This window comes from Ursus arctos, unplaced genomic scaffold (assembly GCF_023065955.2).
Source record: "Ursus arctos isolate Adak ecotype North America unplaced genomic scaffold, UrsArc2.0 scaffold_18, whole genome shotgun sequence".
Classification (NCBI taxonomy): Eukaryota; Metazoa; Chordata; class Mammalia; order Carnivora; family Ursidae; genus Ursus; species Ursus arctos.
The window spans coordinates 53,566,897-53,702,721 of NW_026622852.1; the positions used below are offsets into that span (position 1 = coordinate 53,566,897).

General features: G+C 54.3%; 7 protein-coding genes, 1 long non-coding RNA gene, 1 other non-coding gene and 2 pseudogenes across 20 annotated transcripts in view; 8 read left to right on the top strand and 3 right to left on the bottom strand.

The window, feature by feature from the left end:
- Window positions 1-15,673: 15,673 nt before the first annotated feature.
- On the bottom strand, window positions 15,674-25,640 carry TRUB2 (TruB pseudouridine synthase family member 2). The gene is made up of 8 exons (XM_026514077.4): window positions 25,433-25,640; window positions 24,960-25,091; window positions 23,280-23,354; window positions 22,085-22,146; window positions 20,860-20,941; window positions 18,709-18,781; window positions 18,038-18,174; window positions 15,674-17,281 (listed from the first exon to the last, which is right to left on the bottom strand). Exons 1-8 carry the CDS (start codon window positions 25,539-25,541, stop codon window positions 16,929-16,931), a joined length of 1,023 nt encoding a protein of 340 aa, XP_026369862.3. The 5' UTR covers window positions 25,542-25,640; the 3' UTR covers window positions 15,674-16,928.
- Window positions 25,407-38,028, top strand: COQ4 (coenzyme Q4). 2 transcript variants are annotated; one of them, XM_026514081.4, is made up of 7 exons: window positions 25,426-26,026; window positions 26,100-26,231; window positions 27,331-27,427; window positions 27,960-28,062; window positions 33,149-33,278; window positions 33,820-33,913; window positions 34,426-38,028. In XM_026514081.4, exons 1-7 carry the CDS (start codon window positions 25,957-25,959, stop codon window positions 34,598-34,600), a joined length of 801 nt encoding a protein of 266 aa, XP_026369866.2. In that variant the 5' UTR covers window positions 25,426-25,956; the 3' UTR covers window positions 34,601-38,028. The 2 variants fall into 2 exon arrangements, with proteins under 2 accessions (XP_057169769.1, XP_026369866.2); XM_057313786.1 differs by lacking the exons at window positions 33,149-33,278; window positions 33,820-33,913 and having other exon boundaries at window positions 25,407-26,026.
- Window positions 38,029-39,796: 1,768 nt separating this feature from the next.
- TRNAR-UCU (transfer RNA arginine (anticodon UCU)) lies at window positions 39,797-39,887 on the bottom strand. Its single transcript is given in 2 exon segments — window positions 39,797-39,832; window positions 39,851-39,887. It is a non-coding gene; the product is annotated as a tRNA-Arg (tRNA).
- A 470-nt stretch (window positions 39,888-40,357) lies between these two features.
- SLC27A4 (solute carrier family 27 member 4) lies at window positions 40,358-54,045 on the top strand. Of its 3 annotated transcripts, none has more exons than XM_057313784.1 (13): window positions 40,358-40,539; window positions 41,830-41,996; window positions 44,310-44,704; window positions 45,941-46,099; window positions 47,191-47,260; window positions 47,366-47,457; window positions 48,272-48,381; window positions 48,688-48,897; window positions 49,180-49,306; window positions 49,953-50,090; window positions 50,256-50,420; window positions 50,515-50,661; window positions 53,176-54,045. In XM_057313784.1, exons 2-13 carry the CDS (start codon window positions 41,836-41,838, stop codon window positions 53,331-53,333), a joined length of 1,932 nt encoding a protein of 643 aa, XP_057169767.1. In that variant the 5' UTR covers window positions 40,358-40,539; window positions 41,830-41,835; the 3' UTR covers window positions 53,334-54,045. The 3 variants fall into 3 exon arrangements, with proteins under 3 accessions (XP_057169767.1, XP_057169766.1, XP_057169768.1); XM_057313783.1 differs by having other exon boundaries at window positions 40,372-40,539; window positions 40,761-41,996; XM_057313785.1 differs by lacking the exon at window positions 49,953-50,090 and having other exon boundaries at window positions 40,372-40,539.
- Window positions 50,365-60,725, bottom strand: LOC113266468 (uncharacterized). The gene is made up of 3 exons (XR_006411191.2): window positions 60,352-60,725; window positions 52,547-52,679; window positions 50,365-51,782 (listed from the first exon to the last, which is right to left on the bottom strand). It is a non-coding gene; the product is annotated as an uncharacterized LOC113266468 (long non-coding RNA).
- An 86-nt stretch (window positions 60,726-60,811) lies between these two features.
- On the top strand, window positions 60,812-77,166 carry URM1 (ubiquitin related modifier 1). 3 transcript variants are annotated; one of them, XM_048223036.2, is made up of 5 exons: window positions 60,812-60,901; window positions 65,001-65,071; window positions 73,096-73,177; window positions 74,507-74,555; window positions 74,886-77,166. In XM_048223036.2, the coding sequence occupies exons 1-5, from the start codon at window positions 60,867-60,869 to the stop codon at window positions 74,952-74,954; spliced, it is 306 nt and encodes a 101-aa protein (XP_048078993.1). In that variant the 5' UTR covers window positions 60,812-60,866; the 3' UTR covers window positions 74,955-77,166. The 3 variants fall into 3 exon arrangements, with proteins under 3 accessions (XP_048078993.1, XP_057169771.1, XP_057169770.1); XM_057313788.1 differs by having other exon boundaries at window positions 75,222-77,166; XM_057313787.1 differs by having other exon boundaries at window positions 74,507-77,166.
- Window positions 77,167-88,275: 11,109 nt separating this feature from the next.
- Window positions 88,276-88,474, top strand: LOC113266645 (small nucleolar RNA U3; annotated as a pseudogene).
- Window positions 88,475-96,288: 7,814 nt separating this feature from the next.
- CERCAM (cerebral endothelial cell adhesion molecule) lies at window positions 96,289-106,680 on the top strand. 3 transcript variants are annotated; one of them, XM_026514085.4, is made up of 14 exons: window positions 96,289-96,552; window positions 97,496-97,606; window positions 97,934-98,044; window positions 98,216-98,333; window positions 98,877-99,011; window positions 99,117-99,321; window positions 100,721-100,840; window positions 101,149-101,225; window positions 101,329-101,435; window positions 102,540-102,672; window positions 104,177-104,304; window positions 104,488-104,691; window positions 105,096-105,348; window positions 106,137-106,680. In XM_026514085.4, exons 1-13 carry the CDS (start codon window positions 96,356-96,358, stop codon window positions 105,346-105,348), a joined length of 1,899 nt encoding a protein of 632 aa, XP_026369870.1. In that variant the 5' UTR covers window positions 96,289-96,355; the 3' UTR covers window positions 106,137-106,680. The 3 variants fall into 3 exon arrangements, with proteins under 3 accessions (XP_026369870.1, XP_026369871.1, XP_044245578.1); XM_026514086.4 differs by lacking the exon at window positions 97,496-97,606 and having other exon boundaries at window positions 96,290-96,552; XM_044389643.3 differs by lacking the exons at window positions 97,496-97,606; window positions 97,934-98,044 and having other exon boundaries at window positions 96,290-96,552.
- Window positions 106,681-108,387: 1,707 nt separating this feature from the next.
- LOC113266278 (peptidyl-prolyl cis-trans isomerase A-like) lies at window positions 108,388-108,945 on the top strand. The gene is made up of 2 exons (XM_044389522.1): window positions 108,388-108,426; window positions 108,457-108,945. The coding sequence occupies exons 1-2, from the start codon at window positions 108,388-108,390 to the stop codon at window positions 108,943-108,945; spliced, it is 528 nt and encodes a 175-aa protein (XP_044245457.1).
- An 11,085-nt stretch (window positions 108,946-120,030) lies between these two features.
- The window catches only part of ODF2 (outer dense fiber of sperm tails 2), a 30,840-nt gene continuing 15,045 nt past the window's right edge, over window positions 120,031-135,825 (top strand). For 2 of the 5 annotated variants that reach the window (XM_026514087.4, XM_026514089.4), the window contains exons 1-8: window positions 120,031-120,209; window positions 122,999-123,089; window positions 123,924-124,040; window positions 124,323-124,448; window positions 129,373-129,543; window positions 130,308-130,468; window positions 131,241-131,370; window positions 131,971-132,102. In XM_026514087.4, coding sequence (XP_026369872.1) covers window positions 120,046-120,209; window positions 122,999-123,089; window positions 123,924-124,040; window positions 124,323-124,448; window positions 129,373-129,543; window positions 130,308-130,468; window positions 131,241-131,370; window positions 131,971-132,102 — 1,092 coding nt within the window. In that variant the 5' untranslated portion in view covers window positions 120,031-120,045. Of the gene's footprint in view, window positions 120,210-121,336; window positions 121,572-122,998; window positions 123,090-123,886; window positions 124,041-124,322; window positions 124,449-129,372; window positions 129,544-130,307; window positions 130,469-131,240; window positions 131,371-131,970; window positions 132,103-135,825 lie in introns of those variants that run through there. The other 3 variants (XM_044389645.3, XM_057313789.1, XM_026514091.4) reach the window with 3 other exon arrangements.
- LOC113266634 (U2 spliceosomal RNA) lies at window positions 132,270-132,447 on the top strand (annotated as a pseudogene).

The window sequence follows — 135,825 nt, forward strand, 5'->3', positions numbered from 1 at the left end:
TGCAGACCACAGGGGGGGCTGGAAGGAGCCCCCCTCCAGCCGCGCCGCCCCCCACCCCCCAACAGGACAAGTTACACCCTGGCCGCCCACCTGATGCTTGTCTCTCTCGGTCAACCTCCACCGCCCACAGATGGGAACTTCTCTAGGGTGACTCATGTGGGTCCCTCCTGCTATCCAGCCCATCTCCACAGTCCCACCCTTCCTGCTAAGGTGCTTGAAGGAGGGGGTTCGCTCGGGACCGACAAGATTCGCAGCAGAGATTGAGATGTGAATGATACGGTGCTGGAAAGAGGTTTTTGTTTGTTTTTTAATCTGTGGCCAAACAGAGGAAGCTCAGCAGGTCCTACCACGGATAGACAGTTGCGGGAGGCTGGGTTGGCACGACCCTTGCCAAGCCTACCTCTCCTGGTCTATGATGGAGGTAAAATAAAACCTCGCAAGGGATCTTAGCTACAAAGGCGGGCTTAATGATTCTAAAGATAAGGCCATTGTGTCAGCTCATGATTATGATAATGCCCTTGTGTGTTCTAGGCTATTCCTGGTCCCAGAGGAGTGCGAGGTCCTAACTTAAAGTGGGATCTTTCATGAGCTTGCCTTCTGGGGTGGTAACGTCTGGGGAGAGGTGGGGAGAGGAGGGCTGGGCAGGAAGGAATAAGAGAGGGGGCACCTAGGAGAGAGGGGGGAAGGGGAGTGGGCTCCGGGGCCTATAAAGAGAAAATTCTCACCTTGAAAGCTGCGATTATCGGGGGCATTAATATTCAATAAGCATTATTTTCAGGCACTGCTCCAAGCTCTGGGGATGTGATAGCAGAAAAACAAGTCTCCCGGCCCTTGTGGGGCTTACATCCTAAGACTGGGAGAAGACAAGAAAGCAAATAAAAAATAAATCATCCTTTGGATGGTGACAAGTGCCAGGGAGAAGAATAAACAGGGGAAAGAGATGGGACCTGAAGCTTATAAAATTTGGCCTCCTTCCCCAGAGACAAATTAAATGAATGCAAGCTTAGGTCCTGGGCCCAGGAAGCGGCCTATTCTGGAGCAGTTTTATTTACATTTTTTCTAAGGTTTTTTTTTTTAATGATCTTTATTTTTTACTTTTTAAGATTTATTTATTTCAGAGAGAGAGAGCAGGAGGAGGGGCAGAGGGAGAGGGAGAGAGAATCCTTGAGCAGACACCCCTGCCCCTGCTGAATGCAGAGCCCGAGGTGGGGCTCGATCCCACGACCCTGAGATCATGACCTGGCCGAAATCAAGAGCCAGACACAACCGACTGAGCCACCCAGGCGTCCCTAAAGATGTTTTTGGGTTTTGGGGCGTTTTTTTTAGATTTTTAAATTTATTTATGTGACAGAGAGACAGCCAGTGAGAGAGGGAACACAAGCAGGGGGAGTGGGAGAGGAAGAAGCAGGCTCCCAGCGGAGGAGCCCGATGTGGGACTCGATCCCGGAACGCCGGGATCACGCCCAGAGCCGAAGTCCCGGAACGCCGGGATCACGCCCAGAGCCGAAGGCAGACGCTTAACGACTGTGCTACCCAGGCGCCCCCTAAAGATGTTTTTTTTTTAAGCCATCTCTACACCCAATGTGGGGCTCAAACTCACAACCCTGAGGTCAAGAGTCACATGTTCCACCGACTGAGCCAGCCAGGCTTCTGGGGCAGTTTCTTAGAGGTTTTTGGTTTTTTCGTTTTTTGGGTTTGTTTGTTTGTTTGTTTGTTTGTTTGTTTGTTTTGTCAGAGAGAGAGAGCACAAGCAGGGGGAGCAGCAGGCAGAGGGAGAAGCAGGCTCCCCACTGCGCAAGGAGCCCGATGTGGGACTCGATCCCAAGACCCTAGAATCATGACCTGAGCTGAAGGCGGACCCTTCACCCACTGAGCCACCCAGGTGCCCCTTTTATTTTCTTCCTTTTTTAGAGTCCCCCCCCCCCCGCCCCGGGGCAGTTTTAAATAGGGTGGGAAGGTGTCAGTGGAGTGGAGATCCACAGGAGGGGAAAGAGGGGGCCCTGTGGACACCTGCGGGGACCAGCAAGTGGAGAAGGCCTTGAGACAGGAGTGTTTAAGGAACAGTGTAGAAGCCAGTGTGGACTCCCGCAGGGCAAACAATGGAAAGGGAAGGGGTGGGGCAGGGGCTGGCGAACAGATAGTGAGGGCCTTGGAGTCCGCTGTAAGGACTTCGGCTTCTCTTCTAGGGGAGCAGGGAAAAGCTTTGCACAGAAAATAACAAGTGTAACTTGCATTTTTACAAAATCCCTCTGTCCACTAGGTGGAAGGTTTACAAGGGTAGACCTAGGTGAATGGTGCTAAGTGGTCAGATTCTGGAAGCAACAGCATTTTGAAGGCACAGCCAGCAGCATTTGCTAATGGATGAAGTATGGGGTGTGTGGGAAGGGGGGCCTGCTGGGATCTGGGCCCGAGCGACTGCAAGGGTGGAGTTGTGCTCCCTGGAATGAGGAAGTCTGGGAAGATAAGGAGCTGGGTTTGGTTTCTGTGAGGTTTGAGCCGCCAAGAAGCGAGCGCGCTAGGTGACAGGTATTGTGGGATGGAGCGCCTGGGGAAGGTCAGGCAAGACATATAGCTGGACACACCGGCCTTGTAACATCCCGTCATGCGATTTCCCACAGATATCACCTAGGAGGGTGTGGGCCGAGGAAAGAGCTGGAAGGAAGTTGGGGGCACCAATGAGGAGAGCTCAGGGGAGGGGAGATCCAGCAAAGAAGACCGAAAAGGAACCAGAGAGGGAGGAGGAGGCCTGGGCAAGGCCGTTGAAAACATCCTGGGAGGCGCCTCACTGTGACCTTGGCAAAAGCGGTTTCTGGAGAGCAGTGAAGACCGAATGTCTGATTAGAGGGGCTCCAGGCGGCATGGGACAAGAACAGGGGACAGTCAGCAGAGACAGCCTTTCCAGTTTTGTTCTTAACGGTGGTACAGAAACCAAGTAACTGGAGAGAGACGGGAGGTCAAGAAAGAATTGATGTTTGTTTTTCTGTTTGGGGATTGGAGGGGTGAAATATACATAAAATTGACCATTTTAACGCTTTTTAAGTGTAGTTCAGTGGCATTAGTCCATTCACAAGGTTGGGCAGCCGTCACCACCATCCGTCTCCAGAACTCTTTGCATCTTGCAAAATTGAACCTCTGTCCCCATTAAACACTAACTTCCCATCCCCACCCCCAGCCCCTGGCACCCACCCTTCTGCTCTCTGTCTCTCTGAACTCGATGACTCTAGGGACCTCAGAAGTAGTGGAATCATGCAGTATTTGTCTTCTCGTGACCGGCTTATTTCAATTAACATCATCCTCAGGGTTCATTCACGTTGCGGCAGGTGCCAGGACTGCCTTCCTTTCTCAGGCTTGAATAATATTTCATTGTACGGATGGACCACATTTTAATCTTGAACTTATCCTTCCGAGGACACGTGCATTGTTTCCCTTTTGGCTGCCGTGAATGCTGCGACGCACATGGGTGTGCAAGTATCTACTTGAGTCTTTGCTTTCAATTCTTGGGGATGTCTGTCCAGAAGTGGGACTGCTGAATCCTACAGGAATTCTATGTTTAATTTTTTAGGGAACTGCCATGCTGTTTTCTGCTTGTGTGTTTTTAATTTTTTTTTTAATTTTTATTTATTTGACAGAGAGAGAGCACAAGCAGGGGGAGTGGCAGGCAGGGGAGAGGGAGAAACAGGCTCCCTGTTCCCACTGAGCAGGGACCCCAAAGCAGGGCTCAATCCCAGGACCCTGGGATCATGACCTGAGCCAAAGGCAGAAGCTTAACCTCTTGAGCCACCCAGGCGCCCCATTGTGTGTTTTTAAGCTAGGAGACAGAGCAGCGTGTTTGTACGCTGACGGAAATGATCAAGTAAAAAGGAGGCAATCATGAAGCCCAAGAGAGCGGGAATTGCCAGGATGATGACCTTGGGTCAGGAGAAAAGGTGGGGTCTGGTGCACAAGTCCAGGCATACCTCGTTGTGTCGCACTTTATTGTGTTTTGCAGATACTGTGTTTTTTGCAAATTGAAGGTTTGTGGCAATCCTGCATTGGATCCTACTGGCGCCATTTTTCCAACAGCATTTGCTCATTTGCTCATTTTGTGTCGTTTTGTCACATTTTGGTCATTCTTGCAATATTTCAACCTTTTTCATTATTATTGTATTTGTTGTGGTGAACTGTGGTCAGTGATTTTTGATGTTACCCTTGTAATTGCTTGGGGGCACCATGACCCTTGCTCATATAAGACGGCAAACTTAATTGATACGTGTGTGTTCTCACTGCTCCACTGACCAGCCGTCCGCCTCCCCGTCTCTCTCCTTCCTCGGGCCTCCCTATTCTCTGAGATACCACGATATTGAAATTAGATCAGTTAATAACCCTGTAGTGGCCTCTAAATGTTCAATGGTTTAGATAGATCGAACAGACCACAACACATTCCCTTAAGCCAAAGCCTAATGAGGAGCAAGGCCTTGATTCTCTTCAATTCTACAGAGGTTGAAAGAGGTGAGGGGGCTGCAGAAAGAAAGTCTACAACCTAAAGTAGAGGTTGGTTCATGAGGTACAAGGAGAGAATGGTCTCCATAACACAAAAGTGCAAGGTAAAGCAGCAAGGGCTGGTGGAGAAGCTGCAGCAAGTTACCCTGAAACACTAGCTAAGATCTTTAATGCAGGTGACTACACCCAACAACAGATTTTCAGTGTAGACAAAACAGCCTTCTATTGGGAGAAAACTTTCATAGCTAGAGAGGAGAAGTAAATGCCTGGCTTCAAAGCTTCGAAGGACAGGCTGGCTCTCGGGTTAGGGGCTAATGCAGCTGGTGACTAAATTAAAGCCAGTGCTCATTGACCATTCTGGAATTCCTAGGGCCCTTTAGAATTGCTAAATCGGGGGCACCTGGGTGGCACAGCGGTTAAGTGTCTGCCTTCAACTCAGGGCGTGATCCCGGCGTTATGGGATCGAGCCCCACATCAGGCTCCTCTGCTATGAGCCTGCTTCTTCCTCTCCCACTCCCCCTGCTTGTGTTCCCTCTCTCTCTGGCTGTCTCTATCTCTGTCAAATAAATAAATAAAATCTTAAAAAAAAAAAAAGAATTGCTAAATCGACTCTGTCTGTGCCTTCTGTTTAACAGAGGTTTATTGAATATTTTAAGCTCACTGTTAAGACCTACTGCTCAGAAAAAAAAAAAAAAGATTGCTTTCAAAATATTACTGCTCATTGACAATGCACTTGGTTAGCCAAGAGCAATGATGGACATAGACAATGAGATCATGTTTTCATGCCTGCCAACACAACATCCGTCCTGAGGCCCATGGATCAAGGAGTAATTTCAAATTCCTAGAGCTATTATTTAAGAAATATATTTTGTGGGGGGCGCCTGGGGGGGCGCAGTCGTTAAGTGTCTGCCTTCGGCTCAGGGCGTGATCCCGGCGTTCTGGGATCGAGCCCCACATCAGGCTCCTCTGCTGGGAGCCTGCTTCTTCCTCTCCCACTCCCCCTGCTTGTGTTCCCTCTCTCGCTGGCTGTCTCTCTCTGTTAAATAAATAAATAAAATCTTTAAAAAAAAAAAAAGAAATATATTTTGTGGGACGCCTGGGTGGCTCAGTCGGTTAAGCATTTTCCCAACACCATTTGTTGAAGACACTGTCCTTTTTCCATTGGATATGGCTTTGTCAAAGATTAGCTGACCATAGAGTTAAGGGTCCATTTCTGGGTTCTCTATTCTGTTCCACTGATCTATGTGTCTGTTTTTGTGCCAGGACCATACTGTCTGGATGATTACAGCTTTGTGATAGAGCTTGAAGTCTGGAATTGGGATGCCTCCAGCTTTGGTTTTCTTTTTCAAGATTGCTTTGGTTATTCGGGGCCTTTTGTGGCTCCATACAGATTTTCGGTTTGTGCTAGCTCTGTGAAAAACGCTGGTGGTATTTTGAGAGGAATAGCATTGAATGTGGAGATTGCTTTGGGATTAGTGTAGACATTCAACAATGTCTGTTCTTCCAATCCGTGAGCACGGAATGCTTTCGCATTCTTCTGTGGCCTCTTCAATCGCTTTCATGAGTGTTCTATAGTTTCCAGAGTACAGAACTTTTACCTCTTTAGTTAGGTTTATTCCTCGGTATCTTATGGTTTTGTAATGGGATTGACTCCTTGATTTCTTTTTCCGCTGCTTCGTTCTTGATGTACAGAAATGCAACCGATTTCTGCACGTCGATTTTGTATCCTGTGGCTTTGCTGAGTTCATGCGTGAGTTCTAGCAATTTTTTGATGGAGTCTTTTGGGTTTTCTACATAGAGCACCATGCTGTCTACAAATAGTGAAAGTTTGGGGCGCCTGGGGGGTGCAGTCGTTAAGCGTCTGCCTTCAGCTCAGGGCGTGATCCCGGCGTCCTGGGATCGAGCCCCACAGCAGGCTCCTCCGCTATGAGCCTGCTTCTTCCTCTCCCGCTCCCCCTGCTTGTGTTCCCTCTCTTGCTGGCTGTCTCTCTCTGTCAAATAATTTTTTAAAAAATCTAAAAAAACCCCAAACAAACAAATAGTGAAAGTTTGACTTTCCTTGCCAATTTGGATGCCTTTTCTTTCTTTTTGTTGTCGGATGGCTGAGGCTAAGACTTCCAGTACTATGTTAAATAGCAATGGTGAGAGTAGACATCCTTGTCTTTTGTTCTTGACCGTAGGGGAAAGGCTTTCAGGTTTTCCCCACTGAGGATGATATTAGCTGTGAGTCTTTTGTGTATGGCCTGTATGATGTTGAGGTATCTTCCTTCTATCCCCACTTTGCTGAGGGTTTTTATCAGGGCTCCAGGTTTGAAGGAAGCTCCACTGTGGGCAGGAGGCTCTCACACAGCATCACGAGCTACAGAGAAATCGTTCACGAAAGGAAGAGTCAGTCGATGCAGCAAACTTCATTACTGTCTCATTTTAAGAAATTGCCACGGCCACCCCACCTTCAGCAACCAGCGCCCTGATCTGTCAGCAGCATCGACATCCAGGCAAGACCCTCCCCCCGCAAAAAGATGATGATTTGCTGAAAGCTCAGATGATGATTATAATTTTTTAGCAATAAAGCATTTAAAAATTGGGGGAGGGGCAGAGGGAGAGGGAGAGAAAGAATCTTAGGCAGGCTCCATGCCCAGTGTAGAGCCTAACACGGGGCTTGACCTCACAACCCTGAGATTATGACCTGAGCCGAAATCAAGAGTCAGACGCTTACTGACTGAGCCAACCAAGTGCCCCTGCATTGTTTTTTTAGACATAATTTTACTGTGTACTTAATAGACTGCGGTATGGTGTAAACGTAACTTTTATATACACTGGGAAACAAAACATCTGCATTTGACTCATTTCTCAAGATTCACTTTATTGCTTGCTCTGGAACTGAACCCACAAGGTCCCTGAGGTATGCCCGTCGAGGGTTGGCCTAGGGTAGCAGTCCCGAGAGTCTATCCTTAGCTGCAGGAGGAAAGACAGATTTTATAGACCTGGACACAGGGTTCCTTCCAAGCACTCGTTTCTCCCATTTTTTTTTTAAAGATTTTATTTATTTATTTGACAGAGACAGCCAGCGAGAGAAGGAACACAAGCAGGGGGAGTGGGAGAGGAAGAAGCAGGCTCCCAGCGGTGAAGCCTGATGTGGGGCTCGATCCCAGAACGCCGGGATCACGCCCTGAGCCGAAGGCAGACGCTTAATGACTGCGCCACCCAGGCACTCCCGTTTCTCCCATTTTTTTCCCACCTGCTCCTCCCGTGACGTGCGCGCCGGGAGACCAAGCATGTTGTCTGTCCTTCCACACCAGCGCCAGAGCGGTGCCTGGCCCACAGAAGTATGTGGGGGGAGGGCGGAATTCATCCCGATTTTTACTGTGGGTGGACTGGCCTTCACAGAGGTCAAAATACCCAATGCAAGCTGGGGTTCACACGCTGGCCCTTCCACCGCCAGAAGCCCACCCCAACAACACAGGACAGAGCTGCACACGCACGGGCAACAGGAAAACGCGAGGGCCTGTGGGTTTGCTGATGACGTTGCCGGTGTTTTTAAGAACACATTTTGTGCACAGTAGGGACATGTCGTTGCACATTTTTTGGCTTTAAAAACAGTCTCTTTCTTGAAATAATGGATTCAATCGTGCAACTTGAAACTCAACTTAAAAATCTCATGTTGCTGGGGCGCCTAGGTGGCGCAGTCATTAAGCGTCTGCCTTGGGCTCAGGGCGTGATCTGGCGTTCTGGGATCGAGCCCCACTTCGGGCTTCTCCGCGGGGAGCCTGCTTCTTCTTCTCCCACTCGCCCTGCTTGTGTTCCCTCTCTCGCTGGCTGTCTCTCTCTCTTGAATAAATAAAATCTAAAAAAAAAAAAATCTCATGTTGCTAACATACTTGGCACAATTTAACGATCACTGTTAAGTTCTAGTCTTTTCAGGGTTAAAGACGCCTCCTAAGGAAAACATTTTAACACCCTCGGGGATTTGGAATGGTGTTCCCAGCCAACTGAGGCTGCCTGTTGACGTAATAGTTTGGCCATAACTCGGGGTTCTCCAGTCCCCTGCAATCCCGAGACCATGACGGGCCACGCTGAGTCCCTTTATAATCTCTGTGCCAATAAGGACTCCAAAAGAGGTGGTGGGACAACCGCTGTGCCTGGGTCCCTGTTATCTCATTTTTCCAGCTAACGGAGGTTTGCATACACCCTCTGGTCAGGTTTCCTCACCATTGGATTGGATCCAGTGACTCTAAGCCTTACTTGACTTTATTCTGAATTTTCTACAGGCAGACACATGTATTTTCATATGCTTCCTATCGAACAGGGCCACAATTCTTAGATAAGATTAGATTATGCATATTTCCTCGGGTTCCAAAGTCTCAGTAGGAAAATCTAACTGGGGACATACCCAGGTCACAGTCGGGCCGGGTCTAGGTTTGGCCAAGGTCACGACAGGGGAGCCACGGTTCAAGAAGGATTAAGAGCAGGGCACCTGGGTGGCACGGCCAGTGAAGCGTCTGCCTTCGGCTCAGGTCATGATCCCACGGTCCTGGGATCAAGCCCGGCGTTGGGCTCCCTGCTCTGTGGGGAGCTTGCTTCTCCCTCTCGCTCTGCTTGTTGCTCCCCCTACTTGTGTTCTCTCTCTCTGTTAAATAAGTCAATAAAATCTTGAAAAAGAAGAAGAAGAGGAAGAGGAAGAAGGATGAAGAGCACAGGCTCTGGAGCCAGACTACCCAGTTCAAATCTTGAGTCTACCCTTGATGAGCTGTCTACCCTCTACCCACTTGGTGCCTCAGTTTCCCCATCTGTAACATGGGGATCAAATTCCCTGGGAATTTTTGTGCGAGGGTGGGGCCAGGTAGAAGGGGTGGTAGGTGGCAGCCTGGAGCTGCTGAACAGGAAGAAAGGTGGCTGCCTGGGGCGGTGGATGTGGCTTAGTAAGCACGAGTAGACTATCCACAGGTCCAAGGGACTGAGGTCAGAGAGGCAGGAGATATGTGGGTTAAACCACCTCTGGAGCAACTACCAGCTTGGAAGTCAGGGAGGTGGCAGGGTCCTATCCAGACATAGCGCTCTCTGCTGGGCAAGGTGTTTCTCCCTGCCAGCTTCCTCACCCATACAATGGGGAGAATCATGGTATCTCTCTTTCTTTTTAAAGATTTGATTGATTGAGTGATTGATTTAGAGAGCAGGTGCCCGAGCGAGGGTGGGGTGGAGGGAGAGGGAGAGACAGAATCTCAAGGAGACTCCATGCTGTGAGTGGAGCCCCACACGGGGCTTGATCTCACAACCCTGAGATCATGACCTGGGCTGAACCCAAGGGTCGGATGCCTAACTGACTGAGCCACCCAGGCGCCCCAGTCATGGTGTCTTTCATAGGGGGGTGATCACGGGAGCGCTGGAGATGGTGAACGTGAAATGCTCAGCACAGAGCCCGGCTTGGCGGAAGCCCGCGGTAAATGATAGCTGCTCTTGTTAATATCACTGTCCTTTTCAAAGCACTTGGCCTGCTGATTGCCCCCCGGGGCCAGGCCCTGGGGCTGGGCGCTGGGCCCTGGCAATAATTGATAGTGATCTCAGTTTTTCAAGAAGGCATTGTGGGCAGCCGGGTTTCTACCTTCTGGTGAAGTTGCTGATGCAAGTGTCCGAAGAGAGGCCCAGAGGAGCCCGAACTTCTCTGAAGGCACGAATCCTAGTCACCCTGACTTTTAACCCAGTGAGGTTCAAGGAAATGCACAGATGACGAAACCCAGGTGGATCTTCCATCCAGCAGATTCTCCATCAGATTATGAAGCTAAAGGTCCAAGGTCCCACTTTCTGACAACACAGGACACTCACCTTAGGTGCAAAGGTCCTCAAGGTGATTTTTAATCAGAGGCAATCAAGCCAGTCTGGCTATTGCACACCCAGAGAGGACCTGTTGTCCCCTGATAAGTCCGATAGATACTCTTTGACCTGAACTTGCTGTTTCCTTGGCCTCAAAGTCTTCTTAGTACAGGTAATTCCCCTGGTTCTGTGCCTCACCTCCTTCAGCTCTTTATTCAAATGACCCCTTCTCCAGCTGTCCTATTTAACATTCTCCACTGGGTGTTTGGGCTGTCCTGTTCACTGATGTATTCCTGGTGCCTACAACAGGATCAGGAAAATAGTGGGCACTCAATAAACATTTGTTAGTCGAATTCTGGATACAGTGGCTGGAACCCAGGCCTTTGGGAAAAAGCGGCCTCATCCCCCCGCCCCTGCCCCCAGCAACAATGTGTTCGATAGAGAGGAACAGCCCAAGGCGGGAGAAGGTCAGAGCCTTCCTGTACCCCTCGCCACCCACATGGGGTCTGGAGGAAGGAGCCCCCGTACCTGATGGACAGACAGGGAGAAACGGCCAGGCTCTATCACACACGAAAGATGCGTATATTATAATTCCACTTTGTTAAAAAATTAACCATTGGGTTATTCATATGGTCAACATATATAGACTGAACTCATACAGATAAAAGAAAATCCTGCTGTCACCACACATGTGTGGTTTTCCATACAAACAATTCTTAGTGGACAAGGACTGGTGTCCTACAATTTAACCGAATTCTGATACTAACTGCCTAGAGTTAACACCAAACCCGCAGGGTCAGGGCTCAGCCCCACAAGACGGCCCCCACTTCTTCAGACGCTAATCGCGAGTCTTAGGTGGTCACCTGTCTGCGGACCGGCTATGAATCGGGAGTTCCCACGACCCCCTCATCAACTTTCATCATTTGCTTGAACAACTCATGGAACTCAGAGAAACACTTCCGGGGACCAGTGTACTATCAAGGATACAACTCAGGAACAGCCCAACGGAGGGCCACACGGGGCTCCTTGCCAAGGTATGGGGGGAGGGGCGCGGAGCGGCCTTGTCCTCTCCGGGTGCGCCACCCTCCTGGCACCTAGATGTGTTCCCCAGCGTGGAAGCTCTCCGAACCGCCTTATTTAAGGGGCTTTATGGAGCTCCCATTCGGTAGGCAGGTGTGGTTGAAGTGGGGCCTTCCATGAACGACAGAAGGTGCTCCTTTCACCTAGGTCACTTAGGAAATCACAAAGCTTGTAGGCGCTCTGGCCAGAAGCTGGGGAGGAAGACCAAAATACGTATTTCTTATTCTTATAGCTCAATATCACAACCGGTGTTCAATTCCTTGAATGCAGTTACTAAGCACCTACTGTGTGCCTAGTTAGTGGGACTAGTTAGTAAGCTGCCAGTAGTTCCTGCGAGAGGCGGGATGGTGTCATGGTCAGGAAGGCTGACTCCGGACAGCATAGATCCGATCCCTGGCTCTGAACTCCCTTGCTGGGGTGTCCTTGGGCATGTCGTTTGCCTTCAGTTTCCTCTTCCGTAAACCGGGGATAGCCATGGTGCCTAAACCCTAGGCCCATTTGAGGATTAAATAAGATCGGGTATGTTACGGCCCTTAGCCCAGGGCCTGGCACAAAGAAAGCTCTCCAGAGGCATTTCCTCATCTCTGCTCATCTTATCCCTCTGTGAGACAGGCACCACTGTGATCGCTTCTACCTGACGAATGGAGGAAACCAAGACTTACCCACGTGAAGTTACTGGCCCAGTTCACATACTGAGGAGAGGCAGGGCTGGGATTCAAGCCCAGGGGGGCAATCCCACAGCGCCCTTCGGACCATGTCAGCCTGTAGAGAGAGCCATGTATTGTGTTCCTAAACGAAAAAGAGATACATCCTGTTGTGATGAAGTTTGGGGGCAGCACCCAGATACTTGGTCCAACACCAGTCTAGATGTTGCTATGGAGGCATCTGAAAAACGAAGTTAACGTGTACATCAGTAGATTGATCAGGTTACCCTCTGCAGTGTGGGTGGGCCTTATCCAATCAGTTGAAGGCCTTAAAATAAAAAGGGGGAAAAAAACTGAGGTCCCTCCCCTACAGAAGAGGGAATTTTGTTTCCAGACTCAAGAGTCTCTGCTGGGTCGTCGGCCTGCCACCTGCTGCCTGCTGCCCTACCCTGCAGATTTTAGATTTGCCAGGTTCCACAATCATGTAAACAAATTTTTAAAAAAGTTTTAAAAATTTATTTTTAGTGATCTCTACACCCAACGTAGGGCTCCACTTGACAACTCCAAAATCAAGAGTCATACACTCTACCAACTGAGCCAGTCAGGCGTCCCCATGCAAGCAAATTTCTTAAAACAAATATCTCTCTAGATACACACTTCCCATTGGTTCTGTTTCTCTGAAGAGCCTTGACAAACACATAGCCCATCCCAGGAGCCCCTGGTGTGGCTCTAGTGAGTGAATTAGACAAAGCCCTCATCTCAACAGACTCCTGAGAGATGTATTTCTGTTTGTTTGTTTGTTTAAGAATTATTTATTTATTTGAGAGAGAGTGAGCAGGGGGTAGGGGCAGAGGGAAAGGGAGAGAGAGTCTCAGACTCCACACTGAGCGGGAAGCCCGACATGGGGCTTGTTCTCACGACCCTGAGATCACAACCCAAGCTGAAACAAAGAGTCAGACACCTAACAGACTGTACCACCCGGGTGCCCATATTTCTGTTTTATAATCTAACACCAACTATCTACATTTTGTAAATTCTAGCATGAGATCCAGATAGAATTCTTACATACAGTTGCAATCAAATAAAAAGTTTAAATTCCTAATTGGACAAGGGAAGGGGGAGACGCTTGGCGAAAACCCTGCAGAGAAGCCCAGAGAGGACAGCTAGATTTCCCGACCCTGGGTTGCCACTGTCTAGATTCACTGGGTCCCTGAGCCCTCCCTCCTGCCCCAGTCAATCTGCAGCAGATGTGGAGGGGAATAAGGACTCTGCCCTGACCTTGGGGGAGTCTTCTGGCCACATGACAGCAGTGCTCTGAGGGCCACTGAGCCAGCCCAGGTGAAGGTCTAGCCATTGTTGTGGGTCGAATTGTGTCCCTACACAATTGTGATGTTGAAGTCCTAATCCCTAGTACCTCAGAATGTGAACTTGTTTTGGAAATCAGGTCACTGCAGATGTAACTAGTTAAGAGGAGGTTCTAGTGACTACAGCGGGTACCTCATCTGACCAGTGTCCTTATGAAAGAGGAAATTTGGACACAGGTGTGCACACAGGGAGAAGGCCACGTGAACATGAAGGCAGAGACTTGATCCTACAAGCGAAGGAGCACCAAAGATTGCCAGCAAACCACCAGAAGCCAGAAGAGAAGCTTGGTACGGATTCTTTCTTACATCCCTCAGAAAGAGCTGACCCTGCCGACACCCTGCTCTTGGGCCCCTAGCCTTGTATGCCTAGCCTGCGGCAAGACAATAACTTTCCACTGTTGAAGCCACTTGGTTCGTGGCACTCTCCCTGGTGCCCCCCAGCTCATTATGCCCGTCATTCGTGGCTGTTGGCTACTCTCTTCTCAGATGGCCTTCAAACAGCCATCCATGTGTCCTGAAGACCAGAAGGGAATGGCCATGCCTAGCTGGCTCCTGGGGAGCCGTTTTTACAGATCTGGTATCAGAATCTTTAGGGACTTGCTAAAATGCAGATTTCCAGGCCCCAGTCCAGACCCATTGAGTCAGAATCCAAGGTTTGGGGTCAGCATCTGGATTCTCAAAGGTTTCTCCAGCTGATTTTTTGTTTAAGATTTGTTTGTTTGACAGAGAGAGAGAGAGAGAGACTGCACATGAGCGGGGGCCAAGGTGGTGTTGGGGAAGGGCAGAGGCAGAGGCAGAGGGAGAGGGAGAGAGATCATTCTCAAGCAGACTCCCCATTCAGCACAGAGCCCGACACGCGGCTCCATCTCACAACCCTGTGATCGTGACCTGAGCCGGAATCAAGGGTCAGACACTTAACCGACTGAGCCACCTAGGCGCCCCCAATCTTTTTTCAGTACACATTTTTTAGAACAGTTGTTTGCAGAAAAATTGAGAGGATAAAGTACAGAGAATTCCCACGCACTCAGCACTAACTTGCCGTACTATCGTACTATTCACACTTCACATTAGCATATTTGTTAATGAACCAATACCGATACATTACTATTAAGTAACACCCAGAAATTATTTAGGTTTCCTTTGTTTTTACCTAAAGTCCTCCTTTTCTGTTCCAGGATCCCACAGTACATCTTTTTTTTTTTAAGATTTTATTTATTTATTCGTCAGAGAGAGAGGGAGAGAACACAAGCAGGGGGAGCAGCAGGCTCCCCGTTGAGCAAGGAGGATGATGCAGGGCTCGATCCCAGGCCCCTGGGATCATGACTGAGCTGAAGGCAGACGCTTAACTGACTGAGCCACCCAGGCGCCCCCACATAGAACATCTAGACGTCGCTTCTCCTTAGGCTCCTCTTGGCTACGGTGCTTTCTCAGACTTCACTGCTTTCAATGACCTTGATAGTTTTGAGAAGTACTGGTCAAGTATTTTATAGGCCACCGCACTACCAGCATCTGCCCCATGTCTTTCACATGAGATCGGGGCTCTGGGTTCTGGGGAGGAAGACCATGGAGGTAAAGGGCCATTTTCATGACATCATATCAAGAGGACATACCAGCCAACGCGACTTATCACTGTCGCGGTTGACCTTGATCACCTGGCTGAAGTGTGTTTGTCAAGTTCCCAGCTGATTTTTTTGCCAGATAAACTGGAGGTGATGGGCAGAAGACCTCTGACTCTGTGACAACTCTTTCAGGTCACCGTTCAGTAGAAAGTGGCCACAGCAAGCGGTCGGCTCACACGGAGCACAGATCTTCCGTGCGAGGCGCCGCGGCAAGCACCTCACCGTGATTTCACTTGTTACGACCCCAGCAGGCAGGCAAAATCGTTATTCCCACGTCACATATGAGGGAGCTGAGCTTCTGAGGCCCCACGGCCAGAAGCCAGCAGAGCCACACCCGGCCAGCACTGCTCTGAGCTGTGTCCTGCCCCCACATGCAGGTGACGAGCCGGGCTGGCTGGGGCCTCCTCTCCCAGGGTGATGGCAGGGGCAAGAGACGTTCGGGGCTTCCCCTCAGGGCCCAGACTGGAACCTTAGCCAGAGGCCAACTTGCTCCTTCTAGCCCAAATGTTCTGAGCGGGAAAACATCCACATGGATAGAGGTTAAAAGAGAGCCAGGCCAAAACAAACAAACGAAAAACAAAACAAAACAAAACAAAAACACACCCAATCCACATGGGATCAGATCAAGGTATCCAAAGCCTAGGAAAATCAAACTGGCAGGAAAAAATGGCTAAAAAAATTGTTTTTAAAGATTTTATTTATTTTTGCGAGAGAGAGTGCACACGCGCGTACACACACGAGAGAGAGAGAGAGAGAGAGAGAGAGAGAGAGAGAGAGGAGGGGCAGAGAATCAGGCTCAATCAGCCCCGATGCGGGGCTCAATCCCATCATGACCTGAGCCAAAGGCAGACTTAACCCACTGAGCCACCCAGGCGCCCCCACAAAACTGGGTTTTGATCATTTTCCCAAGGGTATTAGAATAGAGCCTTTTTTTTTAATGTAATCTCTACACCCAACATAGGACTCGAACTCACAACCCCAAGATCAAGCACTGCATGCTCTACAAACTGAGCCAGCCAGGCTCCCCTGGAATAGAGCCTTTTGACGCCCTATGCCCCATATTATTTAACCAGTCCCTTACTGATGGATGGTAATGGCCTTTCCTGTTTGTCACTATTACCTTGTAGCTGTGACCATCGAAGTACCTTTACTGCCTGCAACTTATGCCAGAAGACAGACCCCTAAAACCGTAACTGCCGAGTCACAGGGCAGGAGTATTTTTAATTTTGACACATACTACCGGGTTACTCCTAAAAGGCTGCAAAGTTGTACCTTCCCACCAATAGCACAGACGGCCCATTTTCTCACAGTGTCACCAATATTGGACATTCTCTTTTTATTGTTTGGAAAGGCAAGGAAAAGTCGTATCAGTTTCATCTGTGTGTCTTTCATTATTAGAGAGATTGACCATCATTCCCGGTTTATTAGCCATTTGGATTTCCTTTCATATATACACAAAGAATTCATCTCATTTGCCCAAATTTCTCACCTTTTTCTTATTGTTTTATAAGAGCTCTTTATATATTATGGATATCCACTACTTTTTTAAAAAGATTTTACTTATTTGAGAGACACAGCATGTGCACCCACACATGAGCAGGGGGGGCAGAGCGAGAGGGAAAAGCAGACCCCCACTGAGCAGGGAGCCCCGATATGGGGCTCGATCCCAGAACCCTGAGATCATGACCTGAGCTTAACTGACGGAGCACCCAGGGGCCCCTGGATATTCATTCTTAAATATATTACAAGTATTTTTATCTGTCTTATCATTTGTTTATCATCTTTTCCTCATACGCAAGTTTTTCCTTTTTAATTGGGTCAAGTTTCTTGGTCTTCTTTCTTACAGTTTCAGAGTTTTATGCCACATGTAGAAAAGCTTCCCCTATGCTTGCTTTCTACACAGTTATCAGTTCCAGCTCACAACAATTCTTATCTTACCCATCCACTGACCCGCCAGCCACCTGACCTTTCAATGTCCCCACACAGCTCTCCAGCCCCGAGGCAGAGCTCGAGTCCCAGGGCCTGCCGGGACCAGGAAGCCTCTGGGTGCCCAGCCCTGGCCTCAAGCTCTTCTCCAGCTCCGCGGCCACCCGGGGAGCTGCGGCCTGGATGGCATCCTGGATGCTGTGTAAGTCCCACTGGGTCCTCAGGAGGGCATCGTCTAGGGTGAAAAAGCCATCCCGGGTACGCCGCACTTGGGAGCAGACAGCAGTGGTCTTCAGCTCCAGGCCGATCTCATGCACCAGCCTTCGCAGCTGCTTCTGCGTCTCGTGCATGCACTGCACCTCTGCCGGGGACACACAACAGACCCGAAGGTGGGAGCACGGCCTCTGGTATCTGCTGATCTAGATCCACACCCGTGATACCTCTTGGCTGTGTGATAACCTCAGCAGCAGACCTTAGCTCGCTCTCCAAGGCTATGCTATTCAAAGTGGAGCCCAAGGGCCAGCCCTGAAAGCTGATTAGATGTGCAGAATCTGGGGCTCCACCCAGACCTGCAGAATCAGAGTTTGCTCTTTTTCAAAGACCCCCAGGAGATTTGTGGGCAGGTGAACTTCCAGCAGGCTCCCTAGTCTAAGAATTAAGGCTCATCTGTAAAATGGGTGGTTGTGAGGCATCTTAAGAGATAATGTACATAAGGTGCTTATCATTGGGAGAGTCCTGGTCCGCACTCAAGGAGCCCTCGTTAGTAGGAGAAGAGCGAAGGGAGGGAGGGGCCGAAATAGGGTGGGACCGGGGAGGTGAGGGTGCTGTCTGATGGCCCACTGCAACTTGGAACACTCTGAGGCACTGGAAAGGAACCACGGAGTATAACTTGCTCGCTAAGGTCTGGCTTCAGAGCGTAACTTGGCAGCAGACAGGACAGGATTTGATCTGTGCGATGGGCCAAGTTCAGTCCCGGGCTGAGAAGGAAGCTGGCCCCTGGTGCCTTAGCCAGCAGAGATCAGGGCTGGCATGTGCCGGCCTCTGGAAGCGCATTCCACAGTGGCTCCCTAAACCCAGGAGCCCCATCTCACTGCTCCAACTTCCTGGGGCAACTCACCTAAGAGGAATTCTGGAGGCGCGAAGGAGACACATCGGATGCCTGTTACCAACATCGGGGACTTGCCCATGGGCCGAATCAAGCCTCTCACAGCCATATCGTAGGCCTCCTGGGTCTGCAAGTCCAGGTCGGAGTACCTGGGGATCAGAAGGGGGCTGGCGTGGGATGGGGAGCTGGGTCCAGTTTACCCCTGGCCCTGCCCCACTCATGAAGAGCTTTCCTGAAGCTCTTCTTTCACTTTCCATCTTCCCTGCCCCTCCAGCTGCCTTTTTCTCTGGCCCCTCTAATCCCTAAATGCAGGCTCTGCCCACCTCTGCAGTCTCCCTAGCTTCCGGTCAAGCACATGCTGCCTGCTCCTGCCCCCTGCCCCTAGATCATATGATGTGGGTTCCAGGCTTTCCTCTCCACTAAATCATATACTCCCACTAAGGCTAGCTGGGGTCTCCTGTTCCCCCTTGGTCTCCCCAGGAGCTGGCCTGGCACAAAGAAACGCTCCTGAGTGCTGTGGAAGGAAGGGCTGGTTCATGTCTGCTTTCGGGCTTGAAAAAGAAGGTCCATGGAATCTGCCCCAGGGTGGGCGGAGCCTACAGGGAGCCCAGTGGGCACTTCTTACTCTTCCAGCACTTCCTCAAGAGCGCCCTTCAGGAAAGTGAGGATTGGGCTCCACTTACATCACCAGGGCCTTCTGATGGGAACCTTGAATCAGGGCCAGGATTCGGTCCAGCTTCTCTCTGGTCACATGGTCTGGAAAAGCCAGGGGATGGTCAGGACATAAGTGCCCGCTGAGGACGTGCAACACACTGACAAACCAGCCCCATCCTCGGAACCTGCAGGAATCCCAGAGCATCCTCTGGTCCCAGGGCTCCCAGTTAGGGGGTGGAGAGTCCTTTGAGACTCTTATGAAAGCCCAGGACTCTCTTCTCAGAAAGTTAGGCCTGAACTCAGCATTGTGAGGACATTTTTAAGGGGCTCATAGACTCCAAGTTAAGAACAGTTTCTTCTGGAAATGAGGCTCAAAGCTGTAATATGACTTATCCAATATTCTAAGCCAGGTCCCCTGAGCCCTAATCTGGGTTTTTTTTTTATGCCAGGGACCCTGGGAGGGAGAGTGCCATCTGTCTGAACACAGACACAGATGGCAAGAGGGAGCGGCTCTGCCTGCTGGTCCCACCAAGTGACTTGGGCAGGCAGCTGCTAAGCCTGGGTATGCTCACAAACTGCTAGGAGGCTGATCCTGGGGTCCAGTGCGGCAGGTGCCAATTTCTGGCTCCAAAGGCCAGAGTTCTGGGCATAGGTGTGGTGACCAAAGGCCTGCCAGCTTGGAAGGGCCTAGGCCTCTTATCCCCTCTGTCTGGCTTTCTTCATGCTCTTGTCTTATCTGAAATGTACCCACCACTGTCTCTTCCCTTCTCCTTTACAGCCCAGCTCAAATGCAGCCTCCTCCAGGAAGCCCTCCGGGAGCTTGTCACTTCTTTCTCCTGCCTCCTGCTGCTCTGCACCTGGGTCTCTTTCCCGCATTTAATTTGTTTTGGTCTGGGTGGCTCAGTCGGTGAAGCGTCTGCCTTCAGCTCGGGCCATGGTCCCAGGGTCCTGGGATCAAGCCCCACATCAGGCTCCCTGCTCAGTGGGGAGCCTACTTCTCCCTCTGCCTGCAGCTCCCCCTGCTTGTGCTCTCTTTCTCTCTCTCTGATGAAATTTTGTTTAAATCTTTAATTTGCTTTGGTTTTAACATTATTTTTTAGTTATGTAATTGACATACGAATCTTCTTTAAGAAATTTATTTATTTACTTTTTAAAGACTTATTTTATTTGAGAGAGAGAGCATGTGCATACACGTGCACACAGGGGAAAGGGGCAGAGGGAGAGGATCTTAAGAAGGCACCTCTCTTCTTTAAGAAATTTAGATCAGGGGGCACCTGGGTGGCTCCGTGGGTTAAGCATCCACCTCTTGATTTCTGCTGAGGTCATGATCTCAGGATCGTGGAATCAAGCCCTGTGCCAGGCTCCCCACTCAGTGTGGAGACAGCTTAAGATCTTTTCCCTCTGCCCCTTCTCCCTGCATGCACATTCTCTCTCTCTCAAATAAATAAATAAAATCTTTTAAAAAAGAAAAAAGAAAGAAAGAAACTTAGATCAGCATTAGCAAGCATCTCCCCTCCTCCAAATTCCGGCTTCCTCCCTACCAGAGTGTCAAGGTGGTAACTGCCTTTGGACATGTTTCGTATGCTGACACACCCACATATCCAGATTATATAGTGCTACTCTGCCACGGTCTTCATCCGGCCCAGAAGACATAGAGGTGCGCATTTGCCCTCCCTGCTAGACTGAGTTCACCGAGATTGGGGACCCCCTCTGATTCACCAAGAGCCTGGCACATGGCTGGTGCCCAAAAACATCTGTCAAAGAAGAAAACGTAATAGATCTTATGGAAAGTGCTAGAACATAGGGAGGGTAAGAAGTGAAGAACGAGCCATCCAACCATCCATCCACCTACCTACCCCCCATCTACCTCTCCATCCATCACTAATTATCAGTTGATTACTGTTCTGAGAGTCCATCTAGGTCATCTGGGGGTTAGAGGAGCTTCCCTGAGGTGCCATTTATGCCAGGTGGGGAGGCACAGGGGGAGCACAGGGCAATTGTACCTGGAAGACAGAATGATGTCCCCAAAGCCTCCTATAGCCAGCCCAAACTTAGTGTGTTGGAGTCACTGAGGGCTGCATGGCCTGCACGGGGCTGAGCAGGGAGAGGAAGGGAGAGCAAACGCAAAGGCAGCCACGGCTGCTCTCCTCCCACCGCCCTGGGCTCCTGCGGGCTCTCACCATATGTTGACTTCTCCACCAGCCGCCCATCCTCACAGAAGTCATCTGTGGCTTTGCCCAGGAGGCCACGTACTGTGTAATCCTGCCAGGACAGGGAGAGAAAGATGTTAGAATTCCTGCTCGTCCTCAGCACTGAGGACGGAGGTGCCCCCCAGCAGCTCCCACCCCCAACCTGCTAGACAGGCTGCACGTCGCGGGGGGGTCCTCAGGTCTCCACTCAGGGAGCCAGGCATTCAGGCCCACCCAGCCACCCCACTGTCCCCCCAGGGAAGGGCACCAGACGTCCCTATGACAGCAAGCACCTGCCCACAAAGGGCGCTGCCCACCTCTCCAGCCAGACCTGACAACTTATCATGCCGGGCCCCTCCCAGTGCACCCTGCTGGCTTCTCCCCAGCCTCCAAATAGGATCTGTGCAGCTAACGGCCTCGGCCACAAGGAAGCGATGATGCCAACGGTGACAGTAATTTACGGAGCATTTACCACGTGCCAGGGACTGTGCTAAGTACGGTGCATGTAGTTACTAACTTAACCTTCAGGGTGACCCTACAGAAGAGCCACTATTCTCTCGCCCATGTTACAGACGAGGAAATGGAGGATGCTAAGTAATCCACCCAGGGACCCGCAGCTGGCAGAGGGGCAGAAGCCGGTTTTGAACTGGAGCCGTTTGGCTCCAGAATCCGTGCTCTTAACCACTAAAACTGGAGGCTCTCTAACGCAGCACCTCTGTCCCCACTCATGGTGCCGGACTCCAGGGCCCCAGGCCAGATGCAAGCTCCCTGGTGCCTGGACGGTGATGCCCACTGCTCAGTCTTGGGGGGAGAATGGAGTGGTATCATGATCAGGCTCTGGGGTCCGACAGATCCAGGTTCAAGCCGCAGTTCCGTTCCTTACAGGCTGCACGACCCTGAGCAAATGACATCCCCTCTCTGTGCCTCAGTGGTCTCATCCGTAAGGCGGGTTAACAGCAGATCCCACTTTGCAGGGACGTTGTGAGGCATCCACGAGGGAGTCCAGGTGCAGTGCTCAGCGTAGAGCCACCGGCACGTAGTAAGGGCAGCGGTCATTACCACGCTATCCTTAGTCTCCCCCAGCACACGGCCACGAAACAATACTGGCTGCTGGCCTGGGTGTTCCCCCATGGAGTCCTCTCAGCTTCAGATTCCTGCCAGTGAGCCCCAGGGAAAGGACCAGGGGCTAAACGAACCGTCCCCAGCACCCCCATACCTTGGTGAGGTGAGCATTGTACATGCTGGTAAGGAGCCTGCGTCCGTGTCCCACGCCGAGCACTGGAAGACACCCAGGCTGATCTCACACCTGGCTCCCCCTTCCCATTTCGCTGGGATCTCCAACCCCCATAACCACCACCAGAATATTTCCATCTCTGATGCTAAAGCCAGCCAAGAGGGCAAGGACAGCTTCTACAGGGAGCAAGTGAGCTCCCCTGGGTAGATATGAAAAAGCAGGTTTCAGGGCCCACCCATTTGTACTGACTCTGACTCATGGAGGGGAGGGGCCTCGGATCCTTAGTAAGCGCCCCCAAGGGGTTCTGATGCACTCCAAAGAAAGAGACCGGTGGCCCAGTCACACAGACCTGCCCTCAAATCTGGGGTGGCTCTAAGCATGTCCATTAGCCTCCTTGGGCCTCAAGCTCCCCATCAGTAAAATGGGGATACAAGATACTGTCTTGATCCCTGTGGGTATTGTGAAGACTGAGGCAATGCATAGAAAGAAATGAGCACAAAGGAAGGGCCCAATAAAGGGGCATTGTGGGGACTCCCTGCCTTTTCCGGGCTGTTTCTCCCTCTGCCCGGAGGACAGAATGACCCTCCATTCACTCCTGGGGAGGGAGGACAGGGAGAGGGAGCATGAGATCATGTCTGCCTGCCTGTGCCCCAGGAAGTGAGACAAGGGGACTGTGACTACTGTGCATGGAGGATGTGGCCTGGGGACACAGATGGCTCATGACTCAGGGCTTTGTATGTCCAGCTCCAGCGACATTCAGACCCTGGCCAGTGGGGCCAGAGTCGTGCGCTCGGCTACCCCACACAAGTGATGACACTTTTTGCTCCCTGGACCAGGGGCATTCACTAGCCACATGACCCAGACCGAGTCACCTAAGCTCCTGGAGCCTTCTTTTTTTCATAACAATCATCAACTATCTACCTAATAAGGTTGTTGTCGTGAAAACATGTGCATGAAGGGCTTCGTACCGCATGTCACATGCAGGGATCACTTGATAAAGGTGGGCAATTGTGATATGCACCCTTCCACCAGCTGACCAGACTCGGGGCAGGAATCAGGGGAGGAAGGCAGCGGCGGGAAATGGCAGTCAGGCTGGAAGTGGGCTGGGTTCGATGGTAGTTCCCCGGTCTTCTCCCAAGACTGTATTATGCACCCCTGGGCTCACCACATCACCTACCAAGCACCCCAGATGCTTGGGCATCCAGCCGGTGTCCCACGCCAATCTTCAGGCTGGTGAATGCTGGTCCGCAGACTAGAAAGAAAGAAATGAGGTCCCTTTCTTCAATGAATCCAGCCTCCAGGATGACTTTAGCCTGCATCATGGTCTCATTCCTAGGATGTAGCTTTATGGAGCCCAAACCAGGATCAGGTTGGACTCTGAGGCTTCCCCACCACAGAATCTGGGGCCTAGAACCACTTCCTCAGTTCCCTGGGCCCAGCAAAAGGGCTTGTTACCCTGCCTATCATCTTTCCTCTGGTGAGAGGCTTTGAGGGGACTGGGCAGAACACTGGGACTCAACTTCCCTACTCAGCTGCGGCAGAAGGGGAGTCCTGGGCACCCCCGTAAGAAAATGGAGGTGGTAAGTTCCTGAAGGCGGGGCCTGGGTCCCAAGTTCTAACCCTAGAGCCCAGAACTCACTAGGTGCTCAGGAAATAACTAGTGAGGGATGCCTGGGTGGCTCAGTTGGTTAAGCATCTGTCTTCAGTTCAGGTCCTGATCCCAGGGTCCTGGGATGGAGCCCTGCATTGGGCTCCTTGCTCAGCAGGGAATCTGCTTCTCCCTCTCCCTCTGCCCCTCCCCTTGCTTACACACTCTCTCTCAAATAAATAAATAAACGTTTTAAAAATTAAAATAAAAACATTTTTAAAATGTGGGGTTTTGTGTATCAATTATATCTCAAAAACGCTATTAAAAAAAAAAAAAAAAAAAGACTGCATGTAAGAATGAGCCAGAAACATATACACTTCTATAGACCAAGAGGTATCTGGGAGAAGGATACAGGATGGTTAAGCGCCCACTGAATCCAGGCTATGTTACTTAATGTCAACACTAAGGCTCAGCTTCCTCATTTGTGAAATGAGAACAGGACCCGCCTCACAGGGTTGTGATGAGGATTTAGTGGAATGGTACTTGGTAAAAGCTTAACACAGTACCTAGTAGAGAAGAAATCTTCAGTCCATCATACTTGTTATTGCTTCACTGTAGAGTCACTAAATATCACTGTCAAAGGGATTTTAAGTGGTTTCTGGTCAAGCCCCTCAGTCTTCCTAATCTTGTCTAGTGACAGGGAGCTCACTACAACTAGTTTCATTCTTGGGCAGTTTTGTTGACTAAGAAAGTCACTCTTTCCCAAGAGCCCCAAACTCCCACCTTAGGACCACCTGAGGGTCTCAATTCCCATCTGAGGCCCAGAATAGTTAAAAGGGGTCAACAAGCTACAGGCCACAGGCCAAATCATCAAGCCTGTTTTTTTAATGGCCCATGGGTTAAATTTTTTTTTTTTCATTTTTAATGATCTCCAAAAAAACAAGAAAATATTTTGTGACAGAGGAAAATTATATGAAACTCAAATGTCACTTTCCATAAATAAGATTTTATTAGAACACAGCCAGGCTCATTGCATTCCATATTGCCTACAGGTTCTTGGCACTACAATGGCAGAACTGGGCCTGCAAAGCCTAAAATATTTGCTATTTGGCCCTTTCCAGGAAAATTTGCCAATTCCCAGTCAAATTCTTCATCCCCACTGTGGCCCTTCAAGGATCTGGGACAAGAGTCTGAGCACTGACTGGGACACTGACTCGGCAGAGGCTGCCTGGGAAGTGACACCCAGGCCCCTGCCCGAATGTGCCTTACCCAGCGGATGGTTGGTGAGGGTGGGCACACTCGTGGCGGTGAGAGTAAGCGCCTTCTCTTCACGGTCTCCCACGGGGCCCAGCAGGAAACGAACACGCTGCTCGGGGGCAGGAGCCTTCCCAGCATTGACACCTGAATACACAAAGGTAAAAGATACCAGGTCAATTCTGTCCGAACACCTGGGGGAGGTGGGACAGAGAGGTACGGAGATGAAAAGGAGAAAGCCCACGGTGTAGCGAATAGCGGCAGCTAAGAAACAGGCTTGGGTTCAAATTCTGACTCTATCACTTAGGACAACAGACCCTACGGTTTAGCTCTCTGAGCGCAGGGCGAAGGGAGGAGTAAGGGAGTATACAGACTACAAGATTAGGAAAGCGCTCTGCCCAGAGGACTGGGTCACGTGACTTTATTTTGCCAGGAGCATCAGAAGCGGAGAACCGGAGCCGGATCGTGGATCGGTTCGAGGCGCTCACCCTTCAGAAGCTGCAACTCCACGGTGTCCCGCAGGTGCTTCCATTTTAGCCCCGGGGGCTTGTAGACCGCGAAAAGCCCATGCAGCCGCGCCAGGCCGCGGGACCCCATGCCCCAAGCCCGCGGCGCCGGCTGGTGAAACAGCCGCCCCTGAACGGAAGTGCCGTACGGTCCCACTCCCAAATATGGTCCTGACCATGGGTGCCGCCATGTTTCGCAGCCGGAAGAGGTTCCTGTCTTATTGGCCTCGGGGAAAACGCGCGGAGGAGTGGAAAGTAACGCCCGGGTCCCACTTGGGGACTCTTTCTGGGAGTGAGGGGAAGTGGGGAGAGTGTTGCTTCGGTGGAAGTAGGTGATAGACAGGTCGCTTGGATTTCCTTCTCAGACTTAGCGATAGGGCCCTCTCCTGTCCGAACTACGATTTTTCTCCTTCAAAGGCCCTTCGGGGCGCTCGGCGGCCGGACAGGTTTGCGGCCTCCGCCCTCCGCGCGCACCCTCCCGCGGCCGCCGGTGAGTGCCGGCTGCCATGGCGACGCTGCTGCGCTCGGCCCTGCGCCCTCTCCGCCCGCTCGGCGGCCGCCGAGGGCCGGCTGCAGGCAAGTGGTGGAGGCGGGAGGGAGGCCTGGGGCGCCAGGCTCGTCTGACCGCGGCCTTTTCCTTGCCCAATAGATGTGCCGCTCCGAGGCGTGCGCCATGGCGCTGGCCTGCTCTACCCGGGGCACATCCCCACCTCCCCGCTGCAGAAGGCGCTGCTGGCCGCCGGCTCGGCCGGAATGTCTCTCTATAACCCGTACCGCCACGGTAAGGTCGCCCGCGCCCGCGCCCGGCGCTTTCGGGAGGGCAGCGGGGGATCGGCGCGCGCCCTTGCCTGGGGAACCTGGGCAGGTGCCCACCTCTCTTTACCCGTCTCCTGGAGAATAGACTAGGTCGGGGTTCCCAAAACTGGCTGCATCCCATCATCCCGCGTAAGGTTCACAAAAATGCAGATGCCTGGGTCCCAACCTGAGCTCAGTCCGAATCAGCCCGAGCTTGGGGAGGGGAGGGGCCGAAGGGACAGCATTTTTAAATAAACTACCTACCGGAAGATTCTGTCGTCCAGCCACATTGAGAACCCGTGGACTAAATAGATGTAAACAACGTTTGTTATAACATACATCAAATTATAACATCCCGCTGAAAATTAAAGTTTATGAGGTCGGACACCCTGACTGCCCTGTTGCACTCTATCAGCATATTTTAGATTGTGCCTGGCACATAGCAGATGCTCAATAAATGTTTGCTGGATGTATGACGGGAACATCTTAGGGTTCTACAGTGCTTTTCTCATTCTCAGGATTCTAAGTCTGGAAGGTATTATTTATTCCTACTAAGAGAAATGACAATGCTAACTGCTCACTGAGCCCTTATGCTGGTTGCTCACAGCACTAAATGTTTTATATGCACGATATTCTTGATTTTTCACATTAACCCTGTAAGAAAGGTATTCTCCACATTTCATAAATCAGCACCCTGAGGCTTGGAAGTGTGAAGCATTTTGCATAAGTTCACTTAGTAATTGCACCTGAACCCAAATCTAGCACACTGATATCTAAGCCTGTAATCAAAGGAGGCATGATATTCTGATGTAATAATGGGTGTAAAAGTGATTTATAAACTCTTTAGAACACTTTGCTAACCAGAGCCACCTCAGCCCATTAGATAAATAACAATGACAATGACTGTAGGTACATGTATTGAGCCCCTGCCATGTGCCAGGTGATTTGCTAAATGTTTAACAGGACTCCTTGTAACTAAGAGGTAGTTAGGATTTTGGTTTATCATGTAGGAGACAGGCTCAGACGCAGGCCAGTAACTTACCTACGATCATATCTTCCATTTGTCGCCATTTCTTTCCTTTCAGACATGGTCGCAGTTCTAGGGGAGACCACAGGACACCGTGCCCTGAAGGGCCTCAGGGACCAGATGAGAAAGGATCCAGAGGGTGCCGAGATCCTGCAGTAGGTCCCAGCTGTGCCTGGGGAACTGGGGACATTCTCTGGGGATCCTGATCTCTCTGGAGTCACACTGTGTTCCCCTAGGGAGCTCTTCTTGATGCCCTGGCCGTGGAGGGCATGCTGGGCACTGCCCAACTCCATGGGTGCCATTCACAGACACACTATGATGACCCGGGGGTAGTGCAGTGTGGTGGCCTCAGCCCAGTTCCCGCCACAGGGCCCTCTGCCTTCCCTAAGCTCCCATAACAGGCTAGCTATAACCCCCACCCCTGCAGCGTCCTTTGTGAGTACCCTGATCACACCTGGGGCTTGCTCCCTAGATGATGCCACTGCAGGCAGGAACCATGACCTTATCTTGTGGTAGTCTCCTCAGTCCCTGCCACCGTCCTGGCCAGAAGCAGGAGCTGCTGTAGGATTTGTGGCCCTATTGTTGCTCTCTGGCCCATTCACCTCCCACACCCTTGCTCTAGCTGGACCTCTCACCTGCCTTTGCTGCTGCCCTCACAGTACCTAAGTCCTGCCTTCTGCCTTGCAGAGAGCGTCCCCAGATCTCGCTGTCCACCCTGGACCTGGATAAGCTCCGTAGTCTGCCTGAGGGCTCCCTTGGCCAAGAGTATCTCCGTTTCCTGGATGTAAATGTGAGTTTCCAGCTTCTGTGCATTTGGCAATCACTAGGAAAGGCAGAGAAGGGCATGGGAGTGACGTCCTGAGGAAGGAGGAGTCCTGATTAGCCATCATGGGCAGGTGTGCTTTTTGTCTCTTGTGCCAAGGCTTTGTCGGGTTTTGTGGGACAGGCAAATGGGCCAGGAACTCATAGCCGCTCAGTGGGTGTCGGCTGCCAGGCTCATACTGATCTTGCTGAACCCTCCCAACAGGAAAGTTCATGCTTGACCCTCCCTGTCGAGTATGTCCTATTATTATCCCTTTTGGTAGATGAAGGAATGAGGCTCAGAGCACTTAAGCAACTTGATGATTTCATACAGCCAGTATGAATGGAGCCAGTATTCATACTCATGTCATGCCTTTTTTTTTTCTTTTTTAAAGATTTTATTTTTAAGTCTGTCTCTGTACCCAGTGTGGGTCTTGAACTCACAACCCCAAGATTAAAAATTGCATGCTTCGGGGCGCCTGGGTGGCACAGTTGTTAAGCGTCTGCCTTCTGCTCAGGACGTGATCCCAGCGTTCTGGGATCGAGCCCCGCATCAGGCTCCTCTGCTAAGAGCCTGCTTCTTCCTCTCCCACTCCCCCTGCTTGTGTTCCCTCTCTCGCTGGCTGTCTCTCTCTGTCAAATAAATAAATAAAATCTTAAAAAAAAAAAAAAAAGGGGGAGAAAAGAAATTGCATGCTTCACCAACTGAGCCAGCCAGGTGTCCCCAGATCATGCTCTTAGCTGCTGTATTATGTCCCTGTGTTCTAGAGACAGTGCTGTCCGCAGGGAATGACAAGTTGTGGCCCTCTCTGCCCCAGGCAAGGAGGACAGGAGCTGGTGGGGAGAGTCCCAACTGCTGAGGAACTCATTGAGGTGTTTAGGATCTGCCATGTACCACCCATGGTTCCAGGTGCTGGGGATAGCATGGTGAACCAGACAGACAAAATCCTGCTCTTGTGGCGCTAATATTCTGGTTTGGGGAGGAAATCAAGTAATAAAACATTTCATATAAAAATTCAGGTCACATATTTATTGACTACTTGGAATGTACGACACTGTTCTCAGTAATTGAGATCCAGCGAATGAAACCTGCAAAGAGCTGGCCTGTGTGGGGCTTCCATCCCAGTGGATGGTGCTGTGAGAACAACATCCTGAGAGAGGACAGGGAAGCGGGTCGAAGGTGCCAGTTCCGATAGGGAGGTCACAGGAGGCTCCTCTGAGGAGACGCAGAAGAGGAGGAGCCAGCCCTGAGGAGAGATGAGGAGGGACAGGGGTACTGGCAAGTGCGAGAGCCTGTGTGTTTAAAACAAGGAAGGCGGGGCGCCTGGGTGGCTCAGTGGGTGAAGTGTCTGCCTTCGGCTCAGGTCATCTCAGGGTCCTGGGATCGAGCCCCGAATAGGACTTCCTGCTCATCGGGGAGCCTGCTTCTTACTCTGCCTCTCCTGTCCGCTCGTGCTGTCTCACTGTCTCACTCATGCAAGCGCTTTCTATCTCTCTCTCTCTCTCTCTCGAATAAATAAGTAAAATCTTTAAAAAACAAAAAAGAAAAGGAAAACTGAAAAGAGAAAAGAAAAACTGACCAACGTGGCCATATAGGAGTGAGTGGAGGAGAGGCAGCCAGTGGCTGGGAGGAGAGTGGGCCCAGACCCTGCCAGCTGTGGGAAGAAGTCTGTGTTTTGTAACAGGAGCAATAGAAAACATTGAAGGTTTCAAGCAGGATAGGAACATGACCTGATTTATATAAAAGGACCTTAGAATAACAGCTGGGTCGCCTTCCCTGTCCCAGCCCCTCCGCCCAGTATACACATACCCCATCAAATCCCCTCTGTCAAGTGGCTCTCCAGCCCACTCCAGGTTGCTCAAGAGCTAGGCTTCTCGGCCTCAGCTCTCACTATTGACTTTTTGGGCCAAATAATTCTTTTTTGTTTATTTTTATTTTTATTTTTAAAAATTTATTTGCGAGAGAGCACGAGTTGGGGGGAGGGAAAGGGGGAAGGAGAAGCAGACCCTGCTGAGCAGGGAGCCCAACACAGGACTCGATCCCAGGAACCTGAGATCATGGCCTAAGTCGAAGGCAGATGCTTAACCACCTGAGCCACCCTGGCGCCCCAGAAACAGATAATTCTTTGTTTGGAGGGGCTGCCCGGCGCTTTCCAGGATGGTTAGCAGCATTCCTGGCCCCTCTCCCTAGATGCCAGTAGCGCCCCCTCTAAGTGATGACAGCCCAGATCTCTATGGACATGGCAGACATCCCTCAGTGGACAGTTGAGAAGCTACCGCTCTAGAAGATGATTTGTCCCTGAAAGAATGATCTGCTCCCCGTACTCTCCTGACACCTGCTCCTGCCCTGTTTTCCACCATCTCCTCAGTTTTCACCAGGCAGCAAGTTACTTCATCAGTGGGAAACCCATCAGGGTGGCCGCCTTCTTCTGAAGTCCCCAGAGCCTTTCATCTTGTTGCTGTGGAGGGGATGGGACTGCCAGGGCCTCCCTGGGCAGCCTGCCCAGTCGCAGCCCTAGTTGTGATAATAGCCATAGAGATTGTGACACTTGCAGGGCACTGAAACCAGCAGCCCACAGGATGTGAAGGAACACCTTTGTCCCAACAGAGATTGAGATCGAAGTTCAAGGTGAGGCCACTCTCCCTGAGGCTGTCTTTGGTAGGGGGGTCTGGTCATCTTGTGGCATCAAGATTATGGGCCTGGGCTCTGGAGTTAAGAGCAGCCTGCATTAGAATCCTGCCGCTCTTCCTCGCTTTATGGCCCTGGGCAAATCATTTGACCTCTGTGAGCCTCCTACTGCTTATCTGAGGTCAGGGGACCTAATGTTTATCCTCCAAGGCACTTACAGGGCTTGTAATTAATGGATGTTAAGGCTACTGGCTTTGGAATCCAGTAGACTTTGTTTCCAGTCCTGATTCAGCCACTTGATTAGCTGTGTGATACTGGGCAAGTTAATTTCTCTGAACCTCATTTTTCTTACCTTTATCTGAGGCTCCTAAGTACCTACCCCGCCCCCATGGGCGTGACGATGCCTTATGATGATATATGTAAAGGACTTCATACAGTGCTGGCACATAGTAGGTACTCAGTAAACACGGTTGCTATCACTGTGATCACCCTCAGCTTCACATGGCATGTAGAATGCCCTAGAGAAGAAATCGGGAACTGGGACCCAGTGAGATCGCAGACGCAGACCAAGGCCCTGAGCCAGCAGCCCCAAAGCAATGAAGACATCAAATCCTTTGGTCTCTGGACAGGCTGAGACCATGCTTTGGGAACAGGAACACTGGCTGCTCCCGTTCTGCGTGGATGCTGCTGAGGACTGAGAGAGGCAGTGGGTGGGTCAGAGAAGGACAGTTGTCATCCTTCCTGGGCTCAGAAAAGCCCCTGGAGATACAACAGCGAACAAAGCAGCCAGCAGCCGTGTGCAGCTAAAAGGCCACTACAGCGCCACGCACAGAAAGCGACCACAAGCCGACAGGTCGCTTCAGTCTGCTGTTAGCCACTTCAGTAAAAGCGAAAAGAAACAGGTGGAATTAACTTTAATAACCTATTTTATTTAACCCAGTGTACTGAAAATACTATCATTTCAACATGTAATCGATATTTCTAAATTACTGGGATTTCACATTGTGTTCTTCATACCAAGGCTTCGAAACCCAGTGTGCCTTTTATGCCTACTGCAGCATAGCTAGGTTGGAACTGTCCCGTTTCCAGGCTCAGTGGCCACCGGGGCTGAGTGGCTGCCATAGTGAACAGTCCAGATCTACAAAAGGGGCACATGCGCTGCGTATCACAGTACAAGGTACGGGACCCTGCAAGAGGCCCTAACACAGACCTGAGCAGTCTGAAGGTCACAGACAGCCTCCCTGCAGCGGTGACACTTAAGGCGAGTCAGAAAGGACAGGTGGAATTGTCAAGGTGAAGCTGCGGGTGGTGGGGGAGAGCACCCTAGGCTAGGAGCAGCTCATGTGAAGGATCGGGGCCGGGGTGCCTGGCTGGCTTAGTCGGTGAAACATGCAATTCTTGATCTTGGGGTTATGAGTTCAAGCCCCATGTTGGGCATAGAGATTACTTTAAAAAATTAGGGCCGCCTGGGTGGCACAGTCAGTCAAGTATCTGACTCTTGGTTTTGGCTCAGGTCGTGATCTCAGTGTCCTGGGATCGAGCCTTGCGGCGGAATCTGCACTCAGCACAGGTCTGCTTGGGATTCTCCCTCACCCTATGCCCCTCCCATGTGTGTGCATGAGCCGTGTCTCTCTCTCTCTCTCTCTCTCTCTCTCTCTCTCAAATATATAAATATTATTTATTTGGGTGAGGGAGAAGCAGAAGCAGGCTCCCCACTGAGCAGGGAGCCCGATGCTGGGCTCCATCCCAGGACCCCAGGATCATGACCTGAGCTGAAGGCAGATGCTCAACCGACTGAGCCACCCAGGCGCCCCCCCCCCCAAAATTAAATCTTTAAAAAGGAAAGTGTCAGGGACCTTGGAAGCTTCTTTTTTCCTTTTCTCCCCATTTTATTTCTAATTGTAGTTAAAAAAAAAACAACAACATACCATGGGGTAAGATAAGATAACATAAGAGTTGCCATCTCAGGGGTGCCTGGCTGGCTCAGTCAGAAGAGTGTGTGACTCTTCATCTCAGGGTTGTGAGTTCTAGCCCCATGTTGGGGGTAGAGTTTAAAGGAAAAAAAAAGTTGTCATCTTAACCATCTCTAAGTGGACAGTTCAGTCATGTTAAATATATTCACATTGTTGTAAAATCAGCCTTCAGAGCTCTTCCATCTTGTAAAACCGAAACCTTAGCCCCTTAAACAACTGTCACTTCCCGCAACTGCCAGGAGCTTCTCTGCCATAAATTCCAGCAGGCTTGGACCTTATGTGTGAGTCAGGGTCGGCCAAGAGGATGTCAGCGCCACTATATTCCCTGCCCAAGGACTCCCCTATTGGCAAGTACGGACAGAAACAGTCCATGGTATGAGTCTGGTGGGAGTGGTTGACAGTCAAGGAGAGGCTGGCCAGTGTGGCCTTGGGAACAGTTGGGAAGAGATCTAGGGGAGGTTTATGGTTGTCAGAGGGTCTCCCCAGATACCCGCGCACCCACCCGATTCGTGGACGATGAGGAGCTAGCCTATGTGATCCAGCGGTACCGGGAGGTTCACGACATGCTCCACACCCTGCTGGGGATGCCCACCAACATCCTGGGTGAGTGGTAGCCCCCAGCCACCTTGAGAGTGGGGATGGGCAGGGTGGGGCAGGGTGTTCTAGCTGGCCTGTCCACCTGGGTCTGTCACCCACCAGTCAGCCGGCTCAGTGCCTCATTTTCTGCTTTCCGAGCATCGTGGTAGCGTCTGTGCCACACATCCCCTCTCCGTCCCGCTGCCTCTGTGGTTCCTGAGCTGACGGAGCAGCACCCAGGCATTGGGGCTCTCTGCTCGGAAGCCCTCCGCAACTCCCTAAGGCCTGTAGGAACCACCCTGGACTTCTCAGCCTGGCTTTTGGAGTCCTCTGCACCCTGACCCCAAGCTTCCTTCCCAGCCCTTATCTCCTTCTGTTCTTTCTTGGACCCTCTCCTTCACCCCAAGCCAAGTGCTCCAAGGCCCAGCCTAGACCAGGACTGGGCACGGTCAACCCCAGTAGAGATCAAGAGAGGAGCAGACGCTTTGCTCTGCTCTGCCAGGAACACCATGGCCTCTCCTCCTGGGCCCTTCTCACCTCCCACCCCATTCCTCACCCTGCCCCCCAGGGGAGATCGTGGTGAAGTGGTTTGAGGCTGTCCAGACTGGCCTGCCCATGTGCATCCTGGGTGCCCTCTTTGGACCAATCCGACTCAGTGCCCAGTAAGTTCTCAAGCAGCGAGGGGTTGGGGGAGGGCCCAGAGGAGCCAGGCTCCAGGAAATGGGACAAGCATTCAACCTTCCTGAGCCCCCCAGTGGTTCTCCAGGAAGCCAGGGTAGTAAGAATGAGGCAGAAGGGTGCAACTGGCCTGGCGCTGGGTCTCCAGGGCCATGAGTGAAGCCTGGATGTTTCACAGGACTCTAGGGTACCCTGGGCCGGGCCTCCGTGTTGAGTCAGAACATGGAGTTGAGGGGGTAGGGTACCAAATGCAGTGCTAGTTCCTGGAGTTAGGTAGCCTTTGATTTAAATCTGGGCTTTGGCGTATTCAAAATGTGTGGCTTTGGGCACCAGATTTTACCTCACTGAGTTTCTGTTTCCTCATCTGCTAATGGCGATAATAACTACCTTCTTTTTAAGGTGTTTGTGAGGACTGAGAAAATGCACATGAACTTCTGGGCACAGGGCGTGCCCGGCCCCGGGGAACTCACATCTTTTCTCCTCTGCTGCCCCTCAGGAGCCTGCAGGTGCTGGTTTCGGAGCTGATCCCGTGGGCCGTGCAGAATGGGCGCAGAGCCCCGTGTGTCCTCAACCTGTACTACGAGCGGCGCTGGGAGCAGCCCCTGCTAGCTCTGCGGGAGGAGCTGGGCATCACAGAGCCCCCCACCGTGCACGTCAGGGGCCCGGCCTAGGCCCTGAGCCGCTGCCCCCCCCCCACACACACACCTGCTCTAGGAGCCGAGGACTCTTTGGCCATTACCTTGGTTCCTTTTCTTTGAACACAGACCTTTGGATGTCATTTGTCGTAATTTGTCATAACCACTGATGAGTGGCTTTGAGGACCCCTCCAGGAGGGAGCCGGCAGTGCAGCGGGGTTCCCAGGGGAGCCAAGAGCTGCCCAAAGAGCACCGGGTGTGAGCGAGAATCAGTCGTCCAGCCTGGTGCTGGGGTGTCTCAGGTCCATGACTCCTGTTCTGCACCCGTCTCTGCCAACGAGGGTTTTCTGGGTGCCAGGCTGGGTGTCGTCCGGGAGGAAGGGTTACACCAGTTCCAAAGACCTGAGAAGGGGCAGGCGAGTCTCCACTGTCTGAATAAAGTCTGCCGTCAGACCGAGTGTGTGCTCTCCTGCCTTTGCCCAGTGCTGCCCGGGGCTCTTGGAGCCTTGGGCCCTCGAGCACGAGCAGACATCCCCTCCAGCCTGAGCTTCGGCTACTTATCTTCTGTCGTTTGGTCTGAAGTCAGTCTGGGATTCAGATTCCTAATTCCTCCATTGTTTTCCAGCAGAGGGATTTACGGCAGGTTTGTTCCCCTCCTTTCAGCCCATTTCATCATCAGTAAAAGGGGAAGAGAACCAACACCCACTTCCTAGGATTCCTGTGAGGATTTTGGAAGGGCTTCAGAGAAAGGGCCCCAGGGGCAGAAAGCGATTATCCCTAGTGTGTTCTCAGGTGAGAAGCCAGCTGTGAGGCTGCTGGTCATTTTGGATTGGCCCCCAGGCATTTTCCTTGGGTCAGGACCAAGGAGTGGGCACAGGCAGGGTGAAAGTATCACTGCAAGACTGGCTAGCCCTGTCTTGGGATTTAGAACCAGAAACACTCTCAAGATGGCAGAGCCTTTAGAGTTCTGGGGGGCCAGCTCACCATTGTGTGGATAGGACAACTAAGGCCTAGAGATAGGCAAGGGATTGCCCGAAGTAACTAGAACAGAGGCCACAAGACTTCCTGGTTGGGTTTCCTGTGCCTCAGTTTCCCTCTCCATAAGGGCTACGGTTTTATAGCTGTACTATGTGCCTCAGCAATTGAGATGCCTTATTGCGTTGATGCCTCCAACAACCCACAGAGATGTATTGCTTGTTTTGTTTTATTGATGAGGCAACAGGAGCAGAGCCGGGACTCGAACCAGGGGTTGTCTGAAACCTGCCCCACATTGCCACACCGGTGCCTAGCCCATCTTGTGCCAGCCACATCCCAGCCCAGGGCTCCCAGTGATGGAGGTGGGAGGCTGGAGGCCTACCTTGGATCTAGGGCCTTTTCAAGAGGGAAGCCCTGTCCTGAGCTCTTTGCTTCTGCAGAAAGAGGACGAGGTTGGGGTGAGCTTTCCAGACCTAATCCATCTTTGTAGTGTAGGCCACCTTTCCAGATCTGCCATGTTTCCACAGCTCTCCAGAGTCCAGGCAGCCCTACCCCCATGTGAGTACAAGTCAACAGTGCCACGTTTGGGGGAAAAGGTCAAACTCGCAGAATACCTTCTCTGCCCAGCTGGGGTTCACCTGCTCCAGCCACTTGGTACCTGAATGACCCTGAGCCCTTATGGCATTGGAGAGGTGGGCGCTGGGCATCAGGATTAGCTGGGAAGGGAGTCTGGTCTCCAGATCTTAGGGTGGCATTTTTGCCACCACCTCATGATTGGAAGAAAAGTTCTCCTGGCAATAGTTACCACTTCCTTAGTTCTTACCACAGCCCGTAAGTCCCTGCCAACTTCTACCTAGAAACGTCCATTCTTCATCTCAATAAACCATGGTGGCCTTCTTCTGATCTTTGGGAATAGCATTCTGTCCCCTGGTCCTCACATGGTCAACTACTTGTCATTCACATTTGCGTTCAAATGGCACCTTCTTGGAGAGGCCTTTCCTGACCACCCACTTGAAGAAGTGCCCTCCCCCTTGCCGCACCACACCATGTCACCTTATTTTCTTTCTGGCACTTAACCACTCTGAAATGATCTTATTTGTTCATTTATTTATGAGTTCTGTGTCAGCCCCAGCAGGACAGGGAACCTCGTTCTTTCCCCTCACTGCCGGGAACGGTGCTTGGCACACAGTAGGGGCTTGCTGCTTCATTAGCTGAAGGAGTGTATGCTAAGCCCAGAGCAGAGAGCCCCACAACAGCCTCACTTCACGGTGAAGACCCTGGGTCTCAGTTTGGGGAGCGTCCTCCCAAGTCACACAGCTGGACTGTGGTCTAGCTTGTTCTGGGGTGCCCAAGTCTGGAGTCCTCCTGTGGCTCAGAGAAAGCTCCCTTTCCCTCTGCCTGATTAAAGCCATTTGTAGCTGGTCTCAGAGCAATGTTTGGGGGCATAGGCTCTGAGGACAGACAGACCCGGCCCTGCCCCTGCCCAGCACAGCACCCTCGCAGTGGTCCCGTCACCCCTTTGAGCCTCTGGCTCCTCGCCTGCGACATGGGGAGAGCATATACGTATCCCACAGCAGGGCCATTATGCATGTGTGGCGACTTAGCGCATACGTGTTTAGGAAGTGGAAGCTCTCATTTGCCAGGAAGGTCTTTTGAGGCATCTGAAGTCACCGTGTCCACAATGAAGCCAGAGGTATGTATTCTGCACGCACCCGGAGTGGGAGGACTTCTGTTGTTCAGAGCTCCTAATGCCAAATGTAATCATGTATGTACAGGATAAGCATCCACTGTGTGCCAGGCGCCAAACCACTGCAGTCTCCTGGGGAACTTCCGTGCCTTGGAGTGAGTCCAAGTGTCGGTCTCTCATGTGGCAAGTCTGGAGGTTTAAGTGCTGATGTTAATTCTCTAATGCAGGGCAGATGGGGGACATGTCAGTGGAAAGGAGCCCACGGTGAGGTCAGCCTGAGCTCAGCCTGTCCCACAAACGATAGCACCCAGCTCCTGCCCTTCTTAGGAACCCTCAGGTTCCCTGCCCCCAGGATAAACTCCTCAGCCTGGCACACAAAGACCTTTCCAGTCACATTTCCCACCACCCGGCCCTCCCGCGGGTGTATCCCGATGCGCAAGCCCTCTCGTCCCTGGTTATTTCACCAATACCTTCTGAGTGTTGGCCAAACGCTGGGGGTCCCCCAGTGACGGAGGCAGCTGCATTGCCGCCCTCGTGGAGCTGAGCGGTTGCAGCAGCTGAGGGCCTTCGACGTGCCCGCCCTGTGCTGCGAGCTTGATGCAAGTCATCTTGTTGCGTTGGTACCCAGCCGTGGGAGGCGGGGACCCCGATGACTGCATTCCCATTCTATAACGAGGCCACTGAGTGGGCGCCTGGCTGACTCAGTCTGTAGAGCATAGGACTCTTGATCTTAGGGTTGTGAGTTCAAACCCTACGTTGGGTGTAGAGAGTGCTTAAAAATAAAATCTTAAAAAAAAAAAAATGAAGACACCAAGGCTCCATGAGAAGAGGTGATTTGCCCAGTGCCTCAGGTGGGACTAGGGGTGCAACCCAGATGTACCTGACTGGAAAGCAAAGAAGACAAGTTGTAATAACGTGTGGTGGGTGTTGACGAAAGTATGGTGAGCACTTGGTAAGGGGCAACCCATTTAGTGATCTTACCTCCACTTGCCTCTCTATGTGTCCAACTAGATTGTAAGCAACTGGAAGACAGACTGTGTTATTACCTCTGTGTCCCCTCACATCTCTCCCCCAGGCCAGGCCCAGGATCTGGGTGGAGTACTGCTTTGGCTTCACCATTGTGACCTGGCTGGGGGGAGGGGCTGGTCACCAGCGCCATCTTCCAAACTCTCCTTTGCCCACGTTGTATATGACCTCAGCAGACAATGTGATGATCATGTTTATACCCATGGATCCTGGCGTGGATCAAGTCAGAGCCTCCAGTTCACTCTCCCTGTCATTCATTCAACAAACATTTATCAAGCTAAGCCCTGTGGACATAATCAGAGATAATCTTCATGTCTAGATTTTGCCTGTGCTTTGTGGTCAGCGAGCTTGTAAACTATAATAATAAATAAAATATGTCAAACACTAACTCAGACTCTGTGAGGTTTGAACACTAGTAGTATGTCCACATTTTTATATATAAGAAATAGAAACTTTGAACTTTCAGCTGAGAAGCTGATCCCTATCCGTCGGACGCCGATGCAGAAGCCCATCACCACTGCACCACACTGCCTCTTGAATGTTATTGCAATGGGGGAGGTGGCACTTTAATTTACCTAGGTTCCCCAGAAGGATGCCCTCTATACTCTGGAAGAAATAAGTCCAAGTACTTCTCAGACCAAAATTTCATTTTTAATCCCTATAACTAGACCCTGAAAACTGCCCCTCCCCCTTTTAAGAACGTCTTCCTGGCCTAAGGAATTAGGGGATGTATTTAAAGGTAAGCAGTGGGGTGCCTGGGTGGCTCAGTCAGTTGAGCGACAGACTCTTGATTTCCGCTCAGGTCATGGATTTCGGGATTTGAGCTCAAGCGCCACGTTGTGCTCCAAGCTCAGGGCAGAGCGCTGGCTCGTCCCTCTCCCTTTGCTCCTCCCCTGCTCACGTGCAAATGAAGATTTTATTTGAGAGGGAGAGAATGAGAAAGAAAGAGAGAGAGCATGCGCATGAGAGAGGGGAGGGTCAGAGGGAGAAGCAGACTACCTGCTGAGCAGGGAGCCCAGGGTGGGAATAGATCCTGTGACTCCAGGATCATGACCTAAGCCGAAAGCAGTCGCTTAACCAACTGAACCACCCAAGTGCACCTAAATAAAATCTTTAAACAAATAAAATAAAAGGATAAGTGGCAATTGCAGATGCCCAACATGTTTGATTATCAAGTAACCAAGTTTTCAGAGGCCCAGAGCCACACGACTGGGAAGCTGGCCAATGACCCAGGACTTGGCAGGTGGCATGGCCAATCTGGTTGTAGGCTTCAAAGCTAGTTGATTTGCTGGAAGGTCCAGAGCGATCAGAGGCCAGTTAGGTACAGGTCTTCAGATCCGTGCCCTTTGTACCACCAGGTGCGCCCGACTGCTTACAGAACACCATGGATGGGAAAGGATGCCAAGGCAGTAATCCTGACTTCACGTTTATTGCTGTCCCAGATGCAGGGGTGCCAGCCTCAAGTCTGCAGATCTTCTGAACCATATGAAGGTACTGGAGGCCGTAAAATATCCACATGAAGTTAGGGAGGAGCTATCAAAATTCGACTCTGGTGGGACTCGAACCCACAACCTTTGAATCACCACACCAGGATCAGCTAGAAGTCCAATGCGCTATCCATTGCGCCACAGAGCCGGCTATTTAAACGCTCTCCAGCTCACCTCTCTGCCTATCCCACCCTTTTAGCTTTCTTCTAGGTGTGGCGTTGGCCTTTGTGGAACCCTGCCGGTCTCTGCGCGCAGACTCCGGATTCTCCGCCCACGCTGCGGGCGGGGGCGCTGCCCACCACGTGCGAACGCCAGTGGCTTGCCGGCTCTCCGCCCAGACCCAGCCTGCCGGTCTCCTTCCCTCCCCGGGGTGTCTGCGGCGGGGCGGGGCTGCGCGGCACGGACTACAACTCCCAGCGTACCGCGCGGGGCGCCGCCCGGGGCCGTCGCGCGCGCAGGGCGGGCTGGGCCGGGCGGCGTCGGGCGCGTTGGGGCTGCGCGGCGCCGAGGTCTCTGCAGCTCTCCGGCCGCGGGGAAGGCGCGGGAGGCGGTGCTGCGGCCCGGCGCAGCCGGTTTGGGTTGCAGGAGGCGGGCGGGGGAGGAGCGCCGCGGGCGGGCGGGGCCGGGCTGCGGGCGGGGCTGGCCGGGCGGCGGGGCCATGCAGGGCGCAGAGCCGGTGGAGCTCTGCTGAGACCCGGCTCTGCGCGCCCAGGGGCTGCTGATGCCCCTCGCGCTCCCCACTACGCTGCCGCAGCCAGGCCGCATCTGGACGGGGCGCCGCGCGGCGGGGCCGACACCGGGTGAGCATAGGCCAGGCCAGTGGGTCCCGGGCGGGGAATGTGCCTGGCTAAGTCGGGGCGGTGGTGGGGCCGGCTGGGGTGAGGGGGGCGCCCTGCTGCTCTGTCTCCTTGCCGGGCGCTCTGCTGCCCTGGCTGCTTAGGGGCGAGGGCGGTTCGCTGAAACCTGGGACGGGGGCCCGAGGGATGTCGGCATCCCCTTCCCTTCTCGTCCCATCCCCCAGGCTTCCGGGACGGGTTCCTGTTCTCCGGGAGCCCAGAGGTCTGAGGACCTTTGATACCTTGGCATTGGCTACGGGAGCGCTGGTTTGGTCCCCCTCCCGACTTTTGCTTTTCGTGTGGAGAAGGGGGAGATGATCTGTAAGAGCTTTCTGTGGTCCAGACCGTGTCTTCATCCTGGCTTGGAGACTGTCAGGCTACATCACAGCCATGACCTTCAGCTCCTCCCCAGGAATAGGAGAACCCTGAAAGAAAACTGAGTCCCATCTTGCTGCTTCTTGAGCAAGTCCCTAAAGAGACAAGAGAAAAGACCGAGAGTCCTAATCTCAGTCCAGTCAGCTGTTCCTCTTCCTCTATAGCCCAATCCCCAAAGATTCATCTGAGTGGCTTGCCGAGTGTGTTTGTAGGGAGTGACTTCAGGGCCCTCCTGCGCTCCCTCAAACACCTTTCCTTTCTAGGCGGTCACCTCTCAGGCACCTCCAGGCTCTGTCGCCCTCTGTGGGCCATCAAAGAGATGGCACTGTCCGAGTTTGTGGGCTGGGTGGGAGCCAGGCCCCTTCCCAGGAAGCTGCCCTTGGGTGTTGTGCCTTGGCCTGGTCATCCAAAAACCCAGGGAGGTTCTTTGGATGAGGAGTCAAGCCAGAGACACTTAAGTTAATACCCCCCTCCAAGCCATTCTGGTTAGAGATCCTGGATGTCAGGAGAGTGGACTCTCCTGTTTTGGCTGGAAGGGCTCCTGAGAGCAATTCTCACTACTCCCATAACACAGAGCGGGAGACTAAGGCCTAAAGTAGGAAAGGAACTAATTTACCCAAGGTCACGGGGAGAGTTGTAGGAGGAGATGGGACTAAGGGGCTAGAACTCAGCCTCTGCCTCTTAGCCGTGGCACTTCTCAAGTCCCATGCCTCTCACCTTTCCCTTCCAAGACAGCCCTGGAAAGGGACCCCATCCTCAGCTACCTACTTAGTATGACTAAGCCTCACTACAGGTTGACCCTTACGATCATAGTGGCTGCCTGGGCCAGGAGGTGGGGGACATAGACATTTGGCTCCACTGACTGCTCTGTGCCCACAGGCCACAATGCTGCTTGGGGCGTCTCTGGTGGGGCTGCTGCTGTTCTCCAAGCTGGTGCTGAAACTGCCTTGGACCCAAGTGGGGTTCTCCCTGCTGTTCCTCTACCTGGGGTCTGGAGGCTGGCGCTTTGTCCGAATCTTCGTCAAGACCATAAGGCGTGATATCTTGTGAGTAATCTGGTCCAGTTCATCCAGCCCTGGAGTCTCCTATAACACAATGGGCTCCTCATTCCCCAAATCTCTCCGTACCAGGCTTCTACGAGCACAGGGCCCCTGGCCCCAGAGGGGCAGTCTCTGCTTTATCCCCTTTCCCTGGCAGGAGTATCTAGTATCTCCATCTCCAAGGTGAAAGTCTTCTCCTAGGAGATCTCCCTGACTTGGTGCCGGCTAGCCTAGGGCAGACTTAGGGGCCCAGGACATACACTGAACATCAGGTGTGTCAAGAAGACATCTGCAAAGGCTCCTGAGGCTAAGCGGTAGCTTGTAAGAGAATGAAGAGGAACCCTGTGGGAAGGGCCCTGTCCATAAGCTTGAGAAGGCACAGAGTTCAGAGCAGGGCTCCAAATTGGATATCTGGGGAAACCAGCTCCCCAAAGAAAGTCAGGTACAGTCCACAGGGCTCTCCTGTACCAGAAACACCTGCTGCTACCAGCTCTGTGCCAGGCATCAGGCTGGCTCTGGGGCCCAGGGAGAAAGAAGGCCGACCTAGTCCTGGGCCCAGCTCATACTGGTCAGGGAGATAAAAAGGAGATACCGTAGGGGCGCCTGGGTAGCGCAGTCGTTAAGCGTCTGCCTTTGGCTCAGGCGTGGTCCTGGCGTTATGGGATCGGGCCCCACATCAGGCTCCTCCACTGGGAGCCTGCTTCTTCCTCTCCCACTCCCCTGCTTGTGTTCCCTCTCTCGCTGGCTGTCTCTATCTCTGTCAAATAAATAAATAAAATCTTTAAAAAAAAAAAAAAAAAAAGGAGATACCGTAAATCCCTAAACTAACCATACCATGCGGGCAGAGACCCTGGCAGCCTTGGTCATAGTGGTGTCCCAGTGCTCAGCACAGTGACCCACACTCAGAACAGGCAGCTCAGCACCTGTCATCTGAATTGACTGTAAAAGGAGGTACTGAGTGGCCACTGCAGGAAGGGTGGTCGCAGAGAGCTGTGGCAGTGTGGGGCAGGGAGAGGTGGCTTCAGGCCAGGGCCCTGCGGAATCAGAGAAGGCCGCCTGGAAGACAAAAAGCTGTAGTTGAGAGGCACCTCCAGGTGATGGAGCAGGGGATTCCAGCCAGAGGGCGCAGCATGTGAATAAGCATAGAAGTCAGGGAGTTAGGAGCTTTCGAAGGTCAGAGGTGGTAGGGACAGGGCAGGAAAGGGGCATATTGCCAAGTGATTTATTTTTTAATTTTATTTTGATTTAAATCTAATTAATATGTTGTGTATTACTTGTTTCAGGTACAGATCTGTGATTCATCGGTCTTATATAATACCCAGTGCTCATTATAACACATATCCTCCCCAACGTCCATCACCCAGTTACCCCATCTCATCATCCCCCTCCCCTCCAGCAACGCTTAGTTTGTTTCCTAAGATTAAGAGTCTCTTATGGTTTGTCTTCCACTCTGATTTCATCTTGTTTCATTTTTTTCCTCTCTTCCCTTATGATCCTCTGCCTTGTTTCTCAAATTCCACATATCAGTGAGATCATATGATAATTGTCTTTCTTTGATTGACTTATTTTGCTTAGCGTAATACCCTCTAGTTCCATCCATGTCATTGCAAATGGCAAGATTTCTTTTTTTGATGGCCGCGTAATACTCCATTGTATATATACACCACATTCTTCTTTATCCATTCATCTGTTGATGGACATCTGGGCTCTTTTCATGGTTTTTGCCAAGCGATTCTACATTTAGTGAAGCTCTGGGCCTGATACTGAGTGGGGCCCAGTGGGCAAGGTGGTGAACAGGATGGAGCCTTACCCTTGGTGGGCTCACCAGGAGGGAGACTGAACAAATCTCAAACTTACCCTTTATTTACTGTGGCGGGGGTCTGGAGAGGTGCAGTATAGGGCTAATGGGAGGTCCCAAATGAGTTGGGACTTCGACTTGGGCCCTGGAGTCCAGGAAGGCTCTGACAGAGCAGCAGACTCAGAGCAGAGCTTCCAGAGTCATAGGTGTTGAATTCTGGAGCCAGAGAGGACCAGGGTCCGGATCTCAGCTTGTGAAGCCCAGGCGAGCCGTGGTCCTGCGGAGCCTCATTTCCTCATCTGTACTGGGGAGGGAGTAATCCCCGGGTGCCTGGTGTTACTGTGTGGCATCGGTGGGCTGGTGCCTGTAATGGTGCCTGGCACACAGGTGCTGGGAAAGGGGAGTGTTGCAAGTGATGGGGCTCAGCCTCAGGCCTGTGGGACAACAACCTGGGCCAGGGTATCGGCCACCCCCCCGCCCCAGCCCCAGCAGTCACGGCTCCCTTGCTTGCTCCCACCTAGCGGCGGCATGGTACTCCTGAGGGTGAAGGCAAAGGTCCGGCGGTACCTGCGGGAGCAGCGGACAGTGCCCATTTTGTTCGCCTCTACGGTACAGCGCCACCCCGACAAGACAGCCTTGATCTTTGAGGGCACAGACACCCACTGGACCTTCCGCCAGCTGGATGATTACTCCAGCAGCGTGGCCAACTTCCTGCAGGCTCGGGGCCTGGCCTCAGGGGATGTGGCCGCTCTCTTCATGGAGAACCGCAATGAGTTCGTGGGCCTGTGGCTGGGCATGGCCAAGCTGGGCGTGGAGGCGGCCCTCATCAACACCAACCTCCGGCGGGACGCCCTGCGCCACTGCCTGACCACCTCCCGGGCCCGGGTCCTCGTCTTTGGCAGTGAGATGGCCCCAGGTGAGCCCCCGGGGCGGGGGGTCAGGCGAGGAGGCCCACAGGGTCTTGCACAGAGCACAGCCCCCCTCCAGGCCTGGGGGAGGCTGCGTGGCTCAGAGGTGAAGGCCATGAACCCTGGTGTCAGACAGCCTGGGCTCTGCCACTGGTAAGCTGGAGATCCTGAGTAAGAGACTGGAAATAGTCTGTGACTCAGTTTCTTCACTGTAGTACTTAACCACGTATCATTTTCAAGAAGATACTTCGCCTGAAGCGCTAACAAAGTGGCTGATGCCAGGTGAGCCTGCAGATAGAATGGTAGCCATTCTGGGTGACTAATTAGGCCTCATTTGCCTCATCTATAAAATGAGAACAAGAATGTATTCTCTGCTCTCCTGCAGAGCTTATGTTTTATTTGCTGCCACGTTGAGCGCTGACCGAGTACGGAGCTTGGTGCTTTACAAAAGCACCTCTAATCTTCATAAAGTCTGGTGAGGCAGGGATGGCCGTCTTGGCTTTACAGATGAGGAGACAGACATTCAGAGTGGTGTGAGGAGCTCACTTAAGGTCACACCGAAGCAGGATTTCATCCTGGGCTTGACTGCTGTGGTGTGGGATGATGGCAGGGAAGGTTACTGACGCGCAGAGAGGGGGAGAGGAAGGGTGCCGCAGGGAGAGGGGGGAGGGTTGGACAAATCCAGAGGGAGGCAGAAGTGGAGCCGAGGGGGCCAGGACTGGCCTGGCCTGTGCCCCAGCACAGGTGATTATCTGGACGGCTGTGGTGCACGGGGCAGCCTGAGGGAAGGTTCCCACTTTCTGAAGAGGTTGGGGGCTGCTGACCTCTGACCCTCCACACCTCTCTTCTGACCGGGCCCCACGGTCAAGCATGGTACAGTGTGTAAGGGCGCAGACCTTGACACATGGTAGAGCTGGCTTGGAGTCCCAGCTCCAGCACATTCTAGCTGGGAGCAGACCCTCCCATTCTTGGGGCCTCGTCTTCTCATCTAGGGGCTGCAGCTGGTGCCTACCTCCTGGGCTGTGTGAGCGAGAGGGCACACGTAAGGAGCCCGCTGTGTAGGTAGCCAGCAGCTGGGGAGTTCTTGCTCCTATCAGTGTCTTATCATGAGGACCCAGGTGCTTCACCCATCTTCCCTGAACACAGCCAGTGTCCCCTGACAACACGCCAGCCCTGACACGAGCAGAGGTCCTGGGACGTGAGGTTCCCGGCCTGCCTGCTGATCTGCCCTGTCTCCCCTGCAGCCATCTTTGAAATCCAAGCCAGCCTGGATCCCTCGCTCAGCCTCTTCTGCTCCGGCCCCTGGGAGCCCAGCACAGTGCCCGCCGGCACGGAGCACCTAGACCCCCTGCTGGAAGATGCCCCCACGCACCTGCCCAGTCGCCCTAACAAGGGCTTCACAGGTGGGCCTCCCACCCCGCAGAGGGTTTCTCAGATGGCCCCAGGGCCAGAGGCCTGAGTTCTTCTGCAAACCTGCTGTGTGGCCTGGAGTGAGTCCTGTCACCTCTCTTTTTCCATCCGGGAAGATGAGGACAGTGACCTTGGGTCACTCTGGAGGCTAAACAGATAATGTGTGTGAAGATGCTAGGCACGGTGCCAAGTACACAGGAGCTCACCAGACCGGATGCTTTGACTTGTTTCTTCGTTGCTGCCCATCACTTGCAGCAGGATCGTGTAGAGCCCAGGAAACCGCTGGGTCTGAATTTCGACTGGGGTTGGGCCAGGGGCTAGACCCTCTAAATATTCACCCAGCACCTGTTCAGTGCCAGCCCCTGTCAGCCTGGGATCCTCTCCCTGCACTGGGCTGCCCTGCCGCCCTGTCCCCTCCTCCAGGCAGCCTTTCGACCCTGCAGCCTCTCCTGTACTCCACCCTGCCCTGTTTGCTGCACTGCCCAGAGGGCCAGAGCTGGCGCTGAGTTCATGCCTCAGCCCCACCACTTCCCTTGTGTCCCTGAGCTCCGGAGCTGCCCTTTCTCTGAACCTCGGTTCCCGCAGCCATAACAGTGGGGCTGGTAACGGAATCGATTTTATGGAGCAGCTTTGGGGTTTGAAAAAGATACAGTGGAAAGCTGGGGTGTGACAGGAAGTGCTCAGGAACTGGTCTTTGTTGGCATCGTGGTCATTTTATCTGTGTCACGGGTGAATTTGTCTCCCTGGTACTTTTGTAAGCGACCCGAGGGCACGGTCTCTGCCTGGATGAGCCTGGTGTCTTCATGCCCAGCCCAGGGCTGGCATCAGCAGGCATCCAGAGGGCGTGAGGTGATTGACACATGACATGCAGTCATCCCACGGGGTTCCTGGCCTCCTAGAACCTCCCACCGGGAAGTGGGGGGGGGGGGGCTGAGCCTCTGCAGAAACCAACGTGACAGTCCCCTATCTGGGCCACAGGGTGGGGTAAAGATACGATCTGCGGTGCAGAAGCGCCCTGCAGCCAGTGTCTCCCCAGCCCTGTGCGGTCTCTCTTCACAGCCACTTATGTGTCTGTTTGCTTCAGATAAGCTCTTCTACATCTACACATCCGGCACCACGGGCCTGCCCAAAGCCGCCATTGTGGTGCACAGCAGGTAAGGGGCATGGGCCGGGGGGCGGGGCTTGCTGGGGGCGGGGCCCGGGAGCCCCTCCTCCTGCCTCCCAAGTTGCCTGCGAAGCGCCCTGTCTGTGCCCCCCAGGTACTACCGCATGGCCGCGCTGGTGTACTACGGATTCCGGATGCGGCCCGACGACATTGTCTACGACTGCCTGCCCCTCTACCACTCCGCAGGTGACATGGGGCCCGCCCTCTCAGCCTCCCATGCCCCGGGGCCCCAGGAACCCCACCCCTCTTGGCAGGCAGTATCTCGTGGGTAGAAACACATGAGCTTTGGAGTCAGATCTGGGTTCAGAGCAGACCTGGCCATTGACTGGACCTCTGAAGGAAGACGGCCACACCAGCGTCAACAATGTGTGTGGCCGTGTCCCGCAGGGCGCCAGGGCTAGTCTGGCCCTGCACTTGTTTCCACAGGTGGGCACAGCCTTGCTGCTTGGAAAGGGAAGCACAGAGATGGAATAATTAGAGTTCCTGCCCGCAAGGTGCTTAGAGTTAGGTGTGGATTTAGGGCAGGAGGAAGGATGGGAACTCACGTGACTTTAATACAAGAAATGGCACAGTGAGTATGGAGACAGGCAGGGAGCAGGAGCTCAGCTCAAGAGAAGAGTCCAGTGATGGTCAGAAAGGCTTCCTGAAAGAGGTGCTCCCAAGTCAGGCGGGTGTGAGGCACCGAAGCCGGGAGAGCTAGCTTGGTCCCCCTCTGGCTGAATGGCAGCATTGCAGGTACAGGAGCAGGAGGTTGGGGCCCCGCTCCAGGGACCCCAGGGACAGTCCGAGGAGCATGCACTTGATCACACACTGGGGAGGCACTGGGGAGCTGCGGAAAGTGTTTGATGAGGGAAAGGTGTGATTAGTTAGTGTTGGAGGGACAGGACAGGAAGGAGGGACTGGGGAAAGGCCTTTGAGGAGATGGGCTGGGCCAGGGGAGGCTCTGGAAGGAGGGGTTTCCTGGCTCCCTGACCTCTACGGGCCACCCCTCTGCCTTTAGGAAACATCGTGGGAGTGGGGCAGTGCCTACTGCATGGCATGACAGTGGTAATCCGGAAGAAGTTCTCCGCCTCCCGGTTCTGGGATGACTGTATCAAGTACAACTGCACGGTGAGTGAGCAGGGCAAGGGATGCACGTCCCTGTGCTCTCCTGACCCATCGGCCCCATTCGGGGACATCTGCCTCACAGCTGAGGCCGATCGTTCACTGGGGGCAACATTTCCATTGTTCCGATGGGGAGACTAAGGCCCAGGGCCCGTGCGATTGGGAGGTGAAGTGAGAGCAGCCGTGGGCCAGCCTCACACTGAGGGCAACATTTCCATTGTTCCGATGGGGAGACTAAGGCCCAGGGCCCGTGCGATTGGGAGGTGAAGTGAGAGCAGCCGTGGGCCAGCCTCACACCAGGTCTGCCCCCAGATTGTGCAGTACATCGGCGAGCTGTGCCGCTACCTCCTGAACCAGCCGCCCCGGGAGGCGGAACACCAGCACCGGGTGCGCATGGCGCTCGGCAACGGCCTCCGCCAGTCCATCTGGACCGACTTTTCTAGCCGTTTCCACATCCCCCAGGTGGCCGAGTTCTATGGGGCCACTGAATGTAACTGCAGTTTGGGCAACTTCGACAGCCAGGTGGGCAGTGGGGCGGTGGATGGGGGCGGGGTGCAGCACGGAGTGTGGGTGCCGGTGCCCCCACTGCCTGGCCGGGGGGCATGCAGCATGGAGTGTGGGTGCTGGAGCCCCCACTGTCTGGTCGGGGGGTGCAGCACAGAGTGTGGGTGCCGGAGCCCCCACTGTCTGGTCGGGGTGGGTGTGCGGCTCAGAGTGTGGTCCTGGGGCAGTGCAGATGTGGGAGTGTGGGCACCAGGCCTCCCAACGCTGTCCAGTCTCAGGCCCAAGTCTTGGCCTTTGCAGGTGGGGGCCTGTGGCTTCAACAGCCGCATCCTGTCCTTTGTGTACCCCATCCGGCTGGTACGAGTCAACGAGGACACCATGGAACTGATCCGGGGGCCCAATGGCGTCTGCCTTCCCTGCCAGCCAGGTCTGCCCCAGGATTGGAAGTGGGGTCAGAGCGGGAGAGGTTGACCCGGGAGGGGGATGGCACTGGGCTGGGTGAGTGGGGAGCCCTCTGACTAGTGGCCGTCACTCAGCTCTTCTCTTAGGGCCACAAGTCATTTATTTTTTTGTCCATCTGTCCTTCCATTCCTCATCCCATCTACCCATCGGTCCATTGATTCACTGTTGTGTGGAGGACCCCCGGGTCAATCCTGGCTCAGCCCCTTCGCTTCGTGCCCGAGTCCCCTCATCTGCACGTGAGGCTGATGGCAGCACCACTGCCTGGGGTTGCCCTGGGCATCATGCGTGCTAAGGAACGTACAGCTCTTTGAGCAGAGCCAGGGGCCCAAGGAGTGCTGGCTCTGGTCAGACTGTGCACATAGAGCTTGGCCACCCTTTCGTGTCCTTCATCTTTCCATCTGCTCCGTGACCAGACGTCACTGAGTGCTCTGTGAATCAGACCTGCCAGGAGAAGCTTCCCTGCCCTCGGGGCTCCTGCCCCAGAGCGGGATAGTGTTTCTGTGGGAAGCAGTGTGACCAGAAGTCAGATCAAGATGCGGGGCGCATTTGGGAGCGGGGTACGGGTAGAGGAGGCCCCCAGAGGAGAGCTGCCCTGCCTTCCCTGCCCCCAGGTGAGCCGGGCCAGCTAGTGGGCCGCATCATCCAGCAGGACCCCCTGCGCCGCTTCGACGGCTACCTGAACCAGGGTGCCAGCAATAAGAAGATCGCCAAGGACGTCTTCCAAAAGGGGGACCAGGCCTACCTCACCGGTGGGTGGGCACCAGCCCCTTTGGGGGGCAGGGTGGAGAGGAATGAAGGGGCCCTCCCCCACCTTCAGAGAAGACGGCCCCAGTCCCAGCCCTCCCTGTCAGGCAGATCCTGGGGTCCCCCACAGCCGGCCAGCCCAAGCCCTGCCTCATACTGTGCCCCCACAGGCGATGTGCTGGTGATGGACGAGCTGGGCTACCTATACTTCCGAGACCGCACGGGAGACACGTTCCGCTGGAAAGGGGAGAACGTGTCCACCACCGAGGTGGAGGGCACGCTCAGCCGCCTGCTGGACATGGCCGACGTGGCAGTGTATGGTGTCGAGGTGCCAGGTATCTGCGGGGCGGTGGGAGGTGCCAGGCATGTGTGGGGAGGCACCACCAGGGGGCACCACCAGCTCCTCACCGTCCATGCTGCCACCCCCAGGAACCGAGGGCCGGGCTGGAATGGCCGCAGTGGCCAACCCTGCCGGCAGCTGTGACCTGGAGCGCTTCGCACAGCTCCTGGAGAAGGAGCTGCCGCTGTACGCCCGCCCCATCTTCCTGCGCTTCCTGCCTGAGCTGCACAAAACAGGTATGCCCCCTCCCCTGCTCCAGCTCCCGGGTTCCAGGCCTGTGGCCCTTCTTGGCTCCTTTTGGAGAGATCTGTGGGCTGTCATTTGCCCTTTAGCCAAAGCTTTGCTGTGTCATTGGTAAACAGACCTCCCTGTGTATAAGTGAGTGGACCAAGCCCTCAGAGAGAGAAGGTTCACACATCCATGAGCGGAATGCACGTTTACTGAGTACCTACTGTGTGCCTGCCAGGCTCTGTGCTAGGCCTTGGGGAGTGAGGTAACAAATTCTGATGGCACCTCTGCTGTCTTGGGGAAGCAGCACAGGACAAGGAATTCCAAGGGCAAAGAACAGAATACAGATCGAACTGACAGAAAAGCAAATGAAGGGGGGTGAGGTGCCTGGGATGCTCCCCGGAGGAAGTGACCTTGGAGCTGAGACCTGAATGAGAGGGTAGGCTTTATGGGGTGGGAGGCATTCCAGGCTGGTCCCTAAGACCAGAGGGCACTTGGGCAGGAGAGGAAGTAAAGGAGGTCCCTGAAGCCAGAGCCAAGGGGAGCTGTGGGCAGCGGTGTCGGGTGGGGCAGAGAGGCCAGTGGAGATCAGAAGACTCTGGGCTGGGGAGGGCCTGGACTATGTCAGGGCAGCAGGAAGCCATTGAAGTGTTTGAGTAGTGCAGTAACCTGGGTCAGGTCCGTGTGCCACGCGGCCCTCTGGCTGCTGTGTGGAGCGTGGGAGAGGGCTGCAGGCAGCCCCGGGGGAGCAGGGAGACTAGCGAGGGGCTGATACTGTCGTCCAGGGGAGAGGTGAGTGGTGGGTCCACAGTCACATAGCAGGACAGGGTCAGCCTTCTGTCTGTTGAACCACTGACAGGTCCCCTGATGGGCAGGAAGTCAGTCCTTGCTGCCCTGTCCTGATTCCTCCCACCTCAGCCTCTCACCAGCTGCTCAGCCTCGGGCCACCTCCCTCGTGCACATCATGTGAGCCCCTGCCTTGCTGGAAGGCCTTCCCTGACCCATGTGGCCCCTGCCGGGTGGTAGGCTCCCAGGAGCACCTGAAGCAGTGCCGAGGGTCAAATGGGACTGGTGCTGGGCTCGTGATCGAGGCTGGGAGCTCCTGAGGTTTGGGTGACAGCCGACTTCTCTGTGCAGGAGAGAGGCAGGAGAGAGATCTCAGGTTTCAGGCTTTGCTGCAGAACAAACATCCCTAAACTTACTTTTTAGGGCTGAAAACGGCGATTTTTTTGCTCTCAATTGTGGGTCAGCAATTTGGGGTGAAGTTCAGCTGAGTGGTTCTTCCATCAGCCCTACCTGGCGTGGAAGAGCTGCCATCACTCGTGACTCAGCGGGGGCTGCAGGGGCTGGGATGTCCTTACTTGCCTGTCTGGCTCCCAGCGGGTTGCTTCTGCAGCCCCGGCCAGCAGAGCTGTCCGCAGTGACAACAATGCCCCGTGTGCACGCTGACCGACACCGCGGCCACTAGCCCCGTGTAGCTGCTGAGCACTCGAACGGGGGCCAGTGTGACTGAGGAATGGAATTTTTCCTTTTCTTCCATTTTAATTAAATGTATAGAGCCCCCTATGGCCAGTGGCTATCCTATTGGATAGGGCCAGTCCAGGGGGCGCCCCTGGGCTGTCTCACCTCTGCTGTGTGTGCCTTCTCCCCCTTCAGAGACTACACCAGTGTCAGGCACCCCCTCCTGGATTGGAAGCTACAGGGCCTCTCGAGGCCTGGACTCCCCAAACTCTCATGTTCTGTGCGTCAAAGCAAGTCACAAAGCCAGTTCGGATTCAGGTGGGGGGTGAGAAAGACTCCAGCTCTCGCTGGGAGAAGTGGCCAAGCCACCAGGCAGCAGGGTGTGCATCCAGGGAAGGAAGGAACCTGGCCATTTCTGGCAATCTGTCATACCTGGCTTCAAATCCCAGCTCCAGCCCTTATGAGCTGTGTGGCGTTGGCCCGGGGGTGTGCCTCACCACGCCAGTCTTCTGTCCAGTGGACTGATGCCAGTGACTGAGCCGTGTGCAATTTCTGTGACCTACAACTGAGAAAACATTACTGCTGTTGAAACTATTTCAGAGATGTTAAAAACTGAAAACTCATGCCTTGTAGAATCCATAGAATCCGGCAGAGCACCTGCCTCTGGGTTTCTGTGCAGGTGAGATGAGCTCCTGCCTGTGCCTGGGAGGTGCTGGAAGCACAGAAGCCCGGGCTCTGGCCCTCCCTCTGCTGTCACTCAGGGCGTATGGCCTTAGATGGAGAGTTTCCCCTCTTTGGTTCTCAGTTTCCCCAGCTGCAAGCAGAAGGCAGGCAGCACGGCCCCCCACCGCGGCGCCAGGGCCGCTCTGAGCAGCGCTGCGAATGTAATTAGCTGGAGCTGCCTTGCAAAGTGTACAGGGCTGTGCCCTGCTGTGCTCCGTGCCCTGTGCCTGTGTTCTCGCCAGCCCTCTGCCTCGGCCCCTCTTCAGCTTTGGTGGGCGACTTCTCGAGGCTCAGGCCCTTGCCCTGCACCCTGTGACCCATCTTCCCTGCTCCCTCAGGGACCTTCAAGTTACAGAAGACAGAGCTTCGGAAGGAAGGCTTTGACCTAGCAGTTGTGAAAGACCCGCTGTTCTACCTGGATGCCCGGAAGGGCCGCTACGTCCCGCTGGACCAAGAGGCCTACACCCGCATCCAGGCAGGCGAGGAGAAGCTGTGATTTGCCCCGAGTCCCTCTAAGGGCCAGTGGGTGCTGGATCCAGAGCCCCAGCTCCCACCCCAGAGGGGTCGTGGGCAATGCCAGACCAAAGCAAGCAGGGCCCGGCACCTCCCCCCTGAGGTGCTGACCCCCTCCCCCTCAAAACTGCCCAGTGACTCACTGCCGCTTCCCCCTGCCCCCAAGAGGCTTTCTGTGAAAGCCTCAAGTCCATGTTCTGTCTTCGAGGCCATGTGGGGCCTCTGGGCCCGAGGCTGAGACGGACCGGGCCCCTTAGGATGATGTCGCAGGGCAGGGGCAGGTGGAGGGTCGCCAAGCACTCCCCAGAGAGCAGGGAGCTTGTAAATGGGACCAGGGCAGAAGCCGCCAGACTCAGGAAGCCGGCGGAGTGGGCAGGGGCTGCAGTGGTGGTTGATCAGGTGGCCAGAGAGGAAGATCCGGGCCCAGGAACTGTTCCAGTGTCACTCAGCACTGCCTGCACCTCCAGGGGGATAGGAGGAGGACCCCGACCTGCAGCAGGACTACCTGGACTGTGCCCCCCCCCCCCATCCTCCTCTCCTGGGTGGCAGCTTGGCTGCCCCTCAGGCGGGACCTTTCTCCTTGTAGGTCTGTCCACATCACTTTCTCCATTGAAGTCCTGGGCTGGCTATGAGAGGAGGAGGGGTGGGGGTGGGGGTCGTTCAGTGGCCAATAAACTGCCTTGACTCCCCCCCTAGCCTGTGTGTATGCCACCTGAGCTCATTGCACCCACTCAGGCCCCACCTCCTGCCCCTCCGGCCCATTCACTCACTCGGGCTTAGGCATATAGCAGGTAAGATGCCTCGATGAGTTGGCAAGGTATTTAATAGCATGAGCTTAAAAGTCCGAACTAGCTGTGTCACTTTTGAGTTTGTGGTCTGGGGCAAATGACTCAGTGTCCTCATCTGTGAAAGGGGCATAATCAGGAGGATTCAGAGAGCACAGGGACCCATTTTGAGGAAAGGGCTATTCAGAGCCTTTGAGGGAGAAAACCCTAACCCAGGGCCTGATCGCATCTCCAGACCTTTGCTCGTGCATTTCCCTAGGGGTCTGGGGGCTGTGTGAGCCAGAGCCAGGCTGCCTGACCAGTTCTGGCAGAGTCCAGGAAAGCTTCCCAGAGTGATGTTCCCAGGGCCACAGCACAAGCCTCGCCAGTGGAGAGGCAGCTGTCTCCAAGGCGCCATCGCTGGAGTCACACCCAGGCTGGAAACGCATGGCCCTTTGGGAAAGGGGCCCAACCCAGCCCAGCCCGGTGGGTCATGTGTGCCTCTGGGCCTTATCTTCACTATTGAAGCTTCACCACTTGCTGACAGGTCACACAGCAGTAGGGAGGTGGGGGGGCTGGAATGCAAACCCAAGCCCCTGTTGCTTCCTGCTGCCCCACCCGCCTCCTGGTGCAGAAGGCCAGGGGAAAGCCAAGAGCTTCCATTCCGCCCATGACTGTGGAGCCAACTGTGAGCCCCGCCCTGGGCCTGCCGCTCTGATGGCCAGGGTGGAGGGGGGCCAGGATGAGATCCAGGATGCCTCCTAGGGGAGTGACTTTGAAATATATAAGAATCTGATGCTGCTCCTGGGGGAAAGTGGGGTGCAGAGCTGGAGCTGGGCCCTTGGAGAGAGGTGCTGAGGGGGGTTTGGGGGGGAAGGTGACAGTCATGGCTGCAGTGCCCCAGTGTGGCCAGCAGAGGGCATGCAGAGCTTGGAGAATCTCATCTTGGTCCTCAGCGCTCAGCCTCCAAAAGTGGGAAGGAGGGTCTGTGAGTCCCACGTCTCCGTTCCTTCCTTGAGGTCACCTGGAGGGTTGGTGAAAAGCTCCAGCTTGAACAGGCCTGTGCTCAAGGCCATTTGCCAGGCTAAGCCTCAGTTTCTCCTGTAAATGATCTAGGATAGTTGTGACCATGCGTTGTGCTTGGAGATCTCTTAACATGCGGTCTGGTGCTGATGTCTGCTTAGTACATAGCAGTTTCAAGATTAAAAAAAAAAAATTTATATTCAGATGTTAAGACCCCAGACTAGGCCTGAGCTGGCCACTTCTACACCACCCCCCACCCCCCTGAAGGGCCTTGGGAGCTCTCCCATCCGCCTCTGATCATCCTCAGCCACGGCTGTGTGAGTCACGCACAGGCAGATTTTTCAATATGTGCCTGTGAAATTAACGACAGCTGCTGCTCATTGGGCATTTCCTGACGTTTATATGGTGCTTCACGGTTTGTAAAGTACTGAGTAAGTTATCTGTGGAGCAAGAGTCTCAAGGCCCTCGCAGGATGGGACGGGGACGGGGGTGGGGGGGGTGGGGGCAGAGGTGGTGGGTGCATGGTGAGCAAGAGAGACCTGGGAGCTGACTGTCTGAGGACAGGGGAGAGGGAGCTGGCGAGTCAAGAAGCGGAGGGTGTGTGGTTAGCTGCACCTACTAATCCAGCGCCCTGGGGGGGGGGGCAGTCCTGTTTCCCGGTGAGAGAGGCTTTTCAAGGAAGAGTTAACCAAGAATCGGAGGGAGAAGGTGTCCCAGATAAGAGTAGCGGGAAAATGTAAAGGCCAGGAAGTCCGCGGGGAGCAGGGCTGATGACAGCAAGCAGGGAGGCTGCGGGGAGTGCAGGTCGGGGGTGGGGTAGAGCTGAAGCTAGATATGAAAAATGAGTCCTTTGTGGGCCCTTGGACTTGCCCGCTTCCAGAGACCAGGGGCTGTGCTAGGAGGGCCCTGCATCGGGTCAGACCCATTTCCTTAGACTTGCTAATGGCCGCCACGGCTGGAGCCCCTCCTCTGTGCCAGGCGCTTTGCAACGCGCTTTGTGTGCACTGGTTCATTAAATCCACACCACAAAGCAGCTACTATTTTCATCCCCATTCCACAGATGAGGAATCTGAGGCCCAGGGAGGCAAAGTCTCTCCCGAGACCACAGAGCCTGTGAATGGCAGCACTGGGATGCAAACCCCCTTCCCTAAGCCTCGGTATTCCCATCTGCAACGGTGCCAGGGAGAGGCTGGAAGGGAGCATGCCTCGAGCATCCCCGGAGGTCCTACCGCCCTCAGGACAGCCAAGTGGCCGACCAGGCCAGTGCTTGGCGTATCATTTTCAATCCCTGGGAAGAAGGTTAAATACCTCCGAGGGGCCCATTGAGGCGGTGGCAGCAAGGGAGGGGCTGACCAAGTGACTTTCAAAGGGGCCTGAATGCGTGGCCAGCCCCTCCCCCTGAGGAGGGGGGCCCTGCTTCCTCCCAGCCTAATGATATTCTGGGCTCAGCCCTCGTCTTTGGCGGCAGTTTAACCCGAGCCGGGGCGGATTTCTTTCTCACTGATCTCAGCTTGACACCCAATTAGCACAAGAATGGGAGGAGGAAGCCTGCGAGAGGCGCCTCCCAGCCTCCCGGGGCGCACGAGAGGAGCAGGCGGGAAGACAAAGGGCAGCGGGCAGGGGGGCACCCGCGCCCTCGCCTCCCCCCGCAGACCCTGCCATTGTCTCCCAAGTTGCTTCTGAGGGGCTGGAGCCCGACGCCCGGGTTGGCCAGATTGCTGGAGGAGACTAGGGATGGGGCCCAAGCCCCTCTTCTGCGTAGATCCCAGGGGAAGGCATTTGGGTGAGCCAGACCCAACAGGAGGCCGTCAGGGTCAGTGATGCTGAAGGCACGACAACCTGGGGCTGAGGCCTGACACTTAAGGGCCATGGGCAAACCACTGGTTCTGAGCCTCAATTTTCTCATTTGGCAAGTGGGGTAAGAGTAGTCCCTGTAAGCAATCAGACGGTGCACGTTTAGCACCTGGCAGGTGTAAGGTGGGCATTCAATAAACACTCTTTGAATGAATATGTTAAACTAATATTGTTACTAATAAGAGATTGAGTGGGGTAGGCTTGGGGTCAGGAGAGGGAAGGACTTTCTGAGACCCAGGCATCCACAGAATGCGCTGATTTTTTATTTTATTTTACCTTTTTATCAGAGAGAGAGCACGAGTGGGGGGCAGGGGGCAGAGGGAGAAGCAGACTCCCCACTGAGCAGGGACCACGGGGTTGATTCCAGGACTTCAGGATCACCTGAGCAGAAGGCAGACACTCAACCGAGCCACCCAGGCACCCCCAGAATGGGCTGATTTACCCAGAAGGGACTATGCAAGAAGATAGAGGAACCCATGTCTGTTGAGATGTGGGAAGATGCCTCCTTCCTAGGAGCCCTCTCCCTCTCTTTGGATTTGGGCTTAGGTGTGACTTCCGGGAAGCCTTCCCTGATCCCAGGGTTGGGTTAGGGGGCTCCTCCATCTCCCACAGGGCCCCATGTTCCCCCTTTATAACACTGATCACACCACGTGGTCCATTTTTACATCTGTGTCTTCTCCTAGAACAGCCCCAGAAGGGCAGGGACCTGTTGGTCTTGTTCACTGTCGTGTTCCCAGCACCAGCGCTGGGCCTGGTGCTTAATAGGTGCTCAGTGAATGGTTGTCAGATGGCTGAAGCCCTTCAAATGCTCCCTAGCTCTTGTGTTCCAGCCCCAGGAGAGGGCAGTTACCAGGGTGAGAGGATATTCAATCCAAAGACCTGAGCTAAGATCAGAGGCTCAAGGGCTCTGAACACCTTCTAGGAAGGCCCTTATCCTGCTGGCAAAGAGAAGCCAGTGAATGACTGAGCAGGGAGTGATATGTGTTCACTCACTCAATCATTCAGCAAGCACTTACCAAACCCCTACAATTACAAAGCTCCTTGCCACAAGCCAAGGATGCAAGATGAATCAGGCAAGATTTCTGCCCTGTATTAAGTGTCTGCCTTCGGCTCAGGGCGTGATCCCGGCGTTATGGGATCGAGCCCCACATCAGGCTCTTACACTGTGAGCCTGCTTCTTCCTCTCCCACTCCCCCTGCTTGTGTTCCCTCTCTCGCTGGCTGTCTCTATCTCTGTCAAATAAATAAATAAAATCTTAAAAAAAAAAAAAAAAAAAAGATTTCTGCCCTGTAGGAGCTGGGTCTAGTCGAAGAATCTTAGAATATTTTTGCTGAAAGGACCTTAGATCATTTGGTTCCCAACCTTCTTTACAGATTGGGGAAACAGTTCCAGAGAGGGAAAGTGACCAACCCGCATAGCATGGTACATGTGGGGCCTTTCCATTTGCTGCAGGATTCCTTTGTGCCCTTTGGACCAGGGCTGTGTCTCATTTGTCTTCACTTTGTCAGTGCCCTAGAACAGTGCCTAATACATTGAAATCGCTCAGGGCTCTCCATGGAGTCAAACTGTACAATGAAGCCAAGGCCAGAGTGAGGGAGGTGGGAGGCAGGCAGGCAGAGAAGCAGCAGGTACAGGTGCCAGGTGATGGTGGTGGTGGTGGAAGATTTGGGGGGTTGCAAAATCAGCTTAGATGGGAGATGAATCCAAATCGGTGACTATTTGAATATGGGAGAGAATTAAGAACAATGTCCAAAGTTTCTTGCTTAAATGTTTTAGTGGGTGGCAGTGGTATTCTTGAAATGGGGAACACAGAGGAGGGCCTATTTTAGGGAAAGAGGCACTGTGCCAAGAACTCATTTAGTCCTCGCTACAACCCTGTGAGTTAGGGGTTGTTGTTATCCCTATTTTACAGATGAGGAAACTGAGGCAGAAACATGTAAGCTAAGGGACTGACTTAAAGAAAACAGCTAGAAGTGGTGGGACCTGGATATAAAGCTGGCAGTTGAACTAGCTTTTTTTTTTTTTTAATTAAGATTTTACTTTTTTATTTTAGAGAGAGAGAGAATGAGCAGGAGGAGGGGCAGAGGGAGGAGGAGAGAGTTTCAAGCAGACTCCCTGCTGAGCACAGAGCCAACCCTGAGTTCAATCTCACAACCCTGAGATCACGGCCCAAGCCAAAGAATCAAGAGCCTAACCAACTGCACCACACAGGCGCCCTGAACACCAAGCTCTTAACCATTGTATCATTCCACCACTGACCATCAGACTACCCCACCGTATGCTACCAACGCTGAGTTCAATTCGGAAGTGTGGTTTAGACACCCTGGGACATCTACTTTCTCCCCTGGGCTTTTTTTTTTTATATATATATATTTTTAAGCTTTTATTTATTTACTTGACAGAGAGAACGCATGAGCAGGGGGAGCAGCAGGCAGAGGGAGGGAGAAGCAGACTCTCCGCGGAGCAGAGACCACCAATGTGGGGCTTGATCCCAGGACCCTGAGACCCTGACCCGAGCTGAAGGCAGACTCTATTTAACCAACTGAGCCACTCAGGCACCCCATCTCCCCGGGCTTTTGTTACAGGCTCCGTGATCTATCTTCTTCCTTGTTCCCCTTCAAACTATTCACACTGCAGAAGTTGGGATACTTTTACTTTTTTAGCTTAGTTTTTTAAAGATGTATTTATTTATTTGAGAGAGAGAGAGACCAAGCACGAGTGGGGGAAGGGCAAAGGGATAGGGAAAGAGAGACTCTCAAGCAGACACCTACTGAGCTCGGAGCCCTCAGGACCCTGAGATCATAACTTGAGCCAAAATCAAGTCGCAGGCTCAAGGGACTGAGCCACCCAGGCGCCCCAGGTAAGGATATTTTAAACCACAGTTCAAATGTGACTCCCTCCCCAAACCTTTCAAAGGCCTCCCACTGCTCTTAGAAAAGAGACTGAAATTCTTACCCGGCTCCCAAGGTATGATTTGGCCCCTGTCCCCTTCCTAGTCTCATCTCTTACCAGGCCCTCTGCTCCCCAACTTCCACCTTCCTCTCTTGGGGTGCTCCAGCATAGTCTCCCACCCAGAGCCTTTGCATCTTCTGTTCTCCTCATTGGAATGCTTCCAGAGGTTTCTCTCCCAGTCACATCCACCTACTTTACTCAGGCTTTAGAGCTCAGTTCAGGTCCAGCCCAGTCTGTTTTCCTTTTGGAGTTCCTGTAACTTCAGATCACTTTCGGTTTGAGATTTTATATTTATTAGTATGACTGGTTCGTTTATTTGATTACAGCCAGCTTCGCCCACTAGCCTGTGAGTGCGCTAAAGGCAGGAACCTTGCCCATCTGGTTCACCACTGCACCTATAGCACTCACCAAGATGCCTGATACTCCGAGGACGTGCAATAAATACCTGTTGAGTAAAACCCAAGTCGATAACCAAAGGGCCGGCTGGATAGCGACTCTATAGTTCAGGAGCGATTGCTGGGCTGGAAATAAAGATTCGCAGTCACTTACAATTCAAGTCAAGTCAAGGCGAATGGACGGGCTCACCCAAGCGGTGTGCTGACTTAAGAGAGATTTGTAACTTTTGCAAGATAAACAGTAACGTGGCTCACAGATACAGCGCAACGATGCCCGGGCTCCCGCCTCGCTGTGGCTCGCTCAAGCCGCTGCCCACCCTGCCCTCTGAGCCCAGTCCCTAAAAGGCAGAGGGAGAGCAAGTCGGGAGTCTCCAACTGCGCTGTGACCTCCCCCCCTCCGATCCGCCTTCCTCCAATAGCTGCGGAGGATGGCTCCCTGGGTTCCGCCTCTTCCGTCCGCGGCGACCGGAAGTGGGGCGGGAACGCCGGAAGCTGTAGGGAATTTCCTGTAAGCTCGGCTTCCTCAACATGGCAGCGCCCTTGTCAGTGGAGGTGGAGTTCGGGTGAGTCACAGAGCTGGGGCGCCGTGGGGATAGATTGAAGTCGTCGGGCCCGGAACTCCCCTCCCTCTGCTTTGGGCCCCAACACGACCGAATCGCCGAGGCGTCTGGCGCCTTCCCAGAGCTACGCCACCCGCCTCGGAGAGTCTGAGAGGCTCGGTCTCCCTTGGCGACGAGGCCGTATGTCCGGGAATAGAGGCGCAAGCCCAGGCGTGGAGGTGCCCTCTGGGCAGTCTTCAGTGCCCTGTGCCCCGCCGGACCTAAGAGACGTGACAGTTAGCTAGCGGCCTCCTTGCTAATCCCGTTTTCGATCAGGCCCGTGCGTCTGGCACCTGAGCTCCTAGAACCGACAAGGACCACCCTTCACCTCCAAATTTCTTCCTTCGGTCAGCAGTTTCCGCTTACACGGTTCCTGGAGCCTTGTTTCTCATGGGATGTGTAGCCAAGACGGGACTCCGTCTCTTTCCCAAGATTTGGGAGTGTTAAACAGACCTGAAGCCCTTTCAGGACCTTCAGTAAACTTGCTGATTGCTTTCTGCAGATCTTGAGTCAGGTGGAGATACGGAGATAAATAAATAGCACAGTGGAGGAGACTAAGTTGACAGGACAGCATGCACAAGACAAGAGGAGCAGGGTTGGGGCACACACACCAATAGCTGAAGAAACCCAGATCAGGGAGGAAGTCTCCTCAAGCCGCTATCTTCTGTCCCCTACAAACAGGTTTGTCATGTGATTTCAGAGCTGGAGAAAAGGCAAAGACACTGAGACCCAAGGGATGGGTGGAATAATTTGGAGTCACATGGGAAAAGCCGGGACTAGATATGTGTGTGCGGGTGTGTGAAGATAAACAAGCCAAGGCTTATATGAAAGGGAAAGTCTGAAACGGTGATCTAAAACCTCTACCCATAAATGCCTTTCCTTCCATTGGATGCCCCCAGTTTCTTTCATGTTTTCCCTTCATTGGATAGTCCATTCAGTAGCCATTTATTGAGTGCCTATCATGTGCCAGGCAGTGAGCCAGGCACTGAGGATACAAAGATAAATAGAACTCTGTCCGTGTCCTCCAGTGTTCAGTGTTTCTGTCCGTTAGAATAAGGGGGTAGTCTCATGAATGTTAACTGCGCTTTAATTGACAATATTGTCTGGCCCCATGGGTCCAATTAGAACGATACTGGTCTGGCCTCCTGACTATTTTGCTTCACTGACCCTTGGCTCAGCTATACACCCCCCCACCCCCCCATAGCTTGGAGGTTCTAGGAGGATCCCTGCTGTCTTGACAGGCTTCAGCAGAGCTGAAAAGGGAAAAGCTGCAGACTGCCGGTGTTCAGGTTTCTCTGCAGTCAGCTTACCTTTCACTCTTACTGAGTCAGACATGATATTTGTTCATCAGGAATGTCTGTCTGCCGGGTACCGTGCTGGCTCCAGTGGGGAGTCCTACTATGAGGAAGATATGGTCCCTGCCTTCCTGAGCTGACGGACTAACTTAATTACCCCTTTTCTAGTCGAAACATCTCTAGGTTCAGCCTTCGTCACCCTCAAGAGCAAGAATGAGCCCCACAACATTCCTCCCCTGTCTCCCCATCTCCTGACACCTCCTCTCACCACCACAGTGTCCCATGAGAATGGCAGTTTCTCAGGAAGCAAGAATGTCTAAGATGTATGCCAAACCCAGATTCCTTCTCTCTTTGTCTCAGTGCGTGTTTTCGTCCCTGGCTTCTCTTTCTTTATCTACGTTTCTTAGTGGACTTCCTTCACCCCCCACTGTGAATCTGAGCCGATTTGCAAAGAAACCGCCTTGCCCATCATTCTCTCCCTCCTGTCCCTTGAGTGACACTCTGGCCCTTGAAGAGTCCAGTTAGGGTTTTGCCTCTTTCCCCTGAGCAGATGTGGTCCTGTCAGTCCCACCAGCTTTGATAGACTCTCTAGAAGACCCCTCATACCTTTCACTCTCTTGTCAGGAACCAGTTCTGCCGTCCTTCGTCTTGCCCCCTGAACTGTCCTTAGCAGCGCGTTTTCTCAGGTCACACCAGATTCAAGTATGCAGTAGAGATGTGTTGTGCGTCCCTGGGGCCCAGATGTGAGACTCCCTCTCCCTCACCCCTTCCCTTCTTCCTGAGACTGGTAGGTATTGGCAAAGGGAGGTAGTGCCACTGAGGTCAGAGAAGGAGACATGGGCATTTTCATTCACTTGGCAAATATTTCTTGAGGACCTGCTGTGTGTCAGACCCTGTTGTAGGCAGAGCTTGTACTCTAGCAGTAGAAGGGAAATAAATACACAAAACAAAAAATACATGAGATGAGCTGATGGAGATAAGTTAGAAACAGTGAGGGCAGTTTGGGGATCGTCTGTACTTGCCACTGGTACCAACAAACACTGCCGTCAGGAATTAGGGGTGAAGGGAAGATGAAGTATCTTCAGATGGAACTCCTTAACTGAGTTTGAACGTCGGACCCTGTAGGACATGAGAATGTCTGTCTTTGGTTCTCTGCTGGAACCAAAACAGGCCCCTTGCCCGCCTCCCTGAATCTCTCCAGAGGCTGGGCGTTCACCTTCCTCCCCTCCAGATGTGCTGGCAGTAGAAATGCCAACCCCTCCCTTGGGGGGCCAGTGAACCCAGTGGTGACAGGTCACTCTGAGCAAGGCTGCTTCTCCCTTTCTCTGCTTGCGAGGGGAAAAACAGCCTTGGCCTCTGAGCCTGGCACCACCAGGTTTGGCCACTCTTGGTTGTTTGCCTGGGTCCCAGTGCCTCCAGTTCCCACCCCTCTTCTCTGACCCCCAACTCCTGAGCCCCTTGCCTGTCACCCTCCCCCACCCCAGCTGCTGCATGTGCCAGCCCCCACCCAGGAGAGAACGAGGCTCTTGGAAGGGGATAAATGGAGGCTCTGTGCAGGCTTGCAGCTGAAATGGCCCTGCGCGCGGCCACAGATGGGCCTCCTCTCCCCCTCCACATTTCTGCATCAACAAAGCGTGACCTTGTTTGGATGACAGTCGCCCCATGTTTCCCCCATGACAATGCTTGCCTTGCCTTTGCCTCCCAGTGGACTGTCTCAGGACATCTCTGTTCTCTGAAATTGGGAAAGGGTGGTGGGGTGGGAAGTGTCACATCCATCAAAAGTCTGTTAAGGCCTTCTCAGTTAAGATCCACGTGAAGTCTGAGATGGGAATCAGGAGACCCAGAGCAAGAAGCACTATGGGGCATTGAAAGAGCCCTGGTGTCTGCATCATAAGCCCCAGCTTCTGGACTTGGCTCCACACATCTCTGCTGTCCCAGCTTCCCCTTGGCCAGGTGTTGCCGCACAGAATTGAACCAAGATCTGCCTTCAAGGGGCTTTCTGGCCTTTGGGGAGTCTTGTTTTCTTTCTGCCAAGGTTGTCGGGGCTGAGCAGAAACCAGCTGAAATTTAGATCCTGCTTCAGCCGCTGCCTGTGTGACCTTGGGCAAGTCACTTAACCGCTCTAGGCCTCAGTTTTCTCCATCATATGGAACTAATAATGTTTGCCTCCCTTCCTCCTTACCTGGGATGCCCTGTGGATGAAATGAGATGAAGAGTGTTCTTGTAAATGGCAAAGTTATTGCTAAACCCAGTGGCGTCTCAGCCTCCAGCATGGCGGTGGAGTGGCAGCAGGGAGTGGCACAAGCAGGGGCATTTCAGACCCTCCCCTGGCCAGAGGAAACCCCTCAACACACAGGGTCTCCATCGCGTCCGATGGTGGCGTCGCAACACTTGTGTAGATGGAAAGAGATCGAGGCTTGAGAACATGAAGTCACGTGCCCAAGATCTGGGCATCAGGCAGAGTGAGAGTGTGGGCTCCCAGGCTTGTGCTCTGAACCCACGTGCTGATCTGCCTCTTGAGAAAGCAGAGGAGTAAAAATGAGAGTCTGCCAATGTGGGTGCCTGGTCACGGTAGAGATTATTGACATCCTACCTGACCGCATCAGGGAGTCACGTTTGAGAGTCAGTCACATACTGGTGGTACTCGAGCTGCCCCTGAGCCTTGGTCTGTGCATCTTGGGCTTCTAGTGTCAGCCCCCTCCTCAGTTTTCAGTCGGCTCAGCTTCCTCAGGAGCTCACCCGGCTCTTTCTCTGGCTCTCCTTTGCAGAGGCGGTGCGGAGCTCCTTTTCGACGGCATAAAGAAACATCAGGTCACCTTACCTGGACGGGAGGAGCCCTGTGAGTATGCGCTTTCTGAGCCCCTCTCCGGGGGCCGTGGAGCAGGAGTCTAAGGGGTCACTCAGCCCTGTTCAGGAGGGCCCGGGGAGGATTTCCCTGGCCAGTGGGAGGGAGAAGAGTAAGGAAGAGACATCACCCCAGTGCCCTTCCCCCCCATGCTCTCTGCGATGAGCCAGCGTGGCAGGAGGGAGGTAGCGTGGCTTCGTCCTTACAGATGCGGGTTCTGTATTCAGACAGACTGGAGTTTGCATCTCCTTAGAACCTCAGGCCAGGGGCCTCCCCTCTCTGAGCTTTAGTGCTCTTGCATGGGAGGTAGGGACGGAAGTCCCTGTGTGCGAAAAGCTGTAGCATGCATCTCCCTTGTTACTCGATGGCAGCAGGGAGGGGTCCTCGTGAAGGGGGTCACCTTCATCAAGAAGGGAGCAGTGTGGAAGGGCTCACATGGTGCGAGGATTTAGGTGAGGCGGACAGCATCCAGCCAGAAAGGATGGGGGAGGTTGACTAAGGGAACCAGTGGGGTTTTTTCGTTTGTCCATTTAAGTACTCGTTCATCTTCCTCTAACAAGTACATACTGAGCACCTCGTGCTCACAAGTACATACTGGCAAACCACGTACCAGGCACCGAGGAGACACGCAAATATGAGCCAGTCCCTGCCTTCACACTGGGGGGAGGGGAGAAGAGGTAACTTGTGGGAATCCAACTGCACAAATACCAGTATAGCTTGAGGCAGGGGCCCTGGCATCACAACCCCAGAGGTGCTCTGCCGCCCTAGCAGTGGGTCCTCACAGGAGCAGAGCGCTCAGGAATGGGAGCCCATCTACTTCGGGTCGGCGGGGGCAGGGGGGGTGGTGGAATTAATCCTAGGAGGAGGCAGGGGACTGGGGTTCATGGAAGTGCTCAGTTGAGAAATGGTCGTGAAGTCTGACAGGGTTCTTCTGGAACTGGACACATCTGCTGGGAATCAAACAATTGCCCAAATTCACCGGCTGCCAAGGCTGGCTGTGACCCTCCCTTAGGTTGGAGAACAGTGGCATAGGGTGGGTCTGTGTGCTGCATTCCCAGGCAGGGGACATTCACCAAAGCACAGGACGCTGCCATCCTGGAACTGGAAGTGGCCGTGAAGCTGGGGTGAAATGTCAGGACTGGGGGACAGTGTGCGGCCCCAGTGGGGGGAAGACCCAGGAAGATAAAGGTGACTGTTTCTTAGTTTGACAGATAGCCACACAGCCTGGGGAGGGAACAAGGGGCTCTCAGAAGAAGCCTCTCAAAGATGCAGCCTTAAAGACCTGGCCGGGAAGTCAGTAAAGTCTCCTGAGCTGTGATTCACTTGTCCTGCGTCGGCGTGGCACGGGTGTCCACAGGGTTAGTGATTCCAGTCCCCCTCATTCGTCCGTTGGCCGAATGGTTACCCTGTGCCGGAGCTGGAAGTACTCACTCTGTGGTTGTGGTTGGCTCGTCTGGTTCTCGTGCCTCCTTTGTATGAGGCACTGTACTAGTTGCTGGGCGTTTGGTGGCGAGCACGACAGATGCGGTTCTTGCCCTACGTGGAGAGTAGCGGAAGTGGAAGCAGGCAGCAAACCAGCAAACACCTAATGTAAACTGGACAGTGGTGGGTATCGGCACGAGGGGAGCAAACGGGTGCTCTGAAGGAGAGCGCGTGGGACGGGGAGGCCTCTAAGGAGATGACTTTGAGGTGAAGGCCTGAAGGGTAAAAAAGCAGCCGGCCTGGTAAGTTGGGAGGGAGAGCAGAGGTGCAGGGGGCCCATTCCAGGCGGAGGGGGTAGCTCTTGTGAGGGCCTCTTGGTCAGATGCCTCAGGGTGGTCCAGGTACTGAAGAAAGGCCAGTGTGATGAAGACCACAGGCTGAGTTTGGTGTGGTAGGCACAACCCCGGTTGGTTGTGCAAATAATTGTCACAAATTCTTAGGTGGTAGCTGCCATTATTATTCCGATTTTAAAAACTGGAAACCCCAACTCAGAGATGTCAAGGGTCTTGGTCCACACCATATGATTATTTAAATGGCAGAGCTGGGATTTAGAACCAGACTTCAGGGTCTCCAAAGTCCTTGCATGGTGCCACAAACTCCCTGAGTCACATGCCATCTCACACCTGCAGTGTATGTTCTGGTTTCTACACTTTTCATTCATTCATTCATTCATTCATTCATTCATGCCTTCAACAGCCACTTACTTTGATTTTTGTAAGGACCCCAGTAGATATTAGGAAACCAAACCTCAGAGAGAGAGAGAGACGGTGACCTGTCCAGAGTTGTCTAAGTAGGGAGGCGGGGCTGAGACCCGGGTATTTGATCTCTCATCCTCCATCCACTGCTTAGCAGGTAGATGGGGCCTACCCTCCCCTCTCTGGGATGGCAGAAAAGCAAGCAGGGGAGAGAAGCTGAAATGGCCCCTTGACTCAGTCTTTGGGCCTTTGGCTATGGATCTCCACCCCTGGTTCCCATTTTTGCCCTGCTGCGCCCAGAGGCGTAGGTCACACCGCAGCCACAGAGCCTGCTGGCAGCTGCCAGGCATTACCCTGGCACACAGGAGCCCAGCGGGTGCCGCCGGCAGAGTCTCACTCTTCCCCCCAGCCCGTGCCCAGCTCTGTCGACTGGCAGCCTTCCCAGCCCAGGGGCTGCCACTTGGCCAAGCAGGTCTTGGAGACTCCAGCAGAGAAAATAGCAACCATAAGATTATGGATTGTGACAAGTCTCACAAACAAGGGGACTCCAGGGCCCTGGGTCCCGGGCCAGGGGAGAGCTTCCAACCCAGCCAACTTGGGAAAAGAGAATGGGCAAGGCCAAAGGGGGTGAGCCTGCAAGAGGAGTCCTGGCAGTACACGTTTGCAGATCATTTACTTCCGTGGGCCTCTTTTTTCCCATCTGTGAAGTGGGAGGTTGGGCTAGATTTAGTCTTTATTGAGCTGGTTACCCACTGGACATCCACAGTTTGGCAAAGTTGCTTCCAGATCTGAGCACACAGTTCTGGGCATCAGGATGTGTGGTTGGTGAGAAGTATGCTTATCGAGGGGGCCGTACTAACAGCCATCTCTGTGGAACAGGCCATCTCCTTGATTGGCAGGGGTGGGTGAGCGCCATCGGTTTGGGACACTGTGGCCACTGGGGGCTGGCTTTTATGCATCAAGGGTCTCTTCAACGCAGGGCCCCCAGCCCGTGGTTGGTCAGTGGCCTGGAGCAAACCCAAAATGTCAGGGGAGACAGACTGTCCCCATGTGGGCCTTACCTGCCCTGGTCCCCAGGACAAGACACTAGGCCCCACCTATCCCTGCCCCTCTTCCTCTGCCCTGCCTTTGTATTACAGGGTGGCCGGCCAGGGAGCTGGAGGGGAGCTCCTGGCGCTTTAAACTGCTTAGCATGCATTTCACAGCCTCTCTGGGGCCAGCTGTTCCTTTCTCTGCTCTGGGGCCTGTTTGCTGATCCCCTCCCCACCGCCCTCCTCTCCCCCAACCCCTCCCAGTCCCTGTGCAAAATTGCTTTTGAAAAGATCCACTTTCTGCTTAATTAAACAATGAGGAGCGTCCCCTGCACATCTGTAAACCTCCTTCTGAGGCCAGTTTAGCCCACAAACTGCTCCATTCTTACCCCCATTCACTTGTAAATGGACCCTCTGATGTTCCCTCTACCCTCTCTTCTCCTTTACTCCCCCCATCCCTGCTCTTTCTTCTCCCTTTTCAACTAAGGCCTGGGGTGGGCTCCCAGAAGAGCCTGGAGCCTGGTGGACTTGGTGGGAACTGGAGCGGTTTAACCTTATGGAGGAGAAGACTTAGGGGATCCAGCTCTCCCAGATCTCAGTGGCGTGGGGAAGAGGGGCTGCTTTTGTTGGTGTGGGCCCCATGGACCAACAGGCTTCTTGAGGGGAGTGTCAGGAAGACAGATTTCTGGTTAGGAGAAAAGTTCTTCCTGGAGGTGATCAAAGAGAGGCTGGATGTGGGTCTGTTGGAGTTGGGGTTCATTATCAGATAAGACCTTGGGATTGTTCTCTTTCAGCCCAAGAAGCTAGGGTGGACACCAGTGGAGGGACCCTGCCACAGTGGATGGTCCGTGTCCCCAGACAAGGACAGTGCACTGGGGCGAGCTTTCGTAGGCGCTAAGATTCGTGTGCATGGTGCCCCTTTGCCGGCAGCCTGCAGGAACGGGATCTGGCAGCCAAGAGGAGAAGGAGCCCTGAGTCGCTGTGGGCAAATAGACATTGTCCTGGGTGTTGGACACTCCCCAGGGCCTGCTGCTACCTTATGCCTGAACGCTCACAGCAGTGCTTTGGGGTTTGGATTGCTGTCCCCATTTGTCAGAGGCTGACACTGAGACTGAGAGGCGAGGTGACTTCCTGCCCAGGGCATCTAGCAGCAGCCCAGGGTCTCCCAGCTCCAGAACCCCAACTCTTAACCACCCTGCCCCAGAGCAGCAGCCCCCACTCCTGCACTTCCCCGAATGTGCGGGCCAGGCTTCCTCACTGGAGACCTGGTATCAGGTGCTCACCCAGCGCCAGCATCCTGGCCCCCACAGCCTCAGAACGTGAGTCCTTCCACCTGGGTTGTCTTGGAAGCACGCAAGGGTTCTGAACATCTGGAGGGAAGAGGGCACCTGGCTGGCTCAGTCAGCAGAGCATCGAACTCTTGATCTTGTGGTCGTGAGTTCAAGCTCACATTGGGTATAGAGGTTACTTTAAAAAAGAAACAAAACGATTTTTACAAATAATAAAATAAAATGGAGGAAGGCCAGTGTCTGGGGCCCCCTCACCCTTCCCAGTCCCCCCCATCCCCTCATTGCCTCTCGCGCTTCTGATGGCAAGGTCATAGGTCCCCCAGAAAGCCCCAGCCAGTCCCAGCGTTACCCCATGAGTGCTGGATTGTACTCTACCCGCCAGGCTGTCCCCAGGGGGCCGGGGCCTGAGCAGAGCAGGCAGAAGCTCGGGACGTTGGGAGAAGGCAGAGGGTACCGGGTTTCCCTCTGGATCACAGCACGATCATGGCACAGATGTGCCAGAAGCTTCACATGCATCGTCTCATTCGGTCCTCACGACAGCCCTATGGGGTGTTCTTACCATTCCCACTTCCCAAGGAAGGAAGCCGAGGCTCGGAGAACCCCACAGCCAAGGTCATAGGACCGGGACGTAATGGCTCAAACTCAGAACCAGGACTGTCTCCGTTCTCAGCCTCTCCTCCCGCCTCTGCAGCTGTCCACATGTCAGCAAACATCTCGGGCAGGTTCTGTGTGCAAGACTCTGCCGTGTGGTCTGGGCCACCGCCGGGTCCTCAGGACACACTGCGGTTCATAACAGTGGTGCCGTGTATTTGAGCTGATCTTGGTACTGCGCGTCACCAGAGAAACATGGAGCACAGGCCCTGACAGCGTGGGTTCTGTACCCACGGAGCACACCTGGGGTTCGCGAGGAGAAAGAGGCCTCTTCCAGAGCAGAACCATCTCAAGGCCCCTGCATGGTCTGGCTTCCTCTCCTGCTGATCTTGTCTTCTCTGTTCTATCACCTTGAACCTGCCAATTCCATCTTGCCTCAGGTCTTCGTATATGTTCCTTCTTCTGCCTGGGGCGCTTCCCCATCCTGCCCTACTCATCCTTCAGGCCTCAGCATCAACGGGAACATCTCAGAAAAGGTTTCCTGCCCCCACACTAAGAAGATAGCATTTATTGCAACTAATTCCGTCAGTGTGCCCATCTCCCCTGCTGGCCTGTTAACTCCCTGAGGGTGCGCTCTGTGTCCACCGTCTTCCTAGCACCTGGCACGTAGCAGTTGCTCAATAAATATTTGTCTTGTGAATGACTGCATGGGATCCCAGGAAAGAAACCACCCTCCGTGGAAGTGGGAAGGCAGGAGGACCTGGAGGGGGAAGGTGAGCGGGAGATTCCCCAGAGACACCAGTCCCTGACTCTGCTTAACCCGTCCTCCTCCCCTGGGCGCCTTTGGAAGCCGACCATCTGGCTTGGAGCTATTTGCATATTGTCTGGGCCTTAGCAAGCCTAGCAAGATGTCCCCGGGGGGGTGTTTCAGGCCAGGCCGAGTGGCCCTTGCAAGGCCTCCCCGCGAAGGGAGCAGCGAGTCCCACCTCTCCCCACCCCCAAATCCAGGCATGGGGGAACAATACGGCGACCTCACCATGGAAACAGGCTATCAAGAATGTGGGCAGGCCTGGGGGGCACGGAGGAGGGCGGGAGTGACCTCTGCTAAGAGGAGCATCATGATAAATGAGCCCGAACCGACAGCAGACTCACCCCCCGTCCACCCCTTTGGGACTCCATGATGGTGCCATCACTTGGACGACCCCGACATGACCACTAGCCCTCCCCCTCCCCCCAGCCTATCTCGAGTGGAGCAGAAGCCCCCTCCTCTTGGAGGGAGTCTGGGCCCTTGCCCCGACTGGGTCCCGGTTCCGTACAGGCCAACCGGGACTGTGGAGGTGCAGCCGGTGGACCTCGGGCCAGGCACTGCCCAGTGCCTCTCAGCTCCTCCACACACACAGGCACAGCCCCGCCTGCCACGCTGGCTGATGGATGTGTCAGACCCCAGCGGCTGTATCGAGCGGCCGCAAGATGTATGGGCTGGCGGCCCACCAGACAGGGCCAAGATGGAGGCCTAGGGGGAACCTCGGGAGCCAGGCCTCGGGGGGTGGGGGGAGCCCAGCCGGGAGTCCAAATGGACTGCAGCTAGTCGGAGGCTACACTCCGCATCCCCTGCCTGCTCTAGGAACCGTGCGGACGCCAGTCTGCTTTGTTTAAAAGCAAGAATTACAACTGAAAGGCGGCAGCCTCAGGTCTTGGACACTTTGCCCATGGCCCCGTGCTCTGCTGGCGGACGATCCACGGAAGTTGGCATGGAGCAGAGGGAACGGGTCCATCCTGGGTGCAGCCTGCTTGCCCTTCAGGAGTGTGGCATGCAGGTCAGGGAGAATGCCTGAAAACCCTGCCCGAGGCTCGTTCTGTGATGGAGACATGCTGCTGGGCCAAGACTGGGGCAGAGCGGGGCTTCTTGTCCAAGCAGCCTTTCCCTCACCCGCAGATCAAGGCTGTCACTTTGCACAGAGAAACCAAGGTGCTGCCTGGACTCTTCTCCAGCTTCGTCCCTGAGCTCTGCTCAGGCGTGGGTCCAGGACGGCAGACCCCTCGGTGACTAAGTCAGGATGGAGGTGGCTAGCCCCAAGCCCTACCAACTTCCCGGAGACTAGCTGTCTCCCCAGGGCCTTCAGTCCTCAAATGGTCTTGGGGAGAGAAGGAACTCCTGCAGCCTCAGGAGACCATCTGTTGGGGGAGTGGACAGGTGAAAGCCATAGGCTTTGAGAAGTTTATGGAGCCAGATTTCAGTGTGCTGTGGCCTGGGACCCTGTTCCTAGGAAAGGAGAGGTGATCCAGGGCCAGGTGGCTCTCAGCCTCCACATGGTGTGCACAGAGCTCAGTGGCTGTCCCAGGACCCCAGAGTGACAGATCTCAGTGTCCAAGCTGAGCAGGAGAGGCCCTTTCGATCCTGAAGCTCTTGCCTCTTCAGGGTGGCGGTCCCCAGCCTGGGGGGCTCTGTGAAGGTGGGGGTAGCGGGGCAGCGATGTGTCAGCGGCTCTGGCTGGTGAAGGATCCTTCTCTCCGTCTGCCAGAGGAAATTAACTGATGTTATCGGCTCAGCAATTGTTTTTCTTCCCTCACAAAGGGAAATATATGCAGACCCCTCAGAGAGCAAAGCTGAGTCCTCCTCCTCTGGGACTGGCTGGACAGAGAAGGGTGGAGGGGGTCCTTCAGGGCCCTTCAGAAGCCTGTCTGTCTTGAGGCCCCCTCGCCTCTTTAAGCCTTGAGCGGTACCCCTTGCTCCGAAGGACTCTCTGGCAGAGCGCCGGCCCCCTAACCCCCTTCCTCACCTTGGGAATCTGTAAGTCCAGGGGCCACAAGAGCCTGGTCTAAAGAGGTCCCCTGAGCCCCGTGTTCACTTCCTTCTGATCCAGGCAAGGCTCTGAGGGCCGGAAATCGTGGGGGGTTGACAAGAACTTGTTCTGTGCCTTCCTCTCTAGGGGACATCCGGAACCTCCTTGTCTGGATCAAGAAGAATTTGCTGAAAGAGCGGCCAGAGTTGTTCATCCAGGGAGACAGCGTGTGAGTCCCTTTCTTCCCTCCCTGAGGAGGGCAGGCGGGGCGGGGGAAGGAGCTTTGAGCCCCTGTCCTTGGGTTCACCCGCAGCCTTCTCGGGGTCCTGTTCTCCCCTTTATCCTCCCTCCGTCTTTGGGCCTCAGCTACTCTCTCCATACAGGAAGTACCCTTTCATCCCTCGACAATCTGGGACTGTGGTTGTCCTGTAGAACTTTCTGTGGTGATGGAAACGTTGGGTGTTCTGTGCTGTCCCGTGTCGTAGCTCCTAAGCACATGAGTCTGTTGAGCCCTAGAAACGTCATCAGTGCCTCATCGATACCGTGCTGGCGGGCACAGGTCTAGAACTCCAGGGAGTCACTGTGCCCCTGTGTACACAGGCAGGTGCGCACGCGCACACACACACACACACACACACACACACGTGCACGTGCATGCTCACTAGGGTGAGCTCACCCCTGCCCCTAGCCCAGAGCTTCTGGACCTGTCCCAGACCTAGCCCGGCCTCCTGGGAAAAGAGCCACGCTCCATGTGCCAAGAAGTCACTCTGCTTCTACAAGAAGGCGGCCTGATGTGTAAGAGAGGTGGGCAAGGCATGTGTGGGACCTAGTCGTCATCCCCTTGCAGCAGAGGTCACCAGCAGGCCCTGGGGGCTAAGGCTGCTGTTCAAGCCCTGGCTCAGGTCATGGTTCAGCGGTCACGGAGGCCACTTCCCAAGGACAGTAGTGCTCCTTGAGCTGCTGCCAGCAGGGGCCAGGCAGGTACCTGTCCAGATGTCAGCCTCCCCTATCTGACAGCAGGCAGGGCTGCTCTCGGGCGTGTGGGTGCTTGAGGCCCCGGGCAGCCTTCCCTGGTTCTGAAGAGCCAAGATAGCCTCCTCTCCAGGATGGGCCTGTGGGAGGCCCAGGAGAGTGATGTGAGACCCCTGGAAAAGTAAGCTGTGCCCGTGGTTACTGGCATAGACACAGGCAGGCAGGCGCCTGACACGCATCGTCCCGGCTCATCCTGGCACAGACCAGGAGGACGGCTGCGTCATTTGTGCCATTTTTGAACAAGGAAGCTGATGCTTGGAGAAAGGAGATGAGTTGCCTGAGGTCCGGGAGGTGGTGCTGGAATTTGTACCCATTTTTCCTATCATCCCAAAGGCTACAACTGTCTGGCCTGGTTTCCTTTAGACTCAGTGTCCCCTTCACTGCCTGGGTGCTTTATAATCAGAATCTTGGGAGGGAACGCTCCCACCACATTGTCCTCCAGCCCCGGGGCCTCAGCCTCTCTACCCCCCTGCTGCCGCCGCCTCCTGCCCTTCGCTCCCTGCTCCTTACACCCTCTTTCCCACAGGCGGCCAGGAATTCTGGTGCTGGTTAACGATGCGGACTGGGAACTGCTGGTCAGTACCTCGGGAGACGTCCTTCCCCTCACTGCTTCCCCAGCACAGCCTTGGGATCTCATCAGGCCCAGCGGGGGTGGCTGGCTAGCCCCTGTTCCACTTGGCCTCCAAACTGGGGCCACTCAAGTCTCCCACCCCAGGGAGGAAGGAATGGGTAGCAGGGGCAGTGGTGCTCTCTCCTCCCTCCTGAAGATTTGCAGGTTAATGTGCAGGGCACCCATTTTTCTGGTAGATTTTATCCTTCTCTCCCAAAGCAGCCAGGCCCCCTCCTCCCGTCCCGACAGCTGGGGTGAAGCCCCTGATGGTCTCCTCCTTTCTCCCCTGGACCAGGGTGAGCTCGACTACCAGCTGCAGGACCAGGACAGCGTCCTCTTCATATCCACGCTGCATGGCGGCTGAGGGCCCCCCTCTGTGCCTGGGCTCCCTTGGGGTGGGGAGAAGAGCGCGATCAGACATCCCCTGGGGCCCTGCTTCCAGGTCTCCCTGTCCCACTTGGCCGCTTTCTTCCCTGCTCTGTCCCCCAAGCTCCCTCCAGGCAGGGAAAAGAGGCCAGGTGCTAAAAATGAGCCTTTCTCAGGCACGTGAGTGGGGGTGGGCAGGCTCAGCTCTGCCTCCCTCCCCAGCAACTGAGGTGGGGGAGGGTGCCCCTCTGTTTTGTCACAACAGGAGGGGGCTCCCTGGCCAGGTGACCCAGCTGCCTTCCACTCCTTGTGTCTCAGTCTAAACACCGAGTGACCACTGACGAGGCACTCCAGCTCCTGGGCTGTAGTGTCTTCACGGAGAAGATGAATGGACCGGAATAGCTGATAGGAGGCCCCTCCCTTCTCCAAGATGGGAGGCGTCTCTGCCTCAGTTTCCCCATCTAGACAGCAGAGGGCTCTGGCTGTCCCCCACTGATATCATTATGGAACCCCAGCTGGGGTCCCCTATTCAGTACTGACTCCCCCTCCCAGCAGCTGCTCTTCCAACCACACCCCTCCTCCTGCTCCCCCATCCCCAGCCCTTGACCCTGGCAGGCCTTCCCCCCCACAGGCCACCAGATGGGCTTCTAAGACCCTCCCCCAGCAAAAGGCTGCCTGCAGCTCATTCTGGAGAGAGAGAGAGGAGCAGGAAAAAGCTTGGACTGGCACATAGAGGCCTGGGGGTCGGAGTGCCTCAGTTTCCTCCTCAACAGCAACTGAATATTTATAAGTATCTGAAAGCAGGCGTGATACGTGACGGCACAAATGTAGACTCTATCTCCATTCCCACCTCCTGTAGGAAGCAGGATGGGGGCAGGCAGCACCTGGTAGGCAGGCCCCCTCCTCCCTCCATCCCTTCTGGAAGTCTTGGGGCCTCAGTGCCTGCAACAGCTGGCCTTGGGCAAATAAAATACGAGGTTGTTTACTAGCTTTGCCTGGAGCTTCATCCTTAGAAACCAGTGGCACCCCCCATCCCCCCCCAGCCATGGTCCCTGGTCCAACCTCTCTGCCCTCAGCCTAGGGCTTTCAGAGCTGCCCTTCACCCAAAAAGAGGGCAGGGGTTAAAACCCAGACTACACAGACTGTCTGGGAGAGAGTGGTCTGATAGGGCCCGTCTGGAGAAGACGGAGGCCATCCCTGCTGACCAGTCTGGGTCCCAGGACACTTCTCTACTTGTCCAAGGCCAGGCTTTGTCCCACCAGCCACAGCCCGCAGCCCCAGAAACCAGAATGGGGGTGGCCTGTCAAACTGCTGAACCTCCCTTCCCATGACCTGAAGAAGCAGCTTCACTGGGGGGAGAACCTCAACAACAACAACCAGAAAATTAGGGCATTAACCTCATCCCACCCAAAACATTGCTTTTCATTAAATGTCAGTAGTTTAAGGTGGAACACCTCTCCTTCTGTGGAGTTGAAAGTGCCAGATGGTTGTCTCAGCAGTGTTGGGGGTGAGGGGACGTGTGTGCACATCATTCTCAAGGCCTAGAGGACACACGACCCGTGGCTTCTGGGCTTCTCTCCAGCAGTCTGCAGGTAGAGACCCTCTGGGTATGTGTAGGTGGGGGCCAGCCATGTTGGGGTTATGGGTAGGAGCTGGAGTGCAAATTAAGGCCAGTGTTGGGGTCCAAGTGCCGTCTAGAAAGGCTATATGACCAATGCGAACTAGGTGCTGAGGTCAGGGTCTCCATGTTAGGGAACAGAGCAAGGGATTTGAAATGGCCCCCTACCATCTCACTGATTCCTGTAACCTGGAGGTCCCTCCTTGCCTCCAGCCCCACTGGAGTGGCCCATTGTCCCGCCTGGGATTCCAAGTCCTGGAAACTGGACGATAGAATTCCTTTCCCGCCTGCACTGGGAAGAGGGAGAGTAGATTCGGGATATCCCTTCTGCCAGGGCACCCCAATTAATGCTGAGGAGTAGGGCAGGAGGATACACTGAGAAAACCCGGTTCTCCGGGACGAGGGATGCCAGCACCATCGCTGAAACTGGCCCCAGCCCTGCTCCGCAGCATTTTGGGTCATTTTCAGTCCCCAGCGGGACAGGGGTTAGGAACAGGTGACCTGGGCTCAGCCCCAGCAACGCCCAGCTGCCCCCCCCGCCGCAACTCCTGAACCCCCACTTTTGAGGAAATAAACGAATAAGTAAACCCCACTATCTCCGAAGATTTGTCTTTAATGAAAAGGATTCGTTTGTCCAAGTTGTTTCCAAAGCCAAGGCGATTGCCCGGCTGGAGCGCATCATTCCCGACGCTTCTCCGACTCCTGACTCCTGCAGCGGCTGGAGGAGGCTCAGCCCATCGGTCCGTCTGGAGGGGCTGGCGGGAGGGGTCGGTTTATTTGGGATTTAGGGGTTGGTTTCGGCTTTTTTGTTTGAGGGGTATTGGTGGGGGCTAGCATAAAACCAATTCAAAACGAATTAGCGAGCGCGTTCCGCCGGCATCTTCTTTCGGCCCCGACTTGCTGCGGCTCGGGCGAGGGCGGGCTCCCCGGACCACATTCGTGCCCCGCCGCGGCGTGCCAGCTTCGTTCCCGGACGAAATTTGAAAAAGGGAAAAAACGACGCGATCGACTGGAGGCCCCCGCCAGCCACGACTGGTCACCCGCAGAGGAGGAGGAGAAGGAGGACGACGACGACGACGAGGATGAGGATGGCGGCGCTGGTGGCAGGGACCGGCGTCCCTCCTTTGCGCGCCCGACTGGGGCCGCGATCCTCGCGCTGGGGCCAGCCAGCCGCCTCCCCGAGGGGTCTCGCCCGCGCCGAGCTCGGTCCCTGCGGCTTCCGCCCCTGTTGCGCCCGGAGCTCAGCCACAGATGTCCAGCCACAATTCTCGGTTGGCCGCAGACTCGTACAAGAATTGCGTTTGGACAATCAGTGGCGAAGCCCCCGAGTTCGGGGCCCCGGTTTCCTGCGTGCGGGGTTCCGCTTGGCTCCTTAAAAGCGCCGGACCAGAAGATCTCCGGAGCTGCGCGTCCGACTACCTCGCAGACGCTCAGCGGTCGCGGCCCATCCCGCGGTAAGGTGGACGAGCAAGCACGCGGATCCCGACCCTGAGTGGGGATCCCCATCGCCCCTGGCATGTGTCTCCTTCGATCGCGGCCCGGGGTCCCTAGAGTAGCCCGCGTTGGGTCTCTGCGCCGCCCTGAGTCGGGGGAATCTCCTCTGTCAGGCCCGGGGAACCCCAGCTCCCCTCTCCCCGCCCCCAGCCCGGGCTCCCCGGGCTCGCCGGGAATCCGGAAAGCAGGGGCCCGAGGCCGGGTCGCGTTTCCGAGCCCGGGGTGCGGGCTGCTGGACTCGTGGGGTCCCCGCCCCCGCCCAGCCCCGCGCACGCACCGGCTCCGGCGCTCTCGGCTTCCCTGTGGCTGAGTCGCGGCCGGGGCGCCGGCGGTAGCGGTGGCGGCGGTGGCCGGGGCGGCGGGGAGCGCTGGAATGCGCCGCCGGGTCACCTGCAGCGCCCGGGGAGCCGGGCTGGGAGCCGGCGGGCTGGCGAGGCGCAGGGCTGAACCCGAGCGGGCGCCTCTGGCGGCTTGGGGCCGGGGCGGGCTTTTAGTGGGCCGCTCCAACAATACGGGCCTGGCGCGGAGAAAGGGGCTCGGCTGCAATTGGTACTGGATTTGAATAACGCCACGGGGCCATCAATGGTCATTGTGTCGGCGGGTAATGAATCTCCGCTGTCTCTCGGGCTGGCCAGGCAGCTGCAACCTGCGTTCAGGCAGCTCTTAAAGACATAGCGTGCCCCTCCCCGGGGGCGCCCCCCCTCCCCTGCACCGGCCGGACCCCTCGCCCTCCCACCCCCACCCTGCGCCCTAGACTCCCAAGGCCCCGCCTGCTCCCTTGGCTGAACCCTTGGCCCAGCGCCCCCTCCCTCGTCCTGGGCCAGGCACCCGCATCTCGGTGCTATGCTCCCATGGACCTGACTCAGGCCCCCTGGCCTTGGCTGAGCTCCCCAGGAGTGCCCAGGGGACCCCGGAGTCTTTTCAGGCCCAACCCTGGCCTCCCATCTGCGGCTAAACCTGAGGCCTCCAGAGCCCTCCTTCTTTAAACTGCTGCCCTAGGGACTTCTAGCTGGACAGGGTGAGGGGGAGCAGTCTGGAGGTCAGAGGGTCACCCCCTTAAAAGGCTCTGCTGAAGGATAAGGGAGGAGGGCGTGCAGTCCCAACCCCCAGGCTGAAGATGCCATCTCCAGAGACCACACCCCCGCTAAGGACCTGGAGACTGCCCTCTCCCCAGACCAAGGACAAGGGCTTGATTCCCAGGATACCTCCTGCAGGCTCCTGGATACCTCAGCTCTGGGGGAGGGGGTCGTGGGGGGTGTGGGGGGGAGCAGAGGGGAGGGCAAGAGGGGCATGGGTGCTATTAATGTTTATCTTGTCATGTCTCTTCCACTGGACAGCCCACTGTTTCAAGAGGGTTGGGGCTCTGTCTAGGTCTGAGGTGCCCCCCACCCCCAGCCCAGCCAGGTCTGGCGCAGAGAAGGTTCTCAGTCCGCTGGGGGAATACATACCAGCTTCTCACCCTCAGAGCTCAGCCTGTCTTTTCCAGTGAAGCTCACACCCTGGAGGGGAGTGTGTGGCCCATACATCCTGCCCTCCTCCATCCACCCCAGGGTTCCCCAGACCCTCAGAGGACCCCTGTCACTGCCCTGAAATCCTCTCCTCTCCCCACTGTCTGTGGGCCACCTAACCCCGTGCACCCACTGGATGGTGATCATCGGTTTGTCTGTTCTCATCAGACCAGAAGTGGAGCCTTCTAACCTTCATGCCTCTGGAGCCTCGTACAGGGCCACCCCCCAACACACACACACACACCACCCATCACTGAATGTCCCTTAATATCCACCGGTGACTTAAACATGAATCACATACGCTTCTGGGAGTTTCTTACAAAAAGTTTGAAAGCAATTTGGCTTCTGGGGAGTAGTGCTTGAAGTCGGGGTTTCAGAGAGAGAGATCCCTGCTAACCAGGTCCCAACTCTGGGGAATGAGCCGTCCGTGCATCGTAGTAGCCACAACAGATGCTTGATGTGCCGAGCACTAAACGCTTGTGAGGTGGTAGCCTGTGAACTGCTCCCGACAGCCCTGAGAAGTACTACTAGCAGCCCCGCTTTACAGATGAAGAAACCGAGACTGGTGGCAGTGAAGTTGCTAGCCGCTAGCCGGCAGGCGGTGGAGCCGGGGCTGGAGCTCAGGGCTGTGGACTCTCGCTGCACGCTGGTTTCCAGCCTTTACTCAGCACAGCAGAGCTACTGAGGGGACTTGTGGAAATGCACACGCGAAGTGGTGAGATCCAGAAGACACCCGTGTCTGCTTATACACCCAGTCCCCAGCCCCGGCCCAGTCCGACAGGGACACAACCTTGACGGACCTGGCCGGGTGGTCTCTGCACCCGTGCGGAACTCCCAGGCCTCGTCGGAAAGCCACATTCTACAGTCTAATCTGCACTTTCCACCTCGGGGCTCTGTCAGAGCTATTTAAAGCCCTCAGTCCTGGGGTCTGAAGGGTCCATTGGCCTCGTCCTCGTCCTCAGGGAAACTGAGGAGCCGAGAAGGGTCTTATCGAGTGAGTCATTGAAAAGATATTTCTGGAATGCCTACTGTGTGCTGGTCGGAGATTCAGCCATGGGCAGTGTCCCCAAAGGCAGACCAGCAGGGGAGGAGACCCCAGCCCCCCCGGGAGTGGGGAGTTAGGTGAAGGCGGCGGGCCGCTGACATGGGCACTGTTCCAGGCAGAGGGCATGGCACGCCCCAACGCTAACAAGGAAGAACTGGGAGAGTGGGAAGGGAAGAAAGTCAGCGTGGCTGGAGCACCGAGAGGAAGAGGAAGTGCCAGATAAAGCTGGGGTCGACCCTGCTGGGCCCTATAGGACACTGGGAACATTTGTGATTTTAGCCTAAACACAGCGGGGGTACTGGAAGGTCTGACGAGTTCAGATTTACATTTTTAAAGGTTTGCTGGGGCTCTTGTGTAGAGAGTGGGGGTGGGGCGGGGGATGGGGCAAGCTGGATGACAGGACACCCATTGAGCTACTACTGCTGGTTTGCAAGTGACAGCTGGTGGTGGCCTGGGATTAGGGGATGGTGGGACAGTGTCCCAAACCATGTTCTTGACAGGCAGGTGACCTCAGGCAGGTCACCTGGCAATGAATAATATTTAGTGAGTATCTGAGGTCTACTCGGTGTGCTGGAGGCTGGGGGTGGGCGATGAGAAAGATGAGCCATCTTGCTGTTGCCTCTCCAGAAGTATCCATCCGGCAGACAAGTGGACAGACACACACATAGCCAGCCAGCCCCCGTGAAAGGAGCAGGAAAACTTTAACTGAAATGTTAGCAGAGTTATTGGGGATTATAGAAGACCGAGCGATTCATTCCAACAGGACCTGAGGAATCTTCTGGAAGAGGCAGGATTGCCTTGGGCAAGTGAATTCCAATAGACTGAACTGAACTAGTTATTGCCTCTGTGAAATGGGGCCACTATGCCTGTCCTGCCTCCCTAGAGACGTTGTGATGTTGGGAGGGTCCAAACACAACTCATTGCATTTGCTTGCAGTTTAAGATTTTATCATTACCTTCTAACACAGACACACACACACACACACACACACACACGTTCAGGCTCATGCATGCACTCAGCTGTTGTAACTTCTGCTCTAGCTTCTCTCTTATTAAGACCAACATAGGGGCACCTGGGTGGCTCAGTCGGTTGGGCGTCTGCCTTCAGCTTGGGTCATGATGCCAGGGTCCTGGGATCGAGCCCCACATCGGGCTCCCTGCTCAGTGGGGAGTCTGCTTCTCCCTCTCTGTCTCCCTCTCCGTGTGCTCTCTTGCTCTCTCTCAAATAAATAAATAAAATCTAAAAAAAAAACCCGAAACACCAACACATCAGGAAGGAGGTGACAGAGTTGTCCACACTGCCCATTAAGCATGCCCTCCCCCACCAGGACAGTCATTTTACCAAACACTATGCCCAGCACAAAGGACATGCTCAGTAAACACCTGTCGAATGAATGACTGAATGGGTGCTTTATTGAAATAATAATTAAGTGAGTAGGTGGAGGGACAGACGGATGAAAAAACAGATGTTGGGACACCTGCAGAAAGATGAATAGAGCGGCTGGATGCGTGAATGTGGCCCATCAGCTGAGGTTCTAAGTGCAGAACGGGACACGTTGCTGTGGGGGGGGCTCGGTGCAGGAGGCTCTCAGAGGCTTCCTGCTGCAGCCTGGACTCCACGCTTCAGAAGCAGGTCCGAGACATGGAGCAGCGGCCTGGGGACCGGTCCGTCAGGTCGTACCTCTGGGTAGGGTATTTCCAACCCTGGAGTCCTGTCCCCAAATGCGGCTATCAATCCCTGCTTCAGGGTGGCCTGGGATGGAGAAAGAGCCCTGCCCTCGTTGGTCGTGGCTTCCCCAGGCCAGGCCCTGCGTGTACAGAGAGTTCTCTAAGAGCAGTCGGGGTTCTTACATGCTGCTGACCAAGGGCTGGCCTTCATTAATGCATCGCCAGGGCACCTGGGCAGCTCAGTGGGTGAAGCGTCTGCCTTCGGCTCCAGTCATGATCCCAGGGTCCTGGGATCGAGCCCCACATGGGGGCTTCCTGCTCAGCGGGGAGCCTGTTTCTCCCTCTCCCTCTTCCATTCCCCCTGCTTGTGCTCTCTCTCTCTCTCAGATAAATAAAATTTTTAAAAATAAATAAACGAATGAATTGCCAACCTGACATGTCCCCATTCTCAGATAACAAAGCCAGGCCACCGTCCCCACCGAGAGGGGACCCTAAGAACCCCTGCTCTGCATAGCATGTTCCAGTTTATAAAAGATGATGTTCCCGGCTGGCTCAGTCGGTAGAGCATGTGACTCTTGATCGCGGGGTCGTGAGTTCAGACCCCATGTTGGGTATAGAGCTTACTTAAAAAAAAATAAAAAGTTCCTCTCCAGGAGATGATGACAGGGCAAGGAAGCTTTCCCAACGAAAGCCACCGCCCCCCTCCTGGGGTGCTCATCCCATCACCTGTGCTCTTGTCTTCACCACACATGTCGCTCTGAAAGCCTCTCCTTCACCGGCTGTCTTATTTGTCCACTAGAACGTGAGCCCTATGCGGGCAGGGATCACGTCCTGTCCGTTGCTCCATCCCCGGCACCTAGAACAATGCTTGAGTCTTTGACAGTGCTAAACTTTATTAAATGTCCCGGGAAAGGGATAAATAGATGGGAGCATGGATCATCGTAACCTGGTCAACAACTAACCTATGTTAGCACTGGCGCTGGGCTGAACGCCTTTCATGATCCCTACAGCTTTGTGAGAAATGCCACCACTCACCCCATTTTACAGATCAGAAAACTGAGGCCTGGAGAGAGGAAGCCACTTCCCCCAGGTACAGAGCACTGAGTGGCAGAGCCCGGTTTTATTTTTTATTTTTATTTTTTTTAAGATTTTATTTATTTGACAGAGATAGAGACAGACAGCCAGTGAGAGAGGGAACACAAGCAGGGGGAGTGGGAGAGGAAGAAGCAGGCTCCCAGCGGAGCAGGGAGCCCGATGTGGGGCTCGATCCCAGGATGCTGGGATCACACCCGGAACCCAAGGCAGACGCTTAATGACTGAACCACCCAGGCACCCCCCAGAGCCCGGTTTTAGACCCAAATCTCTCTAACAGCAGAGCCCACGTTGTTAACCATGATAGCTGATACTCTGTCACCCCAGCACCCAGCGAGCTTGGAGCCATTGGACTGGACTGAGACATTTTGTCTAATTCCATTTATAGAAATATCCAGAACAGGCAAACCTATAGCGACAGAAAGCAGATCGGTGGTTGCCTAGGACGGAAGGCAGGGGGAGTTGGGAGGGAAGGGGGAGCAAAGGCTAATGGGCACAGGGATTCTTTTGGAGATGATGAAAATGTTCGAAATTGATTGTGGTGATGGCCGCACAACTCTGCGAACATACTAAAAACCATTAAATTGTACTTTGTAAATGGGCGATCGCGTGGTGTGTGAATATACCTCAGTAAAGCCGCTATCAAAGAGTTGGGCAGGGACGCCGGGCGGCTCGGTCAGCGGAGTGCCCGACCCTTGCTTTTGGCTCAGGTCCTGATCTCACCCAGCCTGAGTTTGAGCCCCACGTGCGACTCCGCACTCAGCAGGGCTCTGCTTGCAATTCTCCTCCCCCTTTTGGCCCTCCCCCAACTTGGGCTTGCGCTCTCTCTCTCTCTTTCTAAAATAAAATAAATCAATCATTAAAAAAATAAAATAAATAAAAACCGAGTTGGGTAGAGGGGAGGGAGGTGGAGGATGGGCAAAATGGGTGAAGGGGTGTGGGAGGTACGAGGCTCCAGTTACGAATGCGTGAGTGGTGGGCATAAAAGGCACCGCACAGGGGACACCATCTACGATACCTTAGTCGCGTTGTGTGGTGGCAGATGGTAGCTGCACTCGTGGGCACAGCGTAACTGGAGCGAGGCCGAATCGCCGTGTGGAACACCTGAAACTAATGGCCCCGTGTGTAACTACACTCGAATAAAAAGTGCTTTTTAGGGGCGCCTGGGTGGCTCCGATGGTTAGGCGTCTGCCTTCGGCTAGGGTCATGGTCTCCAGGTCCTGGGATCGAGCCTCGCAGCAGACTCCTGCCTGGCTCAGTGGGGAGCCTGCTTCTCCCTCTCCTTCTGCCTCTCCCCCTGCTTGTGTGCTCTCTCTGTCTCTCTCTCTCAAATGAATGAACAAAATCTTTAAAAAAAAAAAAATGTTTGAAGAGTTGGGGGGAGGGGCACCTGACTGGCTCAGTGGGTAGAACATGCAACTTTTGATCTTGGGGTCGTGAGTTCGAGCCCCACGTTGGGCATAGAGCTTACTTAAAAAAAATAAAATAAATAAAAAAGGAGTGGGGGCTGAAGTGTCTCACCGTCATTTACCTGCTTGCTTGACAAGTCACTTCCTGTCTCTGAGTGTCAGTTTCCTAACCAGTAAAACGGGAAAAATAAATGTCCCTTGGGCTTGACGTGAGCATTAAATGAGATAATCGTACACGTCATTATCCCCGTTTTGTCGAGGAGGAGACTGAGACCAGAGGAGGGAAGTGACTTGGCCTGAAAATAGAACTGGTGGGGGACAGGTGAGGGACTCGCGTGGGGCCCCTTGGCGCTGCTTCATTCAGTATTATGTAGACCGGATCCATGTCTGTGCACCCCCCCCTTCTATTCTCCACCTTCTCTGGGGCTCTGAGTCTCCCCACTGTCCAAGCCCAGAGCACACCAAGGTAGTGAGGTCCCCCCCAGAGCATGGGATGCCCTCTCCCCAGCCCCCTCCCTGCTCCCCTCCTGGGGCCACGATGCTGTCTTGCTTTTGCTTGTAATAAAGAAAATATCTCAGCTACCCTTCCACAGTTGCTTGGCAACCCCAAAGGGGGGTGGGGGGAGCCAAGGGGAGGAGGGAAGGGGGAGGACTCTGGAGCCAATCTGGAGACAAAGAGTAGGATTTCGGTGACATGGAGCCGGTTCTTAGTGCTAACCTGGCCTGGCCGGGAGGCGGGTGGGGTGGGGGCTTCCTCCCACCCCAGCAGCTCACACCAATAAATATGCATTAGGGAAGTGGGCAGAGTTTTTCCCACAGACCTGAAAGGCCACAGCTGACCTTTCTACCCCCTTTATGTACCAACGTGACAGTCAGAGAGAGCAAAGAGCAGGACCCCCTGAGATACCTCCCCCGTGGCCTTCTGACTTGGGGAAACTTTTCACCCTCCTCCTTCCCTTGGCCCCAGACCAGGTCACAGCCTCGCCCCGCCTGGGCCCCTGTCCCAGGGATTTCAGGTGGGAGTCAGGAGCGCCCAGCCTCGGGGTCGGCCTCAGGCCCTGTCCGCCTTGGTGGCAGAGAGCCAGGCATGAGGCCCTGGCTCAGCCTCTAAAGGCGCTCCCTGCCTCCTGGGTCAGTCTCTGCATGAGGCTCCCCATACTGTGCCTCTCCCCACCCCACCTCTGCCTGGGGCCTCTTCCCGTAGGAGCCCCTTTCTCAGGTTCTCTGCCAGTCCCTTCCCCTCCGGGCCTCACTTCATGTCCCTCTTTTCCCACCACGCACGGCTCCATTCGGTTTCCCTCTTTCCCTCTTCTCCTTAGGGGTGGGCCTCTTCTTCCCCAGCCCCCCTACTTCTGCAGTGCCCCCCTTCGAAAACTAGGAAGTCCTGGGAGATGCCATTTCCCTGAAGTGACGATGGCATTTGGGGGTTGCAAAGGAGGGAGAGTGGGGGCAGTGATCTCTCTCCCTAGTGCCCTGGCTTGCTGGCTGCTAGCCTGGGGGTGGAGAAAGTTCGCTCTGAATGGAGTCAGTGTAGAGACAGGAAAAGCAAACACCTCAGCCTGGGCCCTGCTGGCCCGTTTTGGGGGGGGGGGGGGTACAGGGTGGGGCAGGGGCCTGGGCTCATCTCAGCCTCTCCCACATCAGCCCTCTCCTGGCTCCTGAGGGCCCCTGGCTTCCTGGACCCCTGGCCCACAGCATCCAGAAAGGAAGTGGGTTTAGGGGCTGCAGACCAGCCCTCCAGGAGACACCTTCACTCAGATCTTTCCCTGCCCCACTGCCCAACCCCCAGCCGGTGCCCTTCCTGCCAGGCAGATGCCAGGAAATTCTGTGCCTGGGAAGGACGGTCTGGCACCTGAGAGCCTGCTTGACCAGCCCTTGCAGCAGCGGGAACTGGGTGGGGAAGTCACCTTGTGCCAGAGACGGCCCCAGCAGTGCCATCTGCCTCCCGGGCCGGGGGTCCCCGAGATGCTCTGCCCAGGTGAGTTCTTGTCTGGCCCCACAGCCAGACCGTGAGGGAGGGGGAGGCTGGGACCACCCCTCAAGCCCCAAGAATCTGTGACATTTTCCCCTCTGCGCTGTCTCACCCTCCGTCTGTGGTGCATGTGTCGCTGGTACTTGGGGCGAGGGGAGCCAAAGGAAAGGCTGGCTAGAGAAGCTGGAGGTGAAGTCTGAGGTTGAGGGGAGACAGGAGGGTCTGGACTCTGGGGCGCAGGACTCCTGGGCACCAAGCCGATTTTTTTATTAGACTTGTGGCATCAGAGAGGCTCCTGTGAGGGTCTCCTTTGAGCACTTCGGATCCTAAAAGACTCTTGGAATGAGCTCAGAGAGGGGCAGCAACTCATCCCGGGCGACACAGCAAGTTGGCAGAGCTGAGACTCAGACCCACCAGGCTCCCTTGCCAGGCCGAGGGCAGTACTGTTGGCACTATGGATGCCACGCTTGGCTACCTCTCCTTCGCTTTCCACGTATAGCTTGGACCCTCTGGTTTTAAGGGGTGGAGAGGGACAGACTCCGAATAGCACCTCCCCGGGCCCCCTTCCCTTCCTGTCCTCTTCCAGGGCGGGACACCGTGCCCAGGGCTGGGCAACCCCTGCCACCGTCTCCTCGGACTGCCCCTGGGAAGCTATGGCTGGTCTTTGCCTTACAAGTCCCAGAGAACAGGGCGCCCTTTGCTCTCGGTGTCCAACCATAGACCCTCATGCTGTAATCGAAGTACAACCATTTCCTGGAAAGGAAGGTCAACAGCTGGCTGCCTGCCACCCTGTCCTAGCAGTGCCCCCCTTGAGGTGTCTGGGCCGTTGGACTTGGCTGCACGGATCTCGCTAAACAGAAATGGGCAGCCCTCACTGACTCCAGCACCATTCTGCGGGCTTCTGTGTAGCTCACTGAATGGGCACCACACTCCTACAGGGTGCGTTCGGTTTGACAGGTGGGGAAACTGAGGCACAGAATGGTGCAGTAACTTGTCCACCTACTACCAGGAAAAATCAGAGCTGGCATTGGAACCCGTCGCCTGGCTCCAGAGCCCGGAGCCCTTAAATGTCCCAGCCTGCTTCTAATTCCTAGGAGGTCTCGGCTCGAGGTCATTTGGTCCAATCCCCTGCATCTGGGCGTCTGCCCGGGCCAACCTCTGTTCACAGACAAGAATCAATCTCGTTTTTTTTTTAAAAGCACCTGCTCCAAGGGAGAAATTCCCCCTGGGGGTAATCAGACATTTATTTATTCATAGCCTTCTGGCTGGGAGGAGAGGCCCTCCCACCCAGAGCTCCCCAGGGTCCAGCTGCCTCGTTGCTTCTCTCCTTCTCGGCGCAGTGTAATCAGAAGCGAGCCAGCCCTGTCTTGGGTCTCGGTTGCACAGACTCCAAGCTGTGCGGCCCTGGACGAGTGACTCAACTTCTCTGAGCCTCAGTTATCAACTGTCAGCTTGAGCTCATGATGCGCCTGCTTTGTGAGGCTTCTGAGGATGAAGTGATCCAAGGGGGTGACCAGACCGCATTTTCAGGGATCGTTTCTATACTTGGCTACTGCGGAAGTCGAGAGCCTCAGAAACCGCGAGGAAGGTGCCGCGTTCTCTCCCGAGTGTGAAGCCAGATCTCGGTGTTGCTTCTGCAACTGCCATTTGTCATCCATAATTGTCCTTCTCTTCCTCTGGGAGAATGAGAGGAAGAGGATGGTGCGGAGCGCTCCGTGTCATTTAAAAAAAAAGAAAAAAAAAAGATGAAGGCCAGAAAGAGGTTAGTGATCACAGCGCCTGGCACCTGAGGTGGCCGGAACTAAAGGGGTCAGTACTTCTCACTATCACCATATTGCCATCACCATCATCATCATCATCACGGAAATCCCTCTCCTTGCAAGATCAGAGCCTCATGCTTTGGGCCTTCTCGTTTAGCCTCCTTATTACAGATAGGGAAACTGAGGCCCAGAGTGGGGAAGGACTGGCCCAGGGTCACGCGGCAAATTGGTGGCAGAGCAGGAAGCAGTTCTCAGGCCCCCTGATCCCCCGTGGGAGCCCCATCCCTTCCCCGTCGCTCCCTCTCCAGCTCAGGCTCTCCTCTGGGGAGCGCAGGGTCGGGCCCTGGCACCCAGTCCCGCCCAGGCAGAGCCAGGGAGAGAAGTGGCGGCGGTGTTGGGAGAAGCAGGCGCAGAAGCCCGGCGCGTTCTCAGCCCTGGCTCTTTGTCTGCTGCTTTGTGATGGTAAGCGCGCTCCTAAATCAGTTCTGTGACACCGTTATTGTTGCCCAGCGCGCAAAGAGTCTAAACTTTTCCCCTGAGGTCAAGAATGTGGCCGGTCCCCAAGCCGCCAGGAGCAGGGGCCTGGGTGGCTGGGGGTGGGGCTGGGGCCTCACCCCGAGCCGGGGCGAGATGTGGAGGGGAGGGGGTCAGCGGGAACAAAACGCTTTGAAATGCCTCCTCTCCATCACTGCCAACATTGTCCGCTGCCCGCGGGGGGCCTGGCACCGCCTCGCCGGGGCTCCGGCCCCCAGCCCTGGCCAGGCCCAGCCCGGCATCTGAAAATGGACAGAAGGTTATTGTCCCTCTTCGCAGTCCTTTGTCTGCCCCAGTTCCAGATGTCTAGGCTGGGACCAGGGAGCTGACCCATGGTGGGCAGGGGGGAGAGGACAAAGGGGGAGAGCACGGGTCACTGCATCCTGAGGGGTCGTTCCCAGACCCTGAGATCCCACCCAGCCGCAGCCCAATCACCTTCTGGGCTGTCTCAGCTCTGGGATTGTCCCTGTTCCCTTGTCCCTCCTCCCCCTCCCACCAGACCAGGTTCCTGCCTCAGAAGGGAAGGCCACAGGGGTGCAGGAGTTAAGAGCTGGATGCCTTGGGAACCCCACAGCTTTGCCCCAGTCATTGTGATCTTGGGCAAGTTGTATTCCTCTAGCAGCCTGCTGTCCCCATGGAGGTTCCACGGATCAGGGTTCATTGATCCACAAGTAGCGACAGAGCCCTCCTGTGTGCCAACTCCATGCTGGGCGTGGGGGGGCGCGGGGCTGGGTGGGCCACTCAGCCCCTTCCAGATTGCAGTTAGTAGTCCTAACGATAAGGGGTAATATCCCCCTCCCCTCCGTGTCGAGTACTGGGCCAACCATCTCACCTGCGTTATCTCCTCCTTTTCACAACAAAATCAAGGATGCAGAATACTGTTCTTACATCCATTTTCCAGCTTTGGACACTGAGACTGGGATGTCAAATCCCTTGCCCAAAGCCGGGCTGTCGGAAAGAGCAAAGCCGGGATTCTAGCCCAGGCTGACCCGCAGCCACCGACGGGAATGATCTGCTAATAAACACTTGGAAGGTGTTGAGCACAGAGCCTGGCGGGGGCTCCGGGAGCTAGTGGTGGTTAACTCCACCCATCAGTTATCCCATTTCACAGATGGCCCTGCGGATGCCCAGACTGGGAAAAAAACTGGGGGTGGAGGGCAAGGAGCTCGGGGGAACTGAAAGAGCACCACCCCCAACTCGGATTCGGGGAACCGCCAGGGCAGCCCAGTTTCAGACCCCAGTTCTGTGCGGGCTCTGGCAAGCCGCTTCGACTCTCCACGTCTCCGTGTCCTCATCTGTGAAATGAAAATCTTCCCTGCTTCACGGGAACGGTGTGAAAATTAGAGCAGAGAATATATTTAAGCACGTAGCACAGTGCCTGGCACGCAGCAAGCAGCTCATGATAGCTACTGTTGTTATTATTATTATTCTGAACGGGGCTCTCATTCGTCCCTTTGAAGCTTCCTCTCACCTGGGGTCACCTGAGGACAAGGCTCCGTGGAGGGGAGGGGGTGTCAGGTTAGCAGTTGCTGAGGGGGGCGGGGAGAGCCACGCTGGGTCTTCTTGGGGTCTCTGGAAGTCTCTCACCAGGCTGCTCTCAGGGGCGGGGGTAGTGGAGAAAGGAGCTGGGCCCAGAGGAGTTAATAGCTCGCAGGCCCGGGCCCAGCGGGGCTGCCACGCTGCAGCCACAGCCACGGCAACGATTTCAGCAGAGGAGCCAGGGCTGCTTCCTGATGGGCAAAACAGCTGGCTGCCCGGAGAAAACAGCTGGCCGAGCCCCAGCTTCCTGAGGACTGAGGCAGAACCTCAGAGGAGGATAGCTCCCCATCTGGGGTCCTGGGAGATGAGGGGAGGGCATGGCCGAGAGGGAGAGGGTGGTCCTCTGGAATGGGTGTGGGCGTTGGGTGGGACCCCTGGAGATGAGGGGGTGCGGGCCGATCCCTGGGGCCGAGGCCCAGGCATGCTAGGTCTAAGCAGCATGGGCGAGGGGTCCCAGTCTCCCCTCCAAGGGGAAAGATGAGGGGCAGGGGAGCCGGTGGGGGTTAAGCCCGCCCTCAGCTCTGGGTCCTATTGGAACCGGGCTTGGAACCTGAGCTAGGAGGGAACCCAGGCGGGTCTCCTGGACTCCTACCTGCCGAACAGCACCCAGGACCAGGAGCAGGGCGTGGGCTCCTCCCCTGGGCAGGATGCTGGGCTCCCTTGACCACAGAGCAGGACAGGGGCCCAGAGAGCCCCCAACCCAGGAGACGTGAAGCTGGCAGCTGGTAAGAGCTCCATCCACGCATTCTCTCCACCGTGGGCCCCTGTTCCTAGCTTGCTTGGCTGCCAGGCTGTGAGGGCCCCCAACCTTGGGGCTCTGTCTGGGCCCCAGGGTACCTCCAGGCTGCCCCCACCCATGGGCAGGGAAGCTGCACCTGAGACCTCCCACGAGGTGGGGCAGGATAGGCAGAGGGTTAAACGGGTATAGCCAGAGCCACCCGCCTGGGTTCCTGGCCCCCAAGCCCCACAGGCCAGACACCCCTAATTTCTTTCTGGCCAAGGGGGCTTCTCCAGCCCACCTTCCTAACCTCCAGGAAGAGGGGTTTGGCCCCTACCTTGGTGTGCCAGCCTCAGCGACCCCCTGCCTGATGAAAGGCACCCTGCAAAGCCTTTGCCAGTGGGCAGGCCTTGGAGCAGAGGCTCCCAGCCGGGGAAAGAAGGCTCAGGGGAGGGGGACCATTCTTCCGGGGTCTCTAGCGCCCAAAGCCAGACGAAAGCCTGAGGCGCTGGCGCCACCCCCTGGCTCTGGCCAGAACCGCAAGGGCTGAGGGATGGGAGTGAAGATGCTGTGTTGGGGGCGGGGGTGACCCACGGCCTGGTTAGATGTTGGTTCAGGGTGGTCTGGACCTATTCAGCCAGATGGGCCCAAACCATCTTTTTTTTTTTTTTTTAAGATTTTATTTATTTATTTGACAGAGAGAGAGATAGCCAGCGAGAGAGGGAACACAAGCAGGGGGAGAGGGGCGGGAAGAAGCAGTCTCCCCCCGAATGCAGGGCTCCATCCCAGGACTCTGGGACCACGCCCTGGGCTGAAGGCAGCCGCTTAATGACTGAGCCACCAGGCGCCCCAGGAATTTGCATTTCTAACAGTTTCCAGGTGAGGCTGATGCTGGCCGGTCCAGGGACCACGCTCTGACAACCCTGCTTCAGCGGTTTCTGTGAATTTGGCCCAATATTACCTCCATAGAGTATGTCCTATTATTATATTTTGGGGCAAAAAGTGCGTGGAAACAGCAGCACAGGTGTGTAATCAGCCCACCCCAGTCCGTGACCCACCATACTTCTTTTTTTCCTACCATATTTTTTTTTTTTTAAGATTTTATTTATTTATTTGACAGAGAGTGAGAGCACAAGCAGGGGGAGCGGCAGGCAGAGGGAGAAGCAGGCTCCCCGCTGAGCAGGGAGCCTAATGCGGGGCTCGATCCCAGGACTCTGGGATCATGACCCAAGCCTTCGCTTAACTGACTGAGCCACCCAGGCACCCCCAGAGCAATCTTTTTTAAGACAAATCACATCACTACTCTGCTCACCCCCTCTAGTGTCTTCCTATTGCACTAAAAAAAACCCCAAACAAACCTGTCCTCTTCCTACCCTCCCCTGCTCCCTGGGCTCCAACCACCGGCCAAGTCGCTTGTGCTCCTCGCAGGACCTTGGCCTGACCTGTTCCCTCCCTGTGGAACACTCTTCCCCCAGAACTGCCCTTGGCTGGGTCCGCTTATGCCCTGAAATCGCTCCCGTGACTTTTCTGCTCCAGGTTGCCTCCCACCCCCTGCTGCTCCCTGTTCTTGACTGGTTTTATGTCGTTCGTAGCATTTACCCTGCCTGGAAACTCTCTCTTACCTGTAATCCTTACCAGTTTGCTTGCTTGCTTCCCGTCTGTCCCCTCTCTGGAACGTGAGCCCCCTAGAGGCAGACGTTGTCTGTGCACTTTCTACCTGACCTTTAGACGTAAGCGCTCAATGAACACTTGCAGAATGAATGGGATTATGTAGGATGCCCTGGCAGGGTATGTCCCCCGACACGGCATGCGGAAGGCTTTCCAGAAGAAGCAAGTTTAGGCTGACACTGGAGGGCCTGTGGGAGTTGGCCAGAAAGACCAGTTCAGGCAGAGGGAAGCCAAAAAAAAAAAAAAAAAAAAAAGGATGTGGGACGGTCCTAAAGCATGAAATGTTCAGGAAACTGTACTTTGTCCAAATCGGCTTGAGCAGGAGATTAGCGGAGAGGGGAGGGGAGGGGGAAGGGAAAGGAGTTGGAGAAGGCCCATGCAGGTCCTCGGTGCTCCTGGAGGCGTCTGAACCCTCCACGGACAGCAGTGGCCAGTCCCTGAAGGGTGTTAACTGCAGGCATTTAGAAAGCGTGATTGAGGGCGGAGTGGTTTCTGGGGAGAACGAGTTGGGGGCACGTCTCTGGGAGATGCTGTGGGCCCCGTGAGTGGTGCTGGTGCCCTGAGCCAGGCGAGTGGCAGTGTGGAAGGGCAGAGGTGGCCATGTGCCGGAGATACTGAGGGGGCCGGGCCTGCCCGGACCAGGCGATGGAGTGGGCTGAAAGAGGGATGTGTCATCAGGGATACCCGGCTCTCCAGCTCGAGGGCCTGGGAGGCCGAGGTGCCATTCTCTAGACTGGGGAGGCCACCGGGGGGGGTACATTTGGGGGAAAGATTGGGGTTCTGTTTTGAACAGGTGGAATCTTGGGGCACCTGGCTGGCTCAGTTGGTAGAGCATGTGACACTTGAACTCAGGGTCGTGAGGTTAAGCCCCACACTGGGTGTGGGGTTTACTTAAGAAAAAAAAAAAACAGGTGGAATCGGGGTCGAAATGGGCAGTGGAGACACCTGTGGTTTTCCAGAAAGACGGAGTGGCCCATGCGGTCAGGTGCAAAAGCGAGCCCTCTTGGATAAGGAGGCGATGTCCTTTGAGGGGAGTGACCAGGAGGACCCTGGTCTTGGCAGGAGCAGTTCGGCTACAGCAGCCTTGGTGTGTATCGAGCCATGACGGGAGATGAGGAAGGGAGAGCTGGGGCAAAGCACGGGTCCCCATTCCAGAGGTTCGGAGGGAGAGAGAGAGAAGGCTGCGGCTGGGGGCCAGCAGGCAGCTTGCTGTTTCCCTCTTTTAAGCTGGGGGAGATTAAAGTCCTTTGGAATGTCAAAGGAAGCACCCAGTAGACGGGGAGGCTGATGGGCCAGGAAGGGCAAGGGGATGGCATTTGGAGCTTCCAGCACGTTCCATAGTGAGGAGGGGGCCCCTCCACCGTTGTACCAGTCAGGGAGAGCTGAGGCAGGCTTGGGGGCAGGAGATGGACATTTGGAGGCTGGAAAAGAGAGCTCCCAGGTGAGGGCTTCTCTTTTCTCCCAAAAGGAGCAGGGAGAGCCTTGCTGGAGTGGGGGCTTCAGGAGCTGTGAGGTGCCACAGGGGAGAGGGGGCAGGAGCACCGGGAAACTGGCCCCTTGGGCCTGGTGAGAGTCCAGTTGAGAGTGGAAATCCTGAGTCTGCGGTAGTCCCGCTGTGCCACAAAGCAAGATGGTTATAGAGTTCTCCCGGGTGGGGATGATGGGAGAACCCACAGGCAAGGGAGTCCGTGGCAGGCTGGATCACTGAATGGACTGGGGAAGGAGGAGGGGACAGTGGGAGGCATGAATGCATTCGGAGGAGGAGAAGGAGGAGGAAGAGGACTTGAGGCCAGAGAAGAATCTGGAAGCCTCTGTGACCAATAGGATGGGCAGAGGCTCTGGGATGACTCCGGACGGGTCAGGTGGGGCACGCGGCTTGGCTTTAGAAATGGAATCCCCGTTCTGGGCCTGGGAGTGCCTTCGGGCCAGAGGCAACCATGCAAGGGAAGGGACTCTTTCATGGGGCCTCAGACCTTTCATTGCAGAGCCACTGCCACCAAAGCTTTGACCGGGGCCCGGTGGAAACTTGGGAGCCGCGGTGAAGACCAGGACTCCCGGGTTCAATGCCCCGGCAGACTGCCCGGTCACCAGGCAAGTCCGTTCCTTGCTGGTTCCCCACCTGTCCCCTCCCAGCAGAGACAGTGTGCATAGGCTTAGCCCTCTTCTCACCCTGGGAAGAGCCTGAAAGGAAACCCAAAACTGCCATAGGAAAGTAGGCCTCCTTGCGGGTGTGTGTGTGGAGGGTGAATGGGAGGGGAGCCTGGCTTCTTCTCCAGTCTTGTCTTCCAGACTCAGCAACTCGGGGCTCCATGCAGAGAGAGGCTTCGAGTGCATTCATTCTCTCAAGGCATCCTTGCAAACCCATCCAGATGAGGACCAGAGGCTCAGGGCAAGTGGCCTGTCTGCCATCACAGCAGATACAGAGCTGGAACCCGCCCCTGGGGCCTTCAGGCCCCTCCCTTTTTGCCCTCTCCTAAGGGAGGCTGGAACCCCCTTTCCATCTCAGCAGGGGCCTCAGGACCCCGATTCTGCCGCAGGGGAGGCTATACCTCCTGTTTTGGACCGGGCTGGGTCAAGGTGCGGGCTCCGTCAAGGTGCGGGCTCCGTGGCGCCCCCTGGGCCTACGCTCAGCCTGAGAGGGGGCTTTGCTCTCTTAAAGGGCCGGAGCAGCGCCGGCGCTCTCGGCGGAGGCGAAGACGACAACGCGCGGAGGACGTCGGGCTCGGGACGAAGCTGGATGGCGCGCCCAGGTCCGGGGGACCCCCGCCCGGCCCCCCAAGCCGGGTGTCGCCGCGCAGGTCTGCGAAGTTCCGCGTGGGTCCGCCAGAGGGCGCCCGGGGGTGGGGGCGGGGGCGGGGCGGGAGCCGGCAGCCCGGCAAGGGCTGCAGCGGGTCGGTCCCGCCCCGCAGGGCTGCGGCTCAGGGCCGAGGGTCGGTTGCGTGGCCGGGGAATCCGGACTCGTGGCGTGGGACGCTCGGTAGAGCCGGATTCCGGCGGGGTGAACGCACCGGGCTTCGGAGTGGAGCGTTCTCAGGCGCCGGGGCAGCTCGGATGCCGTCCCCCCGGACCCTCCCCTCGTCCCCCCTCCCCTCCCCCGCCGGCGCCCGGCCGGGATGGGGCTGCCCCCGGCTCGCGTGTGGGGCGGGTGTCCAGGCCCTGGCCTTCCGCCGCCCCCGGCCGAGGAGAGGACACTTGAGAATCAGCGTGTAGTGGGAGGGAGGGGGAGCCCAGTCTTGGGGGGTACGCTTCCTCCCCCCCTTGTCCGGCCGCCTCGGCCCCGCCCTCGCCCCAAGCCCCGCCCCGGCCGCACCGCCCAGTCCCCTCCGCCGGGCCCGAGCCCCGGGGGCAGCCACCGCCACCGCCCGAGCGCCCGCCATGCCCGCCGCCCCCGCTGCCCCGCTGCTCCAGCTGCTGCTCCTGCTGGGGCCGTGGCTCCAGGCTGCGGGCGTCGTGGAGCCGCCGCTGCCCGCCGTGGTCCTTACCATCCTGGCCCGCAATGCCGAGCACTCACTGCCCCACTACCTGGGCGCGCTGGAGCGGCTGGACTACCCCCGGGCCAGGCTGGCCCTCTGGTGAGAGAGAGCGGACATTGCCCCCCTCTGGGCATGTACCCCCGGCCCCACAGATAGCCTCCAGTCCCGATGGCCCCCGTCTGCTCCGTCCAGACACCACCCACAGGCCCCTTCCCCGGGCAGACAGGCCCTGCAGGCCCTGAGCCCCTGGACGGGGACCCCTTATCCCCTTGGCCCTGCAGACTCACCTCAGGGACCTTCGGTTGACCCCGGAACACTCACCCCGGCCCCTATTCCTCTGGGGACCTCTTCCTTTCATTTGGGTCCTCCTGCCCTAGCCTCAGAGCCCAAACTCAAGCCCCCGTGGGCCCTGTGGTTGGCTTGACCTGGAGTGGAGCGGGCAGGAACAGCTGGCGCGCCCGGCGTGCCCTGCGTCCCCGCGTGGCAGAGATCCGCAGGCCTGGGGGTTCCTGGGGAGCAGGTGAGGGTGCTGTCTGTCTCCATGCTGCTCTGCAGGGGTCTCCGACCTGCTTCTCGCTGGAGAAGCAAGGGCAGAGCCCCTTCCCTAGAGTCTCTCCCCCAGGCGTCCCCACAGCTTGCCCTGGAATCAGAGGCCCTGGGTCTGTGGAAGCCAGAACAGGGAGGAGTCCCAAGCTGAGGCTGGGGATCAACTTGAGAGGATTGACAAACTACCCCCCGCAGCACACCACAGTTGCGCTGGGGGTGGAGCCGTGGCCTGGGGAGGCTGCCCACAATTACCACAGTTCGGGAGTTAGTGAGTTCCCACCCCTGCAAGACTTGACACGTAGTTAGTCTTCAGTTCTGGGGAATTGGCTTAAAGGGGCAGTAGCACCTAAAACTTGGGATCTTGCTAAGCCCTCTGCGCCCCCCTCGGTCTTGGGAAGCCCTTCTGCACCCCAGAGGTTATGCTCCGTGGCTGTGGAGCTCAGGCCTATCCGCACTTCACAGAGATGTGCCAAGTCGGGTTTGGTCCTTATTACAGTTTTCAGACAGAGGGAAGCAGCAGCTCTTCTGTCCAGTCCGGACTCACAGAGGGGGAGGGACGGACCTGTGAGCTCCTGGCCAAGAAGGAAGGTATCGGGGCATGTGGCAGGTGTGTTCCTCAAAGTTGGGGTACTTTGTCTTTCAAATGCATTCGTGTTCTGGTGTCTCAGCCCATGAGCCCGGCAGGACAGCTGCTGGTTCCAGAGGGAGAACGTGAAGCCCAGAGATGGACGGGCCTCGCCTGAGGTCACACAGTGGGTCGCAGACCTGTGCCTGGGACCCGGTGCTTGCCTTATACTCTGTAGCACACCTCCCGCCCCTGCAGCACCCAAGCCTCCAGCCCCACTGGTCTTGGCGCTCTAGGGGTCAAGGCTGCCTCGGGATTTGGCCCTTCTGTGCCTGAGCCCCCTCACCCTTCTTCCTCCCGTGTCCCCAGGTGTGCCACGGACCACAACACGGACAACACCACGCAGATGCTGCAGGAGTGGCTGGCTGCTGTGGGTGACGACTACGCAGCTGTGGTCTGGAGGCCCGAGGGGGAGCCCAGGTGGTGACTGGGGGGAAAGGTTCTTGGGAACAGGGGCAACAGCTGCAACCCAGAGAAGAAAAGGAACAGCCGCAAGCCACCGCCTCCAGGCCAGGGCTCTGTCCGCTGCCCTGCCACGAGGGGGACCACGTGCACCTGCCCCCAGGGAACTTCTGTCTCTTTACCCTCTAGGTCCTACCCAGACGAAGAGGGTCCCAAGCACTGGACCAAAGAAAGGCACCAGTTTCTCATGGAGTTGAAACAGGAAGCCCTGACCTTTGCCAGGGACTGGGGGGCTGACTACATCCTGGTAAGAAAGCCTGGCTAGGGTGGCAGTATCTGTCCCTGACAGAAATCTGGGTGCGACCTAACCACTTGTAGCCTGGACCCTTCAACTAGCAACCTGGGTCAGAACCCAGACCGGATATTGAGCTTGGATTCCTGTGCTTGAGCTCAGATTAGCTACGAAGCCTGGATCCCTGAGACAGATTGCAGGGTGTATACTGAGCCTAGGTTCCTAGGCTAGAGCCCGGAGTATAAACTGGGCTTGGTTCCCCAGACTAGAACTCAGCGTAGGTCTTTGGCTCTACTCCCTAAGTCAGATCTAGAATAAAGCTGTTAGATCAGTAACTCAGGTCGACTCTCTGGACCCAATCCTGGAGTCAGTGCTCCAGACTAGATCCGTGGTCCAGAAATAGGCCTACTGGTTTATAGGTTAGAACTCTCTAATGGGGCGCTGTTGGATCCCAGGAGATAGGCAGGGTCTCTGGCAATCTAGAGGGATCCCACTCAGTGACTCCTTGGGGGTACAGCCCAGACAAGGCTAGGGTCTGTGACATCCCCCTCTCCAAAGTTTGCCGATACAGACAACATTCTGACCAACAACCAGACGCTGAGGCTTCTGATAGAGCAGGGGCTGCCCGTGGTGGCCCCAATGCTGGACTCCCAGACCTACTACTCCAATTTCTGGTGTGGGATCACACCCCAGGTAAGGCTGGGGACGGGGGCCTTGGGGTCTGTGGGCCGTGGCAGGGGGGCAGTGTTCTGGGGATGGAGGGACCCCGTCATAGTTCAGAGTAACCCCTTTCCCCAGGGCTACTACCGCCGCACGGCTGACTACTTCCCCACCAAGAACCGCCAGCGCCGGGGCTGCTTCCGGGTGCCCATGGTCCATTCCACCTTCCTGGTATCCTTGCGGGCTGAGGGGGCAGCCCAGCTCGCCTTCTACCCCCCTCATCCGAACTACACCTGGCCCTTCGACGATATCATCGTCTTCGCCTACGCCTGCCAGGCTGCTGGTGAGGACCAGCTCTCCATGAGCATCCCTGGAGGCTTCTAGGTCTTTGCACATGCTGTTCCCTCTGCTTTATACACCCTTCCCCAGTCTCGCATCCATCCTGTTAAACTCCTGTTTGTCTGGGTCGTAGCCTTTCTTGAGCCCACTGCCCTGGGAGGCTCGATGTCCTTCTGGCTCCCATCATGGCACTTCCATGTATTCCTTCATTAGGCAAATATTTATGGAGCACCCACATGTGCCTCGCCCTGGGGAGACAGCGGTGAGCAAACCCAGGCGGTCTCTGCCCTCCTGGAACTTCCAGTCCAGTCAGTCCAAGGATCACACAAATCAATGTCCAATCGCAGCCATGACAGGAAGGAATGCTTCTTGATCCTACGTGCTCAGGGAGCTTAGACCAGAGTAGATCTGGTCAGGGAAGGCTTCCTGGAGGGTGTCAATTTTGAGGCTGAGATCTGACGTATGGGAAGGCATGAACAAGAGCAAGAAAGAGCATTTCGGGCAATAGGACCAGCAGGTGCAAAGGCCCTGCGGTAGAAGGCAACGTAAGAAGGCAGGGGACAGGAGCACAGTAAGTGAGGGGAGGCATGGCAGAGGCTGAGGCCGGAAAGGTAGGCAGGGGCCAGCCTATGTGGACCTGAACACTGGGCAGCCATCAGGGAATCCTGCAATTGGCTTCACACACTGAGAAGAACACTCGGGTGTTGGCATATTTTTAAGATGCAAATTACCTAGAAGTGTTTGGGCTAGGCCTGGTTGAATCCAGTCCTGAGAAGAGTCAGAGGTGAGAGTGAGATAGAAACACCGAGTGTTGGGAAAGGGTCTTGAGAGGACTGCACTGGCGAATTCAGGGAGAAGGAGAAGTGACGATGTAATCCCATGCTGCGGCCCCTGAGCAAGCAGGGTGCCCACAGCGGCCAGAGCGGGGGGCGTGTTGTCCTTGGCTTTTTCGAGCAAGAGGTGTTGGTGAAGTCTGTGCAGGTGTGCAAGGCAAAAAATTGTATCAGGTGCAAAAGGCGAGCGAAGGGGTCTGGGCACGAGGTGATGGTGCTGGAACCAGGCGGGGTGGCGGGGACAGGACGTGGGGAGCTTTAGCGCGTGGAGCAATGGCCTGGCCCGAAGGCTATGGTCAGGTGGGAGTTTGCTTGCTCCTGCCTCCCCATGATCCCTCAGGGGCAGGGCTGTCCCGCTCGCCACCGTCCCCCAGCACCCAGCTGGTGCTCTAGATGTGACTGTTGAATGCAGAAGCCATCTCAGCAGAAAGGTCCCTCAGACATTGTTTGAGTCAAGCCCTTTCTCCCTCCAACCCCACAGCTGGGACACTGAGTCCCAGAGAGGACGCCTGCCTTGGGTTCCGAGAGCCCTGCCCCACGCTGCAGCCTTCATTCAGCCTCTCTCCGCAGGGGTTACGGTCCATGTGTGCAACGAGCACCGTTATGGGTACATGAACGTGCCCGTGAAATCCCACCAGGGGCTGGAGGACGAGAGGGTCAACTTCGTCCACCTGATCTTGGAAGCGCTAGGTGAGGGCTGGGAGCCGGGGGCCTGCCACCCCTGTGCCCCTTTTCTTGGGCCCGGACCTGACTGGGCAGTGGGCTTGGGGTCCCCGCCTCACCTCTAACTTATTCCCTGACTCTGGGCAAGTCCTTTTCCCCGCCGAGCCTCGGTGTCGCCGTCTCTACGATGGAGACAGGTGGATCCTGTGATCTTCGAGGGCCCTTCCTCCTGGGTGTTCTGCCAAGGGGGCAAGAGTGAGGTGGGGGGCGGGACTCCAGGGTCACTTTGACAAGAGCCAGTAGGGATTCATAATAGGGGGGTACTTTCTCTGCAGTGGACGGGCCCCCTATGTGGGCCTCCGCGCATGTGTCCCGGCCCCCAAAGAGACCCAGCAAGATGGGGTTTGATGAGGTAAGTTCTGTCAGCCTGCAGAATTGGGGTCGGGCAGTGCGTGGGCTCTCCCCTCCCGCTCCACCCCCCCCCCCCCCGCACCCACCTTCCCTGCCTCCTCTAGGTGTTTGTCATCAGCCTGGCCCGCCGGCCCGACCGCCGGGAGCGCATGCTAAGCTCGCTCTGGGAGATGGAGATTTCTGGGCGGCTGGTGGATGCTGTGGACGGCCGGTGAGGCTCCCCGGGGGTGGGGCCCTGGGCAGCTAGGGGAGCAGTGTGGTCCCCTGGAGCGCCCTGCGATTGGGAAGAGCAAACAAGTGAGTGGGCTGAGTTTGCTGGTCTAGGAGGTGCTCAAACAGGGCCTGAGTGAGTCTGTCTTAGAGAGTCCCAGGGCGCACGGACACAGAGCAGGGTGGCCCCCTCGGCCTACTGGAGGAAGGAGGGCGCGGTGGTTAAGGCCCAGAGTCTGGAGCCTCTAGGCTTGCCTTCCAGCTTTGCCGCTTACCGGCTGGGTGACCTCTGACAAGTCACCGCCTCCTCTCAGCCCGGCCGTGTGAATGGCAGATAATTGTGCCTTCCTTCTAGGACTTTTTTTTTTTTTTTTTAAGATTTTATTTATTTGACAGAGATACAGACAGCCAGCGAGAGAGGGAACACAAGCAGGGGGAGTGGGAGAGGAAGAAGCAGGCTCATAGCAGAAGAGCCTGATGTGGGACTCGATCCCAGATCGCCGGGATCACACCCTGAGCCGAAGGCAGACGCTTAACCGCTGTGCCACCCAGGCGCCCCTCCTTCTAGAACTTCTAAGGGCTCGGCGAGGACTTAGCCAGGGCCTGACACATAGGGAGTATTCCCAAGGTTGGGTGTCTTTATTATTACCAGGCTTACCCCTCTCTGTCTTGGACTTAGGGCCCTGATGGGTGGGGGTGGGGGTGGGGGCCAGTCCTGTAGCCCTGGGGAACCAGAGGTCACACGGCTGCACTTGCCCACAGCTGTTGGCCCCTTGTGCCCCCAGCCCTTTCAACGGCAGGATGTCCATCCTCTCCTCTGCCCGAGAAGCAGATGCCACGTCCCCCACGTTCATCATGGGGAGCATGCCCCTCGGGCTGCTGCCCATCTCCCCGTGCTTCTCTTCCCTCCCTCGAGGGTCACCCCGGCTTTAGGTGGCTCTGGTTCCCCGGGTTGTCGCCAACGCCTTCAGGCCACATGAAGCAGTAACAAGGCTGACACCTTTAAATTAAACTCCAGCGTGACTGCCCCCAACAGGCATAGGCCAGGCGCCCCGGAAGGGTCCCTGGCAGGCACCCCTCACCCCATGATCCCCGTCTCCCTCAGGACACTAAACAGCAGTATCATGAGGAGCCTCGGCGTGGACCTGCTCCCTGGCTACCAGGACCCCTACTCGGGCCGCACACTGACCAAGGGCGAGGTGGGCTGCTTCCTCAGCCACTACTCCATCTGGGAGGAGGTGAGGACCCCGCCCTCTTGGCCCCTGCCCCCACAGAGAGAGCGGGGGGCCACCCCATTCACTGCTCTGTGCTCAGCACCCAGGGGAACCAATGGGTGGATGGACATACTAACGAAGACCTGGTCAGCAGCTTTAAATCTGTGCGGTCAGCCCTGTACCATATCCATTCTGTAGTCTCTACAGAGCACGGCCCGTGTGCTAGGAGGTCTGCTGCTCTAAGAATGCAGAGAGGAACAAGGCAAAGCCCCTCTGGCCCTTCTGGGGCTCGGGGACCAGAGCAGGACCCGGAAACCAGGGAGGAACCAAGCTTGCCATGGAGGGGATTTGGACAGACTGTCCTGGAGCGTGGATTGGCCTGCGTTCCTGGCCTGGTGTGGGGTCGGGATGGACCTCACCACCGAGGGGCAGCGAGAAGAGCCTTCTGGGCAGAGGAAAACAGTGGGACAAAGGCCCTGAGGCAGACAGCAACTGTGTGTTGGGGGGGGGAGAAGAAGGGCCCGGGGCTTGGTTCGGAAGCCTCATCTTAGGCTGGCAGGAGGGTGGTGGTGAGCACTGGTGAGAGGTCACTGCCTGGCTACTGTAGGAGGGACCAGAGGATTGGCCCTCCAAGGGGCAAGGGCCCCTCCAGGAAGCAGCACCGATCTACTCCTTGTTTTTATTTTCCACTATAGCCAAAATACAAGCAGGGGAGCCTTTATATACATATATATATATACTTTTTAAAGATTTTATTTATTTATCTGATAGAGAGCAGGGAGCACAAGCAGGGGGAGCAGCGGGCAGAGGGAGAGGGAGAAGCAGACTCCCCGCTGAGCAGGGAGCCCCATGCAGGGCTCGATCCCAGGACCCTGGGATCATGACCTGAGCCAAAGGCAGATGCTTCACCGACTGAGCCACCCAGGCGCCCTGTCTTCTACTGTCCCTGAACAGATCGAAGGATGACTTCCGTTGCACCATTTACTGAGCTGATTTCATGTTCTTTTCACATTTCCGGAAGTTACACACATAACTTTTTCTCAGGGACCGTGGGGGGATCATCTCCCCCCCCACCCTCAGCCAGCCCAGCTTCCTTTAGGACAGCTCAGGAGGCCAGGTGAGGAGCTGGGCCCGGAGTCCAGCAGGTGCGGGTTCCACCGAGGGCTGTGTCCTTGGACAAGTGGTTGCATGTCCCCGCATCTCTGTGTCCTTACTGCAGTACGGGGACATCGTGTGTCCTGCCTCCCGAGAGCCTCAGTGAATGCAGTGATGGTTATGATTGCCATCATGAGTCTACTTGGAGAACCAGACCGGGGGTCTGGAGGACCTTGAGTGCCGGAGCCAGACGTTGGGACTTCAGTCCCCAGGCGGTGGGAGCCCCAGCAGGCTTTGGAGCAGCTGAGGGATGTGGCCAGGGCTGAGCCTTTGGCATATAACGGAGGCCAGGGAGAGTCTGTCGGTGTCAGGCAGGTGGAAGGGGACAGCCTGAATGTAAAGAGCCTCCCCCCGCTCCACCCCATTATCGCAGGTGGTTGCCAGGGGCCTGGCCCAGGTCCTGGTGTTCGAGGACGACGTGCGCTTTGAGAGCAACTTCAGGGGGCGACTGGAGCGGCTGATGGAGGAGGTGGAGGCAGAAAAGCTGCCATGGGACCTAATGTAGGCCGCCTGCACCTCCAGATGGGGGGGGCTTGGGAGGGGAGAGGGGCGGCCTCTGGGGCTCTGCCTCCTTCTGTTGGGAGCCTGGCCAGTCCTCCGCCTGAGCCTGGCCTGTGGGATGTGACGGGGGAAGGGGTCCTCGGACACCCCAGGACCCACAGCGACTCCTGGTTCCCCTCGCAGCTACCTGGGTCGGAAGCAGGTGAACCCCGAGGAGGAGGCAGCCGTGGAGGGGCTGCCCCATCTGGTGGTGGCCGGGTACTCCTACTGGACCCTGGCCTATGTCTTGAGCCTGGCAGGTGCTCGAAAGCTGCTGGCCTCCCAGCCCCTGCGCCGAATGCTGCCTGTGGATGAGTTCCTGCCCATCATGTTTGACCAGCACCCCAAGTGAGTCTCCGATGGGGGCCGGGCAGGGTCAGCTCATCCGGGGAGCCCGCCTCGGTGACTATTAAATCCCCATGCTGGGTACCCAGGGAGACCGAGGCTGAGTCACTTCTTCAGGGTCGCCAGGGAGTGGCCCAGCCTGGTCCTGGAGTCAGACCAACTGCGGTGTAAATTCTGGGCTGCCCGTGTGGTTCTTAGTCAAGCCACTTCCCTGTTCTGAGCCTCAGTTTCCCCATCTGGAAAATGGGGAGAATAGGACCCCTGCTCCTTGAGTTTGTTGTGCAGTCTCGAGGGGGAGGGCAGTGAGGTGAGGTGCTTCGGACAGGTGAGGTGTCCGGCCCCAGGCAGGCTGGTGGTGGGACTGGCAGGCCCACCTCGCCCTCCTGAGCCTGCCTCCTGCCTTGCAGCGAGCAGTACAAGGCACACTTCTGGCCGCGGGACCTGCGCGCCTTCTCCGCCCGGCCCTTGCTCGCTGCCCCCACCCACTATGCGGGGGATGCCGAGTGGCTCAGCGACACGGAGACATCCTCGCCCTGGGACGATGACAGCGGCCGCATCATCAGCTGGAGTGGCTCTCACAAGACCCTGCGTGGCCCCCGCCTGGACCTGGCTGGCAGCAGTGGGCACAGCCTCCACCCCCACCCCCGGGATGAGCTCTAGGTGAGGGCGGAGCTGGGAAGAGGACCTCAGCCCCGTGTGCCTCGGTTTGCTCGCCCCTTCTAGGCTGGGTCTGGCTCTCTGTTTTCCCCTTCTCAGCCTGCCTTCTCTCCTCCCTCTCTCTGGCTCTGCTCTGTCTGTGGCTCCCTGCATTTCTGCGTCTACCTCAAGCTCTCTCTCTCTGCTCTGTCTGTGGCTCCCTGCATTTCTGCGTCTACCTCAAGCTCTCTCTCTCTCTCTCTGCCTGTCTCTGTCTCTCGGATCTTCTCTGTGTCTTTTTCTTTTATTTTTAAGATTTTATTTATTTATTTGACAGAGAGAGGGAGAGAGAGAAGAGAACAAGCAGGGTGAAAGGCAAGCAGAGGGAGAGGGAGAAGCAGGCTCCCGGCGGGCATGGAGTCCGATGTGGGGCTCGATCCCAGGACCCTGGGGCCATGACCTGGGCCGAAGGCAAACACTTAACCAGCTGGGCCACCTAGGCGCCCTCTGTCTCTTTTTCTTTTTCTTTTTTTTTTTTAAAGATTTTATTTATTTGTTTGACAGAGACAGACAGCCAGCGAGAGAGAGAACACAAGCAGGGGGAGTGGGAGAGGACGAAGCAGGCTCATAGCGGAGGAGCCTGTTGTGGGGCTCGATCCCATAACGCAGGGATCACGCCCTGAGCCGAAGGCAGACGCTTAACGACTGCGCCACCCAGGCACCCCCCATCTGTCTCTTTTTCTGTCTCTGCCTCTGGATATCCAACTCTGGTTCTTTCTGTTTCTCTCTTCATGCCTCTTCTGTCCCCCCAGGTCCAGGCGGGGACTCCAGAGGAGCGCCCAGGAGCGGGCTGCAGCTGGCCACGGAGCAGAAATGGAAATGGCTGCAGGAGACGCCACCAGGAGCCACAGACCCCATAGAGACCGGACCGTCACCTTAGGCATGGCCCCTCTGCCCTCTGGCCCCGTCTTGCATCAGGAGAAACCACTCTGAGATGGGTCCCCTTCCCTGAAGGTCATGTAGAGAAAAGGCAGGGCTCACAGGCCCTCTCACCCTTCCCGGCCTGACTCAGGGCCTGGGGTGGAGGGAAGGAGAGGGGCTCCCCTGCCTTCGGTTTCAAGCTGTACGGACACCAGGAGCCCTGCCCTCTCCACGGACCCAACTGCTGGGGCCCCTGTGCTACCTTCTACCTCCACCTCAGCCCCCTCCCCACTTGACAGCTGGGTCTCAGCTGCCTGGGCCCATCCTCTCCCCTGGCCGCTGGGAAGTGCAGGGAGGTGGGAGGAGGGCCCTGGCAGACCTGGTGCCTGGCACATAGCAGGCCCTCAATAAAAGCCAGCCGGTACTTGCACTTTATATCTTTAACTCCTGGACAAGCCCCTTTGTGCATCACGAGGTCTGGGAAGGAAGGGTTCCCGATCTGTGGATGAGCTGTTGGAGACACAGAGGGGAGGGCAGCCTGGGGGAGGAGTCGGGCCTGGCATCACCATCTCCTCACCAGGTGATCTTGAGCAGATGCCATCCCTCCCTGGCTCTCAGTCTGCTTGGTGGTGAAGGGGACGAGGAAGAGAAGCATGTCAGGGGCTGGGTGGGTGTAGAAGGGCCTGGCCCGGAGCCCGGCCCACAGTGGATGCTCCCCCACTGGAGCCGTCCTGGGCATCACCAGCCTCACCTCGCTGGGCAGGGTGGGCCCGGACCCAGGGCTGCTGAGCCTCCTCCCCTTTGAATCTTCCCTTGTGCAGGTGCAACCCTGCCCTGGAGAGGGATTCGCGAGGCGGACCAAGGCTCCCCTCTGGCCCTAACCCATGTGGCCACCAGAGGGCGAAAGAAAGCAGAACATGGACCTTGTGGGCCAGGGCGCCCTCTGCTGGTGTGGGGCCCGCAAGGGGAAAGGGAGCCTGGGGCATTCGGAATCTCCCCCGTGTGCTGCGGGGCTACCTACAGCAGCTCCATGTTCTTCTGCTCTCTTGTTTGGAAACTGCTGGCCTTCCTCCCCCTCCGTCCCCCCCTCCATCCCCCCCTCCATAGGGTCAGGTATCTGGGCCCAGCAACGGTCTCCAATGCCTGCACTCGGGCAGCTGGAGGGGCTAGGGAGGTGGCTCCTCACTGGCGGTGGCTGCCTTGGCCTCCACCAGCCCAAGACTGGCACTGGCATGTCTAGGTTTCCTTCTTCACAGGAGCCCCCTCCCATGGCAGCCCCTTGACTTGGTTGTACAAGCACCAGGGTCCTGGCAGTCAGACGGGCACCCCCTGAGGTTAGACTATCCCTTGGTTCTGTCCTGGGGGTGAGGTCCAGTTGACCTGGCTTTGGTCCTGGACCTGGCATGGCTGTGAAAAGGACTTTGCGTCAAAGCTATTGGACAGGTGCTTTGTTAGTTCCAAGAGTGAAAGCCATTGATTCCAGATGGCTATGACCGTGAGCAAGTCCCTTCTCTCCAGGCTTCCGGTGTCCCCTTCACTCATTAAAACAACCATTTATTGAGCCCCTCCTATGGGCCAGGTTTAGGCATTGTGGACACAGCAGTGAATAAAAGTGCCCCCCAAATCCCTGACATTCTAGGAGGGAGACAGACAGAAATAAATAAGTAAATATTAGAGTGGTAGGTGCTATAGAGCAAAATGAGGAAGGAGACATCAAATACGGTCTGAGAAGTTAACATCTGAACAGACTCGGAGGTGAGGGGGCAAGCTGTGGGGATATCTGAAGGAAGCCCATTCCAGACCAGCAGAACAGCATATGCAAAGGTCCTGAGGCAGGAGCAGGACTGGCAGGTTGAAAAGACAGCAAGGAGGCCAGTGTGGCTGGAGCAGAGTGAGCAAGGCCTGGAGGGCTTGGGGATGATGGAGCCAAGGTCAGGGCAGAGCACGGAGGGCCTTGGAGGACATTCTGGCTTTTACTCTGGAACAGGGAGCCCCGAGGGTTTGAGGCCAAGAAATGACATGGTCTGACTTATTTTAACATGATCACCCCAGCTACAGCACTGAGAATAAACTGTAGGTTGGCCCAGGGGAGAAACAAGGAGAGAAGTTAGAAACCTACTGTAAGAATCCAGGTGAGACGCGATGGTGCCTCAGACCAGGGTGTTTGCTGGCAGCGGGGCGGTGAGAAGGTAGAGCCGACAGAATTTCTAGAGCAGGATAGGAGGCTTTGCAGATGCTGACACCACCACCCAGAGCCTCCCTGCGCTGCTTAGCCATGGTCAACCCCACCGTAGTCTTGAGCTGCTGGGCTGCACCTCCTTCCAGCTGTTTGTAGACAAAGTTCCCAAGACAGCAGCAAACTCACATGCTCTGAGGCCTGGGGAGGAAGGGTTTGGCTCCTGCTTTCCCAGAAGGATTCGGGGATTTCTGTGCCAGGGCAGTGACGTCACACACCATGAAGATACGAGGGGCAAGTCCATACAGAGGGAGAAGTTTGATGATGAAAATTTCATCCTGAAGCACACGGGTCCTGGCATCTGGTCCATGGCCAATGCTGGGCCCCACACAAATGGTGCCCAGTTTGTCATCTGCGCTGCCAAGCCCGAGGGGCTGGAGGGTGAGCCTGTGGTCTTTGGTAAGGTGAAAGAGGACACGGAAACCATGGAGCGCTTCGGATCCGGGAATGGCAAGACCAGCTAGGTCACCAGTGCTGTCTGCAGACGGCGCTGATAAATGGGCTTGTGCTTTACCTTGGGAGGGCACCCCCCTCCCCACCTGCCCGCGACGTCCTACGGTCTTTGTGCTCTCATAGTAGGTCTTTGTGTTCCACGTGGTCCTTATCCGCCTCCCAGTCCAGCTGGACACAAGAGTGAAGTGTGAAATAAAAACCAAATGACAAACAAGGGAAAAAAAAAGAGAGAGAGAGGAATGGAGGGTGATATTCAAAGTTTGGGGCCTGAAATTCTGGAGGAATGGAACGGCCATCAGTTGAAATGGAGAAGACTATGGGTGAGGCTGGCTGGGGGGAGGGGGCGGGCAGGATCCGGGGGCGGCCGTCAGGTAGTAGTTGATGTAGGAGCCTGGGGTTCAGGGCTCAGGTCTGGACCCAAGATAGAAGCTTGGAATCCTGTCCTGACCCAGAAACCCCGGCCCTAAACCACACACTGCAAACCACCCCACCCTGTCCCATTTCCTGGCGAGCTTGTTAAAAGGCACATGACTGCCCCCCTTGTGTTCCCGCCAGCCAGGTCCTGATTCAGTAGGTTGTGGGTGAGGTCTGACTCTCTGAACTTCCTGCCCCAGGTGACTCTGAGCAGCGACAGCGCCCAGAACTCCCGCTAAATCGACACACAGTGAAATGGACTTGGATGCTTTTTGCCGAACGTAAACAGTCCTGTTACCACCACCGCAATGACGATGTGGGATATATTCTGCCAATTCCCCGACGCCAGCCTGCAGTCAGCACCGTTCTCCCACCCTAGCCCCTGGAAACCACAGATCTGGTTTCTGTCCCTATGGTTGTGCTGTTTCCAAACTACCCCAGGGACACACTCATGTAGTATGTGGCCTCTTGTGTCTGCTTTTAATGGGTATAACGTTTTATTTGGAAGTTTTGTACAAAACTGAACTTTAACACCTTCCCTAATATGTTACACTACGGTTTCTTTTTTCTTTTCTTTTCTTTTCTTTTCAAGATGTTATTTATTTATTTGACAGAGAGAGAGATTGAGAGTGAGAGCGCAAGCAGGAGGAGCAGCAGAGGGAGAGGAGAAGCAGGCTCCCGCCAAGCAGGGAGTCCGATGCGGGGCTCGATCCCAGGACCCCAGGACCATGATCTGAGTCGAAGTCAGACGCTAAACCACTGGAGCCACCCAGGCGTCCCGGTCTCAAACTTTAGAGGTCATCTGAATCACCTGGAGAACGTGTTCAAACACAGGTTACTAAGCCCCATCCCTGGAGTTTCCGATTCCGTAGGTCCAGGGTGGGGTCCCAGATTTACACGTCTACCAAGTTCCCTGGTGGTGCTGATTGACGCCGGTGGTGCGGGGACCACACTTTGAGAACCACTGGTTTGGGCAGCCGCCAAACCAGGATCTCAGTGTATGCAGAGTCCATCTGGTCTCAGGGGCCCAGGGCCAGCGAGGGGCTGGCTGGTCAAAGGGTCAAGGGGGAGCCTAAGCCTTGATAAGGCCTGGGAGAATTTTCTCTCCACCAGCACCACCCACGGCGTGAAAGAAAAAGCCGGCCCGCTCTGGAGCACAGAGTCCCTTTTCCCCCGGGGCAGTATTGTGACAGTTGCATCACGGCCCTGGAGGACGTGCTCTGGGATGGAAATCACTGGTAATCAGACCCTTGGGCAAATGGAGAGGCTGGAGCCTGAGCCAGGGGCTGGGGCATGGTACTGAGGGGCCTCCCTCTGCTGTTCGTGGCTCCCAGGGTTGGGGCCCAGCGCCGGAGCTCCTCGCTAGCTTTTCCTTTACCTGTGGTTCTTTCTTTTCTTTTCTTTCTTTCTTTTTTTTTTTTAAAGATTTTATTTATTTATTTGACAGAGATAGAGACAGCCAGCGAGAGAGGGAACACAAGCAGGGGGAGTGGGAGAGGAAGAAGCAGGCTCATAGCAGAGGAGCCTGATGTGGGGCTCGATCCCATAATGCCGGGATCACGCCCTGAGCCGAAGGCAGATGCTTAACCGCTGTGCCACCCAGGTGCCCCTACCTGTGGTTCTTTCTAATTCACATTCATTGTAGAAATTTGGAAAGACAAAACGAGCAAAATAAAATCGTCAGTGTTAACATTCTGAGATAGTGTCTTCTGGTTTAAAAAAAAAATTTTTTTTTTAAGTAGGCTCTACACCCAATGTGGGACTTGAACTCACGACCTTGAGATCAAGAGTCACATGTTCTACTGACCAACCAGCCAGGTGCCCCTAAAAAAATTTTAATCTCTTATTTCTTTTTTTAAAATGATTTTATTATTTTATTTATAAGTAATCTCTATACCTATCATGGGGGTTGAACTCACAGCCCCGAGATCAAGAGTCGCAGGCTCTACCAACTGAGCCAGCCAGGCGCCCCTCAATCTCTTATTTTTTAAGCTGAGTAGTGGCTCCATTAGTGTTTATTATTTTTTATTCTTACATCTTTATTTTATTTATTTATTTATTTATTTTTTAAAAGATTTTATTTATTTATGTGACAGAGAGACAGCCAGCGAGAGAGGGAACACAGCAGGGGGAGTGGGAGAGGAAGAAGCAGGCTCCCAGCGGAGGAGCCTGATGTGGGACTCGATCCCATAACGCCAGGATCACGCCCTGAGCCGAAGGCAGACGCTTTAACGACTGCGCTACCCAGGCGCCCTATTCTTACATCTTTAAACTGAACATGAGCACTATGTTACGGGTTGAATTGTGTCCCCCAAAAGTTCTGACGTTGAAGTCCTAACCCCTAGTACTTCGGAATGTGACCTATTTAGAAACAGGCAGTTAGTTAAGATGAGGTCGTATTGGAGTAGACTGGGCCCCTAATCCAGTATAACTGGTATCCTTATAAATGGGGAAAGTTGGCCCCAGACGTGCACACAGAGAGAATGTCCTGCGTGGACTGGAGTTCTGCCACTGAAGAACCTACCAGAAGCCAGGAACCTACCAGAAACCTACCCTAGCGCCTTTGGAGGGAGCACGGCCCTGCTGACAACTTGCTCTCAGATGTCTCACCTCTGCAACTGTCAGACCGTACATTTCTGTTGTTTAGGGCACTCAGTTTGTCGTATTTTGTTATAGTAGCCCTAGCAAACTGATACACATCACATGCCCTCTTTTGAAAATATAGTTCACAATTAGAATTTTTTTCAAAAGTACCACGGAGAATATACAAGAGGGACATAAGAAGCACCTTCTACCAGAAACTTGCATTCTTTACCCTATGAATTTCTTTTTTAAAAAAATTATTTGAATTTTAATTCTTTTAAAAGATTTTTATTTATTTGAGAGAGAACGAGAGAGGGAGCGCGGGCATGGGGGAGGGGCAGGGGCAGGCAGGCAGAGGGAGAGGGAGAAGCAGACTCCCCGCTGAGCAGGGAGCCCGACGTGGGGCTCGATCCAAGGACCCTGAGATCATGACCCGAGCAGAAGGCAGACAGTTAACCCACTGAGCCACCCAGGCACCCTTTCTCTATGAATTTCTTTTTTTTTTTTTTTAAAGATTTTATTTATTTATTCGACAGAGATAGAGACAGCCAGCGAGAGAGGGAACACAAGCAGGGGGAGTGGGAGAGGAAGAAGCAGGCTCGTAGCAGAGGCGCCTGATGTGGGGCTCGATCCCACAACACTGGGATCACGCCCTGAGCCGAAGGCAAACACCGAACCGCTGTGCCACCCAGGTGCCCCCTCTCTATGAATTTCTATCTACATTTCTCCCCAGCCACCCAAACATCTGCATAAGCCTTACACTGAGCTTTCAGTTTACAACCTCAACATGGTTTTTCTGCGCTATCTCACTAGTCTCTTCAGCGAGTTTGTAATCTGTTGATTTTTTTCTGACTACAAACATATTCCCTTGTAAAAAATACTTAAACATTACAGGGACGCCCGGCTGGCTCAGTCAGTAGAGCATGCAATTCTTTTTTTTTTTTCCAAGATTTTATTTATTTATTTGACAGAGAGAGCGCACAAGCGGGCAGAATGGCAGGCAGAGGGAGAGGGAGAAGCAGACTCCCCACTGAGCAAGGAGCCTGACGTGGGGCTCGATCCCAGGACCCTGAGATCATGACCAGAGCCAAAGGCAGACGGTTAACCCACTGAGCCACCCAGGCGCCCCAGAGCATACAATTCTTGAACTCAGGGTTGTAAATGCAAGCCCCACGTTGGGTGTAGAGATTATTTAACAAACAAAAACAAGCAACTTGGGGCGCCTGGGTGGCGCAGTCGTTAAGCGTCTGCCTTCGGCTCAGGGCGTGATCCCGGCGTTATGGGATCGAGTCCCACATCGGGCTCCTCCTCTATGAGCCTGCTTCTTCCTCTCCCACTCCCCCTGCTTGTGTTCCCTCTCTCGCTGGCTGTCTCTCTGTCACATAAATAAATAAAAAATCTTAAAAAAAAAAAAAAACAAGCAACTTAACCATTACAGAAATTCACAACGTACCAGTGAAGAGCTCTCTCCTAATTCCATCTTCCAGCAATAACAGTTCAGTGTATATTCCTCCAGATTCTTTTGACCTGCTGGCGGTAACGTGCTCACGCGGTTTTCGTGCAGAGATGGCATCATAGCCCTGCTCAGTGTAGCACCTCACCTTTTATTTATCTCAGTCACACGTCTGGGGATCTTTCCATGCCTGCATAATCCATCTTAGCATATTTAATGGCTGTGTAGTATTTTCTGAATATATGTGACATAATTTATCAAGCAGCTAGGATTGATTTTTCATCCTTCTACAATATTAGTCATTTTAAGTAGCGCTTAGGGCAGACAGACCGGTGTGTTGAGATCTGGTTCTATGAGATCCTCCCTGCTTCACCCTGACTATCCTCTATTGTTTATTTTTCTTTTCTTTTTTCTTTTTCTTGCCTTTAAGTTTATTTATGTGTTTATTATTGTTAAAATCGAAATACAGCTGACACACAATGTTACATTAGTTTCAGGTGTACAACATAGTGATTTGACAAGTTTATACACCATTCTGTGCTCGCCACAACTGTAGTGACCACCTATCACCATGCAAAGCTATTAAAATATCATTGATTATATTCCCTATGCTGCGCCTTTTATTCCTATGACTTCCTCATTCCGTGACTGGAAGCCTGTATCTCCCTTCCCCTTCACTCATTTTGACAGCCCCCCCCAAGAACCTTCAGTTTGTTCTCTGTGTTTATGGGTCTGTTTCTGCTTTTTGTTGATTTATTCATTTGTTCTGGTTTTTAGATTCCACACATAAGTGAGATCACATGGTACCTGTCTTTCTCTGTCTGACTTATTTCATTTAGCACAAGATCCTCGAGGTCCATCCATGTGGTTGCAAATGGTAAATATCTTGTTTTTTTAAAAAGATTTTATTCATTTATTTGTCAGAGAGAGAGAGAGAGTACAAGCAGGGGGAGCAGCAGGCAGAGGGAGAGGCAGGCTCCCCACTGAGCAGGGAGCCCCATGCAGGAATCAATCCCAGGACCTTGGGATCATGACCTGAGCCAAAGGCAGAAGCTTAACCCAGTGAGCCACCCAGGTCTCTGCAATTTCTCATTTTTTTATGGCTGAGCAATATTCCATTTTGTATACACACACACACACACACCACATCTTTATTCATTCATCTATCAGTGGACGTTTTGGCTGCTTCCATATCTTAGTTATTATCAATAACACTGCAGTAAGCATACAGGTGCCTTTAGCTTTTTGAATTAGTGTTTTCATTTTCTTTCTTTTTAAAAGATTTAATATTTATTTAGTTAGTTACTTGGTTAGAGAGGGAGAGAGAGAGCAGGGGGAGGGGCAGAGGGAGAGAGAGAATCTTAAGCAGCCTTCATGTAGCACGGAGCCTGACTCGGGGCTCAATCCCAAGACCCGGAGATCCCGGCCTGAGCTGAAGTCAAGAGTCAGATGCTTAACTGACTGAGCCACCCAGGTGCCCCTTAAACACTTTTATTTTTAAGTAATCTCTACCCCCAACATGGGCCTTGAAGTCACGACCCAGATATCAAGAGCCACATGCTCCACCCACTGAGCCAGCCAAGCGCCCCTATTTTTAATTTTTTGAGGAACCTCTCTCTACACTGTTTTCTATAGAAGCTGCACTAAGTTACATTCCCACCAACGGTGCATGAAGGTTCCTTTTTCCCACATCCTTGCCAACACTTGTTAATTCTTGTCTTTTTGATACTACGTTCTTTTTTTAAGATTTTATTTATTTATTCGACAGAGATAGAGACAGCCAGCGAGAGAGGGAACACAAGCAGGGGGAGTGGGAGAGGAAGAAGCAGGCTCATAGCGGAGGAGCCTGATGTGGGGCTCGATCCCAGAACGCCGGGATCACGCCCTGAGCCGAAGGCAGACGCTTAACCGCTGTGCCACCCAGGCGCCCCTTGATACTACGTTCTGACAGGTGTGAGGTGACATCTCATGGAGGTTTTGAGATTTTATTTATTTATTTATTTATTTAGAGAGCTTGAGCTGGGGTGGGGGGAGGTAGGAGGGGCAGAGGAAGAGAGAGAATCCCAAGCAGACTCCACACGGAGAGCAGAGCCTGACACGGGGCTCTATCCCATGACCCTGAGATCAGGACCTGAGCCAAAACCAAGAGTCTGATGTTCAATCAGTGGAGCCGCCCACGCGCCCGTCATTGACATTTTGATTTGCATGTCCCTGATGATGAGTGACGCTGAGCATCTTTTCATGTGTCTGTGGGCCACCTGGATGTCTTCTTTGGGAAAATGTCTATTCAGGTCCTCTGCCCATCTTTTAATTGGATTTTTTGTGTTTTTTTGGTGTTAAGTTGTTGGAGTTCTTTATATATTTTGGATACTAAATCCTCATTGGATATATCCTTTGAAAATATCTCCTCCCATTCAGAGTTTGTCTTTTCATTCTGTTGATGATTTCTTTCATTGTGTGAAAGCTTTTTTATTTTGGGGTAGTCCCAAGAGTTTATTTATTTTTATTTATTTTTTTTTTTAAAGATTTTATTTATTTATTCGACAGAGATACAGACAGCCAGCGAGAGAGGGAACACAAGCAGGGGGGGTGGGAGAGGAAGAAGCAGGCTCATAGCGGAAGAGCCTGATGTGGGGCTCGATCCCACAACGCCGGGATCACGCCCTGAGCCGAAGGCAGACGCTTAACCGCTGTGCCACCCAGGCGCCCCCCAAGAGTTTATTTTTGCTTGTGGAGACATACTGAAAAAATGCTGCTAAGACCGATGTCAAAGAAATTACTGCCTGTTTTCTTCTAATTACTCTCTATTTGTAACTGCGCTGGGCCACTCATCCTTGCACCAGCTTCCAGAGAGAACTAATGTGCACAGGGTGTGCACTGTGCAAACGCATGTTGCCTGTCTTTAATTGGCTTTTGCTCCAAACCCATAAGGCTTCCTGGTCCATGTGGAGCCCTCTTTTTGACTGGGCTACAGGCAAGCCTGAGGGACACCTCTCCCTCCTTTCCCTGAGTCTCTCACCCCCATGGGAGGGTAAGAAGGGGTCAGTCCAAAGACAATCACATTGAGGAAAAGAAAGGCTGAAAGGAAATTTCTCTTTAAGGTCCAAATCTTTGCCTACCTTCCCCTCCTCCTCCTCCTCCTCCTCCTCCTCCTCCTCCTCCTTCTTCTTCTTTTAAGATTTTTATTTATTTATTTGACAGAGAGGCAGCGAGAGAGGGAACACAAGCAGGGGGAGTGGGAGAGGGAGAAGCAGGCTTCCCGCTGAGCAGGGAGCCCGATGCGGGGCTCGATCCCAGAACACTGGGATCCTGACCTGAGCCGAAGGCAGACGCTTAACGACTGAGCCACCCAGCCGCCCCTCTTTGCCTGCCTTCTTGATGATTATGTTAAAATTCATTCCTAGGGGTGCCTGGCTGTCTCAGTTGGTAGAGCACGTGACTCTTGATCTTGGGGTTGTGAGTCCCAGCCCCATGTTGGGTGTAGAGATTGCTTTAAAAAACCTCCAAAAATCAAATAAATAGAAATAAAACCTTAAACACCAACATCCTCTTACACCCAGCTGTTTAGGAATATTACATATATAGTTTTTTTTTTAATTTTTAAAAGATTTCATTTATTTATTTAAGAGAGAGAGTGAGCACAAGTGGATGGGAGGAGCAGAGGGAGAGGGAGAAGCAGACTCCCCGTTGAGCAGGGACCCTTGGATCATGACCTGAGCTGAAGGCAGATGCCTAACTGACTGAGCCACCCAGGTGCCCCAGTTTTGTGTTGTTGTTGTTGTTGTTAACATATAATGTATTATTTGTTTCAGGGGTACAGGTGTGTGATTCATCGGTCTTACACAACACACAGCGCTCACCACAACACATACCCTCCCCAGTGTCCATCACCCAGCCTCCCCATCCTCTCTCCCCCATCCTGTCCAGCAACCCTCAGTTTGTTTCCTGAGATTAAGAGTCTCTTATGGTTTGTCTCCTTCTCTGGTTTCTTCTTGTTTCATTTTTTCCTCTCTTCCCCTATAATCCTCTGTCTTGTTTCTTAAATTCCACATATTAGTGAGGTCATATAATTGCCTTTCTCCGATTGACTTATTTTGCTTAGCATAATACCCTCTAGTTCCATCCACGTTGTTGCAAATGGCAAGATTTCATTTTTTGATGGCTGTGTAATATTCCATTGTGTATATACACCACATCTTCTGTATCCATTCATCTGTCAATGGACATCTGGGCTCTTTTCATAGTTTGGCTATTGTGGACATTGCTGCTTTAAACATTGGGGTGCAGGTGCCCCTTTGGATCACTACATTTGTATCTTTGGGGTAAATACCCAGTAGTGCGATTGTTGAGTCATTATATATAGTTTTTTTTAAGATTTTATTTTTAAGCAATCTATATACCAACATGGGGCTCAAACTCACAACCCCGAGATCAAGAGTTGCATGCTCTACTGACTGAACCAGCCAGACACCCGTTTAAGGTTTTTATAATGTCCAGTTGTTCTAAAGATTACATCAATTTCAATTTTTTAATTTTTATTTTTTAAAGATTTATTTATTTGAGACAGAGAAAGAGAGTGCACTGCAGGGAAGTACAGGAGGAGAGCAGAGGGAAAGGGAAAGAAGCAGACTCCCTGCTCAGCATGGACCCCATCCCTGGGCTCTATCCCACAATCCTGAGATCGTGACTTGAGCCAAAACCAAGAGTTGGACACTTAACTGACTGAGCCACCCAGGCACACCAAAAGATTACATCAATTTTTAATCCTGCCAGCAACGTATGAGACTGCTTGTTTCCCGATGTCCTTGTCAGTGCTGGATGTTGTTCTTTTAAAAAAAAGTGGCCAATCCTGGCCAGCTCAGAGTGGTTTGCATTCAGAAGACATGTTCCAGCCGTCCAAAGTAATGTCAGAGTAACTCAAGTTCTTTTCTTGCATTTCTCAAACGCTACAAAAGGGATAGATACCCAGATCACAGCTATCCTTTTAAATATTCCCTTTTCTTCTCCATCCCACATCTTCCACACACCACAGGTGTCCATGTGATGGTCTTCAGTATCCCTTCCACCACCCAACCCTTTCCTATTTTCTGAGGAACTTTTCCTCCTCCTTCCTGTCACCCAGTGCCCTGTGTGTGTGTGTGTGTGTGTGTGTGTGTGTGTGTACCTCTCAATTCTGTCCATTTTCACATTCTCCAACACAAAAGCCCCCCAAAGCAGTGCAGTGGCAGGCAAGGACCCTCTTCAGATGGTGAAGAGGGGCCAAAATCACATAGGCAAAATCCTTCAGTAGGTAGGAAAGCTTCAACCATGTTATCTGGTCATGTCAGAGAGGTTGGCTGTGGGCTCCTGGGAGACGAGGTAGGGTATGTAGGTCTAGTGCTTCTTAAACTGGGTTTAGCACATAGCAGAGACTTAATAAATATTGGTTTGGTGAATGTGGGGGCATTGAGAAATGATCAACAATTCTGTGCTGGGGGTAGCAAGAGACATTTTACAGAGATAATTGACCTAGGCCTGGCAGCAAGAACTTTACCTTGAGCAGCAAGAAGGACATCTCTTCCTTTGTAGGGGAAATTAAAGGATGGGGGAAGTTAAAAATGAGGGCGAGTAGGGAGAAGGTAGAGGGACTTCCATTTGATGGTTTTATTTTTCTCTATGAAAAAGGAGAGTTGGAGTATGGGATGGTAGGAGTCACTCGGGGACAGGGAAGATGTCTAGGGACAAATGGAACAGTTCTGGGTGGTGGTGAGGGCTCAGGTGAAGGTGGAGGCAATGACGTGTGGGCTTCATCCTTGCAGAACCTCAGGGAGAAGATGAACGGACGTGGCGGGCTCCTGAACACTGGGGAATGAATATGGTGGCCACTAGCCGATGAAAGCGAAGCCAGAAAAGCAGGTACTATGTGGAGAGGGGGGAAGCTGGAATTTCAGATTTCATGTGGACCGGTTGTGTGGCCCCGGGGGTCCACGGCTGAGGTGCACGGGGAAGTCATGGACATGACGATGTCGAGGAACTGAGGCCAGGTTGGCCTGAGGATGTTAAAGTCTCCCAGAATCCAGGGCGGCGCGGTGAGCCACGTGACAGCCCCCCTTGATTGGTCGACAGCGAGGCATAGTTGAGAAGATGGCGGCTCAGCGAGAACCTCATCGAAGTAGGTCTGTACACACAGCAGCACCCAGTGTGCAGGAGGGCGGTGAGGGGCAAGGGGAACGCGACCCCTTCCTCCTGTCTGGACAAGGACGGAGTTGGCGCTGTAGGAGGGGGAGAGAGTCTGGGTGGTGTGCAACAGCGGAGTATTGACAGGGTTGGATTTCCAGAAGCAGCGCGTAGCTCCGGCCACAAACGTGTTGTGTGTCCTCCGTCTGAACCCGGTTTCCTAACACGTATCAAAGGTTCCGGGGTAGAGTTTTAGCGCTCCTTCGAGTTAGGGGACTAGAGGAGGACCAAGACAGGATAAAAATGGCGGAGGGTCAGCCGGGCCTTGAACGGCGTGGCAAGCCGAGGCAAGGCCCGCTGGTGGCGTCGCGCGTCTCCACGGCGACGGGACTCGTGGCCCGGGACGTGGGCGGAGCTTCGGGTGGGGCGGGGCATCTCTGTGACGCCAGGGGCTGGGCCTAAATGGCGAAACCCGAGAGGCTCCCGGGGGGGTTTGAACTGGCCAATGGGCGAGCTGCCGACCGGGTGTCGGAAAAGGAGGCGGAAGCGGGGAGGAGCCGCCGCGGGAGCCGGACTGCATCCGCCGCGGCGTCTCCATGGCACGGCCCTGGCCTCCGACTTCAACGACTTCATAAGGAGACGTTTCTGGGCGCAGCCGTGTCGCTCCTGGTGAGAGACCGCCGGCAGGCGGGACCCCGGGCGCTCCGGCGTGCTCCGCGGCCACCGCCGGGCCGCGTCCCATGGGCAGCATGGCCCCCGCCGGGGTCGCCGACCCCCGTCGCCCCCCGCCCCCCTCCCCGCAGCCGCACCCCCTCCAGCCCCCTGGCGCGCTCGTCCGGCTCCCGTCAGAATGTGGCCCCCGCCCCGCCCCCTCGGCGCGGGCCTTCTTCTCCTCCCGCTAACGGGCGGGCCGGCCGCCTCCCTCCTGACCTGGCCTCTGGCAGGACTCTGCTCCTTCCTACGCCGCCCTCCGGCAGGGCCTCACCCTTCTCTCTATGGGCAGAAACTGGTCCCCTCCTGCCCGCTGGTGGGTGGTCGTCCCTCCTCCCCGCCGACGGAGACAGGCCAGGCCCCGCGACCCCTGTCCGCCGGTGGGCGTCGCCCCGGCCGCCTCTCCCTCCCTGCGGGCCGCGACTCGGCAGTTATTTGTCCGCGCCTCGTAGACAGCGCTGTCCCCCGGCGGCCGCCTCCCGGCCCCCCGACCCCGCGGGAGGCGGGAGTGGGATTACCCGTCCAGGGGGCCTCACCGGGGGTTCCGTCCCGCTCCCTGCACCACCCGGCGTCTGACCCGCTCTAATGCGGATACTAAATCCCAGTGGCCGCTGGCTGCTGCGCCCTGGAGGATTTTCCCTCCGCCGTCGGGAGTACCCACTTGAGGCCACTCGCACCTTTCCCCTGCAGCCGCGGCCCCTCCCGCCTTCAAATACTATTGGTCCTCTCTGGGTTTCTATTCTCCCGGGAACGCCCCTTCTCCTAGGAGACAGTTGCCCTGGCCCCGCCCCGAATATCCCTCCTGCTCCCTGCGCGGGTTTCGGCCCTTTGGGGCCCACTTGGGGGCCTACCGGTGCCTGCCCGCCCTTCACGCACGCCAGCCGGCGCCTCAGGTTTTCCCTCTGGTGGCCCACCCACCTTCTTTCCCGGGTGGGGCCTGGGCGTGGTGGTCCTTGCCCCTGAAGTTCCTCCCCCCGTCCCTCCCTGGGGAGGGGAGCTCCCTCCGCGCCCCCCAGCACCTACCGGCCGCCCTCCCGCTGCCCCGCAGGTCGCTCAGCCTCTCCTATCTCCCCCCACTTTGGCAGGACAGTTGCTGTGCGACTTGGACAGTAGAGGAGCGCCTCCCAAGTTTACATCCAACTGCCACCCCTAAAGCTTCCACCCTCCTCCCCTCAGAGAGGACGTTTGATGCCGGGCCCCTGAGATTCTCATTGACAAGTCCCTCTGGGTCCCCCTGAGCAGAGCCTGCTGACCCAATTGCCCACCTTTGCGGCTTTGATGCCTAGCCATGTCTGCCTCATCCTCAGGCGGCTCCCCCAGGTACTGCCAACGTGGGGGGCGCCTCCGCAGAAGGGCAGGGAAAGGTGGTCAGGGGCCCCCAGGCCAGGCTCATCGGAGGCTTCTCTTTTCAGCTTCCCTGTTCTGTGTATTGAAAGTCTGGACCAAAACATTGAAAAGTCATTTTTAAAGGGAAGGAGGGAAAAAAAGTCTTGCTCACAATCCCAGTTCTGCTTCCCTCTTGCCCTCCCTCTCTCCCCAGGTGCCCCAGTTTCTGACAGCAAACAGGGCCACCGTTGTCTCCATGGAGTACTAGCTCAGGTCCTTTTTGAAAGGAAGCTACGTGTAAATAAATAACAACGATGTAGGCCGTTAACAAGGTGTCGATGCAGTCGGGTGATTGCCGGCAAGCCTGCAGGGGGGGACAGATTTCCCAAATCTGTTGGATTTTAAGTGAGATGGGGGAAAAAAATCTGTCTACTCAGATTTGGTATTCCTCACCTAAAGGATGAATAGGGCGCAATAAATATTTTTTCTTTTTCATCAAGGTGTGATACACATACAGCAGGATGCACGCTAAAGTGCTCGGGCATTTTCGTGTTGCGTTTTTAGGTTTATTCGCCTCAAAATATTTGCGGGGAGGGCAGAAGTCCTATTGGGAGGCTGTCAGGAGGTAGTGGGATGGATCAAATGAGTTTTCCCAGTCCCTTTCTGTGGTGGAATTCTTGGACGCTCTGTTGCCAAATGCTGGAGATGAAACTTCTGCTGTATTTGCAGATCTGGTGATGGGGCTGTTCATGTATGAATGTGACAAATTGCACATAGTGTATGTGTGTGTGTGTGTGTGTGTGTATGCGTGTGTTTGTGTGTGTGTGTGTGTGTATATATATATATATATGTATATATATAACCTATCTAAAACAAAAATAACCCTGCTTCGCAGGATTTTAAAGGGTAGTAAGTAGAATATTTGGGGACATGGTAACTTTCCATCAGCTTCCTGGAATATGTGACTGTGAATTTAATGAATTTGAGTCACAGGAACTTTGTTCCTGGGCCTGCTGCTCTATCTTTTAATGACTGTCATTCCTGGAGCATTTCTCCAGGGCCGCCTCTGCTCCGGGCACAGTCCTGGGTACTTTCACCATTGGCCACACTAGTACCTTGCCTGGTGCTCCCCTGCTGCCTGCTTTTTGTCACCTGACAGGATGACAGCTGGGCTTTTCAGCAAAAGGTCACAATACGTGTGATGTGACAGCGAGGTTAAAAGGCCGGTCCAGCGAATGCCCATCACCCCGTTTCCATCCCCCTGCCGGGCACACCATGTGTGTTCGGTGGCCATGTAAAGGGAGCCAAGTGATTCCAGACTGGTTCTCCTAGCCGTGAACTCCTGTGTCATTTCGGGAGATCTAAGAGATAAAAGAGCCCTAGTTTTCTGCTTACAATCTGGTTCTTGTGCCTGGATGCAGGTTTCCATCGTGTGGGAAGAACGGAGTAACAAGTCTCACGCAGAAAAAGGTCTTGAGGACACCTTGTGGCGCCCCCAGTGTGACTGTGACGGTAGGTGACGTGCCCACGGAGCAGCCCTCCACTCTGCAGCCCCACCAGAAACGCTTCGGCACGCCTTTTCCGGGAGCACCTTTCCCCGCTGCTACCACTGTGGCCCAGTGCTCTGCTAGAGGCTTTCCTGCATATCCTGCTGATTGGGGGTTTGTTTTTTGTTTTATTTTTTTCTGCCTGTGGTAAAGCTGCTGGGTGTGAGGAGGTTGTCTTAACCTAATCCTTCCAAATTCCAGAAGTCCTGAGAAACACGTTTTGCAAAAGAAGAAAAGAGAATGGGGAGGGGATGGTTGCGGGTGGTGGGCAAGGGGTGTATGGCTGGGGGTTCCGCCCTGCTCGAATTCTCTTCCGAATCAGTACAACCTTCTCATCTCAGCATTTCCTTTAGCTTTCCGCTTTCCTCCTCCCTCACCTGCCTGCTGCCTGGTTTATCGTGGACTCTAACCATGTGCTGTATCCTGTGCTACTGTGCGTGCCCAGATCAGATCATGGGGCAGAAGGATTCCCCTGCTTTCCAGCGGGCTTGGAAGGAGATTCGGCTCTGAGGACCCTGGGGCCTGGGTTCCAGCTCTTTTGTGGAACCCGCAGGTCTCGCAGACCCCTCTCTTGAGCGGACCTAGATCTTCCAGGTGGTCCTCAGCCGGGATCTCTGCGGGAGGGTGCTGAACGGCACTGCTGCCTTGGTCCCTGCCTGCATGCCAGTAGTTGGTAGCTGTCCTGCTCGCTTGGTGGCTAGGCTTTCAGTGGCCCCCGGAGGCTGTGAGCTCAGTTTTTTATGCCAGTTTACTCATCCACAGATCAACCTTTTTTGTGTTGTCCTCCCCCGCCTGCCAGAAGCGAACCATGAAGGACCGCTCTTCAACCCCCCCCTTACATGTTCACGTGGATGAGAACACTCCTGTCCACGTCCACATAAAAAAACTCCCGAAACCGTCAGCAACCAGCGGCCAGGTAGGAGCATGCCGGTCGGGCGAGGTGACGGCTGTGGAGCAGGGTGACCCCTCCCAGCACAGCCTCCTCGGACTTCAGACTCCACAAAGGTTTGGGAGACAAATGCGCTTGCTTTCCGAGGTCAGCTGCCTGGCCAGAAGGTAGGCAGCACTGTCATCCAGAAATGGCGGCGGCAGCCCTAGTCCGAGGAGGCTCCCCAGCAGAGCTGGAAGTGGATGCCACCAGAGTGAGACCACGGCCAGCTGTGTGGGGGAGTGACCCTGGGTTTGTCCCTTTCCACAGAAATCTCATAAGCGCGGAATGAAAGGGGACACCGTGAATGTGCGGCGGAGTGTCCGGGTGAAAACCAAGGTACCTTGGATGCCCCCTGGAAAATCATCCGCCCGGCATGTGGGATGCAAGTGGGAGGTAGGCTCATTCTTGTTCAGGCTTTTCTTCTCGGACTGGTCAGGTTCTAGCAGGCCTCAAACTCGGTATGATTCAGGGTCAGCTGTCGCTCTTAGAGATGCCCCAGTAGGTCCTGGTTACTGAGCGCCTGGCTAAACCCTGAAAGTACGCGAATGTTCTTGAGCCCTTAACACCACTGCCAGGTGGTAGGTCTTGCTCTCCCCATAGACATATGAGGAAACCATGGTTCAGAGAGATGAAGTCCCAGAGAAAGTAGCAGAGCCGGAGTCAGGGCTAAGGGAGGTCTCACTCTAGAAGCCGCACCCTCGGCCTCTCTGATGTGTGTGTGCAGAGCCACATTCTTTCCCCATGCAACCGTGATAGTATCTGAAGTGTAACCAACAAGGTATATACCAGGTGCATATTTAAGAAAGTGCCCCCTCTTTTGAGGTAGCCTCCATAAGAGATCATGCGTGTATTCCACAGATGTCATCAAAACCACTTTCGAAACAATCTCCTGGGGAATAATTGCCTTCCGTATCAGTTGTCAGGGTGCCAAGAGAATTACTGTCCTTTTTCTTTTAGCCACGCCTCAACATATTTTGGTTGTCCATCCATCCATCCATCCATCCATCCGTGCAGTAATTCTTGCAGCATATGTTTCTTGAGACTTGTGCCAGACACTGCGGGGCCCGGGGCTGAGAGCCGCAGACTCGCAGGCGCGCCCCTCCCTAGGCTTACGTTCTAGTCAATTGCAGTGAAACACCTCAGTGATGAGGCAAGACCTTTTGGCTGCACTTTAGACAAAGATCTCATAATCGGGGCGAGTAAAATGGACCTGAGGCTGCTTTGAGAGGAGGATGATGCCTGGCCCATTTTGAAACATTCAGTCTTTTGCTGATAGTTGATTACTTTTAAAATTAGAAATAAAAAATAAAAGTAATTACTCTGAAGTCCTACTTCATGGGTGTGACTCCCTGATTTGCCAGTTTTTCTAAAAGACAAAGGGAGTATGGGGTATTCTAGGGAATAAATGAAAAGTGTTCTGACCAGTATGTATGTATGTGTGTGTGTGTATACATAAATATGTGCGTTTATATATGTATATGTGTATGTATATATATATGCATAGTCATATATGTCCATGTACTTATATAAGAAAGATCGGAATTAAAATGCTGTCTTGCACTTTTCACTACACGTACCTCACTAATAATCAGTGAGACATAAATGAAAAACAACTATATTTTAAAAGCAAACACAAGCTCTCATTTTTGTTGAATGGAATATAGTTAAAAAGCTCACCGATACCTCATGTTGACAAGCATATGAGAAATCAGCAAATCTTTTTAGAGCATTTTGAGAGGGTGGTAAAACCATTTAACAGCTGCGGAGCATTTATCTAAACATTAATGCTCTGGTTTGGGTTTTTTAAAAATTTTTTCCAGATATTTAAATTTTGAAGTCATCTCTGCACCCCATGTGGGGCTTGAGCTCACAACCCCGAGATCAGGATTCGCACGCTGCACCAACTGAACAAGGCAGGCACCCTAGGGATGCTATGGGTTTATATCTAGTAATTGATTCTGTAGTTTTATACTGCGAAATTTATCCTTAAAAAGTCACAGAAGGGTTCAGGGATGGCGTATCAAGATGTTTGTAAGAAAGAAAAATTGGAAGCAACTGAAATGTCTATCAGGAGGGTATTGGTTAAATTATGATATACCCATGCAATGTATATCCATACAGTCCAAAGACGGAGGTAGATATTTATAAATGATAATGATGCACGGAGCCACAGAGCATGTAGAGTTTGCCCCTATTTGTGCAAAAAGGGGCGTCTGTGGGGCACCTGGCTGGCTTAGTCCACAGAGCGTGCGACTCTTTTTTTTTTTTTTAAGATTTTATTTATTTATTTGACAGAGATAGAGACAGCCAGCGAGAGAGGGAACACAAGCAGGGGGAGTGGGAGAGGAAGAAGCAGGCTCGTAGCGGAAGAGCCTGATGTGGAGCTCGATCCCATAACGCAGGGATCACGCCTTGAGCCGAAGGCAGACGCCCAACCGCTGTGCCACCCAGGCGCCCCAGAGCGTGCGACTCTTAATCTTGGAGTCGTGAGTTTGAGCCCCACATTCGGCGTAGAGCTTACTTTAAAAAAAAAAAAGAAAAGAAAAAGAACATCTGTATCGTGTACATGCATGTGTTTGTGTATGTATAACATTTTTCTAGAAAGATATACAGGATGTAGTAAGCAGTGATTACCTCTGGTTGGGGGGGGCTTTATTTTTTATGGTCTGCTTGAATTTCATCTTAATAAGGATACTATATTTTATAATTAAAAATGCTTTTTAGGGGCACCTGGCTGGCTCAGTCGGAGCGTGTGACTCTTGATCTTGGGGTCTTGAGTTCGAGCCCCATGTTGGGGCTGGAGATTACATAAAATAAAAAAATAAAATATTTTTTTAAAATGCTTTTTAAAAAACTGAAAAGACTTGGTAGTTTTGAAGTATACATTGAAGATCTGCCACTATGGAAATTGACCTCCCTGTTGACTGAGGTTGCTAGGAACTGTGGTCCCCCCTGGAAAGCTCAATGTCCACTTTCAGTCCCGGGGCTGCAGAATCCCAGGAATGGAGGAGCCCAGAGAGGTGACTTGTCTCTCAAATAGTGGCTGTATTTCATGCTGCCCTCTTGAGCCAGTGCCTTTCCCCTTCCCAGTGGTGCTCTTTGTTTCTGGAAAGACCTAGCCTGACCCTTTCCATTGTGGACAAGGAAGAAAGACCCTAGAAGGAGGAAATATGGTGTGAGCTGGACATGGACCTCAGAAGCTGCTATGTACATGTGGGGATTCTTGTTTGATTTTTTTTTTTTTTTAATATTTTATTTATTTATTCAACAGAGACAGAGACAGCAAGCGAGAGAGGGAACACAAGCAGGGGGAGTGGGAGAGGAAGAAGCAGGCTCATAGCGAGGAGCCTGATGTGGGGCTCGATCCCACAACACTGGGATCACGCCCTGAGCCGAAGGCAGACGCTTAACCGCTGTGCCACCCAGGCGCCCCCTCTTGTTTGATTTTTTAAAACCCCATCTGGGATAGATTGATCACCTTTGGGGGAAGGAGGTCTGGGTTTTTTCTCTACCCTATTATTGAAGGTGATCTATTTTTTATTAAGGGAAGTTGAAAACACAGACAAATAGACCATCAACTGTAATCTTACTACTCTAATGTGGCTGCTATTAAGTTTTAAAAGCTTTGTATGAGAAGTGTAGGAAAGTACACACATTAAGAATGTATTGCTTGATCGATGAATTTTTACAAACTGAATATACTGTGTAACTGCTTCCCTGCTTAAGAAGCCACATCACCACCAGCTTCCCCAGAAGCTCCCCTCTGGTCCTGATGCTGTCATTACCACTCCCCAGGGAAACCACCCTCCTGAAACTGCTACTATTTTGGTATATTTACTGTCACGCTTTTTCCTGTGCATAGTTTTGGTTTTTAAAATATCATTGTAATCATACTATATATTGTCCTATTATCTTCCTTTTAAATATTGCAGACTTTTTGTCTTAAAAAGCAATGCATGGTCACTGTTGAAAAATTAGAAAATCCAAACCAACACAAGGAAGAAAGTAAAAAACACCTGTCATCCCACCACTCTGAGAAGAGCTCTGGAACTTCTTGGTGGAACCCTACCTGATCTTTTCTTACGAAGAGACTCCTTGTTTTGATGGGACCATATTTCACTTATCATTGTATTTTTTAATTTTATTTTTCATTATATTCTTTTTTAACATATTTTGACTATATTTACATTGCGCAGTATTTTTTAAGGCAGTATTCCATTGTGTGTATATTTGTGCTGTGATGTATTTAACTAATACTATCTTGTAATATTTTATTTATTTTTTTCTTGTCTTGATTTTAAATATTGATTCACATTCATAGATATTCTTGGTAAGTCCCTAGAAATAGAATTGCCAGGACAAAGGGCACATGGAGTTTTAAAAAACATCGTACCCTGTAAGTCCTAGTTGGTTGGCACGAGAGTTACTCTCTTACTGAATACACCTTTTATTCCTCTTCCCCTGGAAACTGGCACAGAAGGTTGGCCACGTCAGCTTAAGAGGCGCACAGAACTGTACAAAAATGAGAAATAGCAATTACATAATGCAACAGAATAAACTTACAGGCTGAGAGAGTCAAGTTCAACGTATCAAAAACCCATGGAAACTCTGGCTCCCAGATATCTTTCCATCTGGAGTCTTACAAAGCAAAGGGTTATACAGCTTTACATAAACTTTTCAGAGGGGCACATGCATTTGATTTTAAAAATATGTTTTTATGCTGATGCACTGAAATAAATATTTTCCAGACATCATACCTTTTGACCCCTAAATTATTCAGTATGCATTTCTAATAGTATTTCTCTATGTAACCAAAATAACGGTGATTAGTCCTAAAACCTTTATTTCTTATTATCATGTATCTGGTCCGTACTCAAATTTACCCATTTGTCCCTAAAGTACCTTTTATAGCAGATTTGTGTTACTCGCAACTGTCCACTGTCACGCATTCATATTCACTTAAAAGATTTTTGACTTATTTCCCTTTTACGTTACGTATATGAAAACATCTATTGCCCCAAACTTTTGCCAACTTGGGGTATTATGACTGTGTTTGCCAGTCTGTTCTATCCTTTATTTTAAACTTGACATTGTAACACAGGTTTATTTCTTGGTAGAGAACCTTCAGAAACCTCATGTAAACATGGGTAGGTAACGTTTCATCGAGAAGGCCTGGTGCGCTGTCCGTCCTGGGGTCCCTGTGGTCGGCCCTCAGTGGTTTAGCTCTTCTCGCCTCCAGTGGACAAGCAGGTGCTCTGGAACCGATGCTTGCGGCCTTGCCTTATGAGTTCACGTGTCTCTCCCTCCTCTGCATCAGAATCCACCTCATTGTCTGGAGATCACGCCACCGTCTTCAGAAAAGCTGGTCTCGGTGATGCGGTTAAGTGACCTCTCTACGGAAGATGACGACTCGGGTCACTGTAAAATGAACCGTTATGATAAGAAGATTGACAGTCTAATGAACGCGGTTGGTTGTCTCAAGTCTGAGGTGAGGGAGGTGGGGGGCTGGACTAGCTAAGTGCCCTGAGGATGTGAGGCTTCAGATGCCTCAGAGGAGGTAGCCCGGGCAACCTGGGCTCCCTCTCCATTGAGCACATAGCGCAGGGCCTGGCTCTGACCCCACCTGGTGCTCTGTATGGACGCCCTGGTTTGACTTGTCACAGCCACAGATGGAGCCTGTGGTGGTATCGTCCCCTTTTTGGAGATGACGTGACTGGGACACTGGGACCTCTGTTTCCTATTTTACACAACAGTTTAGAAAGAGAACAGAGCCCCAAAGAGGTGAAGGAAGTCTGTCCTCAGTTGGTGGGCTGTGTCCCGGGTCTTGATGGCTGACGTGGCCTGTGTCTTTAATCCCCCGCCCTGCCTTCGGGGCTCACGGGCCCCCCTGGAGAACCTGGGGCGGGCTGCCTGGCAACAGCCCTTTCTCCACAGCCCACGGAGCGTGGGCCTTTTTGTGACATCTCCCCTGTGGTGTGCCAGCTGAACCACGGTTTGTATCCTGGCTCTGTCCCCAACCAGCAGGTCACTTGGGCCCTCTGTACTGGGTTTTCTCAGTAACGAGGAGATGAGATGAATAGTGTCTATCCTTCATCTCTGGTGGTTAACTGAGATCGCGCCCAGCACCCAGGACCTCAGTACCTATGTATCCATCAATCGGAGTTGCCCTTAACTGGCCCAAAGCACCGGGCCTCGCGGCGTGGCGGCGGCGGAGCCCCCCTCAGTGGCCCCTGCCTGCACGCTCCTGCACAGGTCAAGATGCAGAAGGGTGAGCGCCAGATGGCCAAGAGGTTCCTGGAGGAGCGAAAGGAGGAGCTGGAGGAGGTGGCCCACGAGCTGGCGGAGACCGAGCACGAGAACACGGTGCTGAGGCACAACATCGAGCGCATCAAGGAGGAGAAGGATTTCACCATGTAAGGCCGCCCCGCCCCAGAGTGTGTTCCTCCCGCCCGGCCGCCCCGGCCCTGGGAACGCACAGCGGTGGAGGCAGGCCCAGGCGCGGTCCCGGGTCCCAGGGGAGCCCAGGCTGCCGGCCACAAGCTAGTTACTCGTTCATGCTGTGAGGGAGGACAAGGACCCCGCAGGGTCCGGTGGGGGCAGGGCAGCTTTTCTGGAACCAGCGACATCTAAGGAGAGCGCTGCAGGCTGGTTAGGAGATAGGCAGTCGGTGCGGGGGAGGAAAGCATGTGGGACCTCCAGTGAAAGCCCCAAGGGAGCAGTTGGCGAGGGGGAATTGGAAAGCAGGCCAGAGTGAGGAGAGGGGTGGGCGGAGGGCGAGGGGTGCCGTGGAGCTTGGCAGGGGCCGTTCTTAGTGCTCGGAGGAGTTTGCATGGAAGGGTTTTCACAGCGGGGAGTGGTGGGGCCAGGCGGGGCTCCAGGGTGGCGGGCTGGATGGGACGGCTCAAAAGCGGATCCGAAGGTGGTGGTTACGAGGCTGTGGTGATGGCTGGGGACAGAGGTGATGCTAGTGGCGGAGAGGCAAGCAGGGTCACGGTGGCTTAACGTCACCTGAGGTGAAGGCCCGGCTCTGGTGCCCAGGTGGCCTTCCAGGAGCCCTCCCTCCCCCTCCCCCACTGCGCCCTGACCGGGAGGTGAGCCTCGCAGGGCATTGTGAGGCGAGCCTCAGAGCTCTGGGCGGGCCGGGGCCTGGGAGGGCTCACAGAGCACTATTCCCTCTGGCCCCAGGCTTCAGAAGAAACACCTCCAGCAGGAGAAGGAGTGCCTCATGTCCAAGCTGGTCGAAGCTGAAATGGATGGAGCCGCTGCTGCCAAGCAAGTCATGGCCTTGAAGGACACTATCGGCAAGCTGAAGACGGTAGGTGGCAGGCAGAGCCCCCCGGCCCTGGGACTGGGCCCAGAGGCGGGCAAGTTGCAAGCTAGGGAGGGGTCTTTACGCAGTCATCAGGCTGACTTTATGACATCTCCAGGCCAGGGGAGGGCACACTTGACGCCTCAGCCCCCACCCCCACTCTCACTTCCGGGGCCTGATCCTCGAGGATGACCTCTGGTGGCCAGGGTCTCTGAGGAGACCGCATCATGGGTCTCTTGGGATCACAGTGAGTCAAGGCATAAGTCTGATTCCTGCAAGTGTCAGCCACAGTTTGATTCCTGCGAGTATCGGCCACCAGGTGTCGTCCTCCTCCACTTCCTCCAGGAAGCCCACCCTAACTGCGCTTGCCTACCCTGAGCTCCCCAGCCCTTCTCCCCACTTGTCGCCCTCTGCCGACTCAGCTTCTGCCCCCATCCTTCCAGGTCCATCTCTTCTGGGAAGCCTGCCCTTGACCACTGTGGCCCTGTACACAGCCCGGGGCTTCTTACCTGGGCTTCCTGGCGCCAGCACCTCTTCAGAGGGGCCGCCTCCACCTCCTCCTCCCTTCTCCCCGTGTACCTTGTAAGACTGCCTGCTGTCTTCCAGGAGAAACAAATGACCTGCACGGACATCAACACCCTAACGAGGCAGAAGGAACTTCTCCTGCAGAAGCTGAGCACATTTGAAGAGACCAACCGCACCCTCCGAGACCTGCTGAGGGAACAGCACTGCAAAGAGGTGAGCTCCCGGCTGTGGCCGCCCCTGTGCCCTGCAGCTCCGCAGGCCCGTGCGCTCGGAGCCACAGTTCCTCGTTCCTACGGCCCTCTCAGGTCAGGCACGGAGAGTACCTTCTGGTCAACTTCTTGTTTGGCTTTTAAAAAATTAGTATTTAATATTTTTATTTAATCACTTCTCGGCTTTTTGGCTAAACACAAGTGTAGTATCTGTTCTTACCAGTTTAATGTTTTTATTTATTTACTTATTTAAAAAATTTTTTAGGGGCGCCTGGGTAGCGCAGTCGTTAAGCGTCTGCCTTCGGCTCAGGGCGTGATCCCGGCGTTATGGGATCGAGTCCCACATCGGGCTCCTCCGCTATGAGCCTGCTTCTTCCTTTCCCACTCCCCCTGCTTGTGTTCCCTCTCTTGCTGGCTGTCTCTCTGTCAAATAAATAAATAAATCTTTAAAAAAAAATAAAAAATAAAAAATTTTTTAAAGATTTTATTTATTTATTTATTTGAGAGAGAAAGAGAGAGAGGGAGAGCAGAGAGGGAGAGGGAGAAGCAGACTCCCTGCTGAGCAGAGTGCCCGGTGAGGGGCTCGATCCACGACCCTGAGATCATGACCTCAGCTGAAGGCAGACACTTCACTGACTGAGCCACCCAGGCGCCCCATGTAATTTTTTTTTTAAGTGGGCTCCACACCCAACATGGGGCTCGAACTCACAACGATCAAGAGTCACATGCTCTACAGATGGCTCCAGCCAGGCGCCCCCCAGAAATTAGTATTTAAATAAGTAATATAAAGTGGTGTGCGCACTGGCCAACTTTCCAAACAAAATCTTATCCATGTAGTTAAATCGCTCTTGTGTCTCCTTTGGTGATAAGCTTATCAGAGGGTTCTTTATCTCCAATCTGATCATCTTTATCACTGACTTATTCGTCTCTAAGTGACGTAATAGTATTGTTTCGGGGGTTTTTAAACCTTACATAAATAATATTGTTCCATGTGTATTATTCGGAGTTTTCTTTTTTCACTCAATATATTTTTTTAAAGATTTATTTATTTAGTTGAGAGAGAGAGAGCAGGGGGACGGGGAGCAGGAGAGGGAGAGGGAATCCCAAACAGACTCCCCATTGAGCAGAGCCCCATGCAGAGCTCAATCTAGGGACCCTGAGATCGTGACCTGAGCTCAAACCAAAAGTTTGCTTAACTGACTGAGCCACCCAGGCGCCCCCACTCAATATTCTTGATATTCATCCACTTTTATTCTTGGGGCCTAAGGTAGTTAATTTTCACTGCTATGTTCCATTTTATGACTACCACAATTTATCCTTCTGTTGATGGAGACATATTTTCATTTTGCTATTATAAGCAGCGTTATTTCGGGCATTCATGTACACTCTCCTGGTACACCCAAGAGTTTCTAGAATGTATTTCTATCAGTTTTATTAGTTACAGCTCAACAACTCTCTTAAAATCGTTGATGTCTGTTTAACGACTGGCTCAGTGATCTTGGGTGGGCAATTTTTAACCTCTCTAGGCCTCATTTTTCCCACCTGTAAAATGGGAATAACATCTTCCACATGGCATCATGTGAGGACATGGATGAGGGAGTGGCTGGCACCCAGTAGGTGCTTGGTAAGTGGTAGGTGGTGGGTGCTGCTGCTGTTTGTCCTGGGACTGTGGCCCCCAGAAAACCTCTTCCTACCCACTTTTTTCCTTCTTGACCCCTTAGTTTCTACCATCCTGGACTCCCAGAATCTCCCATTGGAGATGAAGGGCCAGCCCATTTGGACTCCCACCCACAGCAGGTGCTCTGTGTTCAGTCCAGGCTCATTTCCATGTGGTACTTGGAACGGGGACCCCCCCCCCCCCCGGTGCTTGCTAGGGATGCTCAGTGGAGTCAGTTGGCTTAGGGCCCAGCTCTGCTATTTCCAGCTGTGTGATCTCACGCAGCTCACTCACTTCTCCCAGCCTCGACCTCCTCTTCTGTAAAATGGGGGTGGTGGGAGTACATGGCTTCTTAGAATGGGGGACTTGGTGAGACGGTGTCACCCTGGAAGCTCAGAAGACATGGCTTAAAGGGCAGTGAGAGCAGGTTCAGGCCTACACTTTCATCCTGTGTTTGCCTCCCTGTTGCCGGAGAAACCACGATGCTGGCTTCTCTCCGCTCCCAGTCCTGTCCTGGCTTGTGAAGGGAACCTGTGAGCCTGAGAGGAAAAGGGAGGGCGAGCCCCCCTCTAGGGAAGAATAGAGAAGGTTCACAGACCTTCCCCTGTTGCGAAGATGGGCAAGGGGGTGCGGCAGTTGGAGGAAGAGGGAATTTAATGGCTGATAAACATATGAGTAATTAGAAAAATGCAAGCTAAGACATCAGGAGTCTTGCTGGGAAAGACTGGCCTGCCTCCCAGGGTCCTCCTGCCCTGCCTGTGGCCATGCAAATCTGTGCAGGCGTTTTGTAGGTCATTTCGGCTCACAAACCTGGCCCAGGCATTCCTCCTCTTGGTATCAGCCCTAGAGAGACATTTCTCCGTGCCCAGCCCAGCACTGTCCTTTGCTACAATGCTTGCAGTTGTGCAACATGCTGGTGAACAGCGGCATCGCCCGGAGGCTTTGCATGGGGAGAGGTTAATGCAGTGGCATGCTAGAGAAAAGGCAGATTTGTGGTTGCTGGGGGCTAGGGGAAGGGGGACAAAGAGATTGCCTAACAGGTACAGGTTTTCCTGTGGGATGATGAAAATGTTCTGGAACGAGCGAGTAGTGATGGTTGTAGAACATGGCGAATGTACTATATGCCCCTGAATTTTACACTTAAAAATGGCTAAAATGGCAAGGTTTATGTTTTGTTTTGTTTTTTAAGATTTTATTTATTTGGGAGAGAGAAAATGCGCAAACACAAGTTGGGGGGGGGTGAGCCCGATGCGGGGCTCAATCCCAAGACCCTGGGGTCATGACCTGAGCCAAAGGCAGACACTTAGCCAACTGAGCCACCCAGGTGCCCCTAGCAAGGTTTATGTTATGAATGTTTAACCGCAATTTAAGAAATTAATAATGTAATATGCCAAAAACCATTAAGTTGTGCATTTTAAATGGGTGACTTGTATGGTATCTGAATTTTCATCTCAATAAACTGGTGTTTTGTTTTGTTTTTTTAAGATTTTATTTATTTATTTGACAGAGATAGAGACAGCCAGTGAGAGAGGGAACACAGCAGGGGGAGTGGGAGAGGAAGAAGCAGGCTCATATCAGAGGAGCCTGATGTGGGGCTTGATTCCACAACGCCAGGATCACGCCCTGAGCCGAAGGCAGACATTTAACCACTGTGCCACCCAGGCGCCCCGGTTTTTTTGTTTTTTAAAAAGATTTTATTTATTTAGTTGTCAGAGAGAACAAGCAGGGAGAGCAGCAGGCAGAGGGAGAAGCAGGCTTCCTGCTGAGCAAGGAGCCCGGTACGGGACTCAATCCCAGGACCCTGGGATCATGACCTGAGCCAAAGGCAGGCGCTTAACTGACTGAGCCACCCAGGCATCCCTGTTTGGTTTTTTGGTTTTTTTTTTAAGATTTTTTTTTTTTTTTTTAAGTAATCTCGAGTCATTCACTCCACCCACCGAGCCCGCCAGTTGCCTCTTAATAAAGCTGTTTTAAAAAAATCAAGTAGTCGGGGCGCCTGGGTGGCTCAGTTGGTGGAACATCTACCTTTAGCCCAGGTCCCAATCCTGGAATTGAGCCCCGCGTTGGGCT

What these genes read in the sequence shown, in the direction of transcription:
- TRUB2 (XM_026514077.4), bottom strand. Translation starts at nt 25,541, where the DNA reads ATGGGGTCCCGCGGCCTGGCGCGGCTGCATGGGCTTTTCGCGGTCTAC. An exon ending in ACAATGCTCACCTCACCAAG is followed by an intron (nt 20,942 to 22,084) that starts GTATGGGGGTGC and finishes CTGTCCTGGCAG; the next exon opens with GATTACACAGTACGTGGCCT. An exon ending in GCCTCCAGAATTCCTCTTAG is followed by an intron (nt 17,282 to 18,037) that starts GTGAGTTGCCCC and finishes TGTCCCCGGCAG; the next exon opens with AGGTGCAGTGCATGCACGAG.
- COQ4 (XM_026514081.4), top strand. Translation starts at nt 25,957, where the DNA reads ATGGCGACGCTGCTGCGCTCGGCCCTGCGCCCTCTCCGCCCGCTCGGC. An exon ending in CTATAACCCGTACCGCCACG is followed by an intron (nt 26,232 to 27,330) that starts GTAAGGTCGCCC and finishes CTTTCCTTTCAG; the next exon opens with ACATGGTCGCAGTTCTAGGG. An exon ending in GAGGGTGCCGAGATCCTGCA is followed by an intron (nt 27,428 to 27,959) that starts GTAGGTCCCAGC and finishes TCTGCCTTGCAG; the next exon opens with AGAGCGTCCCCAGATCTCGC.
- SLC27A4 (XM_057313784.1), top strand. Translation starts at nt 41,836, where the DNA reads ATGCTGCTTGGGGCGTCTCTGGTGGGGCTGCTGCTGTTCTCCAAGCTG. An exon ending in GCCATTGTGGTGCACAGCAG is followed by an intron (nt 47,261 to 47,365) that starts GTAAGGGGCATG and finishes TGTGCCCCCCAG; the next exon opens with GTACTACCGCATGGCCGCGC. An exon ending in CTGCCTTCCCTGCCAGCCAG is followed by an intron (nt 49,307 to 49,952) that starts GTCTGCCCCAGG and finishes CCCTGCCCCCAG; the next exon opens with GTGAGCCGGGCCAGCTAGTG.
- URM1 (XM_057313787.1), top strand. Translation starts at nt 60,867, where the DNA reads ATGGCAGCGCCCTTGTCAGTGGAGGTGGAGTTCGG. An exon ending in TCAGTGGAGGTGGAGTTCGG is followed by an intron (nt 60,902 to 65,000) that starts GTGAGTCACAGA and finishes TCTCCTTTGCAG; the next exon opens with AGGCGGTGCGGAGCTCCTTT. An exon ending in TTCATCCAGGGAGACAGCGT is followed by an intron (nt 73,178 to 74,506) that starts GTGAGTCCCTTT and finishes TCTTTCCCACAG; the next exon opens with GCGGCCAGGAATTCTGGTGC.
- CERCAM (XM_026514085.4), top strand. Translation starts at nt 96,356, where the DNA reads ATGCCCGCCGCCCCCGCTGCCCCGCTGCTCCAGCTGCTGCTCCTGCTG. An exon ending in AGGCCCGAGGGGGAGCCCAG is followed by an intron (nt 98,045 to 98,215) that starts GTGGTGACTGGG and finishes TTTACCCTCTAG; the next exon opens with GTCCTACCCAGACGAAGAGG. An exon ending in GGTGTGGGATCACACCCCAG is followed by an intron (nt 99,012 to 99,116) that starts GTAAGGCTGGGG and finishes CCCTTTCCCCAG; the next exon opens with GGCTACTACCGCCGCACGGC.
- LOC113266278 (XM_044389522.1), top strand. Translation starts at nt 108,388, where the DNA reads ATGGTGCCTCAGACCAGGGTGTTTGCTGGCAGCGGGGCG. An exon ending in TGTTTGCTGGCAGCGGGGCG is followed by an intron (nt 108,427 to 108,456) that starts GTGAGAAGGTAG and finishes CAGAATTTCTAG; the next exon opens with AGCAGGATAGGAGGCTTTGC.